A 144,179-nucleotide genomic window follows, 5' to 3' on the forward strand; every position below is an offset into this window, starting at 1 on the left:
ACAGCTGCAGTGAGTCTGCAGCCACGGGTGGAAGGGTCATGGGAGCCACTGGCCGTTGTGTTGCAGAGCTGAGCATCGGGGGTGTTTGTTCATGCACTTCACTAAACCCATTCCCTTTACCGTGGTTGACTGCACATAGTCTAACAGCTTAGGTTTGAATGTCCCGACATCCCCCCCGTCACAAGGCCAGAAACAGCCCAGTGCGGTGCTATCGCTGTTCTGTGTTTCTGTCAATTGTGCCCATGCTGGCTTGTTGCATTTTGGACCTGCCTTTTTTTGAGAAGTATTGTCAATTAGAAACCAGATAAACAATAGAGCAGACTAGAGAACAGGCATGCGGTTGTGGTTGACACATCTTGGTACCACATAGCCTTGCAATTTTTGTCACACGCTATTTTTGGACAGTGGTGGCATTTTCATAGAAATTAAGTGATAGGCGCAGGAGACACTCAATCCCTCAAGCCATTCCCCACTGTTCATTAAGATCACGGCTGATCTCTTATCTCAGAACCATTTCCCTACGGTATGTCCCCTCATCCCTTGATTCCTTTTACATCCGGAACTCTTCCCACCTCTGCACTGAACACGATCGATGACTCAGCCATCAGATGGGATAGAGAATTTCAAAGATCCACATCCTGCTGAGTTCCTCCAGCATTTTGCATGTGTCCCTCTCAGTGAAGTTATTTCTCCTCACCCCAGTCCTAAATGCCTTCTCCCTCATTTTGAGACAGTGATCCCTGATTCTAGACCAGGAGTTCCCCACCTGGAGTCCACAGACACCCAACACCTTGGTTAATGGTTGAGGCCCATGGCATTAAAAAGGTTGGGAACCCGAGGTCTAGACTCTTCAGCCAGTATGAATTGCAACTGCCCTGGTGAGCGCTCTAAAAATTTTTATTTTACAATGAACCTGATTCTTTCAAATTTGACAGAATAAGGACTTTCTCCATGTTAAGGCGTGCCGTTGTTCACGATACTCTTGGAGTCTTTCCACCAGCAACCTATGTGATTCCAGCAGACATCTTTATTCTTGCTCCCGGATCCTCCAGCAATAAAAGTCTTCCTAATAACATTAACCTTCCTCACAGCCTCCTGCACCTGGATGTCAGATATCATAGAGCACGGGTCAGGTCCTTCAGCACACCACATCCATGCCAACTAAGCTGCCCATCAAAGCCAATCCCATATAGAAATCAATAAAAAATATTGGAAAGAAAACAAGCCAATCCCATATGCCTGCATTTGTCCCATATCCCTCTGTTGGATTAGATTGTATAGTTGTTACTTTCTTGCAGTTTGACAATTTATGCCTGCTTTTATTTTACATAACTACCTATAGTATATACATGTATTTGTTCAGTATGTTCCCTAGTAGTCACAGTATGTATCTGCAATTGTTCAGTGTGTCCCCTAGTGGGTACTTTATTTTGTATTATTCTGGAAACTTCTTCGGTATCACATTGTTTGAATAGAGGCTATTTGATTGGTTAATTCTTATCGACAAATTTGAATGGATTTTCTCTTATTTTTAGTATAAGAAGGGCTGAGCACATAGGCCCACCATCTTTTTTTTTGTTCTTTGCTTCTTCTTGTTCTTCCCCTGCTAACCTCTTTCTCTTCCACGTTTACAATTTTCTTTGCTCTATTAGCGCTTAATAAAATGCTTGGAAGGAACAAGTGTTATGCCTCTTTCTTGACTTCTGAGAAACCTTGGATCAAAAACATCAGAATCCAACAATTTGGTGTAGTCAGCAGAATTGCTGTAAAGATTTAAGGGCTCAGACTCAGAAGCATCCCAGACCAAGTGGAAATCATCAGCGCCCAAATGTAAAAGAAGGTAAGAGCTTCCTTGATAAATTCCAAATTGTCTGACAGAGTCGCTTCAATAGACAAACTGTTGGAAGTGTAGGAGTGAGGAAACCACTACTTTGCCATTTTGAAAAAAAACTTATCCATAAAAAAACAGATAAGCACTGGCATTGATTAATAAGTAATTAATTTAGTGATTCAGCATAGAGTAGACCCACGCCACCCCAGCAACCCCTGACAAGACAAATTAACTCTAACCTAACCACAGGACAATTTATAATGATGAATTGCTCTACCAGAATGCCCACACTTTCCACGGGGAAGATGTACAGGAGAACAGCCCTGGAATTGAGCTCCGAACTCTGGGGTTATAATGTGCTAACCATTAACTACCATGGCACCCTTTGTACATTCTCCCCATGACGGTGTGGGTTTCTCCAGGCACTCCATTTAATATTGTGTTCTATGATATTGGAAGCTAGTGGAATTTGGAGGAATGTTTCAATTGTAATCTAGTGTTAAAAACCATCTGGACTGTGATCTAGTGACAGAAGTTTGCAAAGCAAAAATCTAATAACATTTCTGATCATAATCAAAGTGATGTAAAGTGTGTACAAATCAAGTGTTATACGACATTGAATTAAAACAACGGCCAAACCGAGCTCTTACCTGAATAACGCATCTCAGTTTGATAAGAATAATGAAAAAATCTGGGGGAAATACACCATTCATGTGATAATATCCAGAGAATGGCTGAGGGAAAGTCAAATACTGGGATGTGTGAGTTAAAGATAAGACCCACGTGGTCAGTTTGAACGAACGTTTCAGCGATTAAAATTTTACTAATTGGTTGGGGAAGAAAAGTGAAACGTGCAATAAACTTCAAAAACTGTATGATAGTGATAGTAGAATGTCCAAAGAGCATATTTCTGCATTGGCTGATTCACTGAAAAAAAACATGATATGTGTAACCAAATTGAAGTTCATTGTATGGAGTTTAGAGACCAAATTAAGCAATATGAGACTGCTTTACAAGGACTTCAAGTAGGTGTCCCTGCCAGTGATGCTTTTTCTGACACTTCTCCTTGGGAAACACCTCCTTTATCGGACAGTCAGAATCACAATCAGAATCAGGTTTATTATCACCGGTATGTAACGTGAAATTTGTTAACTTAGCAGCAGCAGTTCAATGCAATACATAATCTAGCAGAGAGAAAAATATAACAACAATAATATATAAAATAAAACATAATAAATAAACAAGTAAATCAATTACATGTATTGAATAGATTAAAAAACATGCAAAATCAGAAATACTGTAAATTAAAAAAAAAGTGAGGTAGTGTCCAAAGATTCAATGTCCATTTAGGAATCGGATGGCAGAGGGGAAGAAGCTGTTCCTGAATCGCTGAGTGTGTGCCTTCAGGCTTCTGTATCTCCTACCTGATGGTAACAATGAGAAAAGGGCATGCCCTGGGTGCTGGAGGGTCCTTAATAATGGGCACTGCCTTTCTGTGTCACTGCTTCCTAAAGATGTCCTGGGTACTTTGTAGGCTAGTGCCCAAGATGGAGCCGACTAAATTTACAACCCTCTGCAGCTTCTTTTAGTCCTGTGCAGTAACTCCCCCCCATACCATACAGTGATGCAGCCTGTCAGAATGCTCTCCACCGTACAACTATAGAAGTTTTTGAGTGTATTTGTTGACATGTCAAATCTCTTCAAACTCCTAATGAAGTATAGTGGCTGTCTTGCCTTCTTTATAACTGCATCGATATGTTGGGACCAGGTTAGATCCTCGGTGATCCTGACTTCCAGGAACTTGAAGCTGTTCACTCTCTCCACTTCTGATCCCTCTATGAAGATTGGTATGTGTTCCTTCGTCTTACCCTTCCCGAAGACCACAAACAGCTTTTTTATCTTACTGACGTTGAGTGCCAGGCTGTTGCTGTGACACCACTCCATTAGTAGCCATATCTCACTCCTGTATGCCCTCTTGTCACCATCTGAAATTCTACCAACAATGGCTATATCATCGGCAAATTTATAGATGGTATTTGAGCTGTGCCTAGCCACATAGTCATGTGTATACAGAGAGTAGAGCAGTGGGCTAAACACACAGCCCTGAGGTGCGCCAGTGTTGATCGTCAGCAGAGAGGATATGTTATCACCAATCCACACAGACTGTGGTCTTCGGGTTAGGAAGTTGAGGATCCAATTGCAGAGGAAGGTACAAAGGCCCAGGTTTTGCAATTTCTCAATCAGGATTGTGGGAATGATGATATTAAATGCTGAGCTATAGTCGATGAACAGCATCCTGACTTAGGTGTTTGTGTTGTCCAGGTCATTTAAAGCCATGTGGAGAGCCATTTGTTGCGATGAACGGGTGAATCCAAACACAGGACACTGACCCAGAGGTAGAGTTTTCCGAAGAGTGTTTATTAATGGCTGCAGGGAAGGCAGGGGAGTGAGGATTAGGCTGCAGAAAGCAGAGGGGAGGGCGAGGCTTGACCAGGGGTCGAACCCGGGTCACCGTGGTGACAGCGTGGCGTTTAACCACTGAACCAGCGGAGAGTGTAGGTGGGTGGCGGGACGAGGCAGAGCAGGGATGCAGACAAGGGTGCGAGCGTGGCTGGAGGAGAATGGCAGGCAGGAGGATGAACGGGAAGGCAGTCGGCATGCTATGCTGCTGTTAACACGGAGAGACAGAGTTAGCACAGGCAAACAACAGCACAGAAACAAAACTTAGAATGCACAATTCTTAGCGGCCTAGAATGTGAACTGCCACACTGGCTGAAGCAATGATCTGGCGATGAGTGGATGGAAAGCTGGGGTAATTATGCTGCAGGTTAGATGAGATTCAGGTGCGCCGCAATCAGGAAACCCGGGGGCAGGAGAAACATGGGGAAAAGGGAATTAGGAGAACATGAGGAATAAATGGGAGGGGCGGCCGGGACCATGACACCATTGAGATTGCGTCTGCCATTGACCTATTGTGGCAATAGGTAAATTGCAATGGGTCCAGGTCCTTGCTGAGGCAGGAGTTCAGTCTAGTCATGACCAACCTCTCAAAGCGTTTCATCACTGTCGATGTGAGTGCTACCGGGCGATAGTCATTAAGGCAGCCCACATTATTCTTCTCAGGCACTGGTATAACTGCTGCCTTTTTGAAGCAAGTGGGAACTTCTGCCCATAGCAGTGAGAGATTGAAAATGTTCTTGAATACTCCCGCTAGTTGTGGCACAGGTTTTCAGAGCCTTACCAGGCACTCCATCGGGACCTTCCGCCTTGCGAGGTTTCACTCTCTTTAAAGACAATCTAACATTGGCCTCTGAGACAGAAATATCAGGGTCATCAGGTGCAGCAGGGATCTTCACATCTGTAGTTGTGTTTTCAAAGTGGGCATAGAAGGCGTTGAGTTCATCTGGTAGTGAAGCATTGCTGCCATTCATGCTATTGGGTTTGCTTTGTGGGAAGTAATGTCTTGCAGTCTCTGCCAAAGATGCCGTGCATCCGATGTCGCCTCCAACCTCATTTGAAATTGTCTTTTGCCTTTGAAATAGCCCTCTGCAAATCATACCTGTTTTTCTGGTACAGGCCTGGGTTGCCAGACTTGAATGCCACAGATCTAGCCTTTAGCAGACGATGTACCTCCTGATTCATCCATGGCTCCAAGATAGCCCCATGTCCGAACTCTGAGAAATTTCAGCCCACATTGGACAGTCCTCAGGGACAGCACCAGCATCTTAACTCTAAGGAACTACAGGATGGACATGGTGTGGAATCTACAGCGCCCTCTATTGACTCAAATAAAGATGATAGTGATGAAACAATAGGATTGACAGCTACTATATATCACAGCTTCCTCCAATAAAGGCCAGGGAAATGAAAACACACAGGACTGAAGATAGAACCTATTAAAGGAGAATGACAATGGATTACCAGGTTGACATCTGAAGGAGCCTTGGTTAAATACGTCAGAATCCAACATCTGTGATCTTTTCCTATCCATGTACGCATCCAAATGTCTTTGTGAGCTGTAATAGCAACAACATTGGAAGTCATTTTGTGCAAAAAGAACTCCTATAAGGAATAATTTGCCAAATGTCAGAAGCATTACCACCCCATCAAACAGTGCAGAATACAAGGTACTAGAAAGAAGATGGTTCACACAAGAGCTTCCTGCAAATCCTCTGTGTTCTCATTTGTATTTTCATTTCATTTCACCATGTTGCTGCACTGACCTCTTGCTGTTAATGTCACTATGCTGACAATTTGCTTGGAAATGTAATGGACAAATTTACCTTCACAAGTGGATTCTGGCTGATTTAGCTGCCTGGTTTTATTCATCAAGATGTGGGGTTAGGGGAGTGCATGGTGGAAGGTTTAACATAAAGCATGTTAAAAATGTCTCAAGTACTTGTGCTGATCAAGCTGCAACACATATTTTCAAACAGGGCCGCACTTAGTCAGTTTCTGTACAGAGGACCCAGCTGTACAGTCAGTGTTAAACAGTCACTGTCCATGTCTAAGCACTTGCTCTTCAGTCACCTATACAAAGAGACTTAGGTCACATAGAATGTCGAAAATTCTCCAGCCAAAAATATACAACACCTTCTCTGCTGAAGTGGACAACCTCCAGCTTTTCCATGTGGTACTCCATCTGTGTGCCATTGCCCACTCTGTGATCCGTATAGATCCCTTGCATGCTCACAACTACTCATGTTTGCACTTAGTTTCATGAAATCAATAAACATGGAAATATTAGTTTTTTTTCCGCTTCAAACAGATTGTGTGAATAGTTGATACCAAGGGATTAATCCCTGTGGTACCAAACTACTGACAGGCTGCTGAGCTGAGGATATATTTATTCCTTTGCTTTCTTTCCTATTTATTAACCAACACTCAGTTCACGCCAATGTGTGTCATATGTGATCCTACAGCCCTAACAATATTCACCAGCTTACTGTGTGGGACCTTCTCGAAATCCAAATACTCTGCATTCGTTCTTCATCTCCACCAGACTCACCTTCAACGATCTTCAATAAATGAGTCAAACTTCTCTTGTTCACTCCTAGCACGACTCAATCAAATTAGTAGTTTCGAGGCATCTCACTATCACATCTTTTCCTTTGGTTGCAGCACCTTGTCAATGCTGTTCAGTTCAGAAGAATTTATTATTTCGATAATTTTGACAGATAATTTTTTATATTTGTTAATTGAATTATCAGAATTGCACAGAAGCTGTAGTTTGGAGCATAATTTTATCAATGATTGTACACCTATAAATGCATGTCTGTGAGCAGCGCGGTAGCATAGCAGTTACCATCACGCCATTACAGCTCCAGCAACCTGGGCCAATTCCCGCGGCTGCCTGTACGTTTTCCCTTTGATCCCGTGTGTCTCTCCCTGGTTTCCTCCACAGTCCAAAGTAAGTAAGTTAAGAATTAGTAAGTTAATTGGTGTAATTGGGCAGTGCAGGCTCATTGGGCTGGAAGGGCCTGTTAGCATACTGTATCTCTAAAAATATAAAAATAATTAAAATTTAACTAGTAAATATCCATATAGCAATAATGCCTCTGGACATGGTTTCCATTTGGGAGTTTGTTACATTCAGAAGAACAAATATTAATGCAACCTTTGGGAACAGCCTGATGTATTTGACATGATTAATCTGGTGGCTGATTTATTAATGAGGTACAATCATTAATGTCAGGACTTCTTATTCTCAGTCTTTGAGTGTGAGAGGAAATCTCTCCCTCAACTCAGCTGAGTGAGCACCTCTCACAACAGAAGATTGGCAGGATCCAGGACAAAGCAGCTTGTCTGGTTAGCTCTCCTTCGGTTAGTTCCCCCCACCCCCACTGCTGTCCCCTCTCCGGTGTACTAAGGTTGCTGAGTTCACCGTCTCCATTATAGTATTAACCACACTGCGTTATGTGTTATGTGCGCACTACATATTAACCACGCTGCGTTATGTGTTATGTGCGCACTACATATTAACCACGCTGCGTTATGTGTTATGTGCGCACTACATATTAACCACGCTGCGTTATGTGTTATGTGCGCACTACATATTAACCACGCTGCGTTATGTGTTATGTGCGCACTACGTATTAACCACGCTGCGTTATGTATTATGTGCGCACTACATATTAACCACACTGCATTACAACAAATGCATACTGTGTGCACCATTTTCACCGTAGTTCATGTGCAGTACATGTCATCTACACTGCACAGTTGGAATGTATGCCAAATGTACTGCAGAATGCATTATCAGTACTGTAGGGTCCGCTCTCTGTGTTGCAGTGTGCAGCAACTACCTTGTGGAGTGCACCGACCACATGGTCAAATGCACAGAATGTGCTGCTGTATTACACCAACCTCCACTCAGAAATCTATCAGTGCTACAAGACCGTGGCTGGAAAAAGCTCCTAGCAATTCCCATCACGTAGCACTGTGGGAGAATGGGACTAATCCAAAGCCCAACAATATTCTCTCAGGGACCAATGTCTGAGTAAAAGGCATGAATGAAAGGAAAAAGTCTTTGCTTCCTTGTCTCTCACCTTTCTTGAAACTGGTGTTTACCCTCCTCAAGCAATTGTCTTGTCCCCTGTGGCTGGACATTTCCCACAGCGTTAAATTCCCTCTGGAAGCTACTAAGTGTTAGCACAGCCTCTGCAGCTCTGTATCCCAGAGTCACCTTGAGAAGAAAAATGTCTCTTGTGTCCTGTCCTACAGTTGCCTGAAATTTGTCAGTGCAAATTGACATAGACTGTGCATTCTGCCCAGTATGTGCATGGTACAGCCTGCAATGTGATAGACAGAATTGTACAGCACTCTCTCTGAAACTACAACACTATATTCTGCATTCTCTTATTGATTTTCTCTCAGTGCACTGATGGATGGTGCACAAAACTAAGTTTTTCACTGTATCTCAGTACATATGACAATAATACACCAAATCCAAACCAAAGGGTCTGAATTTCTGAAGCAATTCACAAAAAAACCCAGCAAACTTCTGGAGCAGCTCAGCAGGTCAGGTGATATTTCATTTTTATTTTATTTAGCGATCCAGCCTTTCTGGCCCATCGAACTGTGCTGCCCAGCAACCCACTAATTTAATCCTAGCCTAATCATGGGACAATTTACAATGACCTGTTAACCTATCAAATGGTACATCTTTGGACTGTGGGAGGAAACCGGAGCACCTGGAGGAAATCCACACGGTTACGGGGTACAAACTTGCTTACAGGGGATGCCGGAACTGAACTCCGAACTCCAGCGACTCCGGGCTGTGATGGTGTCTCACTGACCGCTACACTACCTTGTGACTGCTGACTTGGTGCAGCAACAGTGAATGAGGCAACAAGTGGTGCAGTGCATGGGGAGTGGGGAGAATGAGGGGGAGTGAGCTGAGAGGAGGAAGGGTGAGGGAGTAGTGTATAATGTGAGGAGTAGAGACCAGAGAGGAGAGTGTGACTAGGGCAATTAAGGGTACAAGAGAACGGTGAGGGGGCTGTGGTGATATCACGTGCAATGATATGCCAGTACATGATTGGACAGAGCACTGAGCATATGCGAGATTGCAGAATGTCCAGCACGTGGCTGGGTTAAGACGTGTTTGTTTATTACTGCAAATAAAAGTTCTCTAATTCTTCTAGAATATGATTCTTCACTGTTAACCCACAATACGTTTAAACAGAAGTAACATAACATGGTGTCAGAACTGGTTCTGGAAGAATAATATAGGAGAATCGAGAATCGAAGATAATCAAAAAAAGAAAGAAGAAAAAAACAGTTCGAACTGTAAACGGTAAAATGGAAAGTTTACAACTCCCACCAAAATTTCAGCTGACTGGCAATGTAGCTGAGAATTGGAGGATATTCAAGCAACAGTTTGAACTGTACTTATCAGTGATCAATTATGAAGAAACATCGGAAAAAAAACAAAGCTGCGCTTTTGCTCTATGTAATTGGGAATGACGCAGTAGAGGTATATAATAATTTTGTCTTTGAAGATGGAGATAATTTCAATTTAAAATTGATAATGGACAGATTTGAAGTTTTTTGTATACCTAAGCGTAATTTAACGTATGAGCGATATAAATTCTTCACGTGTGCAGAGAGTTGCTGAAACAATTGATCAGTATGTTACTGAGTTAAGAAAGTGTAGTAGAACATGTGAGTTTGGATTGCTCACGGACTCTCTCATTAAGGATAGACTTGTCTGTGGCATTGAGATAATGCTCTGAGAGAAAGGCTGTTGAGAGAGCAAGATTTAAATTTTGAAAATGATATGGCACTTTGCAAAGCTTCTGAGACTGTGACGTTGCAGGCTGAAGAGCTTTTTATCGAAAACTGCAATGTAAACACTGTAAAAAAGCACGAATACATCAAGAAATATAATAATAAGTCGATGAAACCAACAGGGAGCAAGACGACATTGGAAAGAAAAAGCTTATATGATTGCTGTGCGCGGGAACATCGTCCAAATCAATGTCCCGCATATGGCAAAATTTGCAATAGCTGCGGTAAGATTAATCATTTTTCACGCTGTTGTAAAAGTAGAAAGAAGGAAAATAAAATGAAACGAGTAAATGCTGTGTTTGAAGATGAACGTGAGTAATTTTATATAGATGTGCTTTGTGAAAATAAACAAAGTAAGAATGACTGGACTATTCCGTTGTGTTACATACCTCGTGAGTATCTTGTGACTGTCTTATGACATGATGTAATTGAGTATCTTGTGAGCATGATGTAATTGTCTTGTGATGGTGGGGTGATGTAATTTTCCTGCCGGTGTGAGGTTACATGATGTACTTTGCCCCCGGTGTAAGGTCACGTGATGGCATGCTCCCAACAGGTATATAACAGGAAACCCCTGTTGTTACGCAGTTAGTTCATCAGTCAATTCGTTAGTTGTTTTGCTGCGTATTCGTTTCAGGACGCAGTTTTGTTTTAAAGTGGAGTTTTTACTTTCTATTGTAAGGTACAAACGTTGTATCGGCAGTTTCGCCAATCGCTGCCAGTTTTTGTTTGGTGTACTTTTGATTTACCTTTACAGTCTACTATTGGAGAGTGAAGACCTTACCAAAGTACAGGAACCCAAAGGATTGAGTAAAGTTGGTGTCATTCGGCGGTTTCATAAAGGGCCAACCTTATTGAATCTTTGTTCAGGAATAGTGGCCTGCGTCTGAGATAACTCCTGCAAGATCAGGAAGGTTTGTGCAGTGTTCACCATCCAGGAAAAAGATCAGTTCCTTTAAGCCGTTCTATTTCTTTCGTCGTGAATCCTTTGAACAGGACCAGCAGTAACGTCACGTCTTCGAAGAAATCCATTTCCAGAGAAGCCTCTCCTTACTGACTGTATAAATCACTTGGACTTTCAATTTTACCAGTTTGAGACTATGTGCAAATTTACCACTGAAAGAACTGTTCCAGAGTTGCTGTATAGCAGTTAATTTCCGGTTAAGTTTGTCGTTTGAATACTTTTCGCTATTATTCAGCAGAGTTTAATAAATGTTTATGTTTGTTTGTAAAATCTGACTCAATTATATATTTCACTGTTGCTGACCACATAACAAAATTGTGGGCTCGTCTGGTTGTTCCAATTTTGAGCTTAAGTGCATGTTTAATTATCAATCTGATTTGAAAAAGGGAAATACCTGATTCTTTTGTTTGATTGGTCCGTGGGTGGTATTCAGCAGCAATGAATATTGACGAGTTTATGGCAATGCCAAACCCGGAGGTATTAGCAAAGGCGAAAAAGAATGATGTATCTGAGATTGCTAGAAGGTTGGACCATAAAGGAATTTTGAAGGTTACAACAAAGCCAGTAATTCAGAAGAAAATAGCAGAATATTATATAAATTCGGGTGATTTTGATAAAGAAGTGTTAGATCTGTTTCCAATGAGTAATTTAAAGATGCAATTACATATCGATCAGATAAAGTTGGAATTATTTAAAGCGGAGGTGGCCGAAAGAGAAGCCGATAGGATACGGGAATTTGAAGCTAGGGAAGCAGATAAAAAGAGGGAGTTTGAGCTAGCGCTGGAGAAATTAAAGTACGAGAATCAGTCCTCTGGTTTTAGGAAACCGTTTGTTGCTAGTCAGGAAGTTATATTGGCTCCTCCATTTAATGAGACAGAAGTGGATAAATATTTCCAGCATTTCAAAACTACTGCTCTGATTTCAGGGTGGCCAAAAAATAAATGGCCAGTAATGTTATAAAGTGTAAATAAAGGCAAGGCACAACAAGCTTACACAGATTTAACTACTGAGCAAGCACTTGATTATGATATTGTGAAGCAGCAGATACTGAAAGCGTATGAACTGGTTCCGGAAGCTTATAGAGAAAGATTCAGAAATTTGAAGACATCCATAGAAAAAACTTACGTGGAATTTGCTTACGATAAATCTGTGCGTTTTGAGCGACGGGTTTCCTCTAAAATTGTGAATGGGGAGAATAATAAATTAAAAGATTTTAATGGAGGAATTTAAAAGGAGCGTCCCTGTTGAAGTAAGGATATATTTAAATGAGAGGGACGCTGCTAGATTGAAGGAGTTTACTATATTAGCAGGTGAGAATGCTTTAATCCATAAGAGTAAATTTCCTCCAGGTAGAACTTTTAAAAGGAAAAACAGCACAGAGAGTCAAGGTAAACCGGAAATTAAATCTGAAGTTAGTGAGAAAGGTAAGGATGAAGGGAAACTTGTGAAGGAAAGACATTTTGGCCCTATTTGTAATTATTGTAAGAAACCTGGTCACGAAATAGATAACTGTTTCCGATTGAAGAATAAGGAGAAAGAGGCAGTCCCAGATGCTTGTGTGCAACATGTTGAAACACCTGTAAATCCACAGGGTTCGAAAAATTCGAATGAAGCTTTGTTAGAGTCTCACCAAGTTAAGAGGGGATATGATCATTTTATAACCGAAGGATTTGTATCCTTGAAAGAGGGATCCACTCCGGTGCCAATAAAAATCCTTAGGGATACTGGAGCTTCTCAGTCACTAATGTTAGACAGTGTTCTAGAGTTTAGTGATGAGTCTGACATTGATGAGGTAAACGATATACGAGGTGTTGGGAGTGCCCTTATGTTTGTACATTTGCATAAGGTAAATTTAAGGTCAGGGTTAGTTACAGGGCCTGTTAAAGTAGGACTACAACCCAGTTTACCCGTGAATGATGTTTCTCTATTGTTAGGAAATGACTTAGCAGATGGATAAGTTTTTCCTGAAGTGCATTTGACAATAAAGCCCACCTCTGAGGAACCAAAGATGGATTCTAACATGGATTCCTCCTGTGTTATAACCTGAACTATGGCTAAAAAGATTGATCTGCAGGATGGGTCTGCTACCCATGACTGTTCAACTCGGGATTCGAATCTTGAGGATGTGTCAGAAACTTTCTTACCTTCATTGTTTGATCAAGATTATTGTAGTAAGTCTGACCATGAAGATTTGTCTCTATTTCAGAAGGATGATAGGAGAGCAGAGTAGAGACCCTGAGATTAACAAATTAAAGGAACAAGCTCTTCTGGATAGTGAAATTAAGAAGGTGCCAGTAGGATATTGTTTTGAGAAGGGAGTATTAATGAGGAAGTGTAGATCAAGTGCAAGGAAGTGCAAGTGAGGAATGGGAGGTTGTTCGCCAGGTAGTAGTTCCTAAAGTTTATCGGAATGAGATTTTAACTTTGGCTCATAGCATGCCATTGGGTGGCCATCGAGGTGTGAAGAAAACTGTGAATAAGGTTTTTAAACATTTTCACTGGCCTGGTTTAAGAAAAAATGTGGCGACATTTTGCAGAACGTGTCATACTTGTCAAATTGTGGGTAAACCTAATCAAGTTACTCCAGTGGCCCCACTGCAACCTATTCCCACATTTGGTGAACCGTTTTCCAAAATTATTGTAGATTGTGTGGGCCCTTTGCCAAAAATTAAAGCGCGCTATCAATATTTGCTGACCATCATGTGCACAGCTTCTAGGTTTCCAGAGGCAATACCACTCATGAATATAATGGCTAAAACTGTAATAAAGGCTCTTATAGAATTCTTTAGTTATTTTGGATTGCCTAAGGAAGTACAATCTGATCAAGGTAGCAATTTTATGTCTGGATTGTTCCAGCAGATAGTTTATAAGCTGGGAGCCAAACAGATTACCTCATCTGCATAACACCCAGAATCGCAAGGAGCCTTGGAGAGGTTCCATTCTACCCTCAAAATCATGATTAGGACATATTGTGTGGAAAATGAAAACGATTGGGATGAGGGCGTACATTTACTTCTGATTGCAGTATGGGAGTCAGTGCAGGAATCTTTAGGTTTTAGTCCTTTTAAACTTGTGTTTGGGCATAGAGTTAGAGGACCTTTGGTCTTGTTAAAAGAACAGTGGATTAATAAAGAGGTACATACTAATTTGCTGGATTATGTTTTAAAATTTAAAGAAAGATTACATAAAGCTTGCAGCTTAGCCAGGGAAAATTTAAAATCGGCTCAGAAGAAAATGAAAACTTGATATGATAAGGAAGCTAAAATGAGGTCATTTAAGCCTGGAGATAAGATGTTGGTTCTTTTCCCGCCACAAACGAACCCTTTTCAAGCTAAATTTCATGGTCCTTATGAGGTTATATCTAAAGTTAATGATGTGGATTATGTGATAAAAACACCAGATCGAGGAAGGACAGCACAGCTTTGTCAAATAAATATGATAAAACCATATTGTGAGAAGCAGTCCGCTACTATGACTGCTGTGGTCAACAATAATGAGTCTGATCCCACTAGGAACTTGATGGATGATTCATCTGAAACTCATACTAAACCCAACATTATTTCCGCCAGGTTACAAACTCAACAATTCTGGAAAACATTGATGAGAAATTAGCTCATTTACAGCCAGAGCAGAGGCAGCAGATGAAGCAATTATTTTTAAATATAGGCATATATTTCCAGATGTTCCTAAAAGAACCACAGTAGCTTCACATGATTTAGATGTTGGAGATGCCAAACCCATAAAGCAACATCCATATCGGATGAACATGGAAAAATGTGAACTTGCTGAACAAGAAATTAAGTATATGTTAGAGAATAATATTATTAGACCTTCTAATTCAAATTGAAGTTCAGGTGCGTTATGGTGCCTAAGCCAGACAGTAGTATTCGGTTTTGTACTGATTACAGGAAGGTGAATGCTGTGACAACAACTGATGCATATCCTATCCCTAGAGTGGATGATTGTGTGGACAAAGTTGAAAAAGCAAAGTTCCTTACAAAGATTGATTTGTTAAAAGGTTATTGGTGTGTTCCATTGACGGATAGAAGTTAGAGATATTTCTGCATTTGTAACCCCATCTGGGTTACACGAATATAATGTTCTTCCCTTTGGGATGAAGAATGCACCAGGTACTTTCCAGTGGATGATTAATTCTGTGATTCATGGGTTAAAAGATACAGATGCCTATATTGATGATTTAGTTACAGGAAATTATATTTGGGAAGCACATATTACTGCAGTGGAGAAACTATTTGAAAGGCTTTCAAAAGCTAACTTAACTATTAACTTAGCTAAAAGTGAATTTGGTCATGCCACTGTGACCTACCTTGGTTATGTTGTGGGTTAAGGTAAGTTAGCTCCTGTTCAGGAAAAAGTTCAGCAATTGTAGAGGTACCCATTCCAACTGGTAAAAAGATTCTTAGAAGATTCGTGGGAATGGTAGGATATTACCGCAAATTTTGTAAGAATTTTGCTGACTTTGCCCTTCCATTAACTAACCTCTTGAAGAAAAATGAAAAGTTTGTTTGGACAGAGCCTTGTCGGGAGGCATTTGATAAATTGAAAACTATGCTATGTCATCAACCTGTGCTCAGGTCACCTGACTTTGAAAAACCATTTTCATTAGCTGTAGATGCCAGTGATGAGGCCGCAGGAGCAGTGTTACTCCAAAGGGATGAGGGTGATGAGGCTGATCATCCAGTAGCTTACTTTTCTAAGAAATTTAATTTGCATCAAAGAAATTATTCAACCATAGAAAAGGAATTATTATCCCTTGTTTTGGCATTACAACATTTTGATGTGTATGTTGGTACAACTCAGAAACCACTCATAGTTTACACTGATCATAATCCATTAGTGTTTTTGAGTAAGATGAAAAACAAAAATAGAAGGTTACTGAATTTGAGTTTGATGTTACAGGAGGGTAATATTTTGATAACTCATATTAAAGGTAAAGATAATGTGATTGCTGACTGTCTATCTAGATGTTGAATGTACAATGTAATTTTTTTTTGGAGTGGTATTTTAATATTTGTAACACTGCTACTGGGTATTAGTTTGTAAGGTGCTGTATGATAATACTGTGTATATTGTGTATGTTGTAGATTTTATACATTTGTAATTTTTTTTGTAAATAGTTAGTTGTTAACATTTTGCTCATAAAAGACGAAAATTTTCCCTTTTTGGAGGGAGGTGTTTCATACCTTGTGGGTATCTCGTGACTGTCTTATGACCATGATATAATTGAGTATCTTGTGAGCATGATGTAATTGTCTTGTGATGGTGGGGTGATGTAATTTTCCTGCTGGTGTGAGGTCACATGATGTACTTTTCCCTCTGGTGTAAGGACACGGGATGCCATGTTCCCAACAGGTATATAACAGTAAACCCCTGTTGTTACGCAGTTAGTTCATCAGTCAATTCATTAGTTAGTTTTGCTGCATATTCATTTCATAATGCAGTTTCATTTTAAAGTGGAGTTTTTACTTCCTATTGTAAGGTACAAACGTTGTACCAGCAGTTTCGCCAATTGCTGCCACTTTTTGTTTGGTGTACCTTTGATTTACCTTTACAGTCTAGTATTGGAGAGTGAAGACCTTACCAATGTACGGGAACCCGAAGGATTGAGTAAAGTTGGTGTTGTTCGGCGGTTTCATAAAGGATCGACCTTATTGAATCTTCTTTCAGGAATAGTGGCCTGCATCTGAGATGTCTCCTGCAAGATCAGGAAGGTTTGTGCAATGTTCACCATCCAGGAATAAGGTCATTTCCTTTAAGCCGTTTTATTTCCTTCGTCGTGAATCCTTTGGACAGGACCAGCAGTAATGTCATGTCTTCAAAGAAATCTATTTCCAGAGAAGTCACTCCTTACTGACTGTATAAATCACTTGGACTTTCAAATTTACCACTTTAAGACTGTGTGCGAATTTACCACTTTAAGAACTGTTCCAGAGTTGCTGTGCAGCAGTTAACTTCCAGTTAAGTTAGTCGTTTGAATACTTTTTGCTATTGTTGAGCAGAGTTTAATAAATGTTTATGTTTGTTTATAAAACCTGACTCAATTCTATATTCATTGTTACTGGACATGTGACACATTGAAAGTGAATCAAAACAATATTCTGTTTAAACTTGATAGTGGTGTAAATGCTCTTGCAGAATTTGAGTTTAATTCTTTAAAGCCAAGACCAAAGTTACATCAGACAAATACAAAAGTGACTGGGTATTCAGGTGCAGACATTCCAGTTAAAGGAAAATACGTGGCAAAGGTATCACACAAAAATGTTGTGCATACACCTTCATTTGTGGTTGTGCCAAAAAATGAACAGTCAGTTCTGGGTTTATCTGCCTGTGAAAGACTTAATTTGGTGAAAAGAATTTTTGTCCTGGATAGTGACACAGAGCTGAAGCGACAGAATGTTGCATCACAGTCGGCGGAAGGTGATGTCACTCGACATAGCTCCAGCTCATGGAGGCAAATGCTGACATGGAGAGTATAAAAGCAGTAGCTGCAGTGTCTGAGATGACCAAACAGGAGGCAACTGACAATATGAAAAAGCAATGGCAGGAGGAGGTTGCTTCAATGCAAGCAATAATGAAAGAGACACTGAGAGAATATGAGATTCAGTTTCATCACCGTCTAGAGCAAGAACGCTTACAGTGGGCACAGTATAAGGAAGAAGTGAAAGCCAGGTGAAGGAATTGAGAAGTTTTATTGAAATGATGAAGTCTCAGCATAAAAAAGAGATTACACACTTAATGAATGAATAGATGAAGAAAAGAAGATTCGTATTTCATTACAAATGGAACATGAATTGACTGATCGAAGGAAACGTTTGTCTGAAAGACAAGGAGACAAAGTGAGGACACAAGATAAAAGGAACACATGGACACAGGCCAGATCATACATGGGCCAAACAGAGGAGGGAGCAGTGTTAAGAAAGAATTGCAAAAACTTCAAGAAAGAGCCGACTTCAGAGTTTGATTTGTCTGATATGGATGTGTTTTGATTAACGTTAATTGTTTTTCTTTTTAAGGAAAGGAAGATATGGTGATATCACGTGCAATGATGTACATGATTGGACAGAGCACTGAGCATGTGAGGGATTGCAGAATGTTCCAGCACGTGGCTGGGTTAAGACATGTTTGTTTATTACTGTAAATAAAAGTTCTCTAATTCTTCCAGAATATGATTCTTTACTGTTAACCCACGGTACATTTAAACAGAAGTAACATAACAGGGGCGAGTGAGGGAGCGAGTGGGAGAGTGAGGGGAAGTGAATGGTGAGTGAGGGAGAGTGAGTGGGTGAGTGAGGGGCAGTGAAGGGTGAGTGGGGGCAGTGAAGGGTGAGTGAGGGAGAGTGAGTGGGTGAAAGAGGGGAAGTGAAGGGAGAGTGAAGGGCAGTGAACGGTGAGTGAGGGGCAGTGAAGGGTGAGTGAGGGGAAGTGAACGGTGAGTGAGGGGGAGTGAGTGGGTGAGTGAGGGGCAGTGAAGGGTGAGTGAGCTGAGTAAGGCAGGATTGACTGGAGTAATGAAAAGAGTAGTGAAGGCAGTGAATGGGGCAGTGTTGGGTGTGAGGGGCAAGTGAGGGGAATGAGTGGCAGTGGAAGGGAGTGATTAGTTCTGTGGGAGGGAACAGTGAAAGGATCAGTGGAGGGTGTGAGGTGGACTGAGGGGTAGTAAATGGAGGATTGAGAGGGAGAGATGGGGAGTGGAATGGGAGTGAGTGGATTAGTGCGGGAGGCATGAAAGGACTATCAATGGGGGAGTGAGGAGGAAGTGAGTGGAAAGAAGGAGATTCATTGAGGCAATGAGGAATTAGTGAAGGAGCAGTGAGAGATGAATGGGTTGACAGACTAATTGAGCGGGAATGAATGGGGGGGGGTATTCTGGAAATACTCAGTGGTCAGGCACTCCCAGCATCTGCATGATTTTTAACTTTCATTTAATGTTTGATGACCTTTCATCAGGACTAGTCAATTCTGACAATCGATATGGTCAGGTTGGTGAAGGGAATTTGAAGCAACTTCCCATCATTTTTAATTCATGCGCCACATTAACCAAAGATTGAAAATACATATTGTAAATATATATGATTATAATGCATTGCATTGTCACCTCTCAATTATCCAGAGAAATGAAGATCACCTTCAAATTTAATGTAAAAATACAGTTAATGCCAAGAATAATGCATGGTTTATTAGAAGGGATCAAACATGTTGAATGGCTCCTAGTTAATTTATAGTTTGCTAATTATTATCATTTTAGCTTCAGAGATATTTTACTCTGGAACTACTGAAGGTCAAGGCTACAAGATTCTGGGCTTCACAGACCAAGCACAGGGTGACTTTCTTGCTTGTGAGATGACTCTCTAAATAAATTTCAATATGTTTGAGAGTTTAATCAGTTTCTATACTCTAGTAACTGTACTATTACCCATTTTCTGGTTAATATGTGCTCACTGTACTCATTGTATTGTTGTACATCGTGCAGTAGAAGACAAAACTCTTTCAGTGTATTCCTCCTGTCTTTGCTGGACTATTTTTGCATTCAATCCACATTATTACTGTCACCTTACTGTATTGTGTAGAGTCACACTGGATCTGACGGACTATTGTCACAGTCTAACACTGTTAGTGAGTTGTGTGCATTCCTTCCTGTAGCTAGTACACCATCGTTGAAGTCTAACTGTACTTTTACTAGTTTACTTTAAGCCTGGAAGCACAGACCTTTTAACCTGAATATGGGCTTTAAAGCTTCAGAGAGTTAACCTAAAAACTAGCTGATGAGCAGCTGGTGTATAGAAGCGCACTGCATTTTGAAATGTTTGTGGGGGAGAAGCACATAGCCCAATGAATAATATTATTTGAGGGGGGGTCAGATAATTTGCTGAGCTCTGCTTATGGCTTTAAAGTCACACTTAGACACCATGCGGAAGAGGACAACCTTTTCAAGGTATTTCATGGTGGATCTCTTCAGCAATACCTGAAATGCACACCTGTTCAGGTGATTCCTGCTGGATTCTGCTGGAAAGGCTGCAAAGGTGCATCTTGCAACTGAGAGCAGCTTCACCATTTCTGTGTTAACCAACGTCTATGCAGGACTGCCAACTTCCTGTTAGATGCTGTCAGTTTCACCGAGTCAACCCTGCAAATTTAGTGGCTTTGCCATTGTCACTGTGACAGACCCAGGACCCAGTTCAGTGCAGGAAGCTCTGTGGCATCAGTACGTCATACACAATGCCACGGGCTCCTTGATTAACGAGCATCCATTGGAATTAATCTGGACAATGGGAGCCAGAAAATTAAATGAGGTTTCCTGGCACATCAGTTTTCACATTAGCAGTAAATCCGTTACAGAGACAAACGGACAGTGAGCCAGGAAACCACTTGGTCTCTAATTAGCAAACTCTAAAGACGGGCCACGTTTCATGATCTGAGGTAATGCAGCGGTTCAGTGGCTTCACAATGGACAGAGCTTTTCCAGAACTGAACTGTGTACTGGACAGGTACTAAGCCTAATGTCTTGATTTACAGGGGAAAATAATGAGGCATAAAATTAAGGCATGCACTATTAAAGGGAGCCATACTAATGCCCTGCTGTACCAGAGCTTTGACAATTCATTGCTGCCTAATTGGAGTGGCGGACTGCAGTAAAAGCAGCTAGGCTTCGTAACTCTTAAACATTTGTCTCACTTGAATCCATCGCAAGTTCGGTTAGTTAATTGAGTGATGGAGTGCAGCGGACATTTTAAACTCAGAGGACGATAATTTAGGGTTCAGGTTCATGGATCAACTTGGACATTAGTCCAGGGAAATTCGTACTTCCATATGATCATTGAAGAAGGGTCTCGGCCCGAAACATCGACTGTTTACTCATTTCTGTAGATGCTGCCTGATCTGCTGAGTTCCTCCAGCATTTTTCACATACCTTCAAATATTTCCGCTCATTCCCCTCATCTATCACATCCCCATCACCTCACCTATCACACGCCCATCCCCTCACCTATCACATCCCCATCACCTATCACACGCCCATCACCTCACCTATCACACGCCCATCACCTCACCTATCACATCCCCATCACCTCACCTATCACACGCCCATCACCTCACCTATCACACGCCCATCACCTCACCGATCACATCCCCATCACCTCACCTATCACACGCCCATCACCTCACCTATCACATCCCCATCACCTATCACACGCCCATCACCTCACCTATCACACGCCCATCACCTCACCTATCACATCCCCATCACCTCACCTATCACACGCCCATCACCTCACCTATCACATCCCCATCACCTATCACACGCCCATCACCTCACCTATCACATCCCCATCACCTCACCTATCACATCCCCATCACCTCACCTATCACATCCCCATCACCTCACCTATCACATCCCCATCACCTCACCTATCACACACCCATCACCTCACCTATCACATCCCCATCACCTCACCTATCACACACCCATCACCTCACCTATCACATCCCCATCACCTCACCTATCACATCCCCATCACCTCACCTATCACCTCGCCTATCACATGCCCATCACCTCACCTATCAGGTCCCCATCACCTCACCTATCACATTCCCATCAACTCCCCCTTGATTATTCTACCTTCCACCCAGAAGAGGGCATTTTACACCAAGCTTTTGACCTACAAGCCAGAAATGTGGACGTAAACCCGAGAACACAGAGGACAGCCACACAGCCAAGGAAAATTGTTAAACTCCACACAGATGACACCAGTGGTCAGGACTGAAATCCAGTCACTCGAGCTGTGAGTCAGCAGCTCCTCCTGCTACACCAACACACCACCCAAAGATGGGTTCAAATTACACTTCAGTAATGCAAGCATTTAGTGATAATAACTTGGAATTAGTAAAAACAATTAGATTATCACATAAAACCCCAGGTAACTCCTAATGTGTTTTAGGGATATCTTTATGTGACTCCAATTGCTCATTAACATTGGCAGCCTTGCCAGGTATATAACTGGGCTCTGACGCCTTGCAAAGGTTCACCTTCTTGAAATATGTTCTGATGCTGGCATCTGAGACAGATATTACTGGTTCGATGGTTGTTGCAGGGATTTGCACAGGAGTAGTTTCATTCTCTCTTTCAAAGTGTGCACGGTAGGTATTGGGCTCATCTGGGAGTGAAGCTTCACAGCCACTTATGAAGTTAGGTTTTGCCTTGTTGAAAGTGACGGCCTGAAAATCCATGCTAGAGATGACGCGAATCCAATTCTGTCTTAATACCATTGGTGCAGCTCAGTAAGTTTTATTGATATCTTGTTAACCCCATTATTGGGCCATAGGACCATAAGACATAGGAGCAGAATTAGGCCATTTGGCCCATCGAGTCTGCTCCACCATTCAATCATGGCTGATCCTTTTTTGCCCTCCTCAGCCCCACTCCATGGCCTTCTCCCTGTAACTTTTAATGCCGTGGCCAAACAAGAACCTATCAAGCTCTGCCTTAAATACACCCAACGACCGGACCTCCACAACTGCTTGTGGTAACAAATTCCACAAAGTCACCACCCTCTGACTAAAGAAATTTCTCCACACCTCTGTTTTAAATGGATGCCCCTCTATCCTGAGGCTGTGCTCTCTTGTCCTAGACCCCCCCAACATGGGAAACATTCTTTCCACATCTACTCTGTGTAGGCCTTTCAACATTCGAAAGATTTCAATGAAGTCCCCCCTTATTCTTCTAAATTTCAGCAAATACAGACCCAGAGCCATCAAACATTCCTCATTAGGTAACCCTTTAATTTCTTGAATCATTGTTGTGAACCCCTGCTGAATCCTTTCCCATCCCAGAACATCTTTTCTTAGATGAGGAGCCAAAAACTGTTCACAATATTCAAGGTGAGGCCTCACCAGTGCCTTATAAAGCCTCAGCAACACATTCCTGCTTTTGTATTCTAGACCTCTTGAAATGCATACTAACATTGCATTTGCCTTCTTCATCACCAACACAACGTACAAGTTAACCTTCAGGAAGTTCTGCACAAGGACTCTCAAGTCCCTTGGCATCTCAGATTTTTGGATTTTCTCCCCATTTAGAAAATAGTCCGCACATTTATTTTCTACTACCAAGGTGCATGGCCATGCATTTTCCAATATTGCATTTTGATTTTCCACTTTCTTGCCCACTCTCCTAATCTGTCTAAATCCTTCTGCATCCTACCTGGTTCCTCACCGCTACCTGCCCCTCCACCAATCTTCGTATCATCTGTAAACTTGACAACAAAGCCATCTATTCCATCATCTAAATCATTGATATACAGCATAAAAAGAAGTGGTCCCAACACCGACCCCTGTGGAACATCACTAGTCACTGGCAGCCCAAACCAGAAAAAGATCCTTTTATTCCCACTCACTGCCTCCCACCAATCAGCCAATGCTCTAACCATGCCAGTAACCTTCTTGTAATACCATGTGCTCTTAACTTGGTAAGCAGCCTCATGTGTGACACTTTGTCAAAGGCCTTCTGAAAGTCCAAATATACAACATCTACTTCATCCCCTTTATCTATCCTACTTGTAACCTCTTCACAAACTTCCAAAAGGTTTGTCAGACAAGATTTTCCCTTAAGGAAACCATGCTGACTTTGTCCTATCTTGTCCTGTGTCACAAAGTACTCCATAACCTCATCCTTAACAATTGACTCCAACATCTTCCCAACCACTGAGGTCAGGCTAACTGGTTCATAATTTCCTCTCTGTTGCCTTCCTCCTTTCTTAAAGAGTGGAGTGACATTTGCATTCCAGGCCATGCCAGAGTCCAATGATTTTTGAAAGATTAATGCTCCAGAATTTCTACCACTACTTCTTTCAGAACCCTAGGGTGCAGGTCATCCGGTCCAGGTGACTTATGTACCCTTAGGTCTTTCAACTTATTGAGCACCTTCTCCCTTGTAATAGTAACTGCACTCACTTCTCTTCTCTCACACCCTTCAGCATCTGGCACACTGCTAGTGTCTTCCATAGTGAAGGCTGATGCAAAATACTCATTTAGTTCATCTTCCATCTCCTTGTCCCCTGCTATTATTTCTCCAGCCTCATTTTCTAACGGTTCTATATCTCATCTCTCTTTTATTTTTTACATACTTGAAAAAGCTTTTAATATGCACTTCAATATTGTTTACTAGCTTCCTTTCATATTTCATCTTTTATCTCCTAAATGATTATTTTAGTTGCTCTCTGTAGGTTTTTAAAGTTCCCAGTCCTCTTCCTTCCCACTACTTTTTGTTTTGTTGTATGCCCTATCTTTTGCTTTTACGTTAGCTTTGTTAGCCACGGTTGTTCTATTTTTCCATTTGAGGACTTCTTTGTTTTTGGAATAGACCTATCTTGCACCTTCCTCTTTTTTCCCCAGAAAATCACGCTATTGCTGCTCTGCTGTCATCCCTGCCAGCATCTCCTTCCAATTTACTTTGGCCAACTCCTCTCTCATACCACTGTAATTTCTTTTATTCCACTGAAGTATTGCTACATCAGACTTTACTTTCTCCCCGTCAAATTTCAAGTGGAACTCAATTATATTGTGATCACTGTCTCCTAAGAGTTCTTTTGCCTTAAACTGCCTAATCACCTCTGGTTTACACCCAGTCCAGTATAGCTGATCCCCTAGTAGACTCATCAACAAACTGCTCTAAAAACCATCTCATAGGCATTCAACAAACTGATTTTCCTAATTAATCTGCATGTTGAAATCTCCCATGACTCTTATAACATTGCCCTTTTGACACACCCTTTCCATTTCCTGGGGTCCACATCCCATCTACTGTTGGGAGGATTATTATCTTCTATCATTTCCAGTCTGTTTCATCCTGTCTCACACCAGCCCAATGCTAAAGGTCTGGAGGAAGCAAAGCAGGAAGAACCACTACTCCAAAGTATTAACTGTTTTGAACCAAATGAATTGCATAAGAACAAAATAAAGTCTCGTGGGCTTTAAAGCACTGGGCATTGAGATAAACCAAATGAATGTATCTGACCAATCATTTAACCACAGTGCGAACAGAATCTGACCGAGCGTTTAACATTAAAACACATCCCAAGACACTTCATATAGGTGGCAAAAAATAGGCTCATAAATTAGTTCCCTTTCAGTAAAATCCATTGTCCAAGTAACACAATTAGAGTGTAGAGTTCCCTGAAACATTCACTCCAGTTCTCTTCCACTTCTGCTGCCTGACCAGCTGAATGTTTTCAAAATTTTCCACTTTTACTTCAGATTTTTAAAATTTTGGTTATGTTCAATCTGTTGAGAAAGGTTCACTTTTACAATCAGTAGCACTTTCTTTATCACAGTTTTCCTGTCTCAGCCCTGATACATGTAACTCAATAATGTTTATTGCTTTCATTTTAATTCCTTTAGTTTCCTTCATCGTCCATTCTCTCCTTTAAGCCTGATTACGTTTGCATTACTGAGCTGCCATATCTCTACTATTCTGTGTACTGGAGGATTTGATCCATTAGATGCTTTGAAGAATTTCAAAGTTCAAAGTTCAATGCAACTTTATTATCAAAGTACATTTTCGTCGCCATGTACAACCCTGAGATTCATTTTCTTGTGGGCATACTCAATAAATCTATTAATAATAATAGAATCCAACAGGACAGACAGCCAGTGTGCAAAAGACAACAAACTCTGCAAATACAAAAGATAAACAAACAAACAAGCAATAAATATCAAGAACGTGAGATGAAGAGTCCTTGAAAACGAGTCCATCAGTATTGGGAACAGTGTGTTAATGAGGTAAGTGAAGTTGAGTGAAGTCATCCCCCTCGGTTAAAGTGCCAAAGAGATTTTAGAGGTAGTAACTGTTCCTGAACCTAGTGGTATGAGTGCTGAGGCTCCTGTACCACATCCCTGATGGCAGCAGCAAGAAGAGAGCATGACCCGGGTGGTGGGGGTCCCTGATGGTTGATGCTGCTTTCCGGTGACAACGCTCCATGTAGATGTGCTTAATGATGGAGAGGGTTTCACCCGAGATGGGCTAGGCTGTATCTACCAGTTTTGTAGGGTTTTCCATTCGAGGATATTGGTGTTTTCATACCACACTGTGATACAGCCAGTCAATATATTGTCCACTACACATCTATAGAAGTTGACATGGATTTTACATACAGTGGATGATATCCATGAAGTCAATTTCTCAGCAATTAAACCATATTAGAATTGGAATTGGAATTGGTTTATCATTGTCACATGTAACTAGATGCAATGAAAGATTTGTCTTGCATACTGTTCATATAGATCAAATCATTACACAGTGCATTGAGGTAGTACAAGTAGAATAAAGTGTAAGAGTTACAGAGAAACTATGGTGCAGTAGTAAGATGTAAGATCCTAACTGAGTAAATTATGAGATCTAGAGCTCAACTTATCGTGCCAGGGAACTATTTATTACTCTTATAGCAGCAGGGTAGAAACTGTCCTTGAGCCTTATAGTACGTGCTTTCAGGCATTTGTATCTTCTATCCGGTGGAAGGGGGGAGAATAGAGTATGCCCGGGGTGGGTGGGGTCTTTGATTAAGTTCCCTGCTCTAAAAAGGCAGTGAGAAATACAGACAGAGTCCATAGGCGCTTCCCTGGTGCGCCAAGCTTCATCTGCAACTCTCCGCAGCTTCTTGCGGTTACATGCAGTGTGGTTGCCATAGCAAGCTGTGATCCATCCAGAAAGGATGCTTTCTATGGTGCACCGTAAAAATTAGGAAGTAGAGGAGGTGGTGAGCTTGCTTAGCCATTGGGCTATGAGGTTGGAGCAAACGCAGCGTCAAGGGCCTTGATATGATCTGGCCAAACAGGTATCACCACAGGTGACAAAGGCATTGACTGTTCCATTGGTAGCTTGTTGCTCCCTCACCAAATGTGGCATCAAAACCTTCCAAGCGGCAGAGAACCGAGACAACTTGCCCCGGTAGCATAGAACCTTTAACCACATCATCTGATATTCCATCTGGTGTACATCATGGCAGCAAGTACTGCAAACTAGACTCCTGTAACAAATATGCAAGCCTGCCAAGTGAACACACATGGAGAGCATCAGCAATTTGGTACATTACGTCAACGTTAATTTAAAAAGATGATGTTGTAAATAGGATTAAAGATTAGATTAAAGATTAGTTTTGTTTGTCACATGAACATCAAAACATACAGTAAAATGCATCATTTACATCAAATTAAATCAGCATGGATTTTGCAAGTGTTGGCATGCTCCTGGCAGCAAAATAACATGCCCAAAACTCATAAACTCTAACCATACCTGAAGCACCTGAAGGAATTACACATGGCCACAAAGAGAACATGAAAACTCTTTAAAAGTGGCAAGGATTGAACCGCCAGGTGCTGTAAAATGATACTCTAACCACTACGCCACTGGGCCGTCCTTTTGTTTTTTGCTGATTGCCATCTCAATACAAGCAGATGACTCTCCATAGTGAATCATGGCTACAACCTGTGATGGGATGTCCCATTCCAAGGTGACTTGTATTCTGAGATTTCTATCCAAGGTCTTCTGGCCCCAGTGAGGGATCCAGAGTCTCCACAGGAATACAAAAAAGCAGGAGCCGAAAGACAGCGCAGCATCTGCCACGAAGCTTAGTATTAGAGTAGCTGGAGGATACATTAAGCTTCTCTGTAACACCCACATGCGTGTGTGTGTGAGATTTGGACTTGAGTTGCAAGAATTTGGATAGGTTAGGAATTTTCCCCATGGAGTACTGGAGGCTGACGGATGATCATATATGATTATGAAGGACACAGATAAGATGAATGATCCACAGTTGATTCTCATGGTAGGAGACTCTAAAACTCAGCATGGGTTTAAGCTAAGAGGAAAAATATTTGAAAGCGACCTTTTCACACAGAGTGATGGGTATGTGGATTGAGCTGCCAGAGGAAGTAGTACAGGTAAGTAGAATTATGATGTTTAAAGCACATTTGGACAGGGAAGGTTTGGAGGATGTGGGGCGAATGGGATCATCTCAGAGTGACAACTTGGTCAGGATGGATGAGTTGGGCCGAAGGGCCTGTTTCCATACTGTGTGACTCACAGACTCTATCATGATCCCCGTCACCACATAGAATCTTCCCATGGTCACTCCTGCAAGAGAGTCATAGGTACGGTACCTCATTCGGTATTTTCTGTTATGCTGGGGTTGCACTGGAGGATAACATCGAGAGAACCAGCCACCGCAGACAGATCTCCAACCACAAGCTATCCCTGAAATCCTTCATATTTGAATCAGTAGGGTAGGCAGCAGGTTAAACCAGCTAAGTCCATTATTAAACAAAAGACCTTACAATGGGACTGTGAGACTTTCATCTTTCCTCTGCTATGAGTATGCTGCACAGAGACAAGCCAACAACAGGGAGAGACTTCCTGGAAGTGTTTCTGTAAAGATTATTGCAGTTTATAAACAAAACACTTAGCATATACTACAATCCTTAATTGTAACATATAAACCACATATTACATTACTTCTTGAATAATAAAAAAAACAAAAGAATCAAATATTGAAAATATTTGTTTTTGTCCCTGCTTCACTTTGGCACAAAGTTTTCCATTTACCTGGGCTGGTGGGCTGCCCTTGCATATCTATACATATATGGTGCAGTTACTGTGGTCACATTGGCAAGGTCTGGTAGTTTTCATTCTGCTGGGTTACTGATGTGTCTGCATACCAGTATCTTGACTATCTCTCTGACACAGTGATGCCAAGAAAACAACCTCTCCCTCAATGTCACAAAAACAAAGGAGTTGGTTGTGGATTACAGGAGGATGGAGATGGGCTAATCCCATTGACATCAATGGATCTGGGGTTGAGAGGGTAAACAGCTTTAAGTTCCTCAGCATCCACATCACCGAGGACCTCATGTGGTCTGTACACACCAGCTGTGTGGTGAAAAAGGCACAACAGCGCCTCTTTCACCTCAGACAGTTGAGGAAGTTTGGTATGGGCCCCCAAATCCTAAGAACTTTCTACAGGGGCACAATTGAGACCATCCTGACTGGCTGCATCACTGCCTGGTATGGGAGCTGTACCTCCCTTAATCGCAGGACTCTGCAGAGAGTGGTGTGGACAGCCCAGCGCATCTACAGTTGTGAACTTCCCATGATTCAGGACATTTACAAAGACAGGTGTGTAAAAAGGGTCCGAAGGATCATTGGGAACCCGAGTCACCCCAACCACAATGTATTCCAGCTGCTACCATCCGGGAAACGGTACTGCAGCATAGAAGCCAGGACCAACAGGCTCCGGGACAGCTTCTTCCACCAGACCATCAGACTGATTAACTCACACTGATTTGAGTGTATTTCTGTTACATTGACTGTTCTATTTATTATAAATTATTATAAATTACTATGATTGCACATTGCACATTTAGACAGAGACATAACGTAAAGATTTCTACTACTCGTATGTGAAGAATGTAAGAAATAGCAACAAGTCAATTCAATTCAATTATATTAAGCAACCTTCTTGAGTGGATTCCCAGAGATGTTGCCTGCTCCACTCTGGGACAACTTCGTCCATCCTGACCTTGCAATGTGTTGAGTTACTTTCCCTGCAGTGATGCCTGGTGTTAGTCTGGTATGAACTTCATCCTCACTGTGTCCCCAGTCATCAGTAATGGCAGGTCATTGACCTTAGCTGCTCCCATTTGAGCATTGAGTCTAGCTTATGTTAGTAACATTCAGATGTCTCCCTGGTTTCAATGCCGGAAGAAAAACTTTAGACTTCTGCACATACTTCTCTGAGAGGACTTCTTACCATGCCTTGAGGGGTTGCAGAAAACTAGGATTTTCCTTCACAACTATCTCTGCATTTCCATGACTCTGTTGTCAGTTGTCAATGTTGTCTGGTAATCAAACTCATCATACAAACTAGTCAAACAACTGTCTATCAAGTCATGCAACACACATCAAAGTTGCTGGTGAACGCAGCAGGCCAGGCAGCATCTGTAGGAAGAGGTGCAGTCGACGTTTCGGGCCGAGACCCTTCGTCAGGACTGACTGGGATCCTCAGAAGGTGCTTTGATCAGCAACTTTGATGTGTGTTGCTTGAATTTCCAGCATCTGCAGAATTCCTGTTGTCTATCAAGTCATACTCACTGAATCATAATTTATAATTAACAGCACAAGCTCTTCTTATTTTTGGATACGTTGTGTTCTACATGTCTGCAGGGGTAGTGTGTACAATGGGGGTGGGGGGAAGAGAACTACCCTGGCAGTCCACAACATTGACTCCACATCCACGAAGCCCCCTGGCATTTGGTTAAACTTTAGTAAAGAATCCAATTGCCGTCAGCTGTCTCTCCCCATGCTCCCCTTGGCTGAGGAATCAATTCTCAACGTAGAATATCATTTGGAGGAAGCACTGAGGGTGACTAATCACAAAATGTACCCTGGGTGGGGGACGTCTACATCCATCACCAAGAGTGGCTCAGTAGCTCCACTGCAGATCCAGCTGGTCGAGCACTAAAGGACATTGGTGCTCTGTTGGCTCTGTAGATGGTGGTGAGGGAACCAACAAGAGAGAAAAGCCTGTTTGATCTTGACTTACCCAATAGACCTGTTACAGATGCATCTGTCCATAACAGTGTCAGTAAGAGTCCTTGTGGAGACAAAATCTCATCTCCACAGTGAAAATACACATCATCATGTGTATGGCATTACTGCCATGCTAAATGGGCCAGAGCTGGCCAAAGAGGACTGGCCAGCTAGGCTCTGCAATCCTGCTACATTCAGATGTGAATGGTGGTGGACAATAAATTCTTCAGAGGAGGTAGCTCCACAAATATCCCATCCTCAAGGATGGGCATCGACCATTAACTAGAAACTGGAGTAGTCATATAGACCACAGGTCAGAGGCTAGGAGTCGGTGTGATGGAATGCTCTGCACTTTCCTGGATGTGTGCAGCTTCAAGAAACTCAACTCTAATCAGGGAAGGAGCAGTCTGACAGGATGCATCACTGTCTGGTTTGGAGGCTACAATGCATTGGATTGCAAGTGATACAGAGTGTTGCAGACTCAGTCAGGTTTGTCATGGGCACAACACTCCCCACCATCAAGGGCATCTTCAAAGGGTGGTGCCTGACGAAAGTGGCAAACATCAATAAGGAAGACTATATTATCCCTCCTTTGCACTATTTACTTTTGTAACCTACTGTAAATTTTATGTCTTGCACCATATTGCTGCGCAGAACAACTGATTTTATGACACAGTACTGTGCAAAAGCCTTAGGCACATATACGTATCCATGGAGCATAAGGCTTTTGCAAGTACTGTAGTGATTTTATAGATTGCACTGTTCTGCTGCTACAAGAAAAATACAAATTTCATGATATATGTGAGTGATGATGAACCTGTGTTTCTATTGTGCATTGTGAGTGGGAAAGGGACAAGAGAGGGGAATCATGGTTGGGAAAAGAGGAAGGAGCCAGAAGCGCCAGAGAAATATTCTGTAATGATCAATAAACCAGTTGTTTGCGACCAAATGACCTTGCCTGGTGTCTAAAGGCTGGGTATGTCTGCACCCACGTCACCCACTCCCACCCCAATCCCTGGCACTCCTTCTCTGCCCCCTATTCCACACTCCTCCCATGCTGTTCCACCCTCACCATTCCCAACATCACTTGCTCCCACCAGATTTACAAACTCACTCTCTACTGCACATTGACAAATACAGTACTGTGCAATAGTCATAAGCAGCCTAGCTGCGTAAGACTTTTGCACAGTATTCTATGTCAGTGATAATAAACGTGATTCTGATGCTGACATGACAGTCCACTAGATATACACCCCCTCCACAAAGATTCACTCTCTCCACCACAGATGCACAGTAGCAGCAGTCTGTGTTGTCTACAGTATGTACTGCAGATGTACTTCAATGGAATGAATGGAAGGAATGTAAAAAGCTACAGAGAGTAGTGGAATCAGCCTAATATGGGAATGCCCCTCCCCACCATCAGTTGTATCTACATGAGGTGCCACACCCATCTTCAAAGATCCCCACCATCCAGAACATGCCATCTTTTCACAGGGTATCAGGCAGGAGCTACCAAAGACTGAAGTCCCATGCCACCAGGTGAACGACACCTATTTCCCTTCAACTATTCAACTTTCGAACCAATCTGTACAACCCTAGTTACTACCCCAAGTAGAGCAATACTCTAACTACTTTGCATGCAATGGAGTTTTTTTTTGTTCTAATTGCGTTCTTCCTTGTAAAAATTATGCATAATTTAATTTATGCTTTTCTTGTGAATACTCTTTATCTGATGCTATGAATCTGTGATGCTGCTGCAAGTAAGCTTTTCCTTACATCTGTGCATATATGTACTTGTGCAGGTGACAATAAACCTAATTTTGACTTCGGTCTGTGGGATCTGGCTCAGAGCATGAAACATATTGTATAGCTCCAAGTAATAACACCATAATCCTGATCTGATTTCTTAAATGAATGTACTAATCAGCTTCTACAGAATGATTCCATCCGATAAACGGGCCTGGTCTTAAGGAGGATCTCATATGGTGGGAAATACTTAGTCTCCAATGATGAATTCATTCTCTAAGAGTCCATGATGTCTTGAATCATTCCATTAAAAATATCGGAATTGTTGCCTGGAACGAAGGAATACTTGCTTAGGAACACTCTGCAGAAGGAATTTCGAGAGATTTTGAAATGCTTGGCTTTATCAATCTTGTGGCGACTCTAAAATCTAGAAAGATGCCCAGAGGATTACTTAGCCCATGATTTTTTCAAGTTCATCTTTGAGTAGTGCCTCAGATTGCTGTACAGCTGATCTCTTCCTGACCTATATACTCACAGTAGAAGCAATTCAGCTGCAAATATCCATTTTCATACTTCTCTTTAAATGTAGAAGTGTGTTCTTATTGAGGGAAAATTATATTTCTCACATTAATAAACAACCAGAAAAGAACCTGGCCTTCCTTACTGTTAATCACGACCCTCTGGGTGACAGTATGTGTGTTTTCAGGCAGGTATACAGATGGCCTATCCTTGCACTTAGTGGAGTTTAGAACCACAAATTAATGAGATCTGTAGAGCAGAAGGAATTCCGCCTGGTGCCCTTAGCTATATTTTGTGGCAGGGGCTTGCAGATATAAATCCCTGTTGCATTGAAAAGCAGGTATCATCTCCTCGCTGCAAGACAAACAGGCACATGGCCATAAATGGTTCAGGCCCACAGATAAACCCAGAGAACATCAGCAAAGAGAGGCTGAATTTACATTTACCCTTCTCAGGAACTCACCCTCTGCTCGGTCTGGCTAGACTCTTGTGGGGCTGTTCATTAGGAAGAACAGAAATGTCTTCACACCAATATTATTTTCTTTATTACGTTTTTAAGATTTGGGCTAACCCACCCCGATGTGAAAGTCACAGTCTAAGGTGTGGTAAGGTCTGTTCACTGGACCCACAGCAAGCTCCCTTTTAGGAATAACAGTAGACGATACCAGAAACACTCAGCAGGTCAGACAGTAACTGTGGAGAGAGAAATTGGGTTAATATTTCATGTGAAGGACTAAGAAGCCGAGAAAATAAGTTACTTTGAAGTGGCAGAGAGGGCGAGGATGGGATATCTCAGATTGGGTAAAGTTACCCAACTAATTTCCGTGTTTATAGAGGACGAAGTTGATAGAGTCATTATGCACTACAGCACAGGCCTTGTAGTCCAACTAGTCTGTGCCGACTGTTCTTCCTAATCCTATTGACCCTGCACCTGGACCTTAGCCCAACATAATCCTCCCATCCATGCACTTCTCCAAACTTTTCTTAGGCATTACAGTCGAACCCATATCCACCACTTCCGCTGGCAGCTCACTTCACACTCACACCATCCTCTGAGTGAGGAAGTTCCCCCTCAGGTTCCCCTTAACATACTTCACCTTTCACCCTTAACCTATGATATCCAGGTCTAATCTCACCCCACCTCAGTGGAAAAATAGACTACTTGCATTTAACCTATCTATACTTCTCATCATTTAGTATACCTCTGTCAAATCTCCCCTCATTCTCCTACACTCTAGGGAATAGTCCTTACCTATTCAACCTTTCCCAGTAACTCAACACCTCAAGAATCTGTGAAATACAGATCAGTCACTGAGACATGAAACAAAACGAAAGTATTGTGAAGGCCTGGCAGATCATGAAGTATCTACGGAGAGTGAAAATCTAATCAGGAACTGTGTGTAAGTGATCTGTATGCTGGGAGCTCTGATTTTCCAAACCTGAGTAATATCCAGAATAAAGTCCAGACAGTGCAAACATACAGAAAGCAACAATGGCAAGATGCTGACATCTGCTGTTGTCCTCTAATAGTCGAGTTTTAGACCATAACACCATAAGATATAAGAGCAGAATTAGGCCATTTGGCCCATCACATCTGCTCCGCCATTTCATCGTGGCTGATCCAATTTTCCTCTCAGCCTCAATCTTCTACCTTCTCCCCATATCCCTTCATGACCTGAACAAGCAAGAATCTATCAACCTCTGCCATAAATATACATGAAGACTTGGCCTCCAGAGCTGCCTGTGGCAAAGAATTCTGCAGATTCACCACTCCTGGCTAAAGAAATTCTTCCTCATCTCTGTTCTAAAAGGATGCCTCTCTGCTTCGAGGCTGTGTCTGCTGGTCTTAGACTCTCCTACCATAGGAAATACCCTTTCCACATCCCACCCTATCAAGGCATTGAACCCTATTGAATGTTGAAAGACCTTGAAAGGCCTCGGATCACGCCTCATTCTTCTCAATACCAGTGAGCACAGCCATCAAACATTCTTCTTATGAGAGGCCATTCAATCTTGGAATCATTTTCGTGAACCTCCTTTGAACCCTCTCCAGTTTCAGCACATCCTTTCTAAGGTAAGGAGCCAAAACCTGCTCACAATACTCCAAGTGAGGCCTCACCAGTGCTTCATAAAGTCTCAACATTACATCCTTGCTTTCATGTTCTAGTCCTCTTGAAATTGCAGTTGCCCTCCTCACCTCAGACTCAACCTGCAAGTTAACCTTTAGGGAATCCTGCACAAGGACTCACAAGTCCCTTTGCACCTCAGTTTTTTGTATTTTCTGTCCATTTAGAAAATAGTCAGCCCTTAGATTTCTTCTACCAAAGTGCATGACCATACACTTCCTAACACTATATTCCATCTGCCATCTCTTTGCCCATTCTCCTAATCTGTAGCCACTCCACTTCCTCAAAACTACCTGCCCCTCCACCTATCTTCATATCATCTGCAATCTTGGCAGCAAAACCAACAATTCCATCATTCAAATTATTGACACATAACGTAAAAAGAATTGGTCCCAACACAGACCCCTGTGGAAAACCACCAGTCACTGGCAGCCAGCCAGAAAAGTCTCCCTTTACTCCCTCGCTTTGCCTTCTGCAAATCAGCCAATGATATATCCATGTTGGAATCTTTCCTGCATTACCATGGGCTCATGTTAAGCAGCCTCATGTGTAGCACCCTGCCAAAGGCCTTCTGAAACTCCAAGTACACAACATCAAGTGATTCTCTTTTGTCTATCCTGCTTGTTATTTCTTTAAAGAATTCCAACAGATTTGTCCAGAAAGATCTTCCCTTGAGGAAGCCATGCAGACCATGGCCTGAGTTTTGGGCCACCTCAATAAGTGATTGCAGTGCTGCACATTCTAGCACCACACAAGGGCTTGGTTTCGGGTGATAGCAAAAAAAATACCTTCATTTATACAACCATCTTCCAATGATGTTTCTTTTAACATTATTTTGGAAATGAGCTGCTAGCTGATGATTGCATAATGCACAAATCCATTCACAACTTCTCAGCAAATGAAGCAGCTTTGCCTATATGCTACAAGATGCAGATTTCAATTCAGGTGGTTTAGCTAAGTGACAGGTAACATATGTGCCACGCAAGTAATGGGCAGTTGGAATATCTAACAAGAGAGGGCCAAATTATACACCATGTTGAGTAAATGGGATTGCCAGGACTGAGTTTCTCACCATTAGCAGAACTTTAACTGGGCCAGACACATAAAAAGTGGAGTACAAGGGTATGCCAGAGCCTGGATGCCCCACGGTGAATGATTCCCCTCCTCATCAGCATCCACAGGGTGCATTTCGGGGTCATGATTGAATGCTGTCCACAATATTCAGGAATCTGGACACCTTCCAGGACAAATTCAACAACATTCAAGAAGGTGGACACCATCCATTTTAAATCAGCATTTATTATCACCCCATCCATCAATCAAAATGTTGAAATGTTAAAGTACAGTGTGTACCAGCAACAAAATGCACTGCATTTACTGACAATGCTACATTGACAGCACCTCTTAAACACACAGCCTTCGTCACCAAGGACAAAGGCAGCAGATGCTTGGGAATACCACCACCCACAGGTTCCTCTCCCAGTTACAAACCATCCTGATGTGGAAATGTTCAGCACTGTGCAAAAGCTGTAGGTGCATATATAAAGTTAAAGTGCCTAATACTTTTACACTGTAGTATAGTAATTTTATGTATAGCATTGTACTGTTGCTGCGCAAATTTCATGACATACGTGAGTGATGGTAAACCTGATTCCAATATGGGTCTCTGTTGTGGAAGAGGTCAGAGAGAGGGGGATCATGGTTTCAAGGTTGGGAAAAGGGGAAGGAGGAAGAAGCACCAGACAGACATTCTGTAAAGATCAATAAAGCAATTACTTGATATCAAACAACCTTGCCTGTTGTCTCAAGGCTGGGTGTTTCTGCACCTTCGCCACCCCCCGCCCCACTCCTGGCACTCTTTCTCTGCTACCTACCTCCCACACCCCCGTGGTGCTCTACCTTACCATTCCCAACATCGTTTGCTCCTGCCAGATATACAAACTCGCTCTTCGCTCCATGTTGACAAATACAATACTGTGCAAAGGTCCTAGACACCCGAGCTATATGTATGTGCCTAAGACTTTTGCACAGCACTGTATTACTGCCCTTTGTCTTCACTACGTCTAAATTCTGGAATTTCTCTCTCCTGCAGTGATCTCACCTGCATTACAGCAGTTCAAGAAGGTGGCTCACCACCCTCTTCTTAAGGACAATAAATACTACCCCTGCCAAGTATGCCTGCACTCTGTGACTTCAGCGCATTCCAGAGAACTCAGTATTTGAAGTACATTTTTTAAGACAGAATATAATTATAGCATACAGAGAAATGTGGCATAGACAAATGTGACAGGAAATGTGCACATTGTCCAGTAACAGTGACGTGGAAAGAGATAACACTGAGTAAGCTGAAGGAGAAACCATGGCAAGTGTAGCCTGTCTACCACTCAATAGATTCAAAGCAAATGTGTGAGCAATCATCAGATTCTCTTCTAATCACCCATCAGTGCTCTGAACCTACAGTGCCTTCACAGTATATAAATGGCGGAAAGAAAACAACAACGATTGTTCAAAGTAAAGAATGTCTTCATGTTTGCAAGCATTAGGAAATGAAAATGAATTATTGGACAGCAAGATCAAATTCTATGAGATTTGGAGGGAATGAAAGCAACTACGTCTGAGAGCCAGGGAGTGCTTTACAGAATACTTAATGTATCTACAATGACATGCTTCCATTTTATGATACATATTTCATTAATTTTGCAGATACAGGTTGATTGCCAAAGCATCAGTGAGTTCCACGCCTTGATCTGTTTGCTAAATCTTTTGGAAGATCAGGAAAATAATCCCCTTCCCTACTGTAAAGACCGATGAACAGTAATTATTCAAGGAATTTGCTGTTTCCTAATTTTCATTGATCGAAGTGTGTCCCATTTGTTTTTATAGTGACCCTTGACTTCCCTTTCTTTTCAAATAGCTTTATGTATTAATTGTGGTGTCTCTCACAAGCTTCTTTTTTGATCTCCTTTTCTGGAGCCCTTACAATATTTTTCTGTCTCATTCTGCAGCTTCTCAGTTTGTGTATTAGTAATTGCTTAGCTAATTGCTCAGGAAGATATTACTAAATGGAGAATTTGTAATATTTAAATTCAAGGAATCCAAATCAGAATTAGGTTAATTATCACTGTCTTATGTATATGACATTAGTTATTTTGTCACAGCAAAGACTTAAAATTGAAATAAATTACAAAACACAAACATATTATAAAAGAAGGAATAATAAGGTCGTGTTCGTCAGTTCATGGACCTTTCAGAAATCTTGGCAGAAGGGATGAAATTGTTTTTGAATCATTGAATGTGGGTTTTCAGGCTCCTGAATCGCTTCCCTGATGGTGTTAACGAGAAGAAGACTTGTACCCAGATGGTGAGGACCCCAAGGTAGGGTCTTGGGTCACTGCCTCTCGAAGATATCCTTGATGGTGGGGAGAGATGTGCCCATGATGGAGCCGGCTGTGTCTGCAACCCTCTGCAGCCTCTTGCAAAACTATACATTGGAGCTCACATACCTGGCTGTGATGCAACCAGTCAGAATACTCTCATCTTATATCTATAAGCTTTGCAAGATTTTGCTGACATACTAAATCTCCGAACAAAGTATCCTTTCCATTGCTAACCCCTCAGTGAGGATTGGTATGCCCCCATTGATTGGGGACTTCCCCTTCCTGAAGCCTACAATCAATTCCAAGAGGTTAATGTTGAGACCTCTCACTCAGAGTGGAGCAAAGTGAGAATCACGCTAAATGGCAACTCCTTTGCTTGCATCTTTGGATACAGTTTATTTCCGTCTTTAATATCTCTATTTTTCCCTTTCAGGGTTCTTTTGAAGACCCTGACCTGGAGTTACATGCTGACTACAGTTCTTTGCGGGAGTGGGACCCAGCCTATGGGTTTCACAACTAGCTGTTGTTCAACAGGCCAAGAGCTTGGCCTGAGAGTTCTGCTTGACTTTGGAGGCCTAGGATCTCGGGGCTCTGGAGATGGGCCGATTAAAGTTCGGTGTCATGCCATGTGTCCTCGGGAAAGCCAGAAGATCTATGGCTGTGTGCCCAGAGACTCAAGATCTTTGGCAACAGAGCTCAAAAAAAGTGATGTAACTGACCTTAAACATCGTAAACCAACAGGTTGTTTGTTTAAGTTTCCCCTTCAAACCTGCTGAGCCCTGCTACAACAAGAACCATTGATGTACAAAGATTATTGATGATGCCATGAAAAGATTTCACTCCCTGCATTAGCCAAGTTGTCTGCATTTATACCGTGTAGATATGGTGCCCTCATTGTCTGCTGCTCATCGTACAACCTCTCCAACCAGGGTCAGCAGTCAATGCCAGAGGGAAGGGAGCAGCAAGAGTTCAGAGGAAGTGCAACTGCAAGGGACTTTCTAGATGCAAGGAAAGAGTTAAAATTTGATTCCTTCTTAGAATAAGCTAAAAGGCATAACACAAAAAGGAAGTTTATAAGACCAAATGGAGTCAGTCTCAAATGTGGGAATGTTTTGAGAAAGTATAAGGAAGCTAGTTCACGCCAGTGTTTTGTGGAAGTGTGAGTACTGGGACTGAGATATGTCTCTACCAAAGGAGGTGTAAGGCAGTCCTTCAGGTCATCCTTGGGCAAGGTGCACGTGCTTAGCCTCCCGATCAGGGTCATGTGAAGCCATGGGAGCAGGTGGTGGATGGTTCTATAAATCACTGGTGCATATCATAAGTCCTGATCATGCGACCCCTGACACCAGGCAGACAATCTCTGAAGAGTATTGATAATGGCTGGGGTCACTTGCCCTGTAAAGACACTGCCCAGAAGAAGGCAATGGCAAGCCATTTATGTGAAAACATTTGCCAAGAACAATCATAGTCACGGAAAGACCATGATCACCTACATCATACGACATGGCACATAATGAATCAACAAGTGTGAGTTACCAGTCTATAGCCTTGAGAGTAGATATGGTGAAAAACGTGTTTGTCTGGGAAGGGGAAGCTGACTCTACAGGTGCAAATACCTCCTGCTACTTTTCCCATGAGAAAAAAAGAGGGTAAATAATTTTTGTAAGGTATTAAAAGGAGCACCTTCTTTGTGCAAATTGGAATCTTCCTTCAGACTGGGTCATGACCAGTGCTAGGATAAATAGAGAAAGCTGTGTGAAACGCAAACACGAGGAATTCTGCAGATGCTGCAAATTCAAGCAACACACATCAAAGTTGCTGGTGAACACAGCAGGCCAGGCAGCATCTCTAGGAAGACGTACAGTCGACGTTTCGGGTTGAGACCCTTCGTCAGGACTAACTGAAAAAAGAGCTAGTAAGAGATTTAAAAGTGGGAGGGGGAGGGGGAGATCCAAAATGATAGGAGAAGACAGGGGGGGGAGGGATGGAGCCAAGAGCTGGACAGGTGATTGGCAAAAGGGATAGGAGAGGATCATGGGACAGGAGGCCCAGGGCGAAGGAAAAGGGGGAGGGGGGGAACCCAGAGGATGGGCAAGGGGTATAGTCAGAGGGACAGAGGGCGAAAAAGGAGAGTGAGAGAAAGAATGTGTGTACATAAATAACGGATGGGGTACGAGGGGGAGGTGGGGCATTAGCAGAAGTTAGAGAAGTCAATGTTCATGCCACCAGGTTGGAGGCTACCCAGACGGAACATAAGATGTTGTTCCTCCAACCTGAGTGTGGCTTCATCTTTACAGTAGAGGAGGTCGTGGATAGACATGTCAGAATGGGAATGGGATGTGGGATTAAAATGTGTGGCCACTGGGAGATCCTGCTTTCTCTGGCGGACAGAGCGTAGGTGTTCAGCAAAACGATCTCCCAGTCTGCGTTGGGTCTCGCCAATATATAGAAGGCCACATCGGGAGCACCGGACGCAGAATATCACCCCAGTCAACTCACAGGTGAAGTGAGGGTTGGGGTGAGCGGAAGATGGAGCCTCTGAGGGAGTCACAACAGCAGCACATAAAGACCCGGCCTGGATCTCCAGCAACAACCATGGACACCTTCACAGCGATTGCGCATCCACCAACTGCGACGCCAGCCTTGAACTCCAGGCCGGGTCTTTATGTGCTGCTATTGTGACTCCCGTCTCCCCTTCTCCCACCACTACTCTGCAACCCCGTCTCCCTCAGACCCCATTGTCAGCTCCTGGGCCCTCAGAGGCTCCATCTTCCTCTCACCCCAACCCTCCCATCTCCACTGACACCCCCAGCCTCCCCCCTCCCCCCTCTGATCCCAGCTCTCATCCGTGCTGGGTCTTTACCGTCCCCTCCGACCTTCAACTGTCTGAGACAGTTTGCTCTGTCCTCAGTAAGGGACTCACCTTTGTCCCCCTTCACCCACACCTCAGCGAGATCCACGTTCGCCATGATGCGGAACTGTTCTTCGGCCGTCTCTGTCTTCGAGCCTACTTCTTCAGCAAGTACTCTTCCACCCCCACCGATGACCCCTTCTCCTGTCTTCAACCCTCCTCCTCTTCATGGACACCCCGCTCTGGTCTTCTGCCTGCTCTGGATCTCTTTATTGCTAACTGCCGACGGGACATCAACCGTCTCGACTTCACCGCACCTTGTCCCCATTCCAACCTCACTCCTTCGGAACGCTCTGCTCTCCACTCCCTCCGCACTAATCCTAACCTTATTATTAAACCCGCCGATAAGGGGGGTGCTGTTGTAGTCTGGCGTACCGACCTCTACCTTGCCGAGGCACAGCGACAACTCGCGGATACCTCCTCTTATTTACCCCTCGATCATGACCCCACTAAGGAGCACCAGGCCATTGTCTCCCACACCATCACCGACTTTATCCGCTCATGGGATCTCCCATCCACGGCTACCAACCTTATAGTTCCCACACCTCGCACTTCCTGTTTCTACCTCCTACCCAAGATCCACAGACCTGCCTGTCCTGGCAGACCCATTGTCTCAGCTTGCTCCTGCCCCACTGAACTCGTTTCTGCATACCTCGACACGGTTTTATCCCCCCTTGTTCAATCCCTTCCTACCTATGTTCGTGACACTTCTCATGCTCTTAAACATTTCAATGATTTTAAGTTCCCTGGCCCCACCGCTTTATTTTCACCATGGATGTCCAGTCCCTATATACTTCCATCCCCCATCAGGAAGGTCTCAAAGCTCTCCGCTTCTTTTTGGATTCCAGACCTAATCAGTTCCCCTCTACCACCACTCTGCTCCGTCTAGCGGAATTAGTCCTTACTCTTAATAACTTCTCCTTTGGCTCCTCCCACTTCCTCCAAACTAAAGGTGTAGCTATGGGCACCCATATGGGTCCGAGCTATGCCTGCTTTTTGTTGGCTTTGTGGAACAATCTATGTACCGTACCTATTCAGGTATTTGTCCCCCACTTTTCCTTCGCTACATCGACAACTGCATTGGCACTGCTTCCTGCACGCATGCTGAGCTCGTTGACTTTATTAACTTTGCCTCCAACTTTCACCCTGCCCTCAAGTTTACCTGGTCCATTTCCGACCCCTTCCTCCCCTTTCTAGATCTTTCTGTCTCTATCTCTGAGACAGCTTATCTACTAATGTCTACTATAAGCCTACTGACTCTCACAGCTATCTGGACTATCCCTCTTCTCACCCTGTCTCTTGCAAAAATGCCATCCCCTTCTCGCAATTCCTCTGTCTCCACCGTATCTGCTCTCAGGATGAGGCTCTCCAGGACGAGGGAGATGTCCTCCTTTTTTAAAGAAAAGGGCTTCCCTTCCTTCACCATCAACTCTGCTCTCAAACGCATCTCCCCCATTTCATGCACATCTGCCCTCACTCCATCCTCCCGCCACCCCACTAGGAATAGGGTTCCCCTGGTTCTCACCTACCACGCACCCCCCCCCAGCGTCCGGGTCCAACATATTATTCTCCGTAACTTCCACCACCTCCAATGGGATCCCACCGATAAGCACACCTTTCCCTCCCCCACCTCTGCTTTCCGCAAGGATCGCTCCCTACGCGACTCCCTTGTCCATTCGTCCCCCCCATTCCTCCCCACCGATCTCCCTCCTGGCACTTATCCTTGTAAGCGGAACAAGTGCTACACATGCCCTTACACTTCCTCTCTTACCACCATTCAGGGCCCCAGACAGTCCTTCCAGGTGAGGCGACACTTCACCTGTGAGTCGGCTGGGGTGATATACTGCGTCCGGTGCTCCCGATGTGGCCTTCTATATATTCGCGAGACCCGACGCAGACTGGGAGATCGTTTTGCTGAACATCTACGCTCTGTCCGCCAGAGAAAGCAGGATCTCCCAGTGGCCACTCATTTTAATTCCACATCCCATTCCCATTCTGACATGTCTATCCACGGTCTCCTGTACTGTAAAGATGAAGCCACACTCAGTTTGGAGGAACAACACCTTATATTCCATCTGGGTAGCCTCCAACCTGATGGCATGAACATTGGCTTCTCTAACTTCTGCTAATGCCCCACCTCCTCCTCGTACTCCATCCGTTATTTATATACACACATTCTTTCTCTCACTCTCCTTTTTCTCCCTCTGTCCCTCTGAATATACCTCTTGCCCATCCTCTGGGTCCCCCCCCCTTGTCTTTCTTCCCGGACCTCCTGTCCCATGATCCTCTTGTATCCCTTTTGCCTATCACCTGTCCAGCTCTTGGCTCCATCCCTCCCCCTCCTGTCTTCTCCTATCATTTCGGATCTCCCCCTCCCCCTCCCACTTTTAAATCTCTTACTAGCTCTTCTTTCAGTTAGTCCTGACGAAGGGTCTCGGCCTGAAACGTCAACTGCACCTCTTCCTAGAGATGCTGCCTGGCCTGCTGCGTTCACCAGCAACTCTGATGTGTGAAGCTGTGTGAAAGATTGTTGGACAGCTGGTGCTTCCCTCTGGCATTGTATAGATTCGTTCATTATGTGGATGATAAGTATTATTTTGCTTCCTTCTCTACTTTATTAAGTATTCTTCCTCTTTTTTGAATTTTAATGTTTATATAATTCTAATAAAGTACTTTTTCATAATCTTTAACATGTATACAGTGCCCCCTTTGTTTATGGATACCTCTTACTGCTGTCTCAGAAAAGAACAAAGAACAAATTTTAAAATATTTTCATTACACTGGTAAATAGATGTCTCTTATGAAGAACCTGCAAAATCATGCAGTAGATTTCAATCCAGTGAAAGGGAGCTTACCAAAATTATCAAGATCACTCACCTGTAATCAACCGACCCACGTTAATAAGCCTCAAATCCTCTACTGTGGAAGACATTGTGGAATCAATCAGAGATTGGGGAGAAAAGAATATCAATATCAGGGGCTAGTGTAATTGGGTGCTTGAGGGTCAACATGGAGAGAAGAGCTGATTCTCTACTGAATGGCCCTAAGAGGTTTCATGACAATCCACGACCCAATTACTGAAATGCCTCAGTCTCACTGAGTTCAATGGTGGGCAGCTCATCCTGATGTATAGTATGAGGGCATTCTGTGTCATCCAAGGGAATCCTACCAGGCTTTGTCTATGGTGGCCCTCCCGATCTGCTGCCCTCCTGATCTGCTGCCCTCCCGATCTGCTGCCCTCCCCAGCACACGCTGGTGACGCTCAATCTAGAAAGTCTCTCGTTCACTCCTCCCTTATGGCTGCCATGGGGAGTGGCATCCCTCCCCTGTCCAATATGCCAAGAGTTACTGAAACCAGTTTCCTACTGACTATGGTCTCATCAGATCCCCATCTCAATGCATGATTCTGGGTGGAAGCCACATTAACACTGATACAAGTATCTATTTGGCCAAGTTCACAGGACTTTCAAGAAACCAGATACTATTAATGTTCCATGCAACAATAACATCCATCTGCTTTAGTACACCAAAATAAAAGTGAAAACTATTTTCAAGGTATCTGTTTCTTACTTTATACCTCTAGATTTACACACTCTCCCTCTCTCTCCTCTCTCAAAACACCTGCTTGGCTGAAACCATCGACTAGCTACATTTGCTTCCCAAAATCAATCTTTCTCGCCTGCATTTCTTATCCTTGAGCCAGCTGAACATTACTCAGTGTAAATACTGCCTAGATGAGGGATATAAAAGCACTTGGAATTAAAATTTAATCTAACTAGGTACTGAAAACCCTTTTTCATCTTCCCAGTTCCAAGTTACAGTAAAACAAAACCAATCTGTGTTATATCATTATATCTGGCTGAGAAAAGCATTTTCACTCAAGTATTGCTTGATCCATTGATTAGTGGAAACAGGCATTAATTGTGTTTTTAATTTTTACTGTAAATAGTCATGGTTCTTATCATTAATCTGTATGCTTGCTCTCAGGAAGAATCCATACAAACATCCTTCCGTTGCAACTTTAGGCTGTTGCTTCTACGTCACCGAGGCACAGTTTGTTCGGTAAACTAAAACATGGTCTGAAGAGCTGTGAATGTCCGGTGAACGCTCATGTCTGGCTCAGTGGGAACACCTTACTTCAGAGAGAGAATACTAGGCCACAGCAAGTAAAACTACTGTTTCACAGAGTCAGAGACCTGGTTCATTCCTGGCGTTGGATGCTGTCTGTGTAGAGTATCTTACATTCTCCTTGTGCTTGGACGATGATTTAAGCACCCGGGCCAGGATGAGAAGTTTAGGGGGTTGGGGCCCGAGGCGAGGGGTGTGTCAGTTCAGATCACTGCTCTGTGAGGTTTACTTGGCTCTGTGCTGAACTAAGCGTCTGTAGTTGGATTCTCTTTGCAGACTTCAGTTCAGAATGCTATTTCCTTGCACTTATTGTTTGCGTGATATGTTTTTTTTCTTTGCACATTGGGTTTGATGGTCTTTTTGAAAAATGGGTACTTCTGGATTTCTTTGTTTTGTGGCTGCCTGTAAAGAGACAAACCCTAAGGTTGTATAATATATACATACTTTGAACTTTTTGATCATATAGGTTCTCTCCAACGTGCTCTAGTTTCCTCCCACATCATGCGGATGCATGGGTAAGTAGGTTAACTGGCCTCTGCAAATTGTCCTGATTTTGTAGGTGAATGGTAGGTAGCTGTCAGAGAAAATGGTTGAAACCAATGCAATAACAACATTTAAAATACATTTGGACTGATATGAGGACAGGAAAGATTTATAGGGATATTGGTCAAGCACAGACAAATGGGATATCTTGGTCAGTATGGGCTAGTTGGGCTGAAGAGCCTGTTTCCATGCTGTATATCTCTGACTCCATCACTCTAAGACTCCAGAGACCTTAGCATAGTCCAGACTTCCCCTGCAGGACTTTGCTGAGGTGTCAGCTGAGATCCACCTGCCTTCTGGGTGGCTGTAACAGACCATCTGATGACGACTGTAGGAGATCAGCCTTGTGCTTGAGGCAATATTTACCCCTGAGACAACATCTAACAAAGATCGCCTGTACCTCATCACATTGGTTCAGGAGATTAGTACACAGAGTTCATTGAGTTCCAGTTTGCAATCTGCCTTGATGGAATCTGATCTCACACTCATCTCAGCTACCAGTCTCCTGAGTTATTAGTCCAATTTTGCAGCTGTTACGACAGCTGGTACTTGACCTGAATGCAGTGTAGCATCTCTCTGTTGCTTCCTCCTGTTCTTAGCCAATCTCCTTTCTTCTCTGTTGGTCGGAGATGTCCAATATATTGCAATGTCTAAAGAATCTCATCTTTGCTCACACTTCCCTCTCCATCCAGACAATCCATACATAGGCTTATCAGCAAACAGTTAGCTTATTAAGTTTCTTGATTGGTGACCACCACCCTAAACATTTACTCATTCACAGTGTCTACAGTGGATGCATCTATAAGTTGCACTATATTTGCTTATACCATAAGACCATAAAACATAAGAACAGAATCAGGCCAATTAACCCATCAACTCTCCTCCACCTTACCATCATGGCTGATTTATTTTCCCTCTTAATCCCATTCTCCTGCCTTCTCCTTGTAATCTTTAACTCCCTGATTAATGAAGAACCTATTAACCTCCACCTTAAATATACCCACTGACATGGCCTGCACAGCAGTCTGTGGCAATGAATTCCACAGATTCACCATCTTCTGGCTAAAGAAATTTTTCCTCTTCTCTATTCTAAATGACAACCCTCAATTCTGAGGCTTTGGCCTCTTGTTCTAGATTCTCCCACTATAGTTGGTGGATAAATATCCTCTCTACATCCACTTTATCCAGACATTTCAATATTCGATAGGTTGCAATGACATCTCCTCTCATTCTTTTAAACTGCATTGACTACAGGACCAAAGCCATCAAGGGCTCCCCATGTATTAACCTTTTCATCCTGACATAATTCTCATGAACCTCCTCTGGACCCTCTCCAATGCAAATACATCTTTTCTTAGATAAGGGGCCCAATACTCCAAGTGCGGTTTGACCAATGCCTTATAGCGCCTCAGCATTACAACTTTTCTTTTACGGTATATTCCAGTCCTTTCAAAATGAATGCTAATATTGCACTTGCCTTCCTTACCACTGAGTTAAGCTGCAAGGTAAACTTTATGGAACCCTGCATGCGGACTCCCAAGTCCCTCTGCACCTCTGATTTTTGAATTTTCCCACAATTTAGAAAATAGTTCACACCTGTATTTCCTCTGCCAAAGTGCATGACGATACACCTCCCTACATTATTTTCCATCTGCCACTTACTTGCCCACGCCCCCAATCTGACTAAGTTCTCTGCTGACGCCGTGCTTCCTCAATACTACCTGCCCCCTCCACCTAAATTTGCTTTGTCTGCAAACTTGACCAAAATGCCATCAATTCTTCATCCAAATCATTGACATACAATGTGAAAAGTGGTCTGAACATTGACCCCTGCAGCACAACACTAGTCATCAGCTGCCAACCAAAAAGCCTCTTTTATTCCCACTCTTTGCCGCCTGCTAGTCAGCCAATCTTCGATCCATGCTAGTATCTTCCCTGTAATACCTTGGGCTTTATCTTGTTAAGAACCTCTGTGCAGTACCTTGTCAAAGGCCTTCCGAAAATCCAAATAAACACCATCCACTGACTCTCCTTTGTCTATCCTGCCTGTTATTTCCTTAAAGAATTCCAATGGATTTGTTAGGCAAAATTTCCCCAAAGTCATCATGCTGACTTTGGACTATTTTATCACGTGCTTCCAAGTATCCCAAAATCTCATCCTTAATAATTGATTCCAGTATCTTTCCAGCCTTTGAAGTCAGGCTAACTGGCCTATAACTTCATTTCTTCTGCCTCCCTCCCTTCTTAAATAGTAGAGTGACATTTGCAATTTTCCAGTCCTCCAGAACCATTTCAGAATCTAGTGATTCTTGTATGATCATTTCTAATACCTCCTCAGTCTCTTAGGCTAACTACTTCAGAACCCTAGGGTGTAGTCCATCTGGTCCAGTTGACTTATCTATCTTCAGGCTTTTCAGCTTCCCATGCACCTTTTCCTTAGAAATAGAGATCACGCTCACTTCTGCCCCCTGACACTCTGACATTTCTAGCATTCTATTAATATCTTCCTCACTGAAGACTGATGCAAAATACCTATTAAGTTCCTCCACCATTTCTTTCTTCCCCATTACTATCTCTCCAAAATAATTTTCCAGTAGTCCTACACCCACTCTTGTCTCTCGTTTAATCTTTATGTATCTGAAAAAAAAACTTTGTGTATCTTCTTTTATAATCTTGGCGAACTTAACTTCATATTTCATCTTTTCTCTCTTTATGCTTTTTTTAAGTTGTTTTGTTAGTTTTAAAAGCTTCACAATCCTCTACCTTCCCACCAATTTTTGCTATATTATATGCCCTCTCATTTGTTTTGATGTTGTCTTTGACCTTCCTTGTCAGCCATAGTTACTTATCTTCTCTTTAGAGGACTTCTTCATCTTCAGGATGCATATCTCCTGCACCTTCTGAATTTCCCCCAGAAATAGCAGCCATTGCAATTGTGCCATCATCCTTGCTCGTGGCCCCTTTCAATCTACTTTGGCCAGCTCTTCTCTCATGCCTCTGCAATTTCCTTTGCTCTACTGTAATATTGATACATTCAATTGTATGTTCTCCTTCTCAAACTGTGGAGTGAATTCTATTATATTATGAACAGTGCCTCCTAAGGGTTCCTTTACCTTAAGATTCCTAATCAAATCTACGTCATTATATAACATCCATTCCAGACTTGCTATTCTCCTCGTAGGCTCAACCAAAAGCTGCTCTAAAAAGCCAACTCATAGGCATTCTGCAAATTCCATCTCTTGGGATCCAGAACCAACCGGATTTTCCCAATCTACCTGCATATTGAAATCCCCCATGATTATCACAACATTGCCCTTTTTACATCCAATTTCTATCTCCTTTTGTAATTTGCAGCCCACATCCTAACTACAGTTCAGAAGCCTGTATATACTTCCAGTAGGGTATTTTCACTCTTGCAGTAAACTACAAGATTTCTACGCCTTTTGATCTGATGTCACCTCTTTCCAAGGATTTGATCTGTTTTTTTTCACTAATAGAGCCATCTTACCTCCTTTACCTACCTGCCTGTCCTTTCAGTACAAGGTGTATCCTTATATGTTAAGATCCCAAATATGATCTTCTTTCCTCCATGACTCAGTGATTCCCATAATGTCATACCTGCCAATCTCTAACTGCACTAAAAGATCATCTACCTTATTCCAGAAACTGTGTGCATTCAAATATAACACCTTCAGTACTGTATTCATTACTCCTTTTTGATTTTGGTCCCCTGTTGCACCTTAATTCATCCCACTGACTACAATTTTGCCTTATCAAATGCCTGTCTTTCCTCACAGTCTCACTACACAGTGTATCTAGTACTCCAACTGCCCAATCGTCAGACCTATCAGTCCAGTTTCCATCCCCCAGCCAAATTAGTTTAAACCCTTCCCAACAGTTCAAGCATATCTTCCTGCAAGGTTGTTGGTCCACCCAGGGCTCAGGTGTAAACCGGCCTTTGTGTACATGTCCTACCTTCCCTAATGATCCAGAAATCTGAATCCATGCCCCCACACCAATTCCTCAGCCACACATTCATCTGCCAAATTGTTACCCTCACTGGCATGTGGCACAGGTAGCAATCCAAAGATTACTACTCCGTAGGTCCTGCTAGTTAGCATACTGCCTAGCTCTCTATCTCTCTCTTCAGGAACTCCTCCCTTTTTCTGCTTACTTTATGCTGTTGGTACCAATGTGTGTCATGAATTCTGGCTGTTACAATGAGAGACTGGAAGCAGACCCAAGTTGCAGGACACAGACACGGAGGTAGCATTACAGAAGTGTATTTTATTAATAGTTGCCAGGAAGGCCGGAGAGTGAGGGTTAGATGCTTACATGGACATAAACTTTGGACAGCAAACTGGAGGAAACTGGACTTGGACTTGGCCACGGAACCTGGACTTGGACTTGGACGCGGAACCTGGACTTGGACTCGGACGCAGACACGGAGCCTGGATTCGGTCCCGGACATGGAGCCTGGACTTGGACTCGGACGCGGACATGGAGCCTGGATTCAGACTCGGACACGGAGCCTGGACTCAAACTTGGACATGGGACAGCAAAACCAAACAATGACAGTCGATTCGTATCTTGGCTCGGAGTAGCAGCCAACGGCCTGCAATACTCAGTTGGACACGAGATGTAAACACCAAACAATGACAGTCAATTTGTATCTTGACTCGGAGTAGTGGCAAACGGCCTGCAATTCTTAGCTGCCCACGAAAATGACAGAATCCGTTTCTTGACTCGGAGTAGCAGCAAACGGCTGGCTAAACTCAGCTGGACACAAAAACGACAGAATTCACAAAGCAACCCCAGGCACCGAAGCAAGTTAGAGTCCACTATTCTCGGTGGCCCAGGACGTGCATTACCGCCCTGCTCAGGAGACGGACCAGCACTGAGTAGACGTAAGCTGGAGTTTTTATGCTGCTGGTTCGAATGAAAATCAGGTGCCCTAATCAAGGAGGCCCGTAGAACATGGGGAAAAGGAAATTAACTGAAATGAGGAGTCAACAGACCGGACTGTGACACTGGCATTTTCACACCCCCACCTTTAGAATGCCGAGGACCCAATCTGAGACATCCCTGACTCTGGCACCTGCAAGGCAACATACCATCTCTTTCATATCCACAGAGCTTATCAAACCTCCTGCTATTGCATCCCTCCCCATCACCAAATATATTACTTCTATTCCCAACACAGGCAATGGCTGTGGCAGGGGTCAAATGGGAACATCACCACCAGCTGCACATCATATATCATCCTAGCTTGAAATATATCACTGCTCCTTCCTCACCATTGGATCTAAATTCTGGATCTCCCCATCCCCCGCATTGTGGAAGGACCCTGACAAAACAGTCTGTAATGGTTCAAGAAGCTTTCTCATCATTACTAATTCAAGAGCAAATAGCTATAGTCAATAAATATTGGTGTTTTCGGTACCAGCCACATCTGTTTCAAGATAATAACCATTTCAACAGTGCTACAGACATTGAATTCGGATTGCAAGCAGTTCGCAGAAGATGACCCAAAGAAAGCCAAGCAACACTTATTTAGTTGGAATTCAGTTGGCCTTACAAAGGGATCAAAATTCATGGACAAATATTTGCTATTGTAAATCTTTGGTCTTACTGTGGTCAGAAGTTAGTACATAATTTCCATTGACCATATTGCAAATAGTCTGAGTCTCAGCAGTTATAATGGGTGACTTCAATCTACATGTAGATTGGGTGAACCAAATTGGTAAAGGTGCTGAGGAAGAGGATTCTTGGAATGTATGCGGGATGGTTTTTTGAACCAACATGTCGAGGAACCAACTAGAGAGCAGGCTATTCTGGACTGGGTTTTGAGCAATGAGGAAGGGTTAATTAGCAATCTTGTTGTGAGAGGCCCCTTGGGTATGAGTGACCATAATATGGTGGAATTCTTCATTAAGATGGAGAGTGACATAGTTAATTCAGAAACAAAGGTTCTGAACTTAAAGAGGGGTAACTTTGAAGGTATGAGACGTGAATTAGCTAAGATAGACTGGCAAATGACACTTAAAGGATTGACGGTGGATATGCAATGGCAAGCATTTAAAGGTTGCATGGATGAACTACAACAATTGTTCATCCCAGTTTGGCAAAAGAATAAATCAAGGAAGGTAGTGCACCCATGGCTGACAAGAGAAATTATGGATAGTATCAATTCCAAAGAAGAAGCATACAAATTAGCCAGAAAAAGTGGCTCACCTGAGGACTGGGAGAAATTCAGAGTTCAGCAGAGGAGGACAAAGGGCTTAATTAGGAAGGGGAAAAAAGATTATGAGAGAAAACTGGCAGGGAACATAAAAAGTGACTGTAAAAGCTTTTATAGATATGTAAAAAGGAAAAGACTGGTAAAGACAAATGTAGGTCCCCTACAGACAGAAACAGGTGAATTGATTATGGGGAGCAAGGACATGGCAGACCAATTGAATAATTACTTTGGTTCTGTCTTCACTAAGGAGGACATAAATAATCTTCCAGAAATAGGGGACAAAGGGTCTAGTGAGATGGAGGAACTGAGCGAAATACATGTTAGTAGGGAAGTGGTGTTAGGTAAATTGAAGGGATTAAAGGCAGATAAATCCCCAGGGCCAGATGGTCTGCATCCCAGGGTGCTTAAGGAAGTAGCCCAAGAAATAGTGGATGCATTAGTGATAATTTTTCAAAACTCGTTAGATTCTGGACTAGTTCCTGAGGATTGGAGGGTGGCTAATGTAACCCCACTTTTTAAAAAAGGAGGGAGAGAGAAACCGGGGAATTATAGACCGGTTAGCCAAACGTCAGTGGTGGGGAAACTGCTGGAGTCAGTTATCAAAGATGTGATAACAGCACATTTGGAAAGCGGTGAAATCATCGGACAAAGTCAGCATGGATTTGCGAAAGGAAAATCGTGTCTGACGAATCTCATAGAATTTTTTGAGGATGTAACTAGTAGAGTGGATAGGGGAGAACCAGTGGATGTGGTATATTTGGATTTTCAAAAGGCTTTTGACAAGGTCCCACACAGGAGATTAGTGTGCAAACTTAAAGCACACGGTATTGGGGGTAAGGTATTGATGTGGATAGAGAATTGGTTAGCAGACAGGAAGCAAAGAGTGAGAATAAACGGGACCTTTTCAGAATGGCAGGCAGTGACTAGTGGGGTACCTCAAGGCTCAGTGCTGGGACCCCAATTGTTTACAATATATATTAATGACTTGGATGAGGGAATTAAATGCAGCATCTCCAAGTTTGCTGATGACACGAAGCTGGGTGGCAGTGTTAGCTGTAAGGAGGATGCTAAGAGGATGCAGAGTGACTTGGATAGATTGGGTGAGTGGGCAAATTCATGGCAGATGCAATTTAATGTGGATAAATGTGAAGTTATCCACTTTGGTGGCAAAAATAGGAAAACAGATTATTATCTGAATGGTGGCCGATTAGGAAAAGGGGAGGTGCAACGAGACCTGGGTGTCATTATACACCAGTCATTGAAAGTGGGCATACAGGTACAGCAGGCGGTGAAAAAGGCGAATGGTATGCTGGCATTTATAGCGAGAGGATTCGAGTACAGGAGCAGGAAGGTACTACTGCAGTTGTACAAGGCCTTGGTGAGACCACACCTGGAGTATTGTGTGCAGTTTTGGTCCCCTAATCTGAGGAAAGACATCTTTGCCATAGAGGGAGTACAAAGAAGGTTCACCAGATTGATTCCTGGGATGGCAGGACTTTCATATGAAGAAAGACTGGATGAATTGGGCTTGTACTCGTTGGAATTTAGAAGATTGAGGGGGGATCTGATTGAAATGTATAAAATCCTAAAGGGATTGGACAGGCTAGATGCAGGAAGATTGTTCCCGATGTTGGGGAAGTCCAGAACGAGGGGTCACAGTTTGAGGATAAAGGGGAAGCCTTTTAGGACCGAGATTAGGAAAAACTTCTTCACATAGAGAGTGGTGAATCTGTGGAATTCTCTGCCACAGGATACAGTTGAGGCCAGTACATTGGCTATATTTAAGAGGGAGTTAGATATGGCCCTTGTGGCTACGGGGATCAGGGGGTATGGAGGGAAGGCTGGGGCAGGGTTCTGAGTTGGATGATCAGCCATGATCATAATAAATGGCGGTGCAGGCTTGGAGGGCTGAACGGCCTACTCCTGCGCCTATTTTCTATGTTTCTGTGTTTCTTACTGGACAGCTACCTGAGTCTTTGCCTATGCAACAATCCAGCTCAAGATCTACACTATATCTTACAGAACAACATTAATGACAACCCTAAAACCATAATTGCTAGGATACATCCCATTCCTCCACATAGCAATCTAATTTACTTAATTCCAAAAAACAAAATGCCTTCTGGAAGTTTGGACATGTTTGGCTGTCTCTCTGTAGACAGAATGATGAAACAAAGCTGTTTGAGGTGATTAAAGTGTCAGTCAGTCAGACTGCACAAATGTAATAAAAAGTTGCTAACTGGATTTAAAAAATAGTTCTCTAAAAGCAGCTTGGAAATGTAACCAAGGTATCTGATTTTTCATCTCATATTAGATGTATAAATAAAGGTACCAATAAAGGTCAAAATTGTCTGCTCCAGTGCCAGTACCTCTTGGTTAGTCAGTATTAATCACTGTCAAACAGACTCTTGTGTGGAAAATTAAATTCTACGGATGTGAAGTCCCAATCCTTCAGATTTTACTTAATGTTGAAACATTTTAAATGATAAAAATTCACTTTTGACATGTTAATTTTTGCATTTATCTTTCTTGTGGAACATTTATCTATTGTGCCAATTATATATGACTGAACTCTAATTACGTCTTCTAATTGTCTTTTCTACCTCATCCTCTGTGCGTCTGGTGGGGGGGATTTTGGAGCTTTGTCCCTTTTCAGCAGTCAGGTCTCTTAAAATGTTCGTAAGCAAATATTAAAAACTCTTCCGCTGTATCGAATGTATTTTCCTGAAAATGAATTGATGAAATATCATCACGTAAATGCATTCACTGTTTTATTTATAAAGTGCCGAGGGTGATACCCACTTGACTGTGAGACTGCATTACTTGGAAAGGGATTGAGCGTTCGGGTTCAGAATTTTGGACTGATAGCTGATTGCAATAGGGCGGCTCTCCCTGGCGCCCCATGATGCTAGCTCCCACTCGGCAAATCTCAGGGGGCTTCCCAGCGGATTGATAGCTCGACTGTCGACTGGGAAAGGGTAACTACACAAACACTGGCAAACATGAGACCCAACAGTTTAGGAATAATAGAACCACAGCTTGGAGAGAGTGAGATGCGAGGTCCTGCAGCATTGGTGCCAAAGTAATTCTATGGCCCATCCTGTGTGCTCGGGTTCCATCTAATGAGCCCCACTATTTTCCCATAGTCCCAAAAGAGAATTGAATTGTTCGAAGGGAATCGAAAAGGGATAGAGAGGTATGGAGAAGGATAGGAGAAGGGAGGGGTGTGAAGAGGGAAGACAGCATATCGGAAGCTTATCCCGGGCGCTGGGCGCAGGTGGCTGGAAGATCACTGTTGTTCAGCAGGGGGCGCGGAGAGTAAATATCCAAGGAGATACCAAACGGTCCGGACGAACACGCCTGGATTTCAGCACCTCGGACCTGTGACAGCTCCGAATCGCAAGGTGAGATTTCAACTTTGGAAGTGGGTTAATGTTTCCTGCGGTGCACGGTGTGAGAGAGGAAGGGGGCGATTACTTCGCTCGACTGCACCACAGCTGGGATCTCTAACAGGCCATCTCCACGGGGCAGAGCAGGAGAAAGAGGGCGAAAACGGAGGGAGCTCAGCGCGGCGAGTGATTTGCTCGCCCTGTCCTCTGTGCCGGGCACAGCTTGAGCTCGGATCGGCCTATCCGGTTTCTTCAGTTTCCCGAATTGTCGGCGGGAGACTAGTCGGCGTCGAGACTGGGTTAGCACTTGTTAGTTTTAGGAGCGGCTGGTACTGTTCAGTTCCAGGAGCGGTTCAACAACGGTCAGTTACATATCGCTTGGATTATCACTCCAGGACATACTTTCGATGAATTTTATAGCATATCCGGTACGTCGGCACCGCTTTGTAGGTGACATTTAATGTGTTGGATTCACCTTCTTTAATTTCAGACTCGTGTCTCTCTCTCTCTTTCTCTTTTTCCAGTCTTGGTGCTAACTACTATTCGTTCTGGGATTCTAGTCAGCTGAGTTGCTAGGAATACATTACCCGATCCCTGCATTTGTCCGCTTCGCCACTTTATCGTAATTTAATTTGCTCTATCTGCTCAGAACTTACGATTCAGAAATGACCTTTCGTATTCATCAGAACTTTGGATCTCCTGGATCGGGACCTTAAGGGCCGAAATAGTACGCAAATTAACGAAGGAAACTAATTACAGTATCATTTGGGACAATGGGTCAAGTCGGATCACCCCATTTGTAGAACTGACATCCGGAAAGTAAATAGACAATCACAATTTAACCTTTGAAACTTGAGTACAACGTCACAAAGAGCAGGTTCCCGATTCTGGGAGAAAGGAAAAGAAATCAAGATAATCCGAAGCAACTGCTGAAGGTAAGACATCGAGGGTTTTGCAATTCCTCTATATTCTGTTGTTGCACATAGCGTACATTATTTGATTATGTGAAAATCACCGATTGATTTTGCGCTTGGCGAGCTCTTAGCGATGTGCGCGCAGAATGAGATCCTGAAATGTGTTCGGCTTTCATACGTGGCATTTCAACGGCACAGTCTAATTTATTGTTGGATACCGGGACCCAGTTTTTTTTTAATTGCAGACTTGTTCATTTTGACCTACAATTTGCACCCATCAATGTCAGGGATATAAAAGAAACGACAGTGGGCGACTCAAACAGCGCAGTTTTGCATTGCAAACTGGAAGGAAAAGTGAGCGCAGAGGCTCCCGCTACTGGCTGCAGAAAACTAACCTGTTTTGCCGGGTGAATGGGAAGCCCGGATGGTAATATCTCTGGGCTCCAAATTACGGTCACCTCGGTGAACAAGACTGTACGCGCACTGGCCTACATGTTGCCTCTACAGCCCAACCCAAGCGGACACGAGGTCTGATCCAGGTGGTCGAGGAGGGTCTGGCAAGCTCTACCTGACGTTGGTGACGTGGAGAAATAAACCTTGGTAAATATGACAAATAAAGGACGGGACCTCTATCATTACTTAGCGGAATCGCTCCTACTTAAAGGGCGTTGTTGCTCTAGAACATCACCGGGGCTGAAATATGGAAACCCCGATTCTAATATCACTTCATCAAAAGCCCCTTTCTCTCCACTTCTTCCTCGTTTCACTGGACATTGAGAACGCCGTGAGCTTCCTTACTTTATGCCCTTTGAGTCTCATCAGCTTTGCAGTTATCCAGGGTGATGCCATATGCTAGTAGAGTTCTGTAACACATCACCGCTGCAAAGCCCGCTACCACTTTTCTGGGAATATCACCAAAAACCCAGGGGTTATCAAGTCTTTCAGTTCCTTCAGTCAATATCCCAAGATATCTTACAGACTCTTTGTGTGTGTATATATAGATATCTTCCATCGCGACTCAAGTTTACATTCAATAGGTAATGCATTGAATTCATTGCTATTAACATTGGAATCGCTTAACCCGCCTTCACGTGTGGCTTAGCTACTAAGCCCGGCGGAACCGTTTCAACCAACAGGAGAAGGGGCAAAGGCGGGTTATTGGCGCCTTCAAACCAGCCGCATCGGGTAGACGGGGCTTGTCAGCCAAGTTTAGAGCTAATCTAGGAGAAGGAAAACTCTGATCTCAAACCTCCACTGCTTTGCAGCTATACCCACTCATGGGGAAGGCTCTGGGGAAAACCCCTAAGGAAACATTCGAAACTGGAGTCCCGAAGGCAGTCCTACATTGAGTTCAATGTTGACAGGCAACTCCTGTGACATTGCTGGTACCAAACTGTATAGGTCTCTGCCGTTCCTTTGGGTACATCTGCATGCAAGCTTTCTGGTATAATGCACTTACCCAAATTTTCACTCGATTTACCAAATCATTGTTGTTCGTTCATATTTTTTTTAGTCATTTGCCCGATATAAAATTTGACGTTCAATATTTTTATGTCATTTGATTCGTTGCAAATCTGATTCTTGTAGGAACTCTTCATGTGTAATAGTACTTGTTCTTATTAATCTAATATTCCACCCTTTACATTCTTGCTTATTTTTTATAGAGTCTATTTTAATTGCTAGTGCCTTGTCACAATATATTCACACATGCTCATCGCATAATTTTATTTTTGAATTGCATTTAGAAAAACTATGCATAATTTGTCGGCAATCTGTGATTAAGTTTTACACACAAGGACATACAATAGAGGGCAAAGATACAAAGAAGAATGCTGAGTACAAATATTTCCATATCAAGATTACAAATCATGTCCAATTGTTCTCTCTAAATCATAAATCTTGTTATTAAATAAACTTTATACAATTTAGATTTGATGTGTAGAATTTCAGCTTCTTTTAACCCGAATCTATGGCTTAGAGGACTACCCCAACCAATAATCATTATTTTATTGGTCTTGATGCCAGAAATATACAAATATGGAAATTTTGGTGAATTACTCTGGGTATTGGGCCTCCTTTGACCAGCAAGTAGAGTAGTCAAGTACTGTGGTGGTTCTCCATTTTGTTCATACAAAAAAAATCAGAACTGAAAGAAACATTTCAGACTGAAAAAGAATTAATTCTCACTATGGGTCATAGTTCAAGAAACTGAAGTCATAAAGTTATACAACATGGAAACAGGCCCGAGTGCATGCTGATCAAGGTGCCTTCCTGAGCTAGTTCTATTGGCCAGTGTTTGGCCTATATCGCCCAAAACCTTCCATGTACCCATCTGAATGTCTTCTTTGAACATATTTGTACCTGCCTCAAACACTCCTCTGGCAGGTTGTTAACCATCCCGTGTGAGATCTTTTTAAATCTTTTCCCTCTCATCTTAAATCAGTGACTTCTGGTGTCAATGCTGCTAAGGGAGAACAATAGCATGTGTTTTCATGTGTTGATCACTGAGAGGCCACATGTTTGTGAGAAAATACCAAATCATTTAAACATATAATCTAACATTCATTTCAGAACACAACTTTACAATTACCTATTATAGAAACATAGAAACATAGAAAATAGGTGCAGGAGTAGGCCATTCGGCCCTTCGAGCCTGCACCGCCATTTATTATGATCATGGCTGATCATCCAACTCAGAACACCGCCCCAGCCTTCCCTCCATATCCCCTAACCCCTGTAGCCACAAGGGCCATATCTAACTCCCTCTTAAATATAGCCAATGAACTGGCCTCAACTGTTTCCTGTGGCAGAGAATTCCACAGATTCACCACTCTCTGTGTGAAGAAGTTTTTCCTAATCTCGGTCCTAAAAGGCTTCCCCTCTATCCTCAAACTGTGACCCCTCGTTCTGGACTTCCCCAACATCGGGAACAATCTTCCTGCATCTAGCCTGTCCAATCCCTTTAGGATCTTATACGTTTCAATCAGATCCCCCCTCAATTTTCTAAATTCCAACGAGTACAAGCCCAGTTCATCCAGTCTTTCTGCCATCCCAGGAATCAATCTGGTGAACCTTCTTTGTACTCCCTCTATGGCAAAGATGTCTTTCCTCAGATTAGGGGACCAAAACTGCACACAATACTCCAGGTGTGGTCTCACCAAGGCCTTGTACAACTGCAGTAGTACCTCCCTGCTCCTGTACTCGAATCCTCTCGCTATAAATGCCAGCATACCATTCGCCTTTTTCACCGCCTGCTGTACCTGTATGCCCACTTTCAATGACTGGTGTATAATGACACCCAGGTCTCGTTGCACCTCCCCTTTTCCTAATCGGCCACCATTCAGATAATAATCTGTTTTCCTATTTTTGCCACCAAAGTGGATAACTTCACATTTATCCACATTAAATTGCATCTGCCATGAATTTGCCCACTCACCCAACCTATCTAAGTCACCCTGCATCCTCTTAGCATCCTCCTCACAGCTAACACTGCCACCCAGCTTCGTGTCATCTGCAAACTTGGAGATGCTGCATTTAATTCCCTCATCCAAGTCATTAATATATATTGTAAACAACTGGGGTCCCAGCACTGAGCCTTGCGGTACCCCACTAGTCACCGCCTGCCATTCTGAAAAGGTCCCGTTTATTCCCACTCTTTGCTTCCTGTCTGCTAACCAACTCTCCACCCACACCAATACCTTACCCCCAATACCGTGTGCTTTAAGTTTGCATACTAATCTCCTGTGCGGGACCTTGTCAAAAGCCTTCTGAAAATCCAAATATACCACATCCACTGGTTCTCCCCTATCCACTCTACTAGTTACATCCTCAAAAAATTCTATGAGATTCATCAGACATGATTTTCCTTTCACAAATCCATGCTGACTTTGTCCGATCATTTCACCGCTTTCCAAATGTGCTGTTATCACATCCTTGATAACTGACTCCAGCAGTTTCCCCACCAGCGACGTTAGGCTAACCGGTCTATAATTCCCCGGTTTCTCTCTCCCTCCTTTTTTAAAAGTGGAGTTACATTAGCCACCCTCCAATCCTCAGGAACTAGTCCAGAATCTAACGAGTTTTGAAAAATTATCACTAATGCATCCACTATTTCTTGGGCTACTTCCTTAAGCACTCTGGGATGCAGACCATCTGGCCCTGGGGATTTATCTGCCTTCAATCCCTTCAATTTACCTAACACCACTTCCCTACTAACATGTATTTCGCTCAGTTCCTCCATCTCACTGGACCCTCTGTCCCCTACTATTTCTGGAAGATTATTTATGTCCTCCTTAGTGAAGACAGAACCAAAGTAATTATTCAATTGGTCTGCCATGTCCTTGCTCCCCATAATCAATTCACCTGTTTCTGTCTGCAGGGGACCTACATTTGTCTTTACCAGTCTTTTCCTTTTTACATATCTATAAAAGCTTTTACAGTCCGTTTTTATGTTTCCTGCCAGTTTTCTCTCATAATCTTTTTTCCCCTTCCTAATTAAGCCCTTTATCTGGGGAAGGGCCATCAGTGTTGACCCCTGGTTGGACCACTGAGGTGGGGCAGTTTTGAGGAGACCTCTTGGTGTCCTTCTTGGTCTTCAGCCATTCAGGGTTAATTTTTGAGTCATTAGGATCATTAGGGTGACTGGGCTGCCTCTTAAAGAGGGAGAAAGGAAAACCATGTGCCTCCTTCACCCAGTCAGTCAGTCAATGGGGCAATAATGAAATACCTAAGAACTATGAATGTAGCAAGAGACTGTGTGCAATACCTACTGGACACCCACTGATCGTACCCATGGACCATGCAGGGTTAAAGATCTTGCCAAGGCCAACCTGCAAACTTTTCATTGCACTTGTAAATGAGGGATCTTCAGCTCTGTCGGATGAACACAAGAAGATTCCATTCCTCCAAATGTTATTAAAATACAGAGTATTTTAAAACCCAATCTCATTCAGATACTGTGTTTAGAACTAGTACTACATAGCACACCATGAAATTGACCCAAGAGTCATTTGAACAAACCTAGTGGAACATGCACCAAAATGGGACTTGCGCAGGTTGTGATGGAACCAGATCCAGTGCAGCACATCTACGGACACTTTGCTACATACCAGACAAGAAAGGACTGCAGCCTTAAGTGTCTCGTCTAAATTAGCATTTTGAACATGGCCATTGGAACAGTGACATTCACAGGCAGCAGGGGCACTCAAGTCAAAGCTTCCTTGTATGTGGACACAATTACCATCTTTTACTCAGACCTGCTGTTGTTCCACAGACCTATCAGCTTTTTTAGCAGGGCATAGGGCAAAAATGAAGCTGTGTCATTTGACAGTTGGTCCAACCAATCCTTTGCTCCTTCCATCATCCTGATTGATTACCTGACATTTTGGGAACATACCCCTAAAGAGCTTGGCATGCACCAAAGACTGGGTGGTGAGCATAGCCAAACTGGAACAGAAATTGGGAATATAGGAGTGCTCCCAACCTCATCTTCATTACAAGGTAAAGCCAGGTCACAGGGCACAAGGTTGTCCTGATATTGCATGTGGCATGTGGCTCATATCCCACTTCTGTTTGTCAGCTCACTGGCTCAGTATGAGAATCCCTAACCATTGAACAATGCACCCTTACATCCCTTACAAAAAATTGTCAGAGGGAACTGTGAATCATCAAGGACAGTTGTAGCAAATGTTTCTGTAATTTGTTTATTGATATTTTATAATAAGTGTATTTGAACATGGAAACTAGAATGTACAGGACCACTAATTGTCAGTTAGCCTCCCCTGCTTGACGTTAAGATTATTAAGGGATTGAACACACTAGAGGCAGGAAACATGTTCCCGATGTTGGGGCGTCCAGAACCAGAGGCAACAGTTTAAGAATAAGGGGTAGACCATGAACAGAGTTGAGGAAAAACTTTTTCACACAGAGGGTTGTGGTTCTGTGAAATGCTCTGCCTCAGAAGGCAGTGGAGGGCAATTCTCTGTATTCTTTCAAGAAAAAGTTAGATAGAGCTCTTAAAGATAGCGGAGTCAAGGGATATGGGGAGAAGGCAGGAAAAGGGTACTGATTGTGGATGATCAGCCATGATCACAGTAAATGGTGGTGCTGGCTCAAAGGGCTGAATGGCCTACTCCTGCACCTATTGTCTATTGTCAATGTCATTATTGGAGTGTGGAGATCTTCACCAGGTTTGCTTAGGAAGTATGATCTCAAAGGCTTCTTCTGAGGACTGATTGTCTCCCTCGGGGACTAACACATCCCACATGTCTCCAATGACCACTGGGAGGTGAGGCTATGGAAGCTAAGCAGACCATCAAATCCTTACCCTCTACCTTCTGCTCTGCATGGTCCTTGGGCTCCAGGTCACCTTTGTCCTTCCTGCAACATGGAACGGTTTGCTAGGTTGTGCAGGAATGGGGCACATTACAGGGCAGTCTGTACACTTGGTTGGCGTGAACTGCAAGCTACCCCTGGCTGAGGAAGGAGATGGAATTGCACTTTGGAAAGCACAGTGGGGTTTTCAGCAAATGATTTTGGTGCCTGCACTGCTGAAGTCATTGTGGTGCTGAGCCAGGAATGACAGTTGGTCTCCTGAGCCAAAGTATGCCCGTATCCTGGGTCCATCTCTCCAGGTCATGATCAAACAGAAATCATCCGTCTCATGTTTCCTGGAAAAAACTGCTTTCACTGTCTGGAAAATCCTTTACAAACACTGAAACAGAGTGCAAACTTCTTCAGTTGATGCAATTTTTCTCATTTGAGAATAGAAACCCCTGAACACCTGGGTGCAGTCACTGGCAGTAAGCACTCAGGGGAAGTGTACAAAACTGACAGACCCCAGGTTGTGAGGTGTGGGTTGGTCAGCATGGAGGTGAAGGGGAAGACGAGTCATTTCACCATGTGCAGTGCAGTCTCCCCGATGTGGCAATGGGCGGCAAAGAGGAAGGCATGGCAAAGATCTGCTGTGACCCAGGAGAGTCAACTCACCAGCAATTTCATGGAGAGAATAGCCTAGAACAAGAGTGTGGCCAGAGGCCTTCCTTCAGAATGTCTTGAAAAACCTGAACCCAAAGATACATTCTTCACCAAAGAGGTAAATCTGGATGTGGTACCCTAAAGACAGTGAGAGTGGGTATATTTTTGCCGCAAGGAGTTGTTCCATCCTGATGCCTTTAGAGGTGGAGTAATGCCAGTGAGGCCACTTGGCCCTTTCAGCTCCAGATTGTAAAGAACAAAATTGGCCCATAGCAAACAACAACGCCCTTGTGGAGGTTTCTAATGAAGAAAAAACTTTTGACATCTACCAAGAATAGCCATGGAAATACTTGCTCCAAATTGACAGTGTGTGTATTTTCACCTAGAAATTATTTACACCAGTTTAAGATGATTTTGCACATTATTTAAAGCAGAAAATAACCCATCCATTTTTTGATCAACTGTTTTTAAACATTTTAACTGCAAGTGCAATGAGATGAGGAATTTCAGTGATATCTCTAATTCATGACCTGTCTCTCTCAGAACCCACCCTGCTTAATTAACATCACCAGTTATTACTATAGATAGAAAGGTTTATTATCACCAGCATGTGACGTGAAATTTGTTAACTTAGCATCAGCAGTTCAATGCAATACATAATCTAGCTGGGAGAAAAAATTAATAATAAATAAAAGGTTTCTTGCCACAATACTGGTAAAGACAAATGTAGGTCCCCTACAGACAGAAACAGGTGAATTGATTATGGGGAGCAAGGACGTGGCAGACCAATTGAATAACTACTTTGGTTCTGTCTTCACTAAGGAGGACATAAATAATCTTCCAGAAATAGTAGGGGACAGAGGGTCCAGTGAGATGGAGGAACTGAGCGAAATACATGTTAGTAGGGAAGTGGTGTTAGGTAAATTGAAGGGATTGAAGGCAGATAAATCCCCAGAGCCAGATGGTCTGCATCCTAGAGTGCTTAAGGAAGTAGCCCAAGAAATGGTGGATGCATTAGTGATAATTTTTCAAAACTCGTTAGATTCTGGACTAGTTCCTGAGGATTGGAGGGTGGCTAATGTAACTCCACTTTTTAAAAAAGGAGGGAGAGCGAAACCGGGGAATTATAGACCGGTTAGCCTAACGTCGGTGGTGGGGAAATTGCTGGAGTCAGTTATCAAGGATGTGATAACAGCACATTTGGAAAGCGGTGAAATGATCGGACAAAGTCAGCATGGATTTGTGAAAGGAAAATCGTGTCTGACGAATCTCATAGAATTTTTTGAGGATGTAACTAGTAGAGTGGATAGGGGAGAACCAGTGGATGTGGTATATTTGGATTTTCAAAGGGCTTTTGACAAGGTCCCACACAGGAGATTAGTGTGCAAACTTAAAGCACACGGTATTGGGGGTAAGGTATTGATGTGGATGGAGAATTGGTTAGCAGACAGGAAGCAAAGAGTGGGAATAAACGGGACCTTTTCAGAATGGCAGGCGGTGACTAGTGGAGTACCACAAGGCTCAGTGCTGGGACCCCAGTTGTTTACAATATATATTAATGACTTGGATGAGGGAATTAAATGCAGCATCTCCAAGTTTGCGGATGACACGAAGCTGGGTGGCAGTGTTAGCTGTGAGGAGGATGCTAAGAGGATGCAGAGTGACTTGGATAGGTTGGGTGAGTGGGCAAATTCATGGCAGATGCAATTTAATGTGGATAAATGTGAAGTTATCCACTTTGGTGGCAAAAATAGGAAAACAGATTATTATCTGAATGGTGGCCGATTAGGAAAAGGGGAGGTGCAACGAGACCTGGGTGTCATTATACACCAGTCATTGAAAGTGGGCATGCAGGTACAGCAGGCGGTGAAAAAGGCAAATGGTATGCTGGCATTTATAGCGAGAGGATTCGAGTACAGGAGCAGGGAGGTACTACTGCAGTTGTACAAGGCCTTGGTGAGACCACACCTGGAGTATTGTGTGCAGTTTTGGTCCCCTAATCTGAGGAAAGACATCCTTGCCATAGAGGGAGTACAAAGAAGGTTCACCAGATTGATTCCTGGGATGGCAGGACTTTCATATGAAGAAAGACTGGATGAACTGGGCTTGTACTCGTTGGAATTTAGAAGATTGAGGGGGGATCTGATTGAAACGTATAAAATCCTAAAGGGATTGGACAGGCTAGATGCAGGAAGATTGTTCCCGATGTTGGGGAAGTCCAGAATGAGGGGTCACAGTTTGAGGATAGAGGGGAAGCCTCTTAGGTCCGAGATTAGGAAAAACTTCTTCACACAGAGAGTGGTGAATCTGTGGAATTCTCTGCCACAGGATACAGTTGAGGCCAGTTCATTGGCTATATTTAAGAGGGAGTTAGATATGGCCCTTGTGGCTACGGGGATCAGGGGGTATGGAGGGAAGGCTGGGGCGGGGTTCTGAGTTGGATGATCGGCCATGATCATAATAAATGGCGGTGCAGGCTCGAAGGGCCGAATGGCCTACTCCTGCACCTATTTTCTATGTTTCTATGTTTCTAATATGTAGATAAGCTGACAAGAGGAGAGGCTGTACTTGATTTGGTATTGGGAAGTGAACCTGGTCAGGTGTCAGATCTCTAAGTGGGAGAGCATTTTGGAGATAGTGATCATAATTCTATCTCCTTTACAATAGCATTGGAGAGAGATATGAACAGACAAGTTAGAATGGCGTTTAATTAGAGTAAGGAGAATTATGAGGCTATCAGACAGGAACTTGGAAGCTTAAATTGGGAACAGATGTTCTCAGAGAAAGGTATGGAAGAAATGCGGCAAATGTTCAGGGGATATTTGTGTGGAGTTCTCCATAGGTACCTTCGAAAGAGACAAGGAAGTTATGGTAGGGTACAGGAACCGTGGTGTACAAAGGCTGTAGTAAATCCAGTCAAGAGGAAAAGAAAAACTTATGAAAGGTTCAGACAGCTAAGTAATATTAGCAACCTAGAAGATCATAAGGCTAACAGGAAGGAGCTTAAGAAGGAAATTAGGAGAGCCAGAAGGGGCCATGAGAAGGCCTTGGCAGGCAGGATTAAGAAAAACTCCAAGGCATTCTACAAGTACGTGAAGAGCAAGAGGATAAGACTTGAAAGAATAGGACCTATCAAGTGTGACAGTGGGAAAGTGTGTATGGAACCAGAGGAAATAGCAGAGGTACTTAATGAATACTTTACTTCAGTATTCACTATGGAAAAGGATCTTGGTGATTGTAGTGATGACTTGCAGCAGACTGAAAAGCTTGAGCATGTAGATATTGAGAAAGAGGAAGTGCTGGAGCTTTTGGAAAGCATCAAGTTGGATAAGTTGCCGGGACCGGATGAGATGTACCCCAGGCTACTGTGGGAGGCGAGGGAGGAGATTGCTGAGCCTCTGGCAATGATCTTTGCACCATTAATGGAGACGGGAGAGGTTCCGGAGGATTGGAGGGTTGCGGATGTTGTTCCCCTATTCCAGAAAAGGAGTAGATAGCCCAGGAAATTATAGACCAGTGAGTCTTACTTTAGTGGTTGGTAAGTTGATGGAGAAGATCCTGAGAGGCAGGATTTATGAACATTTGGAGAGGTATAATATGATTAGGAATAGTCAGCATAGCTTTGTCAAGGGCAGGTTGTGCCTTACAAGCCTGATTGAATTTTTTGAGGATGTGACTAAACACATTGATGAAGGAAGAGCAGTAGATGCAGTGTATGTGGATTTCAGCAAGGCATTTGATAAGGTACCCCATTCAAAGCTTATTGAGAAAGTAAGGAGGCATGGGATCTAAGGGGACATTGCTTTGTGGATCCAGAACTGGATTGCCCACAGAAGGCAAAGAGTGGTTGTAGACGGGTCATATTCTGCACGGAGGTCGGTGACTAGTGGTGTGCCTCAGGGATCTGTTCTGGGACCCTGACTAAATGACCTGGATGAGGAAGTGGAGGGATGGGTTAGTAAGTTTGCTGATGACACAAAGGTCGGGGGTGTTGTGGATAGTGTGGAGGGCTGTCAGAGGTTACAGCAGGACATTGATAGGATGCAAAACTGGGTTGAGAAGTGGCAGATGGCATTCCCAACCCAGATAAGTGTGAAGTGGTTCATTTTGGTAGGTCAAATATGATGGCAGAATATAATATTAATGATAAGACTCTTGGCAGTGTGGAGCATCAGAAGGATTTTGGGGTTCGAGTCCATAGGACGCTCAAAGCAGCTGTGCAGGTTGACTCTGTGGTTAAGAAGGCATACGGTGTATTGGCCTTCATCGATCGTGGAATTGAATTTAGGAGCCGAGAGGTAATGATGCAACTATATAGGACTGTGGTCAGACCCCACTTGGAGTACTGTGCTCAGTTCTAGTTGCCTCACTACAGGAAGGATGTGGAAACCATAGAAAGGGTTCAGAGGAGATTTACAAGGATGTTGCCTGGATTGGGGAGCATGCCTTATGAAAACAGGTTGAGTGAACTCGGCCTTTTCTCCTTGGAGCGACGGAGGATGAGAGGTGACCTGATAGAGGTGTATAAGATGATGAGAGGCATTGATCGTGTTGATAGTCAGAAGCTTTTTCCCAGGGCTGAAACGGCTGCCACAAGAGGGCACAGGTTTAAGGTGCTTGGGAATAGGTACAGAGGAGGTGTCAGGGGTAAGTTTTTTACTCAGAAAGTGGTGAGTGCGTGGAATGGGCTGCCGGCAACGGTGGTGGAGGCGGATATGATAGTGTCTTTTAAAAGACTTTTGGATAGATACGTGGAGCTTAGAAAAATAGAGGGCTATGAGTAATCCTAGTAATTTCTAAGGTAGGGACATGTTCGGCACATTTTGTGGGCCGAAGGGCCTGTATTGTGCTGTAGGTTTTCTATGTTTCAGTGTTTCTAAAATTAAAAAATAATAATAATAAATAAATGAGTAAATAAATTACATATATTGAATAGATTCAAAAAATATGCAAAAACAGAAATACTTTATATTAAAAAAAAGTGAGGTAATGTCCAAAGATTCAATGTCCATTTAGGAATTGGATGGCAGAGGGGAAGAAGCCATTCCTAAATCACTGAGTGTGTGCCTTCAGGCTTCTGTACCTCCTACCTGATGGTAACAGTAAGAAAAGGGCATGCCCTGGGTGCTGGAGATCTTTAATAATGGACACTGCCTTTCTGATTCACTGCTCCCTAAAGATGTCCTGGGTACTTTGTAGGCTAGTACCCAAGATGGAACTGACTAGATTTACAACCTTCTGCAGCTTCTTTTGGACCTGTGCAGTAGCCCCTCCACACCCAACAGTGATGCAGCCTGTCAGAATGCTCTCCATGGTCCATCTATAGAAGTTTTTGAGTGTATCTGTTGACATGCCAAATCGCTTCAAACTCCTAGTGAAGTGAAGCTGTCTTGCCTTCTTTATGACCACATCAGTGTGTTGGGACCAGGTTAGTTCCTCAGAGATCTTGACACCCAGGAACTTGAAGCTGCTCCCTCTCTCCACTTCTGATCCCTCTATGAGGATTGGTATGTGTTCCTTCATCTTACCCTTCCTGAAGTCCATAATTAGCTCTTTCATCTTACTGATGTTGAGTGCCAGGTTGTTGCTGTAGCACCACTCCACTAGTTGGCATATCTCACTCCTGTACGCAATCTCGTCACCACCTGAGATTCTACCAACAATGGTTGTATCATCAGCAAATTTATAGATGGTATTTGAGCTGTGCCTAGCCACATAGTTTCTTTAAAAAAGCGGCAACTCAATGTGACAGATAGAAAGGGTTAATTACTAGTTCACAGGAGAGAAAACACCATTGGGGTTGGGGAGAAATCAGCACAACAGTTTCAGAAATAATGCTAAGGTGATTAAAATCTTCAACTGAAACTAACTAATTGACAGGGGAATATTTAAATTGCAATTACAATTTTATTTCCTGAGTGCAATATGAAAGTATTAAGTCTGCTTAATTCACACTTCTGTGACAAATGCAAGTGCTGCACTCAGTCCTCCAACCCTTAATACCTAATCATGGGTTGGTGACTAGAACAATGTCAATTTTCATCTAATGATCCCAAGTCATGTTCTGGAGATTGTTTACAGTACTGAAGGAGTCAGCAATCACTGATAGAGACACAACATCATACTTTGATCATCTGGCTTGCTAATTCAGTTTTAAAATCCAGGAATAGAAGACTCTTTTCTAGTAATAACATTCACATCCGTAGGCAGAGAGGAAAAAAAAGCTTACATTTCTAGAAAGTATTGAGAGGAGTTTTGGGACCCCTTATTTAAGAAAGGATGTGCTGATGTTGGAGAGTTTTCAGAAGGAGATTCATGAGAGTAATTCTAGGAAAGAACGGCTTATTGTTTGACGAGCAATTGATGGATCTGGGCCTGTACTCGCTGGAATTTAGAAGAATGTGGGGGTACCTCATTGAAACCTATTGAATATTAAGGCCCCGAAAAGAGTGGGTGTGGAGATGATACTTCCTACAGTGAAGACATCTAGGACACAGCCTCAGAATAGAAGAACATCCATTTAGAATGGAGAACAGGAAGAATTTTGTTAGCCGAAGGGTAGAGAATATGTGGAATTCATTGCCACAGGCAGCTGAGGAGGACAAGTCATTGAGTGTATTTAAGGTGGAGGTTGATAGGTTTTTGATAAGTCAGGGCATGAAAGGTTACAGGGAGAAGGTAGGAGAATGAAGTAGAGAGGGAATAGATCAGCCATGATGAAATGGTGGAGCAGACAACAGGCGAAGTAGCCTGATTCAGCTCCTGTGTCTTCTGGAAAAGGTAATGATAAAAATGCTTTATTCACTCTTGATGGCAACGAGGACTCCAGAAGGTATGAACAATAACATCATTTAAGAAGACAGATGCAGGAACAGGCGGGGAAGATGGACCTCGTGCAGTTTAAATTGGTGCTATGGTCAGCACAGACATAATGGGCCAAATGGCCTGCTCCTAAGTGGTACTGTTTTATGTTCAATTAAACTGCTTTAATTGAAGCAAAATGGCAGAAGGCATGGCATGCGCTTCTTCCTCTGGTGAGGTAAGGGCTCAAGATGGAGGATGTTTTGCTTGCACCTCTGGGAAGGCAGAGTTTGATCATGGTGGCTGATGATGCAAGTGATGGGTGGTGCTGTTTATGCTGAATGCCATCCCCAATCTCCTTCTCCACCTTAGTGGTCACGTGCCAACAGTCCCTGAAAGTTGTTAGGGATGGTGCATTTCTTCAAGGAGGCTTTAGATGCATCATTAATGCATTTTCTCTGCCTGCCTTACACTTTCTTTATAATAAATGCAAAAGGAAATCCCTTAGGCCTTTTGCTTCAATCCTATGGTTCACAACAATGGAACACTTTGACATTTGTTGGTCTGGCAATTCTTTATCCTCCCAAATCTCTTTTTGTTCTTTCTGCACCTGTTGAAGACATTTCTTACAAAACCATTTTAAACTTCCTCTTGATGCAAAAGGGCTGGTGACAACCCTCTGGATACCTTGACAATTGAATGAAGAGAAAACTACTTTGCTAAAGAATTCACTAAGAAGAGGAAGAGTAGTCTCAGTAAATTCATAGTCAGTGAAGCTTTACAAATCTTCTCCTAATCATTGCTCGCTGCCACTTACACGAGGGGGGAGTTTGGAGGGGACTTTGGGGCTCTCACATTTAACTGTTGTTTGTTCATTCTTTGGGGCACTTCTCTGCTTTGTGGATGTTTGCGAAGAAAAAGCATTTCAGAATGTATATTGTATACATTTCTCTGACATTAAATTTGACCTTTGAACCTTTGAACCTAATCCCTGAATCACTAGACCTCCTGATCACCTATTGAATATATGCATATACCTGTATATATACATTTTTTTAAGAGTTCAGAAAAAAATTAGGTGAGAGCTTATTGAAGCACATGACATCTTGAGGGGAAAGACAGGGTGGATGTCAAGATGCTTCCACTAGTGGGAAAATCTCTAATGAAGGATGAGAGTTACAATGTCAGGAGGCAGAACTTTAAAGCTGATCTACAAAAGGACTTCCTCCCGTACTTCCATTTATAACTAGATTTTTATTTTTGTTTCCTGTAACCTGCTGATAAGAAGGTTCTGTGCAAATGGCAAAACCAACACACAATATACATTGATCATCTGTCAGACAGTTATCTGTCATATATAGTTGTTATAATGTGAACAAAATCACTGGAGTGACACATGAAGCTGATGGATACAAAAGTGTTTTATTCAACAAAATGAGACACTCTTGGAGGAAGAGGCTGGTTGAACGCAATATTACATGACATTTTTTATGCTAAAAATCAAAGGTAACAGCAGAACAATTCTATCGTTGCAATATTTACAATGCTTCCTTTGAATCACATATAATTTTTGCACAGCTCTTTCTTCGCACCCACACCCCAGACACCCAAAATGAATGCTGATCAGCTTTGTCTGCTTTGCAAATAGCTGGTGTCCACAGCTCCAAGAAAATTATCACTCAGGGTGGCATTTTAAGTTCAATCTACAATCCACGTTCAAATCTGAAGAATGGCTGCTGTTGAACTTAATAATTGTTACATGCCTTAACTCCAGAATACGTCCTAACAGGCCCTCCTCTTGGTCCTCCTGGACAAAAATAAGTTTGCTCCAGGAAAGGCCAAACCTTAAGGAGGATCTAATCAAATAGGGCAGCAAAAATTTGTGAACCCTTTCACAAATTACCTATCATGTGAATCTGCATCTACCCTATCATCCCTAATGGCTATCTACAAGAAGAGATTGTTTCAGAAATTTGACCAAATCTTTAAAATGCAGCTTTGTATGCCTATTTCCTCCTTCCCTGCTGGCCAATTACTGTTTAATCACATCCTTTATCTTCATCCCTTTATGTATCAGACACAGTTGCAACATTTCATGCTCCATGTCATGACAAAAGATGGTTAGATTCTTAATGATTAGTCTCTCACATCTCCAGGTCCCCAGGAGGGGCTGTGGTTGTCTCTATTTGAGTGACTGCAAGGACCTCACCCGGGTGGCACCCTCTTCTGGACTGTCCATATGATCACTGGCCCACCACTGTAAGGGCCCAGCTCATTTGTATCCCCTCCCCTCCCCCCTTTACAGGCTGTGAGTGACTACCTTCAGAGGCTGTGTTTAATTTCTTTCTTATTCTGCCACACCTTCAGAGTTGTGGAACCTGATGTCTCTGCTGTAGCTTGGAACCCTTCCTATCTATTTTTCTCAAATGTTTTTCTATGTTGAACTATACAACTAATCATCTGCCTTCAGCAACCAGGCTTCATCACAGAGTACAGTTACTATTATACTTTAACATGCTATTCACAGCTTGCTCTCACATTCCCTCGGTGTCCTCTGCCTTTGCGTTTGCCGCAGGTCTGTTTCCACCAGCTGTGTTCAGGTCTGACGTAGCTGGCTGGGGTCCTTCACTTCGGTTCTCTGCAATGACACTGTTACCGGGTACACTCGATCTCTCGCTCTGTCTGTCAGGGGGACAAGAAGCTGGGTGGTACAGTTTAACCTGAGTCCAGAGTTTCCACTGGCTGCCTCGTTGGGACTGTACACCAACACAGGCGTTATTCATCGGGAACACCACCTGTGGTTCTATCCTCCTGTCTTTTCAACCAGCTCCCTTACCATGACTTGGTTACCTGGCTATGGGAGAACTACCTTCTCTCCCTCAGACTCTCTCTGATCTGCAATATGTCACTGCTGCTTTGCTCAGTCCCTCAATGTGTTACCCTGGTTAGAGGTCCTTCATATCTTCATGTAATTTTAAAAAATTGGCATTGTGGTTTCTTCCCGTACACTTGTAATTTCTGGTGCTTTTTGTTCTTCCCCTTCTCACATCGATGTCTGCCCCCTCATTCCCTTTCTGCTCCTTACTATCCCCTTTCTGGTGAGCCTTTACTTCAATCACTGCTCCCTCCTCAGGAGCTGCACTACTTTTAACAGCTCCTGACGGTGCTGTCCCTCCTCTTGGGACCTCCTGACATACTAATTAGCTTTGTCTGCTTTTCAATCAACTGGTGTCCACAGCTCCAGGAGAACTATTGTTCAGAGCTGCATTTTGTTCACACACATCACCCTGCCTTCCCTACCTGCTTGGTGCTGCTGTTTCTCTGAGTCATGTTGGCTGCTTTGCTTGTCACATAAGTTCGCTGTCCCTGTCTTGTCCATGTTATTTCTCCTTCTCCTGAGTCTATGATAGCACCTGCCTTACTCAGTGTGACCATCCCCTGGACACACCCAGAAACCTACCGGAAGCTGCACTCCCTCAATGTCAAGTACCTGAGGCTGATGTCTCTGCCCTCATTGTTTCTCCTCCTGCACTGGTAATGTAAATTGCCTCTCCAGTCATGGGCAAGGGTAGATCCGTTATCAATATTGACAACCCCGTGTCCACTAACAGTTCGCATTGCTGGCACCTAATAAACCTCTTGTGTACATTGGATGACCTCCACTGGCAATAGAGGCTGCCATCAGCCATTTGTCTGACTTCACCAACTCTATAATCTGCTCAGCAGTGAAATCAGAAAGAAAGGGTGTTGCTGTGAATTCTGCCTGCTTTGCTGAGTGATTCTCACACTTCGCCCTCTTTTCAGGACACTCCCCCTCTTCTGGTCTATCTCACTGGCCCATGACACTATCATTGAGAAGGTTGATTCCAGAGCTATTCCCAAATCTAAATCTTCTTGCTGGGCTGAACTTCAGCATTTTCAGGAAGGTTGGGTCAAATCTCCCTGAATACTGCTCAGATGCTTTATATTTACATTCTGCATAATCCATGGCAGGCTCATCATCTCTCTGAACCACTGACATTATTGTTCCCCAGTGAATTTCACCTCCCCTCAGTCACTGCCTCACTTTCCCCTTAAAGTAGTGATATTTCTCTTCAATGTTGGCATTCCTGATAGTTGGCCATGTACCATCCTGCACTGCCTGAGCCTGTGTTTGTGATCCCGTCGTTACCGACCTGAATAGATCCAAGTGTGAGTGTTAACTTTAAAAATACTCACCCACTTAGACTGCTCAGATTGCCGATGATGAGTCATGAAGATATCCCAGATAAGGCCCTAAATGCTGTAACACGAACAAAGTCACCAGAGAGACTCTGAAGCTAGTCAATGCAGAGGCCTCCCGACCCAATATTACATGACATTCTAATGCTAAAGATCAAAGGTAACAGTAGGACAATTCTATAGTTACAGCGTACCTGCAATGCTTCCTTTGAATTGCATATATTTTTCACACATGTCCTTCCTCACACTCACACTCCAGACACCCAAAATAAATGTTAATCAGATTTGTCTGTTTTTCAATCAACTGGTGCCCACAGCTCCAGAAAACTATTGTTCAGGACTGTATTTTAAATTTAATCCACAATCCACATTCAAGTCTGAAGGATGGCTGCTATCGAACATAATATTTGGTATATACCCTAACTCCAGAATAAGGCCTAACATAGTACTATGCAAAAGTTTTAGGTATATATATGTAACTCTCGCTTCAGCTAGTTGCTTAATATAGGGGGTGATAGCCCCCAGCCCGGCCAAACTTAAGAAATCTCGTTTGGGTGGATGCTGTGCGATGTGTCCCCTGTTACAAATCAGTACCCTGAAATAACAAACCATACACAATATGCGATTAAATGATTAGTCCTTACCTTGACTATATGGTTAGTAAAGAAAACGAAAAAAAAGTAAGAGGGCCCAATCTTATGGAACAGTCTATTGCGCAACGTTGGAGCTCACTGATAAGCCGATTGTCCACCATCGACCTTCTCCGTTCATCACTGCCCTTTGGACCCTCGCTCCATCCGCCCTGTCCAGCGGTCTACCAACTCCCTCCACTCGTGTCCTCTCTCCTCTCCTCAAAGACCATGAAAATCTCTCTTCCAGACTCACAAGAAAGAACAATAGCACTCTAAACCCCGTTATCTCTAGTCATAACCCAAACACCGCTGCTACAGAGAAACCATTACATTATCAGTGAAACCCTACAGCATGTTACATATATAGACACCTAAAACTTTTGCACAGTACTGTTTTTGTCAATGTGGAGCAGAGAGCAAGTTTATAAATCTGGTGGGGAGAATGGCAAGGGTGGAGCACTGCAGGAGGGGTGTGGGACAGATGGTAGAGGAGCAGTGCTAGTGCAAACACACCCAGCTCAGAGACACCAGGCAAGCTTATTTGAATCCAGACAATTACTTTATTGACATTACAGAATGTCTCTGTGGTGCTTCCCACCCACTTCCCCTTTTCCCAACCATGATTCCCCTCTCTCTTCCCCCTTCCCACTCTCAGTCCACAGTAGAGACCCAGACCAGAATCAGGTTTATCATCACTCATATATGTCATGAAATTAGTTTTTTTTGTGGCAATATATAAACTTACAATAGTACTGTGCGAGAATCTTCGGCACACTAGCCACAGTGCCTATAAAAAGTATTCACCAGCCCCCCCCCCCCGGATGTTTTTAAATTTTTTATTGTTTTACAACATTGAATCACAATGGATTTAATTTGGCTTTTTTGACACTGATCAACAGAAAAAGACTCTTTAATGTCAAAATGAAAACAGATCTCTACGAAGTGATCTAAATTAATCACAAATTTAAAACACAAAATAATTGATTGCATACGTATTCACCCATAGAAACATAGAAAACCTACAGCACAATACCGAACCTTCAGCCCACAATTCTGTGTTGAACATGTACTTTAGAAATTAACTAGGGTTACCCATAGCCCTCTATTTTTCTTTAATATGACACACCAAATCATCACTGGTACAACCAATTGGTTTGAGAAGTCATATAATTAGTTAAATGGAAGGTCTAGCTGCTGGTGAGTCAGTATCCTGGCAAAGACTACACCATGAAGACAAAAGAACACTCCAAGCAACTCTGCAAAAAGGTTATTGAAAAGCACAAGTCAGGAAAAGGATACAAGGAAATTTCCAAGTCACTGAATATCCCTTGGAGTGCAATTAAGTGAATTATCAAGAAATGGAAAGAATATGGCACAGCTGTAAATCTGCCTAGAGCAGACCGTCCTCAAACATTGGGTGACCGTGCAGAAGGGGACTCATGACGGAAGCCATCAAGAGCCGTATGACAATTCTGGAGGAGTTACCAGCTTCAGTGGCTGGGATGAGAGAGACCATGCATATAACTGTTGCCCGGTTGCTTTACCAGTCACAGCTTTATGGGAGGGTGGCAAAGAGAAAGTCTCTGTTGAAAAAAACTGGTATGAAATCTTGGCTAGAGTTTGCCAGAAGGCCTGTGGGAGACTGAAGTCAGCTGGAAGGAGGCTCTATGGCCTGGTGAAACCAAAATTGAGCTTTTTGGCTATCAGACTAAACGCTAACACACACAAAATGCTGGAGGAACTCAGCAGGCCAGGCAACACCTAGGAAAAGAGAGCAGTCGATGTTTCGGACCAAAACCCTTCGGTAGGACTGGAGAAAAAACGCTGAGGAGTAGATTTAAAAGGTGAGGGGGAAGAGAGAAACATAAGGTGATGGGTGAAACCTGAAGTGGGAGGGATGAAGTAAAGAGCTGGGAAGTAAATTGTTGAAAGCGTTAGAAGGCCATGGAAGAAAGAAAAGGGAGGGAGGAGCACAAGCGGGAGGTGATGGACAAACAAGGAGATAAGGTAACAAAGGGAAAAGGGGATGTGAAGTGGTGAAGGGAAGGGGGGAGTGGGGAGATTTCTGGAAGTTGGAGAAATTGATGTTCATGCTATCAGGTTGGAGCTACCCAAACGGAATATAAGATGCTCTCACCGATACACAGGAGGCCACGCCGGGAACACCGGACACAGTATGTGACCCCAGCAGACTCACAGGTCTTTACCTGGACGGATTGTTTAGGGCACTGAATGATAGTGAAGGAGTTGGTGTAGGGACAGGTGCAGCACTTTCTCCCGGTGTGGCCTCCTGTATATCGGTGAGAGCCGCCGTAAATTGGCAGACCGCTTCGCCGAGCACCTACGCTTTGTCCGCCTGATAAATGGGATCTCGCAGTGGCCACCCATTTTAATTCCACTTCCCATTCCCATTCCAATATGTCTATCCATGGCCTCCTCCATTGTCATGACGAGGCCACAGTTAGGTTGGAGGAACAACACCTTGTATTCAGTTTGTGTAGCCTCCAACCTGATGGCATGAACATCGATTTCTCAAACTTACGGTAATGTTCCCTACACACCCCTCTACTTCACCATTTCCCATCCCCTTTTCCCTCTCTCACCTCATCTCCTTGCCCACCCATCAACTCCCGCTGGTGCTCCTGTCCCCTTTTTCTTTCTTCCAAGGCCCTCTGTCTCTTTGAACAATTTAATTCCTAGCTTTTTACTTCATCCATCCCCCTTCAGTTTTCACCTTTTACCTTGTGTTTCTCTCTCCCCTCCCCCACCTTTTAAATCTACTCCTCAGCTTTTCTTCTCCAGTCCTGCCAAAGGCTTTCGGCCCGAAATGTCAACTGTACTCTTTTCCTTAGATGCTGCCTGGCCTTCTGAGTTCATCCAGCATCTTGTGTGTGTTGCTCATATTTCCAGCATCTGCAGATTTTCTCTTGTTTGAGACTAAATGCTAGTTTGGCGTAAGCCAAACACCACACATAATCAAAAACACACCAGCCCTACTGTGAAGCATGGTGGTGGCTGCATCATGCTGAGGGGATGCTTCACTGCAGCAGGCCCTGAAAGGCTTGTGAAGGTAGAGGGTAAAATGAATGCAGCACAGTACAGGGAAATCCTGGAGGAAAACCTGATGCGGTCTACAAGAGAACTGCGACTTGGGAGAAGATTTGTTTTCCAGCAAGACAATGACCCCAAGCGTAAAGCCAAATCTACACAGGAATGGCTTAATGACAACAAAATTAATGTCCTGGAGTGGCCAAGTCAGAGTTTAAACCTCAATGCAATTGAGAATTTGTGGCTGGACTTGAAAAGGGCTGTTCTCCCATGCTCCCCATGCAATCTGTCAGAGCTTGAGCAGTTTTGTAAGGAAGAATGGAGAAAAATTGCAGTGTTCAGATGTGCAAAGCTGAGGTAGACCTATCCACACAAACTCAAGGCTGTAATTGCTGCCAAAGGTGCATCTACTAAATACTGACTTGCATGGGGTGAATACTTATGCAGTCAATTACTTTGTTTTATATTTGTAGTTAATTTCGATCACTTTGTAGAGATCTGATTTCACTTTGACACGTGTCTTTTTCTTGATCAGTTTCAAGAATAGAAGCTAAATTAAATCCACTGTGATTCAAAGCGGGTGGGTGAAGACTTTTTAATAGGCACTGTATATAAGTTTGTGCTGTAATCAGTTAATAGCGCTATCAGAGATGCTCAGAAAGTATCAATCTAACATTGAGCCTCAGCCTAGCTGTTAGCTGCAGCTGTTACATACTATAGTGGGATACAAATCAAAGTCAGGCGGCATTGCTGACAAAAGCATATCCCTTCCCAAGTCAGCTTGACACATTCCATGCACGCTTAAACAGAAGGGAACACTCACAACACGCTGGAGAAACTGACGAAGGATTCCAGCCCGAAACATCGACTGATCTTTTCCACGGATGCTGCCCGACCTGCTGAGTTCCTCCAGCGTGTTGTGAGTGTTGCTTTGACCCAAGCATCTGCAGTTTATTTTGTGTTCTTAAACAGAAGGGAATTGATATGTCACCACCCACTCTGATGGTCTCCATCTTACCTAAATCTACAGTCACCGTCACGGATGTAAGATCGCTCTTCCAGAAGGTGAACCCGCAGAAAGTATAAAGCCGGGGTGGTGTCCCTGTCCATGTCCTTCGATCCAATGCAGATCAGATAGCAGAGGTATTTGCAGCTATCTTTTAACTCTCCCTCCCTCAGGCTGTGGCTCCCCCCCCCCCACCCCCACTTCAAGAAGACCACTTTCATCCCAAAGTAACAAAGTAACGTGATTTAATTACGGCCATCCAGTGGCTCAAACATCTACCATCATTAAGTATTTTTTAACAGGCTGGTCATGGCATGCGTCAACTCCAGCCTTTCAGACAACCCCATCCCACTGCAATTTGCCTACCAATTAAACAGGTCTACGAAGGATACCGCAACTGGACAGTAAAGACACCTGTCGTTCCGTTTTCAATACTATTATTACAAATAAACACATAAACAAACTCTGGGCTCTGAGAGTTAATGCCTCCTTCTGCATCTAGACCCTTGACTTTCTGATCAACAAACCACAATCACTAAGGATAGGCAGTGACATCTCCACCATGATTACTCAAAACACTGAAGCTCAACACCAGCTTGTGTCCTCAGTCCCCTATTCTTCCCCTGCACATTCATGACTGCGTGGAGAGATTCCATCTACCCATTTGCAGATGATACCATTGTAGTGGGCCACATCTCAAATCATTTAATGATGAGCCAGCGTACAGGAAGGAGATAGTTAGCTTCGTGACATGATGTCATGACAACAACTTTCCCTCAATGTCAACGAAACAAAGAGCTGGTGATTAACTTCAGAAAGTTGGGTTGTGCACATGCTCCTGTCTACGTCAACGATGTTGAGATTGAAAGGGTTAAGAGCATCAAATTCCTAGGTGCAAACATTACCTGATCTAATCACGTTGATGTCACAGTCAAAAGAAGTTCAACAATGCCTTTATTTCCTCAGGAAGCTAAAGAAATTTGGCATGTCCCTGTCAATTACAATTATTATTGATGCACCTTAGAAAGCATTTTGTCTGGATACATAACAGGTTGTTACGGAAACTGCTCTGCAGATGACCACAGGTAACTGCAGAGAATTATGGAAGAGCTCAGCACATCACTGGAACCAGCCTCCCCACTATTGACTTGGTCTACCTCAGCAAAGCAGCTAGCGTTATCAAAGACCTCACCCACCCCCGATATTCTCTCTTCTCCCCTTTTCCATCAAGCAGAAGGTACAAAAGCCTGAAAGCGTGCACCACCAAGCTCAAGGACAGCTTCTATCCCACTGTTATCTGGCTCTTGAATGGACCTTTTGTATGATAAGGTGGACCCTTGGCCTCATAATCTACCTTGTTATGGTTTTCAACTTAGCGTTTATCTGCACTGCACTCTTTCAGTAGCTTTTACACTTTATTCTGCATTGTTATTCTTTTACCTTATTCTACTTCAATGCACTGTGTAAAGATTTGATCTGTATGAACAGTATGCAAGACAAGCTTTTCACTGTATTTTGGTACATGTGACAATAATATACTGACAGCAATTATAAATTGGTTCCAGCCACAGGAACAAACCATGTCAATTTTCTTTCTACTTCTTGCCAAGTGAAAACTCTTTCACTCTCAGTTCAACATTCAACTTGGTATTGTTTCCTGAACATGTAGATAACTTCTGCACCCTGTAAATACAGTACTGTGCAAAAGTCTTGCGCACGTACCTAGGGTGCCTAAGATTTTTGCACAGCACTGTAGTAATTTTATGTATTACATTGTACTGCTGCCACAAGAAAAAAACAAATTTCATAACATATGTGAGTGATGTTAAAGCTGATTCTGATATGGCTCTCTATTGTGGACTGAGAACAGAAGGGGGCAAGGAGAGGGGAGGGAGCAGGAAGCACCAGAGAGGCATCCTGTAATGATCAATAAATCAATTGTTTGGTATCAAATGACCTTGTCTTGTGTCTCAGGGCTAGGTGTGTCTGCACCTCTGCCGCCCGCCCCCCCCCCCCCGCCACCCCTGGCACTCCTTCTTTGCCACCTGTCCCACACCAAGCCATGGTGTTCCACCCTCGCCATTCCCAACATCCTTTGTTCCTGCCAGATTTACAACCTCGCTATCTGCTCCATATGTACATATGTGTGTGTGTGTATGTATGTATGTATAGACAAAAACACACGTATGTACAAACAGTGATATATCTCGCAGCTCAGTTACTATTGACAAATTCATAAGGACTTGTAAAGAATGTTAGGAAGTAGTCTTGCAAGTGACTTTTGCTTAGATTTAATGAGGACTTGAGAAGATGGCTTTGCCAATGGTTCTCTATTCAACAGAAAACAAGAAAACAAAAGAGGGAGTAGGCCACTTAGCCCATCAAGCCTGCACTGCCATTCCCAATATGATCATGGCTGATCTGCCTCAGGTCCCATAGCCTTTAATCCTCTGATCTTTCAAAAAAGTATCTACCTCCACCTTAAATATTTCTCATGACCCAGCTTCCATAAGTTTCTGGAGCAGAGAACTCCAAACAATCACTGTCGCAATGTAGTGTACTGTACACAATGGCAGCAACCAAAATCCTATTTTGGAAGCAAAAGTACTGTTTCATTTCCTCAAACTGTACCACCTGCTTTAAGGTCTTCTTTATACCAGATGCAACATTATCTGACATTTTATGAACATTTAGCTGCTCAAACTGATTAACAGAGAGAAGAAGTCTTGGCCTTTGAACACTGTAATGTTATTTCCTATGACAGTACTGCCTTTACTGAGGCTTGCTTTATTGTAAACAACCTCAATGCATTCCCTCAAAGCAGCCTCTTGCCGGTAATCTCCTGCCCTTCAAGTAATCCTGTTGTGATGAGAAACCATAGTTTTATCTGTTCCAATTTTCATAATTATTAAAGCTCTATACCTCTACTTAACTTATTTATTTATGCCTGCTTGCTTTCTGGTACAATGTCCCTAGAGTTATCATTTTCTAATATCATCTGTGCTGTTGATAGAAATGGACAGGCCCTTTTGTTTATGCTTGTATTTGCTGTAATAATTATTTGTTTGTGAATCAAAGCTAATATAAAACACATAATGCTCCCATGAAAGGTGAGGGAAGAAACTCATTGTTATGTAAATATTATACACGTTTAATACAAAGGGTAAAAGTAATAGAGTTGAGGTGTTGAGATTGATTCCTGGGTTATTTCATTTTTGCAGAAAATCAGTGTTCTCTGGTACTCGATCTGAGCAAATGTGTGGTCATAAAATGTCATATTGATTTCAATTCTGATTTCTGACCTGGAATATTTATTCTGTTTGTCTTTCCACATATGCTGTTTGACTTGTTGGGCTTTGATGTTTAGAGGTGTCATTTTGAATTAAAATTCACAGAAACATCTTATTCTATGACCACTGATCCATTAAACTATTCAGATAGATTCTGTCAGGCTGCTCAGCATTAAAAATAAAATGTTGGATGGTTCTGTAGAATAATCAGTTCAAATTCTTGCTTTGTCTCCAGATCACGGGTTGGCTGTCTGTGGCAGTTTATCTCCTTGTCTCGCTGTAAATGAGTTAATCATAAATGTCTCCATTTCTCCATTCTTCTCATCAACCAATACACATGTCACTTACTGTGTCATTTGCACTGGCCTGCCTGAATGTTTGAAAGAAGAGTGTCACTGAGCAATACTCAGGAAGTTGTCAGGGAGTCAAGGTATGGTGAAAGAAGGCATATCACACAGAAAGGCTGGCACACGACCCAAATTACATTCGGAGCAATTATCATCGGAGAGTTGGATTTTTGAACACTTTGGTAGACGCAAATGACCTCATAACATATTAACCAGTCCTTGTGGGAATGTGATATTGAACTCAAAGCATTCTTCCAAAAATCCAAAAATCATTGAATATCTCTTTGTCTAGTTCTTTGTCTTGAAATGGGATCATGTGCTCTTTTTAGGCTTGGTTACTGAACTTTAATATTTTTAAATGTACTCTAGGAATTGTAGTTGTTCTCTAGGAACAGTGGATTTTAGGCTCTTGTAGTATCTCCTGTCATTATGTGTGCTGGCACATACTGTACACTTGGTCACAAACAAGAGGAAATCTGCAGATGCTGGAAAGTTGCTGAAGGGTCTCGGCCCCAAAGCATCGACTGTTTACTCTTTTCCATAGATGCTGCCTGACCTATTGAGTTCCTCCAGCACTTTGTGTGTGTTGCTCAGACACCTGGTGTTTGGGCTCACACTGAGTGTTTTCATCCACCGTGCAATACTCCACCGGAAATGGTAGAGAAAAGTATCTGGCCATTCACAGAAACCGCAGCTCTGCTCTCAGAAGGGCAACTCCGACACTCGATAATTCCACCTGCAGACTGCAGCAGTGAGCTTTGGAGGTAGCCAGAGCCACTTATAAAGTCGTTCAGCCACTGTTAGGGAGATATGCCCTGCTTTTTCTCCAGAAGGAAAATCAAGATTAATCCTGATGCCCAGAGATTTTCATGAAGACTGTAGTCCATGGGTTTCCCCAGGACTGTGTGCTCAGACCACGGCTGTTCACACTGCTGACTGTGTCACAGGATTCAGCTCAATCTGTGTCATCAAGTTTGCATTCGACACAGCAGTGGTTGGTCTCATCAACAACGCATCAGTGGTGGAGGAAAAGAAACCCCATTCTCTGAAGAAGGAGGCCATCTCTGATATCCTGGAAAGAAAAGCCTGATCCTGGAAACAGACGAGGCAGAGACAGAGGAACTGAGAGAAGGGAATAAGATTTTTACAGGATAGAGTGTGGGAATAGTCTAGATCAAAGCTCAAAGTAAAATTTATTATCAGATGCATACATGTCACCACGTACAACCCTGAGATTCTTTTTCTGTAGGCATAATTAGCAAATCTATAGAACAGTAACTGTAAATGGTAAACATCAGGAGCTGTAAACTGTAAACTGTGCACATGCATATATAAATAAATAACAAATATGAAATAGGAATATAACGGATTCCTTAAATGAGTGTAGCTATCCCCTTTTGTTCAAGAGCCTGATAGTTGAGGGGTAGTAACTGTTCTTGAACCAGGTGGTGTGAGTCCGGAGGCACCTATACCTTCCATCTGATGGCAGCGGTGAGTAAAGAGCGTTGCCTGGGTGATGAGGATCTTTGATGGTGGATGCTGCTGTTCTACAGCAATATTTCACATAGATATGTGGTAGGGTTTTACCCACGATATACTGGGCTGAATCCACTACCTTTCATTGGATTTTCTGCTCAAAGGCATTGGTGTTCCCATACCAGGCCATAATGCAGCCAGTCAGCACACTTTCCACCACACATCTATAGAAGTCTGCCAAGGTTTTTGATGATATGCCACATCTCCACAGACTCCTGAGGAAGCAGAGGCTCTGTCGTTCTTTCTGCACAATAATATTTATATGATGGGTCCAGGACAGATTCTCTGAGATAGTGACACCCAGAAATTTAAAGTTACTGATCCTCTCCACCTCTGATCCTCCGATGATTACTGACTCATTGACCTCTGGTTTCCTTCTTCTGAAGGCTACAATCAGTTCCTTGGTCTTATTGACATTGAGTGAGAGGTTGTTGTTATTACATCACTCAGTCAAGTTTTCAGTCTCCCTCCTGTATGTTGATCCATCACCACCTTTGATACAGCCTGAACAGTCATAGGTGTAAGTCAACTGAGCAGGGGGCTAAAGCACACATCCCCGTGGTTCACCTTTGTTGATTGAGATTGTGGTGGAAATGTTTTTGTCAATTCAAACTGACTGGGGTCTACAAGTGAGGAAATCCAGGATCCAGTTGCACAAGGGTGTATTGAGGCCCAGGTCTTGGAGTTTACTGATTAGTTTTGAGGGATGATAGTATTAAGTGCTGAGCAGTAATCGATAAAGAGCATCCTGATGTGTGCACCTTTGCTATCCAGATGTTCCAGGGTTGTGTGAAGAGCTAATGAGATGGCATCTGCCGTAAACCTGTTGCTTTAGTAGGCGAATTGGAGTGGATGCAAGTTGCCATTCAGACAGGAGCTAGTGTGCTTCAACACCAGCCTCTCAAAACCTTCATCACTGTGGATGTAAGTTATACAGGGCGATAGTCATTCAGTCAGGTCACCCCGTTCTTCTTGGGCACCGATACGACTGAAGTTTGCTTGAAGCAGGTGGGTACCACACACTACCAGCACGAGAGATTGAAGGCTTCCATGAATATACCAGCCAGCTGGTCAACACAGATCTTCAGTACTCAGCCAAGTACTCTGTCTGGACTGGGTGCTTTCCTTGGATTCACGTCATCTTCAGATACTGAGACCAAAGGATCATTGGGAGACATGGGGGAGTGTGATTATTTCTCTGTATTCTGGTGGTCAAAGGGAGCATAGAAGGCATTGAGCTCAACTGGAAGCGAAGCTCTGCTGTCCCCTATGTCACAGGATTCAGCTTTTTAGGAGCCACAGCTGCTGAGCATCCCTCGTTGACTCCAGTCTAGTCCAGAATATCCACTTCGCCCGAATGATGGATTTCCGGACATCATACCTGCACCTCTTGTAGCATTCTTGATCTCCAGACTTGAATGCCTCTGATCTGGCTCTCGGCAGGTTCTGGATTTCATTGTACATCCAGGGCTTCTGACTGGGGAATAAACTCTGAACAATTTGGTGGGGACACACTCATCCACAGCTGTTTTAATAAAGTCTGTAACAACCCTGGTGTAGTCATTCAGGTCTACAGATAAATTTTTTGGACACAGCCCAATCCACTGACTCGAGGCAACCTGCCTCCCACGACCACCTCTTAGCTGTTTTGATCTCTGGAGCCTTGCTCTCTAGGCTCTGTCTGTATGCAGGTAATAGGGGTACAGCCAAATGATCCCAGTAGACAAAATGCGGTCTCAGGAAGGAACAATGCGCATTCCTTATCGCAATGTAGCAGTGGTCCAGTGTGTTTGGACCTCTGGTGCAAAGGGTTACATGCTGGTGATAATCGGGCGGAGTCTCCTCAAACAAGCCCGTTTAAATTCACGACTATAATTTGAAATGCATCTGGATGGGCCGTTTCTTGTTTACAGACAATATCGTGCAGTGGTGAAGATAGTGGTGAATGCGGAAAGGGAGTGTGATAAATTACAGTTACTAACATTAAGATGCTTCAGATTGTTGGGAATGAGATGAATGTGCAATTAATGTGGCAACTTTTTAGGATGAGTAGTCCCAATAAATTGGCACATGGATGCAGCACATAGTGCTGTTGTCTCACAACTCCAGAGATGTAGGCTCAACTCTGACCTCCAGTGCAGTGTGGTCTTGCTCCGTGACTGTGTGGGGTTCCAGCAGGTGCTCCAGTTTCCTTCCCCGTTCCAAAGACAGATAGGTTGATAGGTTAATTGGATGCTGTAAGTTCTGTTACTGCATTGAAGGGTGGGATAATCTTGGAAGAGTTGATGGAAATGTGGGGACAATGACAATGAAGTCTCATTAATGCAGGACTGGCATAAATGGTGGCTGTTGGTCATCATGGATGCAATGGACCAAATGGCTTATTTTCATGTCATCTGAGTCTTTGACTCTAGGACAATGATTGAACCAAATATGTCACCAAAGTACATATGAAGCTGCTAGATGAGGTTGACCTAAAGATTAGTCAAACAAGTAAATCTTACGAAACATTTGTAAGTAGGAGAGAGAGTGAGGTGATGAAGCTAAAGCAAGGAACTCCTGGGGTTGGGTACTAATCAGTTAAGTGCACAGCTACTGATATGGACATTTATTAACTTAGTTATGCAGCACTGAATAGGCCCTTCTGGCCCTTTGACCCACACTGCCCAACAGCCCCCGACAACCCCAGTTTAACCCAAACCTAATCACAGGAGAATTTACAATCACCAATTAACCTACCTAATTTGGCTTTGGACTATGGGAGGGAACTGGAGGACCAGAGAATACCCCCTCACTCCACAGGGGGGGAATACCGCTGACACCGGATTTGAACTCCGAACTCTGTCGCCCTGAGGTGTAATAGTGTCACCCTAACCACTACATTTACAATGTTCAAGAGGTCAGGCTCGAAACTGTGCAGAGATTTTGGAGAACTGTTGGGCAGTAAGAGGCAACAGAGAGATGGAGCAGCAATGCCAAGAGGATATCCACATTTCAAAACCAAGGCTAGGGTCAGCAAGCGCAGGAATTCTAGCTGTATGGTGCTGGCTAGGAGTTAAGTTACAGTCAGCAGCATTTTAGGTTATCTCATATTCATGAAGGTGGAGAGTTCTGTTCGGAGAACAAGTCTGGAAATACGGTACTTGACCTGCACCGCCATACATTGACATAGACTATGAAGAGCTGGGGTCCAAACATCCATCTTTGGGCCATTGTAGGTCAGAGTAGGGGAAAGGTATGCCTATTCCAGGTACTAAAATGACACAATAGTAGAGGTAGTAAATTTATTGGTCATTTGGTTTATTACGTTCACATAAGTACAATGAAAAGCTTTTCTTGCACCTTGTTCATACGGATCAATTCCTTACAACAGAGCCTTGAGGAAGTAGAAGCTAAAACAATGACAGAATGCACATAAAGTGCTATAGTTCCAGAGAAAGTGTAGTGTATTAGGCAATAAGGAGCAAAATCAAAACAAGGTAACTTGGGAGGTCGGAAGTTCATTTATTGCCTGGGTCCAGGAGTTGGGTCAGTAGATTGATTGCTCCTGGAAGTCAGAAGATTACCAGATCAATAAGCAGATTTAAAAGAACATTATTTGTAATTCTTAGAGTCACCGGATTTAGCTACAAAAGGGTAGAATGATTATAATAAGAGTAATCAGTGGATCTGCAGAGAGCAGCTTACAGCGAGTCACTGTTCTCCGATGCCAGCTGAATTAATCAAAAAGGCATTGCTGATGTAACAGCAACGTGTATGAGAGATTTAGAAGTAGCTGAGTAGAGGAAGAAGGAAGAAGGAAGAAGGCTGAAGGCAGATCATGAATGCAGAGGCAGGGAAAGTGTGAGGGGTGTTAATAGATTAATTCAGTCTGAGGGCAGGGTACAAAGGGTGAGGAGATTTAGGAAAGGAATTTCAGAGGGCAGAGATGGCCAGTGAAAACAATCACTAATGTGAAGATGGAACACTTGGAAGAATGCTACCTCAGGAGAAAGGAGCGGTGGTGATCAATTGTAGCTCCTAAAGTAGACTGGAGAAAGGCAGTTAGGTTCAAGATGAAGGCAAGGATCTTGAAGTTGACTGGGGCAGTGAGAGACCCTGGATCTTGGAGAACAGGATGGTGGGAATAAAAGGCTTTCCCAACATTGATTACTCGCACAGGCTACCCATATCTGTGTATATCTCAGCCCTAAGCTCAGGAATTCCATCCCTTAAGCCCTCCTCCTCACCAAAAAGGCTCACACACGTTATATTATCCTAGGATTGGGAATAAAAAAACCTCCCTCATATTTTGCACCACGGGAATCGAATCTTAGCCCCCAGCTATTCACTGTCTGTATCAGCGACCAAATGCCACCTGACCAAAATTGCTGGAAAGACAAACCTCGGTGGGATTGTGTGTAAGGAGTGGGATTAGAGAGCTTTCAAACTACAGGACAAATTGAGCGAGGGGACAAGAATGCAACAGAAGGAATATAATGTAGATGATTGTGAAGTTATCCTGCACAAAACAGAAAAGAAACTTGTTTTTAAATAACTGAGAGATTGGATAATGTTGATGTTCAAAGAGACCCAGATGTCCTTAAACATATAGGTGCAACAAGCAATTAGGAAGGCAAATGATATGTTAACCGTTATACCAAGAGATTAGTGTTCAAGAGTGGAGATGACTTGCTGCCATTATTGTGGGCCTTGGTAACATGGCACTTGGATTATTGTGCAGTTTTAGTCTCCTCATCTGAAAAAGGATATGCTTATACTAGTTGAGAGAGCAGTGAAGATTCACCAGACTGGTTCTAGTAATGGTAACAGTGCTGTAAGTGGGTGGCCAACCTTTGGACATCTCTATCCCAGAGGATAGTGAAGAGTCTGTTATCGATTCCATTCAGTGCAGACATCGATAGATCTCTGGAAATGAAGAGAATTAGGGGATAGTGCAAGGATATGACGTTGAGGTAGATCATCCACCATCTTGATGAGGCAGAACAATCTCAATGGGCCAAATAGCCTACTCCTTCCATTCCTCATGCCTTTTATGTGTATTTCTGAAAAGTGCCCTCAGATATTCTGCTGCATTGTAGATTCTGGTTTAACTCCAGTTGTGAGCTGTGATGATTGGAATGATTTGCAAGTCTTTGCGGCATGATAAAGTTTCACCTTGGTGAGATCTATGGGTAAGGTTGAGCTTCAACAAAAAGGGATCGCTGACAGAAGCTCAGTGGAGCCAACAGTAAAGTTGATTAAATGGAAGTCCAAGCCATGCATTTACCCATCAGAGCCCATGAGATGAATGTGAACTTCATTGGCACACTTGGCTGAGTTAATTATGTCCCTGCAGAGCACAGTAACAATCCTGGTGTAATGGAGGAACACCATGTTAAAGCTGAATCAGCCAACAGGAGGAAAACATGCCACAGTTTTCAAGTGATATTATTCATGTGTTGGGTGTACAGTAGATTCCAGTTAATTGGACTATAGGTTAATTAGGGCAGCTGTTTATTTGGGGCAATTCTTATAGAACAAACTCTAATCAAAAAATAGCTGAGATTCCTTTAGTTTATTTGGGACACTATGCTACTTAATTGGGCCAGGAAACTTTTGCTGAAATTTCTAACTAGCATCAGTTGTGTTATTTGTGTGACTGCTAAACGCTACATAGTGCCTAGAGTGAACAGTTCTTAAACAGTGTCAATTGTGTGTCCTTGTGTCCAAAAAGTAGTGATTATTGTTACTGATAGTTGGTGAGAAATAAACAGTAAGACAATTCTAAACCGTTTTGCTCACTGCGGTTTCAAGCATTCAGGCTTGGCGATGCCAGAAATGGCTGGGAGTGAAAATGAAATGATTTCACTGCTTCCAGATGTGAGGAACTATGAAGAATTTGAAGGTATTGATGATGAGGCACACTTCTGCCCCGCCACCTTGTTTGCTGCAGTGACAATCAACTCACAATGTGGCCAAGGTCACCTGTGGCTCAGCAACTTACTGAATTTCTAAGCAGATTTCAGCCTTGGATTGAACCCAGTGGACCACAGAATGTGTACAGGATTTGACTGATTGTAAATATTGTTGCTTAATGAGCCACCAGTGAAAACATGACTGAACAGATGAGTTGGAGATAGAGATGGTCTGACAATACAACTGAATTACATGTGCCGTAGTGAGCTTTTTGCACACTGTTAATCTGCCATAAATGGCCAAATGGCTCGCAAATGGAAACTGTGCCAAAACTAAAAATTTTACTGCAATCAATTACTGTATTTTCATCAAACTTTTCTGCCCTAATACTTTAACCTGTTTGGTATAAATGGATTAAAATTAGGAAAGTTATTAATGCTGTTTTAGGAATAAATGTAGTGATATCACGTGGTATAATATAGGTAATGATTTTCAGGATGAGTTGCTTAATATTAAAAACAGGCAGAATCAGAACTGGATTTAATATCACCGGCACATATTGTGAAATTTGTCGTGAAAATATGGCAGAGAATTAAAGGTGTCTATATGACACTTATCAGCACTCTTGACAGCAAGATAGAGGTTCAGGCCAGTGCAATGGTTTGTGCATATAACTGATATTGTATGTCTTGTGAGGGAACTTTAATGTCCTGTCAGAATGATGTCAATTGAATAAGATGCAAAACCCAGCTCTCTCTCACATTGGGAAAGATTCCATGATATTATTTCACAGAAGAATAAAAGGAATTTTCTCCAGTTTCCTGAAAAGATGTAACATCAACTTAAATAAAAACTGGTTGTCTGTTCATCCTTGTATTGCAGTTTGTGCAACCCCTAGGCAGTAGCCAGCTGCCATACTTCTCAATGTTAAGAAAGTAGTTTCAAAGCAAAAATACTTTATTGGTTATGAAGCACTCAGAAATCTCCCGAGGTAATAGGAAAAGGTGTATAAATGTTCACATTGATGTTCAAGGCATATATCAACCTGTAGAATTTTTCCAGCAGGGATGACTGTCTTATCAAATATAATCAAAGAATTGCTCAGTATCAGCCCCTTGGTGTGTGCTTTATTCAACCTGAAAAGGTGAGGTGAGCTGAAGACAATCAGTGTCTCACTAACCACTATGAAGGCCCCAGATTCATGTGGGTGTCAGTTCACAGAGTTCTCCTCCCATCATGCTGCCCCATAAAGAATACCCCCCCCCAATACAGATGGAGGATCTCAGCCCGAAATGTCAACTGTTTATTCCTCTCTATAGAAACTGCCTGACCTGCTGAGTTCCTCCAGCATTTTGTGTGTGTTATTCAGGAACATCCCCATCGTCTTCAACAGACTTTGAGTGCCAAAACTTCTCTTATTCTTCTTTGGCAAATAAAGGGTTACAGAGGACTTTTAAAGGACATTGTAAGGTCTTCCGAGGCAAGTTGCTGGAACTTTAATGATTAAGCATCTTTCTTCTAGATATTCTCTGAGGAATTTATCAGAAGATCACAGGTGTTTTTCAATTGAACTCCATTGCACATCTGAGAGCCAGCAGGAGAGGCGGGTGCATAGTCATGATTATCCAGCGGGGGGGCCCTGACATAGATGAACAATGAGAAAAGGAGATGGGATGAAGCAGGCTAGTGCCAACTGCTGCTGAAGAGAGGAGCATAAGGGCAAGGCTTCTTCCTCTGGCTTTAGGATAGCTCTACTCACCTACACCTCCCTTGTGTCAGTCCACTTACTAAGCCTATTTCCTTCCATAGAATAATAGTTAAGAAGATGTCCTATTTCTTCTGGGGTTTGCCCTCTGGTGTTCAGGAACAGAGACCACAAGTGTACATCACACCTTAACATTGAACATTCCATGATGTCCAGTTACACACTCATTCAGTTGTTATGTGCTGTGTTGTATGACATGGGCAATCATGGTCTTTCCATCACTGTGATGATTCTTGGCAATTTTTTCTACAGAAATGGTTTGCCATTCCCTGATCAGTTGGGGGTGGGGGGGGGGAGGGCTAAGCACTTTGCAGAAGGTTGACCTGCAGATTAGCAGAGGGAAGGAGTGCCTTACACCTCCTTTAGTAGAAATACATCTCCAACCCACCACCCAAATTGATTTGGAGGGAATTGGACAGTGGACATCTCAGGTTGAGACCCTTTGTGTGTATGTGCGCGCCCTTAACTCTTGGTGGAGTTGTTGGGGCGTCGTCATGACAAGCTTTTTGGTATGCTCATTGTATGGTGTGTCTTGGGCATCTGAAACCTGGCGGAGCCCATCCCTCTCCAGGTTTTTTTTACGAGGTCAAGTTGTTAGCTCGACACTCAACCCAGGCACAGATGGAGAGCGTGCAAGGGAGCCAACCAGATTCGAACTCGGGACCTCTTGCCCCAAAGTCCAGTGCTGATGCCACTACACCACCAGCCAGCGTTGAGACCCGTTATCTGGGCCCAAAATATAGATCGTCCATTTCCTTCCATCGATGCTGCCTGACCCATGTTCCTCCAGTGCTTTTTGTGTTGCTTCAGATTCCAACATCTGCATGCTCTTGGGTTGCCTTGTCAGTGGTCTCTTAGGATTAAGGACGGCTTGTTCTCCATGCCTTCAGAGGTAACTAATGAGCTCAATGTAAGACACACAGACTGCCGCAGGAAATGCCCAGTGGGATGGGTGATTGGGTTACATTGTTATAATATAAAAGACATGCATTTAATGTCCACATAGCATTTACGAACAAACACCAGTGATTATTGATGGCGATTCAGTGTTAAATGTTGTCTAGGACAATTGAGAAGTAATTTCCTGGTGCAATAGAGTTAAAGTACTGATTAAATTGGGTCAGAGAAAGAGTAAAATGATTGGACAAATATAACAATCAATAATTAGTCCTTATAACCTGCACCTGAGATTTAGGTTATGTGCTATATTCAGGCCAGGACTGCTATGAAGGGAGTGGAGTGCTTGAGGGGTAGAAGAATCCAGTTTTAGTGTGGAGTGTGAATGTATACGATAAGAAAGTTTCTTCTGTAGGTATATAGAAAATGGTGAAGGAGGAATGGCATTTAGTCTATGAGATGGTTTTTAGAGTAGCTTGTGGTTGAGCCCATGAGGGATCAGCTATTCTGAATTGGGTGTTGTGTAATAAACCAGAACTGATGATAGAACTTAAGGTAAGGACCCCTTAGGAGGTAGTAATTGTAATATGATAGAATTCAACCTGTAATTTGGGAAGGAGTCAGATGTATCAGTATTAGAGTAGAGTAAAGGGAATTACAGAGGCATGAGAGAAGAGCTGGCCAAAACTGATTGGAAGAGAACACTAACAGGGATGATGGCAGAGCAGCAATGGCTGGAATTTCTGGGAGAAATTTGAATGGTGTAGGATAGATATGAGTAAGTAGCATTCTAAAGGCAGGATAATGCAACCATAGTTGACAAGAGAAGTCAAAGCTAGTATAAAAGCTAAAGTGAGGGCATTTAATAGAGCAAAAATTAGTGGGAAATTAGAGGATTGGGAAGCTTTTTTTTAAAAAAAATAACAAGGCAACTAAATAAGTCATAAAGATGGAATATAAAGGTAAGCAAGCCATTAATATTAAAGATAGCAAATTTTCTTCAGATATGTAAAAGAGAGGTGAGAGTAGATGTCAAACTGCTGGAAAATGATGCTGGAGAGGTAGTATAGTAATGGGGGACAAACTGAATAAGTATTTTGCATCAATCTTCACTGTGGAAGGTACGAGGTACAGATGGTATGCTAGAGATTCAAGAGTATTGGGGTAGAAGTGAGAGAAGTTGCTATTACTAGGGAGACGGTGCTTGAGAAACTGAAAGGAATGAAAGTTGATGTCACCTTGACTAGATGCTCTACACCTCAGGGTTCTGAAGGAGGTGGCTGAAGAGATTGTGGAGGCAATGACCTTTCAAGAATTGATGGACTCTAGTATGGTTCTGGAAGACTAGAAAATTGTAAATGTCTCCATTCTTCAAGAAGGGAGAGGGACAGAAGAAAGGAAATAACAGCCCAGTTAGTCTAACCTCGGTAGTTGGAAAGATGTTGGAGTTGATAGTTAAGGAAATGGTTTCAGGGTATTTGGAGGCACATGATAAAATAGGCTGAAGTCAGCATGGTCTTCCTAAGGGAAAATCCTGCCTGACAAGTCTGTTGGAATTCTTTGAAGAAATAGCAAGCACCATAGACAAAGGAAAGCTAGTGGATGTTGTGTTTCCAGATTGGCTGGTTTGCAGTAGGCTGAGAGTGAGAATAAAGGGAGCCTTTTCTGTTTGGCTGCCAGTGACAGGTAGTGTTTCACAGGGGTCTGTGTTAGGACCACTTTTTACTTAGATGTTAATGATTTGGATGAAGGAATAGATGGTTTTGTGGTCTGTTTTGTGGACAATACAAAGAAAGGTGAAGGGACAGATACTGTTGAAGAAGCATAAGAGGCTACAGAAGGGTGACAGATTAGGAGAATGGGCAAAGAATTGGCACATGGAATACAGTGTTGGTAAGTGTTACACTTTGGTAGAATAAATAAAAGGTAGATTATTTTCTAAATGGAGAGAAATTTCAAAAATCTGAAGTGCATAGGGACTTGAAAGTCATTTTGCAGAATTCCCTAAAGGTTAATTTGCAGCTGATGGGGGAAGGCAAAGGCAATGCTTGCATTCATTTTGAGAGGATTAGCATATAATAGCAAGGCTTTATAAGGCACTGGTGAGGCCTCATTTGGAGTATCATGAGCAATTTTGGGCCTCTTATTGAAGAAGGGATGTGCTGACATTGGAGAGGTTTCAAAGGCGGCTCATGAAAATTATTCCAGGATTGAAAAGCTTATCATATGAGAGCATTTGATGGCTCTTAGTCTGTACTCACTGGAATTCAGGAGAATGAGGTTGGGGAGTGGGGGGGGGGGGGGGGGGAGGGGAGGTGGAGAGAATCTCATTGAAGGCTATCAAATATTGAAAGGTCTCAATAGAGTAGATTTGGGGAGGATGTTATGTGTGGCAGGGGGAGTAGGAAACCAGAGGACACAGCTGAGGATAGTGGGATGTCCAGTTAGAATGAAGATCAGGAGAATTTCCTATAGCTAGACTGGTGAGGCCAAGTCAGTGGACTTATTTAAGACAGGGGTTGATAGATTCCTGATTCTTCAGATCGAGAAGGGATGTGAGGGGAAGGCAGGGGGTTAGGGCTGAGAGGGAAATGGGTCAGACATGATAAAATAGTGGAGCAGACTTGATGAGCCAAATGGTCTAATTCTGCTCCTATATCTTATGGTCTTATAGACATCATAGCTTCATAGTTTTGTCAAGGATGTGGTGTATGTTAGGCAAGGGTTTCAGGAGTGGGATTCCAGCCAATGGGAAAGAGTTAAGGAGTGGGATTCTATGGATAGGGGAAGTTGTGGTCCTTTGTCTTTTTGAGGGGGGGATCTGTCTTGTATTCCAGAGAATGGGACCTAGACCACAGAACTTTGGAAGAAATGATCTAAAGAGCAGAAATGGTGGTGGTGGTGGTGGTGGTGGTGGTGGGGGGGGGGGGGGTGTGCAAAGTAAAATAAATCCCCAGTAGGAACTGTCTATAGACTACCAAACAACATTACTGGCACAGGCAATTGAACCAAGAAATATCTGATGCATGCAAGAATGGAAAGGCAGTTGTCATAGAAGATTTTAACTTGCACATAGATTGCATGAAACAAGTTGCTCAAGGCAGTCTTGAGGAGGACATCATAGAATGCATCTGTGACAGATTTCTTGTATGGCATGTCACTGAACCAAGAAGGGAAAATGTAATTGTAAAACTGATCCAGGTAAAATTAACAATCTTGCAGTTAGTGGTCCTTTGTTCCAAAACAGTGGGTTCCATCAAGCAGGCACTGCATGGTTTCAGAAAAGGCAGGTCATGTTGACAAACTTGGGTGTCCTTTGAAGATATAATGAGCAAAATGGATAGAGGGAACAGGTGAATGCTGTATACTTGGATTTCCAGAAGGCACTCAATAAGGTGCCACATAGAAGACTTGTCCATTATGTAAGGATGCACAGACCTGGATGTAGTATATTAACATGGACCAAAGATTGATTAACCAATTGAAGGCAGAGTTGGAATAATATTTTTTCCCAGGGTAGAAATGTTTAAAACCAGAGGGCATGAAGTGAAGGTGAGAGGGAGTAGGTTTAAAGGGGGTATGAAGAGTAAGTTTTTAAACTGAGTGGTGGATGCCTGGAATGCATTGCCTGGCATGGTGGTAGAGGCAAATACATTACAGACTTTTAAGGAACATTTGGATAGGCACATGAATGTGAGGAAGATGGAGGGATGTGCACCTTGTGTAGGTAGGAAGGATTAGAGCTTAGGTTGCTTTTGAGCTGGTTTGGTGCAACACTGAGCTGAAGAGCCTGTTCCTCTGCTGTACTCAATGTTCTATCCTTGCTGGGTCCAAACCTTGGGATTTTTACCCCATTGCCATCATTAAGGCAATGTTGCAGTTTAATAAGCAGCTACTCACCATCTTCTCAAGGGCAATTGGGGATATCATCAATGAATACTCTCCCTGACAACTACAGCCAGTATCCTTAAAATGTTGAATAAATGGCCTTGGATTTCCATATAACAATTACAGTATGGAAACAGGCCATCTCGGCCCTTCTAGTCCGTGCCGAACTCTTACTCTCTCCTAGTCCCACCGATCTGCACTCAAGCCCATAACCCTCCATTCCTTTCCTGTCCATATAGCTGTCCAATTTAACTTTAAATGACAACATCCAACCTGCCTTAATCACTTCTGCTGGAAACTCATTCTACACAGCTACCACTCTGAGTAAAGAAGTTTTCTCCCCCCTGCCCCCCATGTTACCTCTAAACTTTTGCCTTTTAACTCTCAATTCATGTCCTCTTGTTTGAATCTCCCCCACTCTCAATGGAAAAGCCTATCCATGTCAACTCTATCTATCCCCCTCATAATTTTAAATACCTCTATCAAGTCCCCCCTCAACCTTCTATGCTCCAAAGAATAAAGACCCAACTTGTTTTAACCTTTCTCTGTAACCTAGGTGATGAAACCCAGGTAACGTTCTAGTAAATCTTCTCTGTACTCTCTCTATTTTGTTGACATCTTTCCTATAATTTGGTGACCAAAACTGTACACAATACTCCAAATTTGGCCTCACCAATGCCTTGTACAATTTCAACATTACATCCCAACTCTTATACTCGATGCTCTGATTAATAAAGGCCAGCATACCAAAAGCTTTCTTCACCACTGTATCCACATGAGATTCCACCTTCAGGGAACTATGCACCATTATTCCTTGATCCCTCTGTTCTACAGCATTCTTCAATGCCCTACCATTTACCATGTATGTCCTATTTTGATTAGTCCTATCAAAATGTAGCACCTCATATTTTTCAGCATTAAACTCCATTTGCCATCTTTCAGCCCACTCTTCTAACTGGCCTAAATCTCTCTGCAAGCTTTGAAAACCTACTTCATTGTCCACAACTCCACCTATTTTAGTATCATCTACATACTTATCCAATTTACCACCCCATCATCCAGATCATTAATATATATGACAAACAACATTGGACCCAGTACAGATCCCTGAGGCACACCACTAGTCACCAGCCTCCAATCTGACAAACAGTTATCCACCACTACTCTCTGGCATCTCCCACCCAGCCACTGTTGAATCCATTTTACTACTTCAATATTAATACCTAACGATTGAACCTTCCTAACTAACCTTCTGTGTGGAACCTTGTCAAAGGCCTTATTGAAGTCCATATAGACAACATCCACCGCTTTACCCTCGTCAACTTTCCTAGTAACCTCTTCAAAAAAAATCCCTGATTATAATATATTTTTGTATCATATGCAGCATAATTATGTAATTACTGGATTCTACTTACTAATAAGGAACTAGCTTTGAGGCAGATCAACTAGATAATATACTAGCTTTCAAGCATTATTAATATCACCTTGTTTCAGGATCCTAAAAATCACTCTAAGTGATATTATCATAAGCTTTAACATTTACGCTTGCACTTGGCCCCCATCCTAATAGAGGTGTCAATGACAGAAAATTATTAAATCAGTCCATTAAGGTAGCAGATAATGGATCTGATGTAAATGTATTGAATGCTCTAATGATAATATCAAGCCTAGTAATTTGTTGCCAATGGTGCTTTGCAGGGAGTTGAATGCCAGAGCATGAATTGAGCAACATGTAGACAAAAGGACTAATTCCAAATTGACTGCAGTGTAAGTGCATTACAGAGTCAGTCCTGCAGAATTGCTAATTATATTTTATACTGCGTGAATGAAATAAAAGATGCAATCAAATTTGTTGGCTTGTCCTGCAAGTAAGAAAACTAATAACAGGCCACAGTGTCTTTCCTTTGTTTTGTGGACTTAGTTATTATATTTTTCTCCTATTTCCTAGTAAAACTATTTGGCCCTGGTTTTCCTGTCATTCACAGGGATAATCTACAGTGGCCAATTAACCTCCTAATCTTTGGAAACAAGAACACAATGTCACGGGGAGAACATGCAAACTCAGGGTTGAATCTGTATTGGTGGAGCTGTGCTACCTGTCCTCTTCCTGATGGTTTGGCACAAAGGGCCTGTTCCTGTTCCTGTGTTGTGCTGTACTTCTCTAGCTTCTATAGAAGCTTGGCCACCAATTTCTCATCCTCTACTTGTGAAGGAACCAGCCAATCAATAGGATTGCCAACCCCGAGTATTATCCTAGTGTCTCCACAAATACAGATTATCCTGCTCACTCTTCACAATGATTCCATTATCCACTGGCAAATCATTTATTGGCCACAGCAATACATCACTGTCCTTTTCATGAATTTCCATTTTTGCTAGCATGTTTTATGAAATTATAAATACATTGTGGAAGTCCATGATAATAACATTTAGAACCAATCCTTTATCCAACATATTTGTGACTTGTAAAAAAAAATTCAACGACCATTCTGTGAGGCATGACTTGCTCTTTACAAATTCATGTTGGCTTTCTAATCAGTTTTTATTTATCCAAGTGTTCAGTCACTCTGTCCCGAGAGAGAGCTTCCACAACAGATGTTATCCTAATAGGTCTATAGTTTTCTGTTTTTTCTCTCTCCCACCCTTCTTAAATAATGGAGTGATTTTGGCAATATTCCAATGCAAGGGACCAATTCCTGAATCTAAGGAATTTTGATAGATTAGTGTGAGTGTGTATAATTGTATTTCCAATCCTTATAAACCCTGAGGGTAGAAACTGTTAAGTCTGGGATCTTTGCCAATTTTCAGTCTTATTATTTTCTACACTAATAATTTCCAATTTGCATTAAGTCTGCCCCTTGATTTGTACTCATCTGACTCTCTTTTAGTGCTTTAACCTCATTCTTGATTATAAAGACCAATGCAAAATATTTTTCTTGCAAATTAAAAACAAAACTCTAGATGCTGAAGTCTAAAGTTAAAAAGAGATAATTATGGGGAAAAACTCAAGAGGTCAGAGTACATCTGTTGAGAGAGAAATGGATAATGCTTCAGGTGTGTGAACCCTCATCAGAATTTACTTAATTTGCTGTCATGTTGGGGTCAGAATTCATTAAAATTGGAACATAAAGTGATGAAGACAAACTTCTGCCTTGATCACTCAAGATCAGTGAAGATCAGAAGGGTTGGTGAAAATATTGCAGGAATGGAAAGAGATGAGGATATAGGGAGGGGCAGAGAAGAATCAGCAGAGAGATTGGAACCCAAAGTTTGCAATCTTTGACATCAGAAAAGGAGAAAAGTTTGTTGAAGCACTGAGTGTGTGGAATAAAGTGAAGCAGAGGACATCAGCAGCTTGGGGATAGACTAAGCTGGTGTTGCATTGTAGGATCAAGAGCACACATGTGCCAACACAGAATAAAGCATGGGTTCCAGGATTTCCTTATTCAGCAAATCTGCCAAATCCATATTCAATTTAATATCAGCAGCCCTTACCTTACAATCACACCCACTTCTTCCCTTAATAAAATGCAAAGATGTTACCAATATCCTTGTTATCTCTCATTGTTTTTACTGGATTACTTTGTATTCCATTGTTGCTCTGTTCATCTGTGCCTTGATGTCAAACATTTATGCATTTATGCAAACCCTTCAGTGCAGTATATGGGAGTCTTTGCTGACTGAGTAACTATTTTGATAAGTATGCTGCTGCATATGGACAACACAGACCAAACGCAGAAATTGATTATTGTCCTTTTATATGGTCAGCACAGTGGTGCAGGTGGTAGAGCTACTGCCCTACAGCTCCAGGTCCCCAGCTTTGATCTTGGCCTAGGGTGAAGGTTCCATGTTGTCCCTACGATTCCATAGGTTTCTCTTGGGTGTCTGTTCCCAGTTTCCTCCCAATTCCTGAACATCAGTATGTTAATTAGTCACTGAGTGAGACAATCTGAGCAGAGGGACATGCAGAGGGATGGGATTGAGGAGGGAGAGGGATGAGCACGTGGGAGGAGAGGATACAGAGAAAATAGTCGGGGGATAGGATTGCTCAGTGAACTGTCATAGACTCAGTGGGCTGAATGGCTTGTATATGCCATTAGAAATATGAAATATGGACATATGGACATGCTTTAATGTAATTGTGCCAACCTCTGGCAGAGGTCCAGTCATTGGGAAATAGGGCTGAAATTCGGGGTATGATTCATGTTCAAGTTTAATTGTCATTCAGTCATACATGAATATCCATGAATACAGCCTAACAAAACAGCGCCCCTCTGGGGCCGAGTTGCAAAGCACAGTACCAACTGTCATCCACAGCACAAGGCACATGTAGCACAGGTAAGAGAGCAGTAAACATACAGTCATACAAAACAAAATAATATATTTGAACTTGAATGTAAACTCAAACTAGTTATCAATACCTTAGCCAAAGATTCTGCCATGCTCATCAATTTGTGCTTCAGTTTTGTCCACAAGCATCTCCAACACCTGAACAGTACAGAGATCTGAGCCAATCCTTGCAGTGGAGCCAATAGACAGGTCTAGTGTAGGGGGGAGTGACAGGTGTCTGGGCAGAAGCATATGGTGTATGTCACACCCTTTCCCCATACCTTCAAAGCAGCCTTTCAGTTACTCCACTGTGGCTGAGATGGATCATTGAATGTACTTCAATGTTTCTACTTACCTTCCATCAGACAGAGTAGAACTGACACGGCTGCAGGCAGGAAATGTCCTTTTTAATAAATGACAAAGGATGGTAACCATCCTAACAATCATCCTTACAAGGCTCTCACCTATTTTGCAGATCACCTGGCTGAGTACAGCTGCTGGGTTCCAGTTTTGACTTCCAATTCTCAGTCTCGCTGTTTGTACACCCATTTACATTGCCCTTCTCACTAAATTGCACCAAATGTAGGAGCAACTTTAATTGAACTAATTTCTGAACGTAGGTGGTCACCATTTTGCAATTAGAGTGCAGGGAGTGATCAGGCAGGTTCATGAGACATTGGAGCCTGAAGTACCCATTCTCGTTTCCTCAGTGGGCAGGATCACAAATGGGGCCTATTGTGTTAGGACTTGTTTTTGGTATGTTTGGTGAATTTAAATTAAAATAATTGACTTTACAAATGGTAAAGGATTGCATGAAAAACTGAATTTGGCAACTGAAACAACTTACATTTTGTGAGAGCTTCTGAGGTAATAAATGGCCCAAGAATCCTCACAGGAAAACAAGGAGACAAAATATTAACAGCAATCCAGAGATTGAGTTTTAAGAATTGGTGACCAGTTGAGGTAGGTTTTTAAGAGAGTGTCAGTGAAGGTGACAGAAGGGTAAGTTCACAACCAAAAATGATTTCAAGCACATAATTAGTTAACATTGTAATAGAAGAGAGAGGACAGAATGAATTTAGTAAAGTATTTATTTGAAGCAAATATATATTAATGTCATGGTGGAGAGCCAAAACTTGGAAGAACAATTTTATGAACTGTGCAAACAAAAAGCTAACTGCAAATTCTGCATGCACGAAGTCACTGGAGGAAGGAAGTTAATCCATGGGAACTCGTAAAATAGTTAATTGGACACAGGGTCAGCCTGCATCATTTGTTTGTGGAATCCAGGAGCTCAACAAGAATAGTATTCAAAACACTGACTGTGAATTAACATGGCAAAGTGTTTCAGCAAGTACAATTCACTTATTTCCATTTTGTCTTGCAGGAAAGTAGATCAATCTCGCACTTTTGGCAGGAGAGCTGAGGAAGAGGGCCAAGACATCATTGTGAAGGTAGGAGTATGGCTGCAGCATCTGTGGACAATGAATCTAGTGCAAGTATTACTTCCTCATGTGCCGTGCCATTGTCATTTAGAGCAATGTGAACATGCTCAAGTCCAAAAGTTAATCTTGGCGCAGACTACTAAGATACTGGAAGTATGTGTGGACTGAGATCTAGTAGGCAAACTATATCTTGAATGGCAGTGTGCTGACACTGTCACAGGAACAAGTATATAAGTACTAAAAACAAAAACAATGCTCTGTTGGTTAGGTAGAATTAACAGAGATGCAAAGTTAATGTTTCTGATTCATGTTATTTCATCTGATGATTAGACCTATCCTTCATTTTCTGAGGTTTGATGGATAATTATGTGATTTTGTTCAAAATGTCAGACAACCATTCAATATACAGTATAATGAACTTTAGATACAAGACGATGTCCCATGATGAGCCTGTAGTTGAAGTTCATTGCACTAGTAGAACCCTAGTTGTTGGTGTGTCTAGTTGTGGTTGGTTGGACAATTGGACAAGAGGTGGATACAATTGGCAGGTTACCACACGAGGTCAATTATAGATCAACTGGATGAGACAGAGGAAAGTCAGAGTAAACTACAGTCTCTCAAGTGCAGCCAGTGTTTGTGGAGATTGCTAGAATGAAGGAGAGGCTCAACACTATTCCATGCTATTGTCTAAAAGAGGGGTTCCCACCCTGGGGTCCACGGAGCCTTCAGCTAATGGTCGGGGTCCATGGCACAGAAAAGGTTGGGAACCTCTGGTCTAAAAGCAGCATTGGTTGTTGGGGAGGAAAAATGTAGGAGGACATACTGGGGTAAATATGGGGGCATGCAAGGTCGTGATCAAGATAGAAAATAGAACAGGCCAGATGATAAAGAGCCAGGCCTGCAGTAGTGGTACATCAAGGCTGGATTAGTGAAGAGTAAGTGGTTTATCATCCTTGGATAACTTCATTACTCACTGTCACAAAACAGCTTGGAGGGAAGTTCTGAATGTGAAAGTAAGAGAGAACATGTTGCCACAAGGCTACAAGAATGGTTGAATACAACACAATAGCTGGCTGAGCTAATTGGCCTGTTCTGTTCTCTTCGGTGGTGGGAATAGAAATCAGTGGGAGCAGTTAGAGGTAAAAGAATCTGATGGAAATTCAATAGAAAGGAGTTGTTGGCACATTAAGCACCAAAACTGATGCAAAATACTGCAGATAGTTCATAGTCTAAGAGTTCAACTTTAATTGTCATTCAACCATACGAATACCTATGAATACAGATGAATGAGACACCGTTACTCTGGGAACAAGGTGAAAAACGTAGTACCAACAATCTCACACAGCACAAAGCACATACAGCACATATTAGATAGCAAGCACATATAAAATATCAGTAAATTAGAATCAAAAAGGTAGTTGTGATGCATCTAGTGTGGTACTGTAGTGGGTAGTGCTTGTCACTCTCACTTCCAACTTCCCGCACTGGCTAGCAGTCTTGCGAAAAGGAGAGCTGAATGTGTAAGTCTCTCCCTACCAGTACAAACTCTCTCCAACAGCAAGCCTCATGTAGTGCCTCCTCTCTGGCGACACACGGACACTGAACTCCTTTCCGACTCAGGCTGAACTGCAGAGGACAGGGAGGAGGTCTGGCCCCTGCACACGTAGCACGCAGGCCCCAACTATGGATAAATAGCCCCACTGCCTTGTGGGCAGCCTTGGAAGAGACGAAGGCTATGGGAGTCAACCCAGACAGCAAATCCGGAGTGGAGCCCTTAATGCAGCTGGATGTCATTGAACATCCTTCCGGCAGCTCCTGCAGCCAAGGTAGCGCCAAACGTATTGCTTCATAGGCTTTCCTTTGGACTACACTGGTGAAGCCGAGAGGGAGATCTTGATGACTGGGTATCTCAGGATCTCCGTACCTTCTGCCCAGGCTTGTGATGATAATCATCATCACCCATTGTCCTTCGAGGCAGATGGATGCTAACCATATTAGAATCACACAAAAAATGTATAGGTCAAGACCCTGAATGCATGAACGTGGCAGAAATTTGCATTTGAACACAATACGACCTGTCTTCTGCCAAACAAGCATCCGGGGGGACAGCGCCGACTTCAGCTTAGACGCCGCGCCACAGCACCTCCGCTATATGCCCCTCTCCTGGGTGGCTGTAGACAGGTGACAAGCCTTGCTGGAAAGCTAAGTTGCTGGGGTTACTCAGCAGAGCAGGCAGAGTGTGGATGGGGGGAGCGTGAGAGAGAAAGAGAGAGTGAGCAACAGTCAGTGTCGTTAGTCTGTCTGCTTCAGTTGACCCATATCATGTAATAGCAAAATGTGAAGACAGCACGAGTCATAGGACAGTGGGGCCTATACAGAAAACAAAAGAAACAAAGCTAATCTGCATATTACTACTTTGTTAAACATCAGCATACAAGAGAGCTTCATGTGTAGTGTGGTGGGTGAGACAAGCAGCTACCACTGCTGTGTCGTACATCCAGATAGCGAGTTTTGATCCAGGTCTCGGGGGCTTTGTGTGAAGTTTCACCAAGTGTGTGGCAAATGTAAAATACCGCTCGTCACTGGTGCGAAGAATGGATGATAAATTATGGGCTTTCGAGAAAGACTTGGTTATGGGGAAAATGGGACTCCTGGATTCTTCCTTCTCTGAGAGCCATTGTAAACTTGATGGACTAATAGCTTCCTTCTATGTAAGAACAAAAAAATACAAGAACTGTTTAAAGAAACATTGGATGTGAAGGAAACTAATTTAATTAATAAACTTTTCCTTCAAAAAATCTCTTGTTTAGAAAGATCACTTACATTATTTTATAAACATGAGGAAGTCTGCAGATGCTGGATATCTAAATGCTGGAGGAACTCAGCAGGTCAGCCAGCATCTATGGAAATGAATAGACAGTTGCCATTTTGGGCTGAGACCCTTTTTCAAGGTATTTTAAAAATAATCTCATCTCTTGCTAGCTCAGTCTCACCTCAGAGACAGATGTTAGCTGCTAATTTACGAAGAACTGTTCTTTGATGTACTGTAAATAATGTTTGCAAACAGAAGAAACATTTCAATAATTTTCCTTGTGTATGATTTTAGAAGTCTCAAAGACAAAATGTACATGAAATAATTTCATAGGCAACTATTTTCAAAATTCACATTTGGAGAAAAATTAGACTGGGGAAACAAAATGTAATATTACCATCTTAACTTTGAAATGGATGTAACCATGCCTTTGGTGTCAAGGCTGGGGCTGGAATTTCCCCAGCAAACCCACTGGCAGCAGCCCATGAGAAACGTGACGTGTCAGTGACTGGCACCAGTGTGCTCTCAGCAACATCACTCAGTCAAACAGAGTGGAAAATAAATCAAGGCCGGACCCAGCAGCCAACTCTGAAACTCAGTTCGCAAAGCTTAACACAAACCTTTTCAGATCTGAAGTTCCCTCATCTGCACTCGTGGTGTGACCATGCTTTGTGTTGTCTTTATAATCTAAGCCCTCTCATCACCGGCTGCCCGTGGTGTGGAGATCTAACAACATGGGTATGTGGTAGCTCATTTGCCAATGCTGCTACCATCAATTTCAGTGAGACAGGTTTGATTCCAACCTCCGATGCCATACAGAGATTTCCCCTTCTCCCTGTGACCGGGTGGGTTTCCTTCAGCTGCTCTGGTTTCTCAAAGATAACTGGGTTGGTAGGTTACTTTTCATTAGGAGTGCCACCTAGAGAGGTAGGAGAGTGAGACAAGTGAGATGGAATGGTTTACAAATAGTGATAGTGCCGGAGTTAAAGGGAAATAGGATTGTTGAAATTTCTCTCTGAACCAGTTTTCACTCAATGGGCCAGACAGCCTTCTATGTCATCAGAAAATACAAGGAGCATCTGTGAAGCGTCCCACCTGGCATCCCTCCCTTATCTCCCCACTGAATTCTTTGCTCCTTTAAAACTTTCTTGAGCCACTAATAATCACTGCCCCAGATACAGTTCATGATTTTGCTTAAAGGACTGTTTCTGTCTGGCACAGGAGAGGAGGTGAACACTTGTTCTGACCATCTGGGGCATTCTACTCTTCAGCTTAAGTGAGGCTGCTGGTGAGAGGACACACACCAGCAGTAAGCTGCAGCCACAGACTGACCGAGTGGATAGCAGTTTGCTGCGCATTCTAGCTCCAGCATGAACGTCTCGCCCAGTCAGTGCTGCTCAACATAGTATCAACACCATGATGTTACTAGGACTGCATGGTTGGATTAAAAGAGAGTCTAGGTTGAGGAATTTTGCCCTGGAGTGTAGGAGGCTGAGTGGTGACCTTATAGGTTTATAAGATCATGAGGAACATAGACACTCGAATGGTCATCTTTGACCTCCCGGATGGAGGAACCTAATTCTAGAGGGCATGGGTTAAAGGTGAAAAGTGCTGAAAGATTGTGCATTTGCATAGCACCTTCCACAATCCTTCAAAATGCATCCTAAAACACACTATTGAAGAGTGATCACTGTTGTAATATTGGATAGAGGACAGCAGGAAGCCATGAAAAACAATTACCTGCCTTTCAGTAATAAAGGACCAACACTGGTCAGACACCAATTTCTTCCAGGCAACAGCACCATGGCTGCTTCTGCCTCCATGTGGGTGAGCAGCTAGAGCTTCACTCCACTGGTCTCTGGAGCTGCACGGAGTGGTTTTGCTAGCTGCATCACCGTGTTCTCAAAGCCCTCAATTTCCAGATCTCTCAGTAGTTTATCTACTGCCTTTTTAAATACCCCCAGTGATCTAGCATCTCCAGTTCTCTTGGGTAGAGTATTGCAGAGATTCACATTAGCAAAAGAGCAATTCTGCCAGAGTGGATGCCCATCACCTCCTGAAATGATGAAATTAGAGTCTAGTTCATCTGTTGTAAATTCACTACACATGTGCTGTTTGGAATGTGTGCATTTGGGAATCCTGCAGCAGATAAAAATACATTTTCAGTTAACAGTACATTTCTAAAAATGGCACTGGTGCCTTAGATGGGTTGGTGCTCACCCCTGGGACCCAGGCTCCAGACTGCACTGACTGGAGTAAATCCCCATCTGTCTGCAGGCTGTGACAATCACACATGAAATGAATGCTGGCACCCTCAATACAGTCACATCTGTGCACGTTACAAGCTGGCCCTGCTCATCACTGAGCTCACCATCTCACACAAAGGGGTCACAAGGATAGGATGCTGGTGCAGACAAGACTGTGGGCCTGGGCCTGAGGCTCGGACAGTGTGTTAGGGGGAAACACAGCTACACGGAGCAGGTGACGGGACTGGCTTGATCTGCCCTAATTACCACTAACCTGGAGGGGATTTTCCTCCTCATTCTGACAGATGGAGGAAAACGTGCCCAAGTCAGCACTGGAGTGTTAGGTATTGCTGGATCTGGGGTCGGCATCAACGTCAGCACAAGGAAAGGATTGCATGTGTTGACTTGTTTGGTGAATTTCAAGGTTTGCTGCAGCAAAGAAGATCCCAGGCATTTTTTGTACAAATATCCTTTACAACTTTGTGATGTTAGCCATTAAGATGCTGGGATCCACAAAGTTGCAGAGAATATTACACAAGGAATGCCTGGGATTCTAATTAGCCTTCTTTGCTGCAGCAAACCTTGAAATTCACCTAAAATGGTGCTGCTGATCTTTCTTGGAACCAGAGATGTCCAACATTTAATTATTCCAAGCTCAGGGTGATTTGGGACTCAATGGGAGGCCCTGCAACTGTAGGCCAACATCTAAGCATGCGTCTTCCTGCAATATCAGCCTCACCTGGAAATCCAGTAATCTAGTGCTGTTTTTTTCAGTATCAACAGACCCCAGGCATTGAAGAACACTGGACATTAATAATTAAAAACAGATCTAGTACAGAACGGTTCCTTTCACTAACCATATCTACGCCAACTATAAAGCACTCACTCACACTAATCCTGTATTCATCACATTCTATTCTCACCCTCTCATTAACTCCCCCACCCCGATTCATTGGATTCAGCTCTCTTTCCTTTTAAGTTCCTCCTCTACTGATCTACCTCTCATCCCCCTTCTTCCTGCTCATTTCTCTTCCCTCCCCTCTTGCTTCATACTCTTTCCCTTCACTTTCTGTCCACATTCCTCTATTGATAAGTCACACTTCAGTGTTTCTGCCGTACTTCAGAACTGGGATGGTCGGCTAAGGAAGTCAGGCTTAGAGTGTTGCTGTCAGCAGGGTCAGAGTTCTTTGACACAGAAAAGAGGCAAGTGAATAACTACAAAAGTGAAGTTGCAGCTGATCCTAAGGCATCTCTCCCACACTGGGTGCCTTACCTCAAGGCTCTACACTGACTAAAACTAAGCAGGGCAACCTGCTGTGCCTGAGCAGACGACATCACCAATTTTTTATGGGTTCTGAGTGAACTGCAAATGGGACTAGATTGTCAGCGATAAATGTTATAGGGTATTCCTACAGAGAACCGTTTTCTTCTATGAGCTGAGTTATGAATTACCAGTGACAGCTTAACTGTCTGATAGCTGATTTAAAAACCAGTGTGGCAGGTGTAGGATAGAGAGGGGAACATTGCTTATGTTCCAACAGCCATGCACACATCCTATATGATGCATACATTCTCATGCACACATGCAAAAATCATGCATTCCACATATACATGCACTCAACATCACACACTGCAATCCATAAGCATGTACACTCATTAAGTACACCTGCTTGTTAATGCAAATATCTAATCACCCAATCATGTGACAGCAACTCAGTGCCTAAAAGCATGCAGACACAGTCAAGAGATTCAGGTGTTGTTTAAGTATCAGAACAGGGAAGAAATGTGATCCAGGTCACTTTGATTGTGGAATGACTGTTGGTGCCAGGTGGAGTATCTCAGAAACTGCTGATCTCCTGGGATTTTCACACATAACAGTCTCTAGAGTTTACAGATAATGGTGTGAAAAGCAAAAAAAAACATCTAGTGAGCTGTGGTGTTGTGGGTGAAAAGCCTTGTTAATGAGGGAGGTCAGAGGAGAATGGCCAGACTGGTTCAAGCTGACAGTAACTCAAATAACCATGTGTTACAACAGTGATGCACAGAGCAGCATCTCCAAACATCAGTCCTTGAAGTGGATGGGCTACAGCAGCAGGAGAGCACAAACATATGCTCAGCAGCCACTTTATTAGGTACCAACTGTAGTATACACCTTACTCTCCTCATTACATACCACACTCTCATCACACTACACAACATAAACCCAACATCACACATAACACACACCATACCCATCGTATGCCCTCACACACCACATCCACAATACACCTTGTGCATACACACTTTGCAAAAACACTGCACCACACACAAATGTCATACTCTCACATCGCACACGCATCTGTACCCATTCAAATACACCAACCCTTCCATTTTGGAGCTCCACACTCTAACTTGCCCCTTCTATTAGCCTTGGGAAATAATCACATATCCATTGGTAGGAATAACATTCACCTGCTCATTTAAACAGATCAACAACCTCTTTTGGGATAACTGTTACTTGATTACTATTGGCTGCTTCTATAACACTGAAAGTTTGGTACTTCATCGAATTGATCAAGCCTAAGTAAAAGATATTGATGGGTTTAGTCCCAACTTGAAGGGTCCTGCAAACTAGTTGGTTGTGTACATGTTTGCATTAGGAGACCTTCCTGATGCACACATGTACAAACATGGTGTGAACACAGCAGGAGAAGGTGCTGGGAACCACAGAGACGTAGTAAAGCCACTGTCTTACAACTGAGTTTAATCTGCATTTAGGTGCTGTCAGTATGGAGCAGCATTTTCCCACTGGGACTGTGTGCATTCTCTCTGGATTGCAAAGCTTCCCCCAACATCAGGGTTAGCGAGTTCACTGGCCATGGCAAATTGCACCTAGTGTGTATGTGTCTGCTAGAATCTGGCTGAGCAAAAAATAGGGTCAATGTAATTAGTGTCAATGTGTTGAACCGATAGCTTTGCAGGGCTCCACTGCCTCCACACACATCACTCTGTGGGAGTGGCAGCTCTGGGACTGAAAGCAGAAAAATCCATTCCTTCAAAAAGCTAGGCGTCCAAGAGAAAGATGGAGCACAAGTTTAACCATACATGAATACCCATGTGTACAGCCAAATGTAACCTGTTCCTCTGGGGACAAGGCGCAAAACACAGGACCAACACTCACACACAGCACAAGGCACATAGAAGATATCAGTAAAATACAGTCACTCACAAAAAAATATAGTCTAGGTCCCTGACTCCATGAATGTTGCAGCTGTCTGCAATCAAACACAATACCACTTGACCACTGGCAAGCAAACACTGGGGACAGCACCCACTCCAGCACAAACACCACTCCAAAGCACCTCCTGCACACCAGTGAAGCACCCAACTCTGACGCCTCCCTCGGGTGGCTGCAAACAGACCACTCCGCACCTTGAAGCCTAGTCCTCACCATGACTGAAGCTGTGCAGATCCTCCGCTGTTCGCTAATAAACCAATGAATTGGACTTGCAACATTCTACAACACCAGTGTCCATTAGGGTCTTGTGATCACAAAAAAAGCCACTAAGATGATCATTCACTGCTAAACTACACAACTTCTTTGTGAGCTGATGCCTCTCTGTCACTGGCAGCATCACGGTTTGCACCAATTCCAGTTCCTTCAGTTTCTCTGCCAACAAGCAGCTCACTGATGGGTAGATCTGCAGTACTTGAAGTTCTTAATGTCCAGCAGGGTCTTGCAGTCATAAAAATAAGTTAAAAAAAAAGACAATAACACCTTTGGTTGAACCCGTAAAAGCTGGTGTGTCCGTGCATGCTGCCATCTTACCAGAAGGAGTAATCTCCATTCTGTCTCCTGGGCAGTCTCTCGGCGTTAAGGGCGGTCTAGTTCTAAGGATCCCAAGGTGGCAAACGAGGCCAATGTGGGAATTTGACAGGTAGGCCAGTAGTTTGTTAGGCACACACACCTAATGTCATTCATACTGGGTTTCCATGTGCTCCTAATATACAGCATAGAACATAGTTCTCAGTGTCAAACCAAATACATCAGTCAACTTTGGACTACGGATTCCTCGGAGTCAGTGGGGTATATTGTATTATTTTAAGAGAGGCTTTGAGCAGATCCTTGAATGATTTCCCAAGCCAATTAATAATCTCTGTCCAATACAGTATTTGGAATAAAATATCTGGTGCTGGGCATGCAAGTGACCAGATGCCTGTTGGAGCTAACTGAAAGGAAATAGGGTTTTACTTCTGGTTTATGGCAAGGGAAATGTATTCACCTTAGTTCACTCAGCCAGTGAACTTGGAGGATTTTGCAAAGATATCATTGGTGTTGCCTCCTCCACAGCTTTGAATTCATCATGCATAGCCTACAATACAGAAGCAAACAGGAAGGCTGGAATCACAGCTAGATCTTTATAAAAAGTAGTAGACTGGTGTATGTGAGCTACCTTTCCCTGGTCACTTGACACAATACAAAACCTCCTCCTGAGGTCTAATATAAAATTAAATGCTAGAAATACTCAGCAGTTCATGCCACATCTATGGGAAAAGAAACAGACCTGGAACATTAAGACTGCTGTTTCCCTCAGATGCTGCCTGAAGTGCTTTCAGCTTTTACTGTTTTTATTTTAGATTTTGATATGTGTAATTTTCTTTAATGTTCCTTGTGTGGGGTGATCAAGTTATATTTTCACCCTCGCTCTTCAGAGAGTGTCGGCAGCTTCAAATTCAGGAGCAGAAACCAAAGGCCACATCAATGATTGGAAAATAGTAAACCATTAATCCTGAGACGTCTTAGTATGGATTTATTGAGTATGCCTGCAAGAAAATGAATCTCAGCGTTGTATATACTGACATATATCTACTTTGATAATAAATTGGCTTTGAACTTTGAACTTTTCCTGTAGGACAAGTGTGTTGTGTGTGCTTTCAAATGATCAGATTTACACCAAGTTATTAACAGCATGAGATAGTTTGATCTCCCATATCAATGGAAATGCCTCCAAAAACTCTTAAGAATTTTATCCATTGTAGAGCAACAGTACATTATGGTGAAAGAGCAGATTGTGGAGACAAGGTTGACACTGGTCATTAAGCCCAGGTCATGTAATTAAGAGTGATGCAGAAAGGAATATAATGGAGAACAATCACAAAGGATATGCCAGTTTAAAACAGCAAAACACTTTAATTTTAAACAGGCACACGATACTCAAGGGCGGGTCAAGATATTAAATAATATCAGCCAAGTGATTTGTCAGAGGAAAGGAAATGCTGACAACAGGATGTTAGAAAGAAAAGGTTTATATCAGACCAATGCTGAAGGGTAAATTTGAAACAAAATATGCCTTGTTACTAGCGACAAGGAGAAAAGCAGTGACTTCAAAATTAATACCAGTAACTTATATTAAGCAGTGCAGTAAGGCCCCATTTGGGATACTGTGTATAGTTCTGGTCACCCTGCTACGTGAAGGATGTCACTAAACCAAACAGATTTATCGATATGTTACTGAGACTAGGGGGCTTGGGTTATAAGGGGAGGATGAATAGGCTTGGACTTTCTTCCTGGAGCATCGGAGGCAAAGGATGACCTATTAGAGGCTTATAAAATCATGAGGGGTGGCACAGTAGCATAGTAGTTAGCACAATGCTCTACAGTACCAGTGATCTGGGTTCAATTCCTGTGACTACCTGGAAGGAGTTTGTACATTCTCCCCATGACCGCATATGTTTCTCCGCCTCCTCTGGTTTCCCCTCACAGTCCAAAGACTTACCAGTTGGTAGGTTAACTGATCATTGTAAATTGGCCAGTGATTAGGTTCAGGTTAAAATCGGGGACTGCTGTGTGGCACGGCTGGAAGGGCCTATTCCACACTGTATCTCAATAAAATAAAAATTTAAAAATTAAAATAAGGTGGATGGTCACTGTCTTTTGCCAAAGTAAGGGAGCCTCAAACTAAGGGGCAAAGGTAAGAAGTGAAAGATTTAAAGGAGGCCAGAGGCGGCGACGTTTCCACACAGAGGACAATGGGTATATGGAACGAGCTGCCAATGGAAGTCACAGAGGCTGAAACAATTGCAATGTTTGTAAGACATTTAGACACTGTACATGGATAGGTAAGATTCAGAAGGATATGGGCCAATTACAGGCTATTGGGTCTAGCTCGGGTTGGCATCTAGGTCAGTATGAATGTTTAAGGCCAAAGGACCCATTTCTCTGCTGTATTACTGAAGCACCTTCAATTACTCCAAAAGACTGAGGTTTGGTAAAAGTACTGAAAGGCTTTTATTCGCTGTACAATACAACCTCCACAGTGAGTGTCTGCCCCCGGACTGAGGGGGAGGGGCAAGGCGAACACCTTTATACAGGACTCTGTGGGAGGAGCCACAGGGGCAGTCAGCAGAGGGGTGTGTCCAGACAGGTAACCGAGTTACAACATATATACATGGTTTACCACATTCACCCCTCCTTTTTTTAAAAAGAGTCCCGCGGGGTGAAGTGACTGACAATATTTACAAGAAGTATATTTACAGGTCAAGTCTATCAGGCGGTCGAGTCCGTCGCTGTGATCTACGTAGCACCGGCAGTGATTGCACCGGCGATGGCAGTTGTGCTGGCTCCGGCCTGACTTCAGGTGCCAGCACGTTAGGTGTCGGTAATCCCTCGTGCGTGTGTGTCGCGCCCGGTATGGGAGTGTCGTGTGGTGTCTGTATAGGGTTTGGGGTGCACGGTGTCTCGTAGGTACATACATTGGTGGGTACGGGGTCAATAGTCACCACGGAGTGTTCAGGGTAGGGGCCCGGTTCTCCTGCGGGCACCAGGTCGCAGATGGAGATCGTGTCCTCCCGCCCATCAGGTAAAACCATGTAGGCATACTGGGGATTCGCATGAAGTAAGTGAACCCTCACGACCATCAGGGAGTATTTATTGCTCCTCGCATGTTTCCGGAGCAGCACTGGCCCCGGGGATGTCAGCCAAGATGGTAGGGTGGTTCCAGTGGTCGATTTTCTAGGAAAAGAAAAGAGCCGCTCATGAGGGGTGGCATTGGTGGCTGTGCATAACAGGGAGCGGATGGGGTGGAGTGCCTCGGGAAGGACCTCCTGCCAGCGGGAGACCGGCAGTCCCTTTGACCTGAGGGCTAACAGTGTGGCTTTCCACACTGTGCCATTCTCCTTCTCTAACTGTCCATTCCCCCGGGGATTATAGCTCGTGGTCCTACTGTTTGCAATTCCCCTAGCCAGTAGATATTGGCGCAGCTCGTCACTCATAAACGAGGACCCTCTGTCACTGTGGATATAGCATGGGTATCCGAACAGAGTGAAGAGCTTGCACAGGGCTTTTATAACTGACGTGGTAGTGGTGTCAGGGCAGGGGATGGCGAAGGGGAACCGCGAGTACTCGTCAATTACGTTCAGAAAGTACACATTGCGGTCGGTGGAGGGAAGGGGGCCCTTAAAGTCAACACTCAGTCGCTCAAAGGGGCGGGTGGCCTTGATGAGTGGTGCCTTTTCGGGTCGGTAGAAGTGCGGTTTGCACTCTGCGCAGACTTGGCAGTCCCTGGTCATCATCCTGATCTCCTCAAGGGAGTGAGGCAGGTTCCGGGCTTTCACAAAGTGGAAAAGCCGGGTGGCAAAGGTCTACATGTAGGGCGTATAGCCGGTCGATCTGCGCGCTGGCGCATGTTCCCCGGGATAGGGCATCGGAGGGCTCGTTGAGCTTCCCAGGCCTGTACATGATGTCATAGCTGTAGGTGGAGAGTTCGATTCTCCACCTCAGAATTTTATCATTTTTGATTTTTTTCCGCTGCTGATTATTAAAGATGAATGCGACTGAGCACTGGTCAGTTAGCAGGGTGAACCTTTTGCCGGCAAGATAGTGCCTCCAGTGCCTTATAGCTTCCACTATGGCCTGGGCCTCTTTCTCTACCGCAGAGTGCCGAATTTCAGGGCCTTGAAGGGTACGGGAGAAGAACGCCACTGGTCTTCCTGCCTGGTTGAGGGTAGCAGCCAGCACAAAGTTGGAGGCGTCACTCTCTACTCGGAAAGGAATGGCCTCATCCACCGCATGCATTGCTGCTTTGGCAATATCCCCTTTTATGCGGTTGAAGGCCGCGTGGGTCTTGGCAGAGAGGGGGAATGTGGTGGACTTGACCGGGGGCAGGCCTTGTCTGCATAGTTAGAGACCCATTGGGCGTAATATGAAAAGAAGCCCAGGCACCTTTTGAGGGCTCTGAGGGTATTGGGAAGAGGGAGTTCCAACAAGGGGCGCATATGGTCAAGGTCAGGGCCAATGACTCCATTCTCCACGACACACCCAAGGATAGCAAGTCGGGTGGTCCCAAATACACACTTGTCCTTGTTATAGGTGAGGTTGAAAGATTTGGCCGCTTGGAGAAATTTTTGGAGGTTGTTGTCGTGATCCTGCTGGTCGTGACCGCAGATGGTGATGTTATCCAGATATGGGAACGTGGCCTTCAATTGGCACTGGTCCACCATCCGGTCCATTCCCCTCTGAAAGACAGAGACACCATTTGTGACATCAAAGGGGATGCGCAGGAATTGATAAAGCCTGCCGTCCACCTCGAAGGCGGTGTAAGGGCGGTCCTCCCGGCGGATGGGGAGCTGATTGTAAGCAGATTTTAGGTCTATGGTCGAGTACACCTTGTACTGTGCTATCTGATTGACCATATCCACGATGCGGGGTAGAGGGTACGCGTCGAGCTGCGTGAACCTATTGATGGTCTGGCTATAGTCCACGACCAACCTATTTTTCTCCCCGTTCCGAACAACCGCCACCTGCGCCCTCCAAGGACTTGTGCTTGCCTCAATAACCCCCTCCCTGAGCAGCCGCTGCACCTCCGACTTAATGAAAGCTCTGTCCCCCGCGCTGTACCTCCTGCTTTTAGTTGCCACAGGTTTACAGTCGGGGGTCAGGTTGGCGAACAGCGGTGGGGGAGGGATCCTGAGGGTGGAGAGGCCGCAAGTGGTGTCGGTAGTGTGGCAGTTGGCATGATGTTGGGTGGGATGTGCGGGTCGGTGTGTGTGTGTGTGTGGTCAGTAGCAGGGTACGTGACATATCTCTACAAAACAGGGGATTTATGACAGTAATTGGCAGGAGGGGCCCATCATACTTCATTGTCACGCTTTTCAGGTGGCTCTGGAAGTCCAACCCCAACAGCACAGGGGCACACAGTTGAGGCAAGACCAGTAATGTAAAGTCCCGATATTCTGTGCCCTGCACCACTAGTGTCGCTACACAACCCCCCCAGATGTCTGTTGTATGCGACCCGGAAGCCATGGTGACCCTCCGACTTACCGGCCGTATCATGAGTCCACAATGCTGCACCGTGGCCGGGTGGATAAAACTCTCCGTGCTGCCTGTGTCAAACAGGCAGCTTGTCCTGTGCCCCTCCACCAGGATGTCCACCTTGCGAGCTGGTGGGGAGCGCTTTGGTCGAGGGTCACGGAAGCCAGGGTGGGGTCGCTGTCTTGGTCCGGCGTGGTGGGGTGCCCCGTGAGTGCCCGTTGGTCGTAGGCGGTGGGAGGTGGCGCCGACCAAGATGGCCGCCCCCATGTCTCGCACGTGGTGGTGGCGTGCAGGCAAGATGGCGGCAGGCAAGATGGCGACCCCCACGTCTCGCACGTGGTGGCGGTGTGCAGGGAAGATGGCGGCAGGGAAGCTGGCGGCCCCCATGTCTCGCACGTGGTGGCAGTGTGCAGGGAAGATGGCGAGCCCCACGTCTCGCACGCGGCGCTGCTCGATCCCGCTCGCGGTTTTGACTTACAGACCTTAGTGAAGTGGCCCTTCTTTCCGCAGCTGGAGCAGGTAGCTTGTCGGGCCGGGCAGCATTTCTGGGGGTGCTTCTCCAGTCCGCAGAAGTAGCACTTCGCGGACTCACGACTGGCGGCAGCCGAGGTCGATTCGCCGGCAGATTGCCGGGTCTGCGGCACCCACGAAGCCATCGGGGGATCGCGTGCCTGGAGAGCCTCGGAGTTATGCAGAGCGGCCTCCAACGTATCAGCCAGCTCCATCGCCGAATTTAGGGTAAGATCGGCTTTTTCCAGCAGCCGCTGGCGCACGTACACTGACCTGGTCCCCGTGACGAAGGCGTCTCTCACTAGGAGTTCTGCATGCTGCGCCGCCGTCAGCTCCTGGCAATTGCAGACCCGCACGAGTGTCTGTAGGGCCCGGACAAACTCAGCACTCGATTCCCCGGACCGTTGTTGCCGTGTCGCTAAGCAATGCCGAGCATAGACGCTGTTTATCAGCCGCAGGTATTGTCTTTTGAGTGCGTTCATTGTGCCGTCGTAGTTCGGCTGGTCTCTGATCAGCGAATAGACCCGTGGACTGACCCTGGAGAGTAGAACTCTGCGCTTCGCTACGGGGTCGGTCGCTTTAATCTCCTCTAGATACGCTTCGAAGCAGGCCAGCCAGAGTTCGAAAGCGTTTCCAGCGTCAGGCATTTGCGGATGGAGGTCTAATTTTTCTGGTCTCAGGGACTGTTCCATGTTTTAAAACGTACAGCGATTAAAATTGAAGCACCTTCAATTACTCCAAAAGACTGAGGTTTGGTAAAAATACTGAAATGCTTTTATTCGTTGTACAATACGACCTCCACAGTGAGTGTCTGCCCCCGGACTGAGGGGGAGGGGCAAGGCGAACACCTTTATACAGGACTTTGTGGGAGGAGCCACAAGGGCAGTCAGCAGAGGGGTGTGTCCAGACAGGTAACCCAGTTACATCATATATACATGGTTTACCACAATTACTCAGACTTCATAAAGACTTTCGGCCTGTTACCGGGCAGAACAAAAACACAGCTGCTGACTCTTTGGCACATGAATATTAAGTAGTTCAGCAAAGTGCCATGAGCAAAAAGCATGCTGAATTTGAATACTCACTCTGAGACACCGAAGACCTATGGAGTTGTGTTGTGGTCGAAGGGAGAAGTTACCAGTTGCAGTAGCTGACCAGATAGAGTGACCAATCCTTTTAGGGAAAGACTGATTGAAAGAATAAAAGGAAGACCTGAAAGAAATATTCAAAATGATTGTTCTACCACCACATGCCCTCCAAGAGCAACTCTCAGATGTTCAAAGATTCATATTAAATGGCACACAAGCCAGATTTTAGTGAAACCATTTGAATGCAGTTATACTGAATTTGTGCAATACATTTGCAGGTTGAAGTAGAGGAAAAGTTAAACAAATTTGAAAGATGTAGCATATTGGCCAAAATGAGAGTGAATGAGCAGCCCCCATTGTTGTTGTTCCCAAATCAGACTGAATTCTCTGGCTCTACAAGGAATACAATCAATTCTCAACCAAGCTGTGGATAAGAAGCAACAAGGGATCTGTATGCTGAGCTGACAGGGGCCAAAGTCTGTCAAATTGGACATCTCACGTCGAAGTACACATGGATAAAGAAAGCCAACATCAAATAATAATCAATACTCTTGAGAGGACTACTTACAGGTATACAGGTTAGGAGCCAGAGCTGGCCACACAACCCCTTAATCCTGCTCCCACATTTCATTATATGGCTGATCTGATGGCAACTTCAACTCTGCTTTCTTGTTCATTCAAGGTAACCTTACACCCCCTCACTTGTTAAGAATTTGTCTACCACTGCTTCTAAAATATACAACTCATCTCCTTCTACCACACCTCATGGAAGAAAGTTTCAAAAACTCATCTCCTGAGATAGAAAATAAATTGCCTTATCTCCATCTTAAATAGGTGATCCCCCAATTTTATTTTAAATCAGCAAGCCCTGCTCCTGGCTTCTCTGACAACAGGAAACACACTCCCCACATCCAACCTTTCAAGACCCCCAGCATCTCATGTGTTGTGTATCTTTCATATACCAAGTTGTTTTACAGTATGAACCCATTGCCCTAAGTACTTGAAGTCACATTGGATAGGATGTTCAGCAAACTTGATGCTACTGGGATATTGATTTCATTGTAATCACCACTTGTAAGAGAAATCTACCCAAACACTTAAAAGTCTCAGGAGACTTACAAGTACATTATTAGCCTTCAGAAAGCCAAAGGTTTATCTTTTCTTTAAGCAAGGGATTGTGTATTTGGCCCAAAGAATAGTGAAATTGTCTGCAACTGGTCAAAGGATGCTGAAGCCATTCCTAAGCCTAAATAAACCAAGAATGTCACTAAACTTAGATCTTTCCTTGGCTCGGTCAAATGTCATGCTGACCCTCCCACAGACTTTGCAAAGGCTGCTCAAGGGGGACAGACTGTGGTGGTGAAAAGAAAAACAGTAGAAGTAACACAACCTCTGTTAATGAAGTCTTGTAATGAAGCTCATGAGGCTTCCAGTTATGCAGGAGTAATGATAAAACACATCACTCACTATTGCCAGAAAAGAATATCAGTCTTTATCGTGTCATGTGAAGGCGGTTGATACAAAGTCTTCCTGTCACAGATGTTTCAAATTGCTCACAATCAGGGTTCAAATGGTATTACACAAGACCATGTGATGTAGGAGCAGAAGTAGGCCATTCGGCCCATTGAGTATGCTCTGCCATTCAATCATGAGCTGTTCGAATTCTTCCAGTCATCCCCACTCCCCTGCCTTCTCCCCATACCCTTTGATGTCCTGGCTAATCAAGAACCTAACTACCTCTGCCTTAAATACACCCAATGACTGGGCCTCCACAGCCACTAGCGGCAACAAATTCCATGGATTTACCAACCTCTGACTAAAGTAATTACTCCACTTCTCTGTTCTAAATGGATGTCCTTCAATCGTGAAGTCATGCCCTCTTGACCTAGACTCCCTTACCATTGGAAATAACTTTGCCATATCTGATCTGTTCAGGCCTTTTAATATTCAGAATGTTTCAATGAGATCCTCCCTCATTCTCCTGCACTCCAGGGGATAAAGTCCAAAAGCTGTCAGACGTTCCTCATACAGTAACCCTTTCATTCCTGGAATCATCCTTGTTAATCTTCTCTGAACCCTCTCCAATGTCAGTATATCCTTTCTAAAATAAGGAGCCCAAAACTGCACATAAGGCACAGTGAGGTCTCACGAGTGCCTTACAGAGCCTCAATATCACATCCCTGCTCTTATATTCTATACCTCTAGAAATGAATGCCAACATTGCATTTGCCTTCTTCACCACTGACTCAACCTGGAGGTTAACCTTTAGGGTATCCTGCAAAAAGATTCCCAAGTCCCTTTGCATCTCTGCATTTTGAATTCTCTCCCCATCTAAATAATAGTCTGCCTGTTTATTTCTTCCACCAAAGTGCATGACCATACACTTTCCAACATTGCATTTCATTTGCCACGTCTTTGCCCATTCCCCTAAACTACCTAAGTCTCTCTGCAGGCTCTCACAAATCCATTAATCCCATAGTCCAAATCATTGACATTCATTGTGAAAAGCAGCAGTCCCAACACCAACCCCCGTGGGACTCCACTGGTAACCAGCAGCCAGCCAAAATAGGATCCCTTTATTCCCACTCACTGTTTTCATAGGTGTAATCAAGGAACTATGAAGCAGAATAATGGAAGGACTTCACTGAACACACAAGGCAATTATTAACTGGAAGACAGAGTCAAAAATCCAGAAGAGCCAATGTACGGTCTACCAAGTCTGCAGAACACATTCACCAAGTGCATCACAAGTGGGTCATGAGACCATTCCAGCATTTGTTGATATGCATCAAGAAACTAGGGTTAAAAATAAAATAAAAATTGACACGATAATTCTTCTACCATATCCCATACTTTTGGTAGAGATTTGTCAATTCCACACGGGTGATTTTCCATTATATGAACTGCTGTAATGCAGGGTTACACTGTATGTCAAAATGTGAAAGCAATGTAGTATTTGTGCATCTGAGTGGTTGTTGCGATTTGCATTATTGGGCACCTTCTCAGCCACAGCCTCAAACAGCGGATACTGCCAAAAAGGAGTTCCTGAGACACAGTGCATAGTATTTAACATGCAGTAGACTACCAAGGTACCAACTGTTAAAAGGCCGCTTATTCATTGAGAACTTCCAATAAGCGTGACAGATTTGCCATAATAATAATAATGGAAAGTGCTGGAAATACTCAGCAGGTCAGGCATGCTGAGATTTTCACACAGATTTCCCACATAGTACATTGCGCACTATGCAAGTTACTAAATAAAGAACCCAGAGTGCTTACTTTACATGAACTATTGGAATATTGAGCAGATGGAACATAGAATATAGAAGCAACACACACACAATGCTGGAGGAACTCAGCAGGCCAGGCAGCATGTATGGAAAAGAGTAAACAGTTAAAGTTTTGGGCTGAGATCCTTCATCAGGTCTGGAAAAAAAGATGAGGTCACAATCAGAAGGTGGGGGGAAACCGGGAGGGGGGAGAGATGAAGTAAACAGCTGGGAAGTTAATTGGTGAAAGAGATAAAGGGCTGGAAAAGGGGGAACCTGATAGGAGAGGGTAGAAGACCATGGAAGAAAGGGAAGGGGGAGGAGCACCAGAGGGAGGTGATGGGCAGGTAGGTAGGTAAGGTGGGAGAGGGACATGGGAATGGTGAAGGAGGGGAGGGGCAGTTACTGGAAGTTTGGAAACCATCAGGTTGGAAGCTACCCAGATGGAATACAAGGTGTTGCTCATCTAACCTGAGTGTGGCCTCATCACACAATAGCGGAGGTCATGGGTTGACATGTTGGAATGGAAATCGGAAGTAGAATTGAAATATGTGGCCACCAGAAGATCCCACTTTTTCTGGTGGTTCCCAGTCTACAGCAGGTCTCACTGATATACAGGAAGCCACACCAGGAGCACCGGATACAATAGATGACCCCAACAGACTCACAGGTGAAGTGTTGCCTCACCTGGCAGGACCGCTTGGGAGGGGCATGTGTAGCACCTGTTCTGCTTGCAAGAGTAAGTACCAGGAGGGAAATCAGTGGGGAGGAATGAATGGATAAGGGTATCACGTAGGGAGCAGTCCCTGCAGAAAGCGGAAGTGTGGGGTAAGGGAAAGATGTGCTTAATGGTGAGATCCTGTTAAGAGATGGTGGAAGTTATGGAGAATGATGTGTTGGACACAGAGGCTGGTGGAGTGGTAGGTGAGAACAAGAGGAACCCTATCCCAGGTAGGATGGCAGGTGGATGGGGTAAGGGCAGACATGCACAGAATATAAGAGAAACAGGTGAGGACAGCATTGATGGTGGAGGAAGGAAAGCCCCTTTCTTTGAAGACAGAGGACATCTCATTAGTTCTGGAATGAAAAGCCTCATCCTGAGAGTAGATGTGGTGGAGACAGAAGAAATGAGAGAAGGGGATGTCATTTTTACAAGTGACAGGGTGGGAGGAGGTACAGTCCAGACAGCTGTGAGAATCAGTGGGTTTATAATAGATATCAGTGGATAACCTGTCTCCAGAAATAGAGACAGAGAGATTGAGAAAGGGGAGGAAGGTGTCGGAAACGACCAGGTAAATTTCAGGACAGGTTGGAAGTTGGAGGTGAAGTTGATGAGCTCAGCATTGATGCAGGAAGCAGCACCAATGCAGTCGTCGATGTAGCATAGAGAAAGTTGAGGAGTGTTACTGGTGTAGGCTTGGAACGTAGCTGGGACCCACGTGAGCACCTGTGGCTACACCTTTAGTTTGAAGGAAGTGGAAGGAGCCGAAGGAGAAATTATTGAGAGTGAGGACGTTCCTCCAGACAGAGGAGAGTGGTGGTGGAGAAGAGCAGGTTGGGTCTGTTGTCTAAAAAGAAGTGGGAAGTTTTAAGGCCATCCTGATGGGGGATGGAGGTATATAGAACTGGACATCCATGGTGAAATTGAAACGAACTGAGCCAGGGAACTTGAAGTCACTGAAAAGATCCAGAGTGTGTGAAGGGTCACAGATGTAGGTAGGAAGGGAATGAACCGGGGGGGGGGGGGGGGGTAAAACAAACGTGAGGTATGCAGGTATAAATTCAGTGGGGAAAAAACAAGCAGAAACAATGGGCCTACCTGGACAAGCAGGTTTGTGGATCTTGGGTAGGAGGTGGAAATGAGAGGTGTGGGAACCATGAGGTTGGTGGCAGTGGATGGGAGATCCCCAGAGCTAACAATGTCAGTGATGGTGTGGGAGACAATAGCCTGGTGCTCCTTAGCGGGGTCCTGTTCAAGGAGTAAGTAAGAGTTAGGTTGTCGCCTGGCCTCAGCAAGGTAGAGGTCAGTACGCCAGACTACTACAGCACCCCACTTATCTGTGGGTTTGATGGTGAGGTCAGGATTAGTGCGGACGGAGTAGAGAGGTGAGCGTTCAGAAGGGTTGAGCTTGGAACTGGAGAGAGGAGTGGTGAAGTCGAGACGGTTGATGTCTCATCAGCAGTTGGCAATGCAAAGGTCCAGAGCATGCAGAAGACCAGAGCTGGTGTCCAGAAAGAGGAGGAGGGTTGGATGGGAGAAGGGGTCATTGGTGCGGGTTGGAGGGTCCTTGCCAAAGAAGTAGGATGGAGAAAGAGGTGGCAGAAGAAGAGCTCAGCATCATGGTGGGTGCAGAACATACTAAGATTTAGGCACAGGGGACAAAGGTGAGGCCCTTACTGGGGACAGATTGTTCCGCCTCAGAGAGGGAAAGGTCAGAAGGAATTGTGAAGACCTTGAATGGATGAGGGCTTGGATCAGAGGGGGAAGAAGGAGGGTTGGTAGTGTCTGAGGAGAGGGGAGGGTTGCGGCTTTCAGGGAAGGGGGGGTGGGAGGAAGATGGAGTTTCCAAGGACCCAAGAGCTGATGGTGGGGCCTGAGGGACACGGGATTGCAGAGTGGTGGTCTGGGAAGGGGAGACTGTAGTTCCAGTGGCACCGTGTAAAGTCCCAAGGTGGAGGTGCTGTCGGACAAGGTTCAGGCTGGAGTCCGAATTGGAGGTTGAACTGAGTTGGACGGCCTTGGCTGCCAGTGTTGGAGGCAGCGTGTTCTGTAATCTGTAGATGGGCAGAGGAACAGGCTCTTTGACTCACAATGTCTTTAGTGATGATTGATACCAATTTTAATTAATCCCACCAGCCTGCAAATGGACTATATCCCTCAACCACAGTCAGTTTATCTATTTGTCTAGAAGCCTCTTAAACATTGTTATCATATCTACTTCCACCACCTCCCCAAGCAGTGAATTCCAAGCATCCACTACTTTTGGTAAAACAAAAGAAAACCTCATAAGTATCCTATAAACGTTTCTTCTCCCTATGCCAGCAAATTTCTACAGATGTACCGTGGAGAACCTAGTATGGAGGCTCCAGTGCAGAGGATCAAAAAAGGCTGGAGAGGGTCATAGACTCAGGCAGCTCCATCACGGGCAGACCCTCCTCACCATTGAGGACATTTCAAAGGATGGTGCCTCAAGAGGGCAGCATCATCATGAAGGACCCTCACCTCATGGGGCATACCCTCTACTGAAGAGACTGGACCCATGACCAATGCATCTTCCCTTCTGCCATCAGACTTTTGAAAGTCTCTGGAGATGACCTCTCTACTCCTCTTTGGTGCTATTTATTTCTTATTGTAATTGATAATTTTTTGCCTTGTGCTGTTCTGCTGCCACAACATAACAAATCCCACAAGATGGAGGAGGAGAAGGTGGCGGTGCGACACAACGCGTGATGAATATCTGTAATCTGTCAAGTAGGGTGCCGTGCACAATTCTGATTTGATGGAGGCAGAAGTGCGAGCACGGAGGAACATCTGGTGAAACTTCTGAAATGCCTGTTTCAATGCCACCGCCACTGTGTGATACGAAATCTCCAGAGGAGAAGGCCCCAAATCCTTGGCTTTGCCTGTTGCTTGGCAGCCGGGGGCGGAGTCGAAGTGCTCGACAGAAATGGTACTTGGTCCTCGGTGTTGGAGAGCTGGTCAGAGGCTCGAAGTTTCGGACAGACTCAGAGTTGGATTGTGGTCAGGTGCTTCCAGGATGCTGCTTCGGCAAGTTTGCGGCGCTGAAAGCTCATGGCAGGGAGAGTTTCTCCCTTCTACCGTCTGCATGAGATGTTGAGGCTATTGGGACTTTGAGACTTTTTTTTTACTGTGCCCATGGTCTGCTCTTATCAAATTACGGTATTGCTTTGCACTGTTGTAACTATATGTTATAATTATGTGGTCTTTGTCAGTTTTAGTCTTGGTCTGTCTTGTGTTTCTGTGATATCATACTGGAGGAACATTGTATCATTTTTTAATGCATGCATTTCTAAATGATAATAAATGAGGACTGAGTGTCCCCATAATCTAATCTGTCAGTGATAACAAATCTAATACTGATGATAGTCCTTATACTTTGCACAGCCTGAAGTGCTACAGAGTAGCAGGAGGAAGGCGCTGAGAGAGGAAGAAAAAGGAAGAAGAAATGAAAGGCAAGGGGCAAGCTAGGAAATCACTTGCTGTTTGGTCAATCTGTGAGAAGCTCATTCAACTGTAAATGAACAGAAAATAGATGAGGTGATTCAGCCATTATCCAACTGGTGGACAGTAATGTGTCACATCTCTTTGCATGTCTTGCACTCTTGCATTTCTGCACCTTCCAAACTCTCACTTTCTCATCTCCACTGCCTTATCCCAGTCTCCAAACCAATTTACTCCACCAATCCTGGGGTAGAGAATGTCAAAGATTCACAGCTACGTGAGTGAAGTTATTTCTCATCACATTCGTTTCTACTGACTAATCCTTATTCCCCATTGACCAACAGCTTTCCTTAGGCCACCAGCCAACCTTTGCAGCATCCACTTGGCCATAATACAAAGACTAAGAGCATACAAGCATACCCAAAACAAAGCCTGAGTCTGCAGACAAGCACCCTTCATGTCTGTCTTGCGCACATCCATGTCCTTCTTGCTCTCATGCAGTCTTCACCCCGGCGGCTGGTGGAAGGGCCCTGAGACTCTGCAGAAGCCTTGGGATATGACTGGGCAGATTCTAACTGCGAGTTCGCAGTCTGATAGCATCATGCTGGTTTGGCCATCTGACAGACATCCCCCAGGGCACTGGCGGAGGGGCAAGCTCGCAGTCACCATCTCTCACATCCTGATATTGGCAAGATGTGGATGGTGGGGTGGAGATACATCTCTACCAAAACAGACGTAATCTTCTCCTTCTCTCCGATAGCTTGCAAGTCACCTTAGGCAAGGTATAGGACCTGCTTAGGTTCACATGAAGCCATGGGAGCAAGTTGTGGATGGTCATATGAGCAGCAGGTGCATATCTCAAGTCCTGGTTTATGCAGCCACTGAAGACAACCTCTGAAGAGTATTGATAATGGCTGGGGTCATCCATTGTGTAAAGACACTGCCTAGAAGAAGGCAAAGGCTAACCACTTCTGCAGAAAACTTTGCCAAGAACAATCATGGTAAAGGCCATGATCAACTACATCAAATGACTTGGCACATAATTTTGATGATGATGATATTGGCACAGTGCCCAGGTGACACACACTACCAACTCTGATAAGCTGGTGGAAGACCTTTTTCTTTGTGTGAATGCTTTAATGGTAAAACTATCATTTTCTCATCTTAGCTCAGCTTATGGCACCTTTCCCCGTTAACATAGCCTGGCTTGCTGGGCCTGTCCCAGAGCTTTGCTGTTAGCATAGACAAATAAACAAGGGTAAAGATGGCATATGGCATGTTTGCCTTTTTTAGTTGGGCACTGAATTCAAAAGTCATGAATTTACTTTGCAGCTTTATAAAACTCTGCCTAGGCTATGTCTAGGGTATTGCATTCAGTCTGGTCACCCTATTATAGGAAGGATGTGGAGGCAATAGAAGGTGCAGAAGATGTTTACCAGGATGCAGACCAGACTACAGGGGACGTACTACAAGCAGAGTTTGGATATACTTGAGTTATTTGCTCTGGAACAGCAGAGGCTGAGTGGAGATCTGATAGAGGTTTATGAGAAAGATAGATAGAGAGCCGGTATCTTTTTTCCCAGTGTTAAAATATTGATTTCTAGAGGACATACATTTAAGGTGAGAAGGGGTAAGTTCAAAGCTCCCTCATGGTTCCGCCTCCTTCTACTATCCATTGTGTTTTCCCTTATTCCTTCTTCGCCTTTCCTGCCTATCACCTCCCTGCTTCCCCTCCCCCACCCCTTTATCTTTCCCCTTACTGGTTTTTCACCTGGAACCTACCAGCCTTCTCCTTCCCACCCTCCCCCCACCTTCTTTATAGGGCCTCTGCCCCTTCCCTCTTCAGTCCTGATGAAGGGTTCCGGCCCGAAACGTTGACTGATCATTTCCACGGATGCTGCCTGACCTGCTGAGTTCCTCCAGCGTGTTGTGAGTGTTGCTTTGACCCCAGCATCTGCAGAGTATTTTGTGTTTAAGTTCAAAGGAGATGTGCTGGGCAAGTTTTTATTGTTTATGTAGAGTAGTGAGTGCCTGGAATGTGCTACCAGGACTGGTAGTGGAGGCAAATATGAAATAAGTGCTTAAGAAGCTCTTAGCAGAGATCGGAGGGGTACGATAATTGTGTAGGTAGATGTGATTATTTTAATTATGCATTTAATTGCTAGTTTAGTTATTCTGGCATGACGTAGGCCAAAGGGCCCACCTCTGTGCTGTATTGTTCTATGTTCCAAGTTCAGGATCTGCTTCTAACTGCCACTGACTCATTTGGTCTCGGCCTATCAGAGATTTTCCCTTCATTCTAGCCATCCCTCCCACTTCTCTGCAGCAAACTCATTTATTCTCTTTCCACTTCTTTCTTAGTCCAGTTGAAGGGCCTTAGCCCTGAAGGGTTGACTGTTTCTCTTTCCAAAGATTCTGACTGATAGATTTCTACCATATGGTGTTTTTTTTTCCCTCTGACATTGATCTTGTGGCTGGTTGATTGATCTGTTCCCATTTCCTAGTGTCTTAGGGCTGACAGCTATCTCCTGGTTCACAAAATGGTTGAGGAACTTATTATTAAACCAATATCGCTGACCAAAAGCAGTATCAGGAATGTGTCTATGGTACAAAGTGGTGGTTATGGCTTCCAATTTCCCCATTACTATCTGGATTATCTTAGTGTGAAATGCTTTAAGGGAATGGGCTTCTTTTTTAAAGTGCATCCAGCATAGATGTTGAGCAATCCTTAGATTGTCCTGCCAGAGGAGGGGCAATACGGCAATACTGGACCTAATTTTAGTGAATGTAGAGAGACAATTGGAGGGAGTGGCAGAGGGGGAGCATTTTGGAAATAGTGACCATAATTCTGAGTTTTGACACCACATGCAGAAGCACAAGGAAAGATTAGGAACTAAGATCCTGAGGGAAAACTGAACTTCTGGCAAAAGTGGAGTGGGAGAAAGTACTTCAAGGCAACCAGTGAGAGGCATTCAAGAATAAACTGGCGGGAATTCCCATTCAGGTGAAAATGAAGAAAAACAAATTCAAAGCTTTCCAGTAACTAGACATATCAATGGTTGGGTTTAAAAGGGAGAGCAACCTACTGCAGGATTAGATAATTAAACACAGGACATGTTATACAGGAGCAGAGAATATTTAAGAGCATGTGTATAAATGTAATTAGGTAGGCCAAAGGGGGCAAAGGATAACACTAACAGGCAAGATCAAATAAAAACCCTACAACATACATGTATATTAATGACAAAGAGTAATCAGAAAAATAGAAGCTGCTACTGGAAACCAAAATGGCATTTTCTGCTTGGCGCTGGAAGATGTAGGTGAGGTGTTAAATGAATACTTTGAATCTCTATTCATTGCAAAGATGTCAGTGAGGCTGGGGAATTCAAGGAGGGGTTGGGGGATTTTTAGAACAGTTGCCATCGAAAAGATAAGGTAAAAGATATCCTGCTGGCTAAAAGGTAAGCAAGTTCCAATGCCTGATGCACTGTATCCCAAGCTGCTGCAGAAGGGAAGCAGTGAGACTCCTGAAGCTCTGACAAATGTTTAAAATTTCATTGGACACAGATGCAGTGCCGAATGACTGGAGGACATGAATGTGGTAAGCTTAATTCAAGAAAGGCATCAAGGGTCAACCAGATACTAACATGCTGCTGAGTCTAACATCAGTGAAAAGGAAATAGTTGAAAAATAATCTGCAGGACAAGATTAATCTGCATTGGAAAACCAGGGTTAGTCAGTGTGCTCCATCATGGGGAGTTGCTGTTGACTAATTTGATTGAATTTTTTGAGGAGGTAATTTAGGTCATCAGTGAGTGTGGTGTGATTGGTAGTGAGAGAAGGACGATGGGGCCCTGATTGTAAAATACAGAATTATGAAGGCCACAGAAAAGGAAATGTTTTGTCCTTAGCAAAGGTGTCTAAAACCAGAAAGCATGGGTTTAAGGAAAAAGGTTGCAGGTGTAGAGGGGATCTCAAGTAGATATTCCTATCCCTCATGCCCCCAATGATGATTGGAATCTCAAATGCACTGACAGAGGAGATGGTAAAGCAGAGACTCCCAGAACCTTTGAGCGGCATCTTGACATGCACTTGAAACACCACTATCCATTGACAACAATTTGTCTGCAGCTCCACTACTCCAGACCTATACTCACTTCCCACTACCCCATCTCAGATGCTAGCCCATGTTCTTCTTCATGGTCCTGATGCACATTAGGAGCTGCATCATGAAACCAGTTTACAGTATTCATGGGTTTAGCCTGAAACGTCAGTGGATCTGTTGGATAGCCTCCCTTCTGCAGATCTAATAAATGGTGACAAAATTCTGATGTTACCCACTCACAGTAATTCTTTAAGTAATGTTCTTAAGACAGACTTGTAGCACCATTCCAAGCAAGGACATAAGGCCAGTGATGTTGTGGGGATGGAACTGAACTCTCTGTCTGAAAAGAGGATGCTGTCCAAGTTGCATGCCATTTTGGACAATGTCTCCCATCCACTACATAATGGACTGGTTGGGCACAGGAGTACATTCAGCCAGAGACTCATCCACTGAGATGCAACACTAAGCGTCATAGGAAGTCATTCCTGCTGTGGCCATCAAACTTTACAACTCTTCCCTTGGAGGGTCAGACACCCTGAGCCAATAGGCTGGTCCTGGACTTATTTCTTGGCATAATTTACATATTACTATTTAATTATTTATGGGTTTATTACTATTTAATTATTTATGGTGCAACTGTAACAAAAACCAATTTCCCCTAGGATCAATAAAGTATGACTATGACTACTATGATTAAGGACAGATGATCAACCTTTAAAAAGGAAGCCACATATCCCCTAACTTGCATCATTTTGGCATCAACTTTGCTGAAATACATCCTGTATTTTAGAAATTGCTGCTGACAAGTTAGATCCAATGGTGATGGTCTTTATGTCCATTAGTATAATATCTCCAAATCTCTGTTAAAATTAGAAATAGCTTAGCCCATTGTGAAAAGGTCCAGGCAGCAACTTAGCCTTGTTGCTTCACACAGCAATGGCACAACATCTGACAGTGCAGATCAGAGCAATTAATTCACAAGAAACAGATGGTCTGGGAAACAAATCCCAGATTGCTTTAAGCCCAGAAGTGATGCCAACCTATATACACCTCAAGAGCCCTCTCTATTTCCGTAATATATTTACAGACTTCACCAAAGTCCCCTGTAAATCTGGAACCAGCCTAACACAATCTATCAATTGTAAAAGTACTGACAGAATAACAAGGATTGAATAAGAACAGCAGGGGTACAGGGAACAAGTTAGGGCTGGAGTCAGACAGGAAAGACCAACAAAAAGGTAACGATCAGATAGGAAAGCAGACATGAAATTTTGGATTGGATAGAGCAACAAATAACAGGCTGCATTAGACAGGAGAGAGAGGTTAAACAGCAGGCAAGAGTCAGGCATCAAGCAAGGACCAGGTGAAAAGCATAGAACAGGCAGCAAATAGACATTTGGAGCAGTGAGAGGGCAGACAGCGGAACAGGTGTAAGTAGGATGGTATGGACAGGCAGCGAGATATGGACAGCTGAGTATACTGAAGTTGGACAGAAGGAAAACATAGGTAGCAGGATGCAGACAGACATGCACAAAAACCAGGTAATTGATGCAGAGAGGCAGGGACAAAAAGGTATAGGCACACACAGTTAGATGCATACAAACTGTTAGATACACATCAATAGCATGCTAAGTACAGTATAGGTAACATATGTGCATGGATAGTTTCATATGGGCTAATCTATTTCATAAAGTGAATACTGTATCCACAGACAGTGTACAAGCAAGGGTGTTGCATATGCACAAATATTGGATATGCATAAACCGCTACATACAGCCAGACAGTGAATATGCACAGATATTGGATATGCACAAACTGCTGCATAGGCCAGACAGTGAATATGCACAGATAGTAGTCACACAGTCATGGCCTTTCAGACCACGGTGTCTACTTACACTAATCCCATTTATGCATATTGAGGCCACATTTTTCCATGCCTTAGATAGCAGAAATGCAATGTATGCACCTACTGTGGATACCTACAGACCTATATATGCACAGATACCTATATATGCACAGGCACTGGATGTGCAAAGATAGAGGAAATTTGTGGACAGCAGGTACTTGACATGGCAGGATACATAGAGACAACAGGTAAGATACAGACATATCTAAAGAGCAGAGCATAGCTCAGGATCCAAGTATGTGTCAGCAATTAACAAAGGACAGATTGTAGAGGAAGGACTAACATCAGAGCAGAGGCTGAGATGCTTCACCCCAGATCTGGATTTACAGCCACCTCCAAACACCCATAGCAATGCAAACCATTGGCAGGAACTGCAAATTCATTTGATGTTGTGAGGGTTAATCAGCATTAAGTAACATTAAGAGGTTATTAATTGTGCTGAGGAATAGAAGCCTGTGGCAGTACTAGTAGGAAGCCTGCTTTCTGCATTGCCATGTTATTGATTTGCAAGCTCATTGCTGTAATGATTTGGGATAAATTATACCTCTACCGACATACACTGCAAAAACAGATCATTTCCAGCTACAAGATTGGGGTCAATTGAGGGAGAGATAGAAAATGTCAAATTCAATCTATGCATTCTGCACAGAATTACACAAAGCAGCCAACCCTCAGAGAGCAACAGCTGTGAACGGATAACAGCTTTCATTGAAGGGAATAGGGCTCCTCTACAGCAAAATACCTTTTCGATACCAGCACAACTGTGCATTTGAATAGTGATATAGGGAGATGGGGAGGCAAAGTTGCTTGCAGAAGGAACCTCATGCGGTAGCTAAAGGGAGGGTAGATTACATTAGCATTAGGCAGGAGCTAGGGAGAATTAATTGGGAATAGTTGATATTGGGCAAGTAACGTTAGAGTGAATTAAATTGGGAGAATGTGGGAAATACATTCAGAGGCCTCTTTATTAGGTACACCCGTACATCTGCTTATTAATGCAAATATCTAATCAGCTAATTGTGTGGCAGCAACTCAAAGCATAAAAGTGTGAAAACACGGTCAAGAGATTCAGTTGTTGTTCAGACCAAACATCAAAATGAGGAAGAAATGTGACTTTGACATGGAATGACTGTTGGTGCCAGACAGGGTGGTTTGAGTATCAGAAACTACTGATCTCCTGGGATTTTCATACACACAGACACCAGAGTTTACAAAGAATGATTTTCATGTACACAGACACCAGAGTTTACAAAGAATGATGTGAAAAACGAAAAAAAAACATCCAGTGATCAGTAGTTCTGTGAACAAAAATGCCTTGTTAAAGAGAGAGAGGTCAGAGAAGAATGGCCAGATTTGTTCAAGCTGACAGGGAGGCGACAGTAACTTAAATAACCTCTGTTACAACAGTGGTGTGCAGAAGAGCATCTCTGAATACACATGTTGAACCTTGAAGTGGATGGGCTACAGCAGCAGAAGATGATGATCATGCACTCAGCAGCTATTTTATGAAATACAGGAGGTACCTAATAAAGTGACCACTGAGTGTGGAACAGTAAAGGAACAGGTACTTCTGCCCATGATGATGTGCAAATCTAATTAAGCTAATAATACTTAATTAAAACAACCCCTTCTATCTGCCATGGTCCATATCCTTCTATTCGTTGCCTAATTAAGAACCACAAATGCCTCAACAACAGGAGACCTGGACTGTACGGATCAGCTCCCAGCCTAGTGTGGATTTCAACATGCCCACATAGCCTCTGTTACCTCTCACACGACTTCCAGCAGTCACCTCCTCCCCTGGGTGGCTCTAACATGAGGACCTGGTCCGTGCTACAACCGAGACCACACAGCTCCTTGCCGTCAGTCCCACCAAACTTGCATTATTTTATTTTAACAATGTCCAAATGTATCTTGCAATCACAAAAAAAGATGTTTAAAGCATGCATTTGCAGCATTTACTGGATCTGGAGAGCCCACTGCAACCAAGCATGACACCATCGTACTAGAAATGAATCTGATAAAAAGGGATGTTATAAAGGTGTGGATGAAGCTATGTGTGAAGGGTCAGATGGAGTTGGATATTAATCACCAAGTTTAACAGATGCAAATTTAAAAGTAGGGGCAGCTGGTAGCCAGAAGTCCACTGTAAAGTATGAACTTCCCTTACAGCTTCTGAATGGTTGCTTAATCCCATGGTCCACATAGGATAGGAGCTCAGCCTGAACTCTGAACACAATTCACATGGGTCTTGGAGAGAAATGTCTGAATGTACATCAGGGTGGACCAATTCGTAGATGAAGTGCAAACCTTTTCATGCAGTTTCATAGTGCTACTAGGTGAAAAGAGCCCATGAGTAGGTGAAATCAGCACGACACCCCAACCTATCTCAGAATCCATGGGCACCTACACCACGACCTGTCTCAGAGTCCATGGAGTGTGGGGACCAATAAATAAGTGAAAGCTCATGCCTCATGTCATTGTTCAAGAGGGAGGGACAGAAATGCTTCGGTACAGCAGGCAAGGGAGGAGTCCTCCCTTCAGCATTCTCAGCATTTCCCTCTATCTTCTCCACCACCCCAACAACCCCGTTTGCTCCCTTCCTAGCTTGATCCAGCAACAATCAGAATCTGCGCATGGGGGAGATGGCAGTTGGCAGACCTGCTCCACTGGGAAACGGGGGATTCGCAGGTCAGTGAGAGACTGCAAACCGAGCTTTACCCCTCCCCACCGCTCTTCACTGAGAGAGAGATTGATGCCTGAGGAATTCTGACAGGATTGTAGAGCAGCATGTTGAGAGGGGTCAGTCATAGGTTGGAGTTAGATTATGAAGACACGCAGTCCTCTTTTATTGTCATTTAGTAATGCATGCATTAAGAAATGATACAATATTTCCTCCGGTGTGATATCACAAAACACAGGACAGACCAAGACTGAAAAAACTAACAAAACCGTAACATATATGTTAGCATTAAAAAGGTGTATCAGAATGACCTCAAACTGGTGGACGTATGTGAAATTACAGATAATTACAGAAATCGGCGGGAGGAGAGAGAGCAGCGCACCATGCGTGCGCAGCCCTCCAGTGAAAAATGATATCGTATCCGTTAAATAGGGGCTGTGGACAATTCTGATTTGATGGAGAGGGACGTCAAAGCACAGAGGAACATTTGGAGAAATTTCTGAAACGCTCGTTCGCTGCTGTCGTTACTGCATGGTCGGAAATTGTTCAGAGGGTAGGCCTCAAAATCCCCGGCTTTGCCTGCTGTTGGCGACCGAGATTGAGGTCGAATCGTTCGGACAGAGATGGCGCTCAGTACTCGTTGTTGGAGAGCTGATCAGAGCTCGAAGTTTTCGGATGACTCAGAGTCAGATTGTGGTCGGCATGGCAGGGGGAGTTTTTCCTCCTTCTCCCGTCTGCGTGAGATGTGGGACATTTGAGAAACTTTGAACTTTCACTGTGCTCATGGACTTCTTCATCAAGTTATGGTATTGTTGCACTGTTGTAACTATATGTTATAATTATGTGGTTTTGTCAGTTTTTTCAGTCTTGGTCTGTCCTGTGCTTTGTAATATCACACCGGAGGAAATATTGTATCATTTCTTAATGCATGCATTACTAAATGACAATAAAAGAGGACTGCGTGTCTTCATAATCTAATCTAATCTACACCAGATAATCTACATCTATACATAGATTATATCCACGTATAATCTACACCAGCTCCAGAGTCTCAGGACACTTGGGTACAATTTGTTAATTAAATAGAAATAAAGGTACAATACACAGGTCAGCTGATTGACATTTATCTTGTCAATTTGGTGCAGAGGTTGATAAGTGAACCTGCTTGGTGTCCTGGAATGCTTTGATAATCGGATACAGGACAGAAATTACTTGGTAATTCTTTGTTAAAATATTGAATACTAATTGTCTTTCGTGAGTTCTGTTTGCAAACAGTTTTTACGTATCTAGTGTGATAAATAAACACTGTTTTAGAAATTATTCAGTACTTAAAAACAAATATGAAATGACATTCTGATGGGCCAATTAATGGAAATTTGGTTTCAGGTCACCTCGAGCAATTTCATATTGTATCAAAGACCAAGTCCAAGGCATCACACAGGAACACTGAGGGATATCACGTAGGCTTTGAGTTGCAAGCAGGTGGCAGGCAAACAATGATTCTGACAGGACAGTGTGGACCACATGCAGCCTGGTGTTGGCTGGGACAGAGACAACTTCAAGGATAGGGACATCAGGGCAGGGGAAGGGACCATTGTGGGAGGAGGGAAAGGGAATCATGGAAGGAACATTACAGGAAGGCTAATGAGAGTGGACAGGAAAAAATCAGTAGAAAGAGACATTAGCGGGGAGAAAGGGCATCACAATGCTCACACATTTGGTGCTGGGTAGCAAGTTGTATGACAAATGGGCTACGGGAGTAGTTGGGTGTGGGTCAGTTCATGGGGTTGGGTTGGAGTGATAAAGTGAGTGAGTCAGTTCGTTGGGTTGGAATGGAATAGTAAGGTGACTGGGTCAGTTCATGGGGTTGGAATGGTAAGATCAGTGGGTGAGATCATGGGGTTGGAATAGAATGGTAAGGAGAGTGGGTCAGTTCATAAGGTTGGAATGGTAAGTTGAGTGGGGCAGTTCATTGGGTTAGAGTGGTAAGGTGAGTGGGTCAGTTCATGGGATTGGAATGGAATGGTAAGGTGAGTGGGTCAGTTCATGGGGTTGGAAAAGTAAGGTGCGAGGTCAGTTCATGGGGTTGGAGTGGAATGGTAAGATGAATGGATCAGTTCATTGGGTTGGAGTGGAATGGTGAGTGTGTCAGTTCATGGGGTTGGAATAGTAAGGTGAGTGGGTCAGTTCATGGGGTTGGAGTGGAAAGGTAAGTTGGTCAGTTCATTGGGTTGGAGTGGTAAGCGGAGTGGGTCATTTCCTGGGGTTGGAGCGGAATGGTAAGTGGGTCAGTTCATGGGGTTGGAGTGGAAAGGTGAGTTGGTCAGTTCAAATGGTAAGGTGAGTGGGTCAGTTTATGGGGATGGAATGGTAAGGTGAGTAGGTCAGTTCATGAGGTCGGTGTGGAATGGTAAGGTGAGTGGGTCAGTTCATGGGGTTGGAATACTAAGGCGAAAGGGACAATTCATGGGGTTGGAGTCGAACGGTAAGGTGAATGGGTCAGTTCGTGGGGTTGGAGTGTTAACCTGAGTGGTTCAGTTCACGGGGTTGGAATGGGATGGTAAGGTGAGTGGGTCAGTTTATGGGGTTGATTTGGAATGATAAGGTGAGTGGGTCAGTTCATGGGGTTGGAATGGTAAGGTGAGTAGGTCAGTTCATGTGGTTGGAGTGGTAACCTGAATGGGTCAGTTCATGGGGTTGGAGTGGTAAGGTAAATGGGTCAGTTCATGGGGTTCGAATGGTAAGGTAAGTGGGTCAGTTTATGGGGATGGAATGGTAAGGTGAGTGGGTCAGTTCATTGGGTTGGAATACTAAGGCGAGAGGGACAGTTTATGGGGCTGGAGTTGAACGGTAAGGTGAATGGGTCAGTTCATGGGGTTGGAGTGTTAAGCTGAGTGGGTCAGTTCATGGGGTTGGAGTGTTAAGCTGAGTGGGTCAGTTCATGGGGTTGGAATGGAAAGATGAGTGGGTCAGTTCATGGAGTTGGGTTGGAGCGGTAAGGTGACTGGGTCAGTTCATGGGGTTTGGAACGGAATAAAGCTGAAAGGGTCAATTCATGGAGTTGGTTTGGAATGGCAAGGTGAGTGGATCAGTTCATGGGGTTGGAGTGGTAAGGTGAATGGGTCAGTTCATGGGGTTGGTTTGGAGTGGTCAGGTGAGTGGGTCAGTTCATGTGGTTTGGAATGGAATGCTAAGGTGAGTGGGTCAGTTCATTGCGTTGGTTTGGAATGGTAAGGTGAGTGGGTCAAATCATGGGGTTGGAGTGGTGAGGTGAGTGGGTCAGTTCATGGGTTTGCAATGGTAAGGTGAATGGGTCAATTCATGGGGTTGGTTTGGAATGGTAAGGTGAGGGTGTTGGTTCATGGGGTTGGGATGGTAAGGTTAGTGCATCAGTTCATGGGGTTGGAATGGAATGGTAAGTTAAGTGGTCAGTTCATGGGGTTGGAGTGGAATGGTGAGTGGGTTAATACAAGGGGTTGGATTGGTAAGGTGAGTGGGTCAGTTCATGGGGTTGGAATGGTCAGGCGAGTGGGTCAGTTCATGCGATTGATGTGTAAGTTGAGTGGGTCATTTCATGGGGTTGCAGGGAATGGTGAGTGGGTCATTTCATGGTTTTGGAATGGTAAAGTGCGTGGGTCGGTTCATGTGCTTGGAGTTGTAAACTGAGTAGGTCAGTTCATGGGGTTGGAATGGTAAGGTGAGTGGGTCAGTTCATGGGGCTGGGTTGGAGTGGTAAGGTGAGTGGGTCAGTTCATGGGGTTTGGAATGGAATGGTAAGCTGAATTGTTCAATTCATGGGGTTGGTTTGGAGTGGTAGGGTGAGTGGGTCAGTTCATGGGGATTGGAATGGAATGGTAAGGTGAGTGGGTCAGTTCTTGTGGTTGGTTTGGAATGGTAAGCTGAGTGGGTCAGTTCATTGGATTGGGTTGGAATGGTAAGGTGAATGGGTCACTTCTTGGGGTCGGGATGGTAAGGTGAGTGCGTCAGTTCAGGGGTTGGAATGGAATGGTAAGATGAGTGGCCAGTTCATGGGGTTGGAGTGGAATGGAAAGGTGACTGGATCAGTTCATGGGGTTGGGTTGGAATGGAAAAGTGAGTGGGCCAGTTCATGGGGTTGGAATGGGATGGTAAGGTGAGTGGGTCAGTTCATGGGGTTGGAGTGCTAACATGAGTGGGACATTTCATTGGGTTAGAGTGGTAAGGTGAGTGGGTCAGTTCATGGGATTGGAATGGAATGGTAAGGTGAGTGGGTCAGTTCATGGGGTTGGAAAAGTAAGGTGTGAGGTCAGTTCATGGGGTTGGAGTGGAATGGTAAGGTGAATGGATCAGTTCATGGGGTTGGAGTGCAATGGTGAGTGGGTCAGTTCATGGGGTTGGAATAGTAAGATGAGCGGATCAGTTCATGGGGTTGGAGTGGAAAGTTGAGTTGGTCAGTTCATTGGGTTGGAGTGGTAAGCGGAGTGGTTCATTTCCTGGGGTTGGAGCAGAATGGTAAGTGGGTCAGTTCATGGGGTTGGAGTGGAAAGGTGAGTTGGTCAGTTCATGGGGTTCGAATGGTAAGGTGAGTGGGTCAGTTTATGGGGATGGAATGGTAAGGTGAGTGGGTCAGTTCATGGGGTTGGAGTGGAATGGTAAGGTGAGTGGGTCAGTTCATGTGGTTGGAATGGTAAGATGAGTGGGTCAGTTCATAGGGTTGGGTTGGAGTGGTAAGGTGAGTGGGTCAGTTCATGGGATTTGGAATGGAATGGTAAGCTGAATGGGTCAATTCATGGGGTTGGTTTGGAATGAAAAGGTGAGTGGGTCAGTTAATGGGGTTGGGTTGGAATGGTAGGGTGAGTGGGTCAGTTCATTCGGATGGTTTGGAATGGTAAGTTGAGTAGGTCAGTTCATGGAGTTGGTTTGGAGTGGTCAGTTAAGTGGCTAACTTCATGGGGTTTGGAATGGAATGGTAAGGTGAGTGGGTCAGTTCATGGGGTTGGAGTGGTAAGCTGAGTGGGTCATTTCATGGTTTTGGAATGGTAAAGTGAGTGGGTCGGTTAATGTGGTTGGAGTAGTAAGCTGAGTAGGTCAGTTCATGGGGTTGGAATGGTAAGGTGAGTGGGTCAATCCATGGGACTGAGTTGCAGTGGTAAGGTGAGTGGGTCAGTTCATGGGGTTAGAATGGTAAGGTGAGTGGTTCAGTTGATGGGGTTGGAGTGCAGTAGTAAGCTGAATGGGTCAATTCATGGAGTTGGTTTGGAGTGGTCAGTTAAGTGGCTAACTTCATGGGGTTTGGAATGGAATGGTAATGTGAGTGGATCAGTTCATGGGGTTTGGAATGGAATGGTAAGGTGAGTGGGTCAGTTCATGGGGTTGGGTTGGAATGGTAAGATGAGTGGGTCAGTTCATGGGGTTGCAATGGTAAGGTGAGAGGGTCAGATCATGGGGTTGGAAAGCTAATGTGAGTGGGTCAGTTCATGGGGTCAGATGGAAAGGTGAGTGGTCAGTTCATGGGGTTGGAATGGAGTGCTAACCTGTTTGGCTCAGTTCATAGGGATGGGATGGTAAGGTGCGTGCGACATTTCATGGGGTTGGAATGTAATGGTAAGGTGAGTGGTCAGTTTATGGGGTTGGAGTGGAATGGTGAGGTGAGTGGGTCCTTTCATGGGGAGGGAATGGTAAGGTGAGGGGGTCAATTCAAATGGTTGGAATGGTAAGGTGAGTGGGTAGTTCATGGGGTTGGAGTGGTCAGCTGAGTGGGTCATTTCATTGGGTTGGAGTGGTCAGCTGAGTGGGTCATTTCATTGGGTTGGAGTGGTAAGGTGAGTGGATCAGTTCATGGGGTTTGGAATGGAATGGTAAGGTGGGTGGGTCAGTTCATTGGGATGATTTGGAATGGTAAGGTGAGTGTTTCAGTTCATGGGGTTGTGTTGGAATGGTAAGGTGAGTGGGTCAGTTCACGGGGTTAGAATGGTAAGGTCAGTGGGTCAGTTGATGGGGTTGGAGTGCAGTAGTAAGCTGAATGGGTCAATTCATGGAGTTGGGTTGGTGTGGTCAGTTAAGTGGCTAACTTCATGGGGTTTGGAATGGAATGGTAAGATGAGTGGGTCAGTTCATGGGGTTGGGTTGGAATGGTAAAGGTGAGAGGGTCAGATCATGGGGTTGGAAATCTAAGGTGAGTGGGTCAGTTCATGGGGTCAGAATGGAAAGGTGAGTGGTCAGTTCATGGGGTTGGAATGGAGTGCTAACGTGAGTGGCTCAGTTCATAGGGATGGGATAGTAAGGTGCGTGCGACAGTTCATGGGGTTGGAATGTAATGGTAAGGTGAGTGGTCAGTTTATGGGGTTGGAGTGGAATGGTGAGGTGAGTGGGTCATTTCATGGGGAGGGAATGGTAAGGTGAGGGGGTCAATTCCTGGGTTTGTGGTGGTAAGGTGAGTGGGTCCGTTAATGGTGTTGATATGGTAAGGTGAGTGGGTTAGTTCATGGGGTTGGAGTGGTAAGGTGAATGGGTCAGGTCATGGGGTTGGATTGGAATGGTAAGGTGAGTGTTTCAGTTCTTGGGGTTGTGTTGGAATGGTAAGGTGAGTGGGTCAGTTCACAGGGTTAGAATGGTAAGGTGAGTGGGTCAGTTCATGGGGTTAGAATGGTAAGGTGAGTGGTTCAGTTGATGGGGTTGGAGTGCAGTAGTAAGCTGAATGGGTCAATTCATGGGGTTGGTTTGGAGTGGTCAGTTTAGTGGCTAAGTTCATGGGGTTTGGAATGGAATGGTAAGGTGAGTGGGTCAGTTCATTGGGTTGGTTTGGAATGGTCAGGTGAGTGGGTCAGTTCATGGGGTTGGGTTGGAATGGTAAGGTGAGTGGGTCAGTTCATGGGGTTGCAATGGTAAGGTGAGTGGGTCAGATCATGGGGTTGGAAAGCTAAGGTGAGTGGGTCAGTTCATGGGGTTAGAATGGAAAGGTGAGTAGTCTGTTCATGGGGTTGGAATGGAGTGCTAACGTGAGTGGCTCAGTTCATAGGGTTGGGATAGTAAGGTGCGTGTGACAGTTCATGGGGTTGGAATGGAATGGTAAGCTGAGTGGTCAGTTTATGGGGTTGGAATGGTAAGATGAGTGTGTCAGTTCTTGTGGTTGTAATGGTAAGGTGAGTGGTTCAATTCATGGGTTTGGAGTGGTGAGGTGAGTGGGTCAGTTTATGGGGTTGGACTGGTAAGGTCAGTGGTTCAATTCATGGGTTTGGAGTGGTGAGGTGAGTAGGTCAGTTTATGGGGTTGGACTGGTAAGGTGAGTGGTTCAATTCATGGGTTTGGAGTGGTGAGGTGAGTAGGTCAGTTTATGGGGTTGGACTGGTAAGGTCAGTGGTTCAACTCATGGGATTGGAGTGGTGAGGTGAGTGGGTCAGTTCATGGGGTTGGAGTGGAATGGTAAGCTGAATGGGTCAATTCATGGGGTTAGTTTGAAATGGTAAGGTGAAGGTGTCAGTTCATGGAGTTGGGATTGTAAGGTTAGTGCATCAGTTCATGGGGTTGGAATGGAATGGTAAGTTGAGTGGTCAGTTCATGGGGTTGGAGTGGAATGATGAGTGGTTTAATTCAAGGAGTTGAATTAGTAAGGTGAGTGGGTCAGTTCATAGTGTTGGAATGGTCAGGTGAGTGGGTCAGTTCATGGGGTTGATGTGTAAGTTGAGTGGTACAGTTCATGGGGTTGGAGGGAATGGTGAGTGGGTCAGTTCATGGTGTTGGAATGGTAAGGTGAGTGGGTCGGTTCATGTGGTTGGAGTGGTAAGCTGAGTAGGTCAGTTCATGGGGTTAGAATGGAATGGTAAGCTGAATTGTTCAATTCATGGGGTTGGTTTGGAGTGGTAGGGTGAGTGTGTCAGTTCATGGGGATTGGAATGGAATGCTAAGGTGAGTGGATCAGTTCTTCTGGTTGGTTTGGAATGGTATGCTGAGTGGGTCAGTTCATTGGGTTGGGTTGGAATGGTAAGATGAATGGCCAGTTCATGGGGTTGTAGTGGAATGGAAAGGTGAGTGGATCAGTTCTTGGGGTTGGGTTGGAATGGTAAAGTGAGTGGGTCAGTTCACGGAGTTGGATTGGGAAGGGAAGGTGAGTGGGTCAGTTCATGGGATTGATTTGGAATGATAAGGTGAGTGGGTCAGTTCGTGGTGTTGGAATGGTAAGGTGAGTGGGTCAGTTCACGGGGTTGGAATGGTAAGGTGAGTAGGTCAGTTTATGCGGTTGGAGTGGTAACGTGAGTGGGTCAGTTCATGGGGTTGGAGTGGTAAGGTAAATGGGTCAATTCATGGGGTTGGATTGGTAAGGTGAGTGGGTCAGTTCATGGGGTTGGAGTGGGAAGGTGAGTTGGTCAGTTCATGGGGTTCGAATGGTAAGGTGAGTGGGTCAGTTCATGGGGTAGGAATACTAAGGCAAGAGGGACAGTTCATGGGGTTGGAGTTGAATGGTAAGGTGAATGGATCAGTTCATGGGGTTGGAGTGTTAAGCTGAGTGGATCAGTTCATGGGGTTTGGAATGGAATTATCAGGTGAGTAGGTCAGTTCATGGAGTTGGAATGGAGTGGTAACGTGAGTCGGTCAGTTCATGGGGTTGGGATTGTAAGGTGAGTGTGTCAGTTCATGCGGTTGGAATGGAATGGTAAGGTGAGTGGTCAGTCATGTGGTTGGATTGGAGTGGTAACGTGAGTGGGTCAGTTCATAGGGTTGGGATGGTAAGGTGAGTGGGTCAATTCATGCGGTTGGAATGGTAAGGTGAGTGGATCAGTAAATGGGGTTGGAGTGGTAAAGTCAGTGGGTCAATTCATGGGGTTGGAGTGCTAAGGTGAGTGGGTCACTTCATCGGATTGGAATAGTAAGGTGAGTGGGTCAGTTCATGGGGTTGGAATGGTAAGGTGAATGGGTCAGTTCATGGAGTTGGTTTGGAATGGTAAGGTGAGTGGTCAGTTCATAGGGTTGGAGTGGAATGCTAAAGTGAGTGGGTCAGTTCATGGGGTTGGAATGAAATGGTAAACTGAGTGGGTCAATTCATGGGGTTGGAGTGGTGAGATGAGTGGGTCAGTTCGTGGGGTTGGTTTGGCATGATCAGGTGAGTGGGTCATTTCACGGGGTTGGGTTGGAATGGTAAGGTGAGTGGGTCAGTTCATGGGGTTGAAATGATAAGGTGAGTGGGTCAGTTCATAGGGTTGGAGTGGTAAGGTGAGTGGGTCAATTCCTGGGTTTGTGGTGGTAAGGTGAGTGGGTCCGTTAATGGTGTTGATATGGTAAGGTGAGTGGGTTAGTTCATGGGGTTGGAGTGGTAAGGTGAATGGGTCAGGTCATGGGGTTGGATTGGAGTGGTCAGGTGAGTGGGTCAGTTCATGGGGTTTGGAATGGAATGGTAAGGTGAGTGGGTCAGTTCATTGGGTTGATTTGGAATGGTAAGGTGAGTGTTTCAGTTCATGGGGT

This window comes from Mobula birostris, chromosome 12 (genome assembly GCF_030028105.1).
Source record: "Mobula birostris isolate sMobBir1 chromosome 12, sMobBir1.hap1, whole genome shotgun sequence".
Taxonomy (NCBI): domain Eukaryota; kingdom Metazoa; phylum Chordata; class Chondrichthyes; order Myliobatiformes; family Myliobatidae; genus Mobula; species Mobula birostris.